The sequence below is a fragment of the Talpa europaea genome (genome assembly GCF_964194135.1).
Source record: "Talpa europaea genome assembly, chromosome: 1".
Taxonomy (NCBI): domain Eukaryota; kingdom Metazoa; phylum Chordata; class Mammalia; order Eulipotyphla; family Talpidae; genus Talpa; species Talpa europaea.
This window is the reverse complement of record NC_140073.1, coordinates 112,145,218-112,289,396: the sequence shown is the minus strand read 5'-3', so window position 1 is coordinate 112,289,396 and position 144,179 is coordinate 112,145,218. Positions and strand designations below refer to the sequence as shown.

Below are 144,179 nucleotides of genomic sequence, written 5' to 3'. Positions count from 1 at the left end.
TTATTATAATTCAACTTGATTACTTTTTGGTTTTTAGGTATTTCCCTAATCACACACCATAAACAGTTTGAGAGCATTTAATAATTTGTTTCTCAATTTTTTATAGCCTTAGTTCAATTTTTCACATGCCTCCATTACATTATAAACTCTTGCCTTTTTCTGTACATTTACTATATTCAGAGGGGGAATATAGTATTTATTTGAAGCTCACCTTGCTTGAGTTATTGTATAGATTTAATTCTGGTTTAAATTCTAATTCTGGTTTAAAGGCTTATTTAAAAAATAAAGGTAAATTGATAGCAAATTAAGGTCAATAATGAGACAAATTTTTAATTGAATTTTTTTTTAATTGAGATAGCATTGGCTTCTACAATGTGCATGATTTAGAGGTTCACACTTCTTCAGATGTATGTTACCCCATAACCACCACCACCAAGGCACCCACAGTCCTCTCCCATGGTTCAGTGGGCCCTTTGCCTTCTTTGTCCCTCCCCCCTTTTTAGTAGCTTTAATTCATTAGTCAGATTTCTAGAGCATGCTTTGGTTTGGTTTTGTCCTTTGCTTTCTTAAATTATTATTATGATAAAATTGGCTTACATCATTGAAAAAATGAACACATATAAGAAAAACAAAATATTATAAAGGCAAAATGTCATCTTACATTCCTGATTTTCATTTTCACAAATAGTAATTTATATCACACAAGTGTAAGAAGGCTTGTAAAAGTTTTACAGGCCATTAAAATGATAACTAAAAAGGTAGATCATTTAAACATCTTTCTATGTGTTCAGGTTATAACTTACTTAAAAGAGTTTTAACAATAATGACTCTACATCACCCAGAATTTCAAGGATAGGGCAGTCAGCCACCAAGCCTGGTGTTCCTCTCTGTCTGCTTTGCCATGAGCTATGCCTGGAACTCTGAGCTGAAATTTCCCATCTTAAGGTACTGCCGCCTCCACATAGATCTTAAAGGAGTAGTGCATATTTGGCAAACAGTATCTCCTGTTTCAGTTATCTTACCCTAGAAATCACTTCAAACAACAATGCTTTCATTGCTCTTGACTCTCCGGGCGAGGAGTTAGGGCAGGGCTCATTCCTGTTGTGATGTTGGTTGGGAAAGTTTGACTGAGGACAGAGAATCCAAGATGACCTCACTCACATGTCTGGTGCACCTCAAGTCTCTTAAGCCTTTTTCTGTCTGTGGTTTCTTATCATTCAGTAATCTAACCCATTTTTCTTGGTATGGTGGCTGGTTTCCAAGAAGGAGAGTGCAATCTACAGATCTCTTAAGACTAGTCCAGAGGTTACAGTGCAACTTACTTCCATTGCAAGTCACAGGGCTAGCCCAGATTTAAGAATGAGGAAACAGACTGCCTTAGGAGAAGAATGGTATGGTCACACTGCAAAAGGGCATGCAAGAGAGGAGGGATTATAGCAGTTATATTTGAAAATGATTTTTCATACTTCTCTTTACTGCCCCAGTCCTTTCTTCCCCATGCCATCATCACCCAGGTTTATCTGATATTATCAAATTATGAATTGTCATAACTTACCATGAAGCTTCCCACAGTCTAAGAAAAAACACAGGGATAATTAAATATTTCACAAGAAGTCCCCTATTCATTTATATGGTCTCCCTTTACTCCTCTCAGGAGATACCTTTTCTTCAAACTTCCTCAGTGCAGATATCCACCCAACATCAGCATGGCGTGGTGTTACTCAAAACCCCCTCCTTTCTATCAATACAAGTTACAAAATCAAGCAAAATCTGAGTAATCTATCAGTAATAGCACTTTGGAGGTGTGGCTGTGGCCAGGGTACTCAACAAAATAGACTAGGCTGCACTTTAAAACTCACGTTTCGGGCCTCCCCGGTGGCGCAGCGGTTGAGCGCTGGGTTGCGAAGCTGCCAGCGGCCTCTGCGGCGCCGGTTCGATCCCCGGCTGCTCCCCGGCCACCAGAGGAGGATCCCACATGGTGCGCAGACCTCTCCTGCCACCCGCTGCTCCCCTCAGCAGTGTACTTCCGTCCTTCTGCCTGCTCTGCTCCCCACTCTGGCTCTGGTGAATTCTCTCACCCTCCCGCGCTTCTGACTGTACCCAGTGCATGTATAAACAAAACAAACAAACAAATATAATAAATAAATAAAAACATGCCTCTATAAAAAAAAAAAATAAAACTCACGTTTCTAGGTTCTAGTCTCCAGCCTATGTGAGGTGAATGTGCTTTCTCATTATTCTTCACTATTCCTCAAACAAGTAATTACTGGATTCTCTCTCTCTCTCTCTCTCTCTCTCTCTCTCTCTTGCACACACACATGCCATTCTCAGAGATAGAACATCTATTCTTTAAACACCTAATATTCTTCATAAATATTTAAACTCTGAGAGAAAACCCACAAGGGAAAAATTCTCTCTTCTTTTATGCTACTTATTGATATGCTGAGAGTTCAAGGTCTGAACATAAACTCCACCTCCCCTTGCCATAGGCAACTAGTCCCTATGCACCCCGGAAATGATTCTGTTAAGGATCCTGGCTTCTCTACCTTCTCTTCAACAGGTACTGCCACTGAATTTGTTGCTGAAGAGACAGGAATTTTCATTGAGCCATTGCTGTACACAAATGCATTCAGAGTGATTTTTCCCTTAAGAGTATCCATTATTAAAATATAAGATATGTGATGGTTAATTTTATGTGTCAACTTGACTAGCTGTAAGGTTCCTACACATTATTTCTGGGCGTGTCTGTGAAGGCGTTTTTAGATGACATTAGTATTTAAAAATGGGGATTTCAGTGTAAGAGATCACCTCCTCCATGCTGGTGGGCGTCATTCAGTCCATTGAGAGTTTGACTGGAACAAAAGGTGCAGGATGGAAGAATTTGCCTGTCTCACTGCTTAAGTTAGGACATCTCAATTTTTCTGCTCTGGCTCTCAGGTTGGGACTTACATTATTGGTTCCCCTGGTTCTCAGACCTTTGGATTCCAAGTGAATTACAACATCAGTTTTCCAGGGATTCCCAGTGAATTCCTCACTACATAAATGATAGATAGATAGATAGATAGATAGATAGATAGATAGATAGATAGATAGATAGATAGAAAACCCTTCTGGTTTTGTTTCTCTGAATAACGCTAATTCAGAGCATTCTTGTTTAACAGGTTACTACATACTTCAGGTAAGAAATGAGTACTTGAGGGCCTCACTGGTGGTGCAAGGGGTTGGGACACAACCTATGAGGCTGTCCGCAGCATGAGTTCGATACCTGGCCGGCCAGGGAGCAACCCACATGGCACAGCAGACCTCTCCTGACTCACCCACTGTTCCCCTCAGCAGTGTATTTCTGTCAATCGGCCTGTTCTGTTCCCCACTCTGTCTCTGGTGAATATTCTAACCGCCTCCCCCCCCCCCCCCCCATCTCTGGCCTGTACCGCAGTTTTTGTATGCCTAAATAAAAAAATCTTTTTTTTTAAAAAAGAACTGAGTACTTGAGACAACATACCTATAATCTCTCTTGGAACTGCACAGGCAAATTATCTCTATTTTATGGGCTAATGATCAAACCTAACATGATTAGTTTTCACGTGATTTTGAACTATTTGAATTCGCAGTTGGATCAGTGACAAAATCTTATTCATTCTTCAAGTGTCAGTTCTGAGGGGGTTCTCCCCAGGATTGCTGCTAAATGATTGTGCTAACTAGGGAACTGTGACCCTCTGGGTTAATGATGTCCCATGCCAGGGCTATAGGCCGGGTGGGCTGGACTTCAGTCCCTAGCCCTCCATCCTTGGCTGGCCATACTAAACATTTACTTTTCTATGATGACTTGTATTATTCCTAGTAGCCATTTATTAGTACTGTTAGGTCAAGCATTAAGAGCCATTTTTTGAGACAGTTCTACATTCTCCCAAAGAAAACGATTTTTCCAAAGTTCCCAAATGCAGATGTGAAAGTTGAATCCATTTTTAAAATACTCAGACCTTTCTTGAGTCCCTGTCCCTACATGAAATACCTAACTTTCCCTGAATTCTTCAAATCGCAGAGCTGGAGAAAAAGGTTCACCTCCTTCAGCTTATCAAGAGATAACTTTGTGCCCAAAGTCACAAAGCTCTTAAAGCTATTAATGTGTGCGTTCCCTTGACTTAGTACTTGTAGGTCAGGCCCTCTTTCACCCAACGGACTAGACATACTTCTAAAATCCTTTTCCAGGTCCCTTTAAAGAAATGTACTCACTTTCCTGGGGACCCTGGAATAATGTCTCCTCTCAAGCGGTGAATGACTCCTGTCCCCACACTCAAGAGTTCTATTCCACATACCGGGAGTGTGAGCAGGAAGCCCCCAAGCCCCCCCCCCCCCCAGAAGATAAGGGGCAACTGATTAAAAATGAAGTCCCATAAGAAGGTATCAGATGAAAGAAAAAGCCTCACTATCTTCCGTCCACCTCAGATCAACGGTGCAACAACCCGCTCCACTCCCTCTGCCAGCAGTCGCCTTCGATTTCTTCTTTCTGCGTCCCCTTTACGATCCACTGCCCGCGGAGCCATCATCCTCCAGCGGCGGCCTTGTCCTTCCCGACGGGTTACCAATAAAGTTGTTACAAAGTGACCTTGAGCGTCGTCCCTCCCGCGCCGGATCCCCCGCCTTCCCCATCCGGGTGCCGCGGCGTGGTTAAGAGCCCGCCCGCGCCTGCGCGCCCAGCCCCACTCCTTCGACCTCTGCCGCCGCAGCCGCCGCCGCCGCCTCGGGGGAAGGTAAGCGGAGGGCGCGGGAGCCCCGCGGGGCCGGGGGGGCGCGGCGCCCTGTGGGGACCCATTCATTCTGCCGTCGCCTCCCTGGGCGCGGGGCCCGGGCTGGCGGCGCGCGCGGGGGCCCGGGGGACCTGGCTGGGAAGGACAGGCCCCGGGAGGGCACTTGACCTTACGCCTCTCTCCCTCCGCAGAGAGGACGCGGGAGAGGAGCCCACTGAGCCAGCCGCCCAAGTCCTCCAGCCGCGCCGTCCCGAAGGCTAAGATGTTCGCCTGCGCCAAGCTCGCCTGCACCCCCGCTCTGGTGCGTAACCCGGGCCGGGCCCTGGGACGGAGGCCCGGAACCCTTGGCCTGGAGCGTCCACGTTGTTGAATGGGGCAGCCATCGGGCGGGGCGCACCGCGGCCTCAGGCTGCTCAGCCCGTCCTCGTTGTCTTCTTTTTCTTTTTCTTCGTCCTGGGGCGTCTCACTCCGCCCCGCTGCACCTCTAGGGCGTTGGAGCGCCGCCGAGGCCTAGCTGTCAGGCCTCACTCGGTGTAGGTCAAACCCTCCTTGCCCCGAGTCCCGGGGCGGCCGCCACCTCCTGGTCCTCGGCCACTCTATTGGGTTGCGATCGAAGAGAAGGCTGGGGTGCTGTGAGGGATGTAGGGGGCCGCTGAGGCCTAGTTGAGCCCAGCAGCAGGCGCCTATCTGTAGGTCAAACTCGCTGCTGCAGAGGGAGGGACTTTGTCTCACTCTTGTGTGAGTGGAGGGAGGTGGTGGAGCCCAAAGTCTTTCTTCCTGCCTTTGGGATATTGTTTCTACAAGCGTTTTTTGGAGGTTTTCGGTGAAGTGACATTCTAGGGGATTTGTCTTAGAGAATCTGGTCTTGGTTCTGAAGGGATTTTCTGTGACCTTAGTTTAGTGGACACTCAAGGACAGAGAAGCTGGACTGGGATATGGCCTTATGGTCAAAGTATTTCAAGCATTGTTGTAACATTGACATAGAATTGCTTAATCCGTTTTTTGATTTTATGATTAATGGACATACAGGAATATCTTGGAAATCGTGGAAGCTGATATTAACTGATGGACTATTTTAAGTGACCAGCATTTATAGTGACACTCCTAATTTATTTGTTGGTCTACTTAAACTTACCAAAGAGTGTTAAGTTTTTATTTCTGTTTTTCCACCTGAATTGTGGCAACACAGCAATTGGAATTTAAAAAGCAGTACGTATGCTTTTCAACTAATTGGTCTTAGAATTTTTGTTCATTGTTGCAAATAGATTGTACAGCAAGTTTTAAAATTTTATTACCAACTTCCAAAACAATTAAAATTGCTTCTTGTATTAAAAATGACCAACCAGACAAGAATGAATACAAAAATGTCATGAACTTTCTGATTCACTTTTGCTTGCTTTTTAAGAACTTCTTGTACATGAAAGGTCATTGAAGTCTTAATCGATAGTCTTACTTACTGGGCCTCCCTGATGGCCCAAGGGGTTAAGTACCACACTATGAAGCAATCCACAGTCTCTGCAGCATGAGTTCGATCCCCAGCCAGGGAACTACCCACATGGCGCAGCAGCCTCTCCTAACTCACCTGCGGCTCCCTTCAGCAGTGTATTTCAGTCAATCTACCTGTTTTCTTCCCCACTTTGGTGAATCCTTTCACACACACACACCCCTCTGACCTATACCCCATTTCTTGTATGCATAAATAAATCTTTATATTCTTACTTAACTACTTGTAATTTTTTTTTTTTTTATTAGATCCGAGTTGGATCCAGAGTTGCATACAGACCAATTTCTGCATCAGTGTTATCTCGACCAGAGGCGAGGACTGGAGAGGTAATTGTAATAAAATAGAAATTAAGTACACTACTAAGTCTTAGAGTTTTGATTAAAGTGAAGAAGGAAACACCTCATTAATGTTTTGAGGGCAATCCTTTTCCACTTTTTCCTCCAAAAAACATGCAGAGGATAAGCCCATGAAAAAATTTTCTGTATCTAAAACTTAACCATTTAAGTTGAACAAGAACTATAGTAGTAGTTATATTTAAGTATATAGTTGACTTTCCTATATTTAAGATTATAGTTACATTATAGCTGTAGTTACTAAAAATCCTACAAAATAGAGTGTTTGCTTCGGCAGCACAGATAATAAAAAACCTACAAAATAGAAAAGTCTGTTCACATAATACTATTTCTTAATTTTCTTACTGTTATCCCTCTTCTACAATAGTGGAATTATCTAAGTCCTTAATTTTTGTCTTGTGCCATACTACCTTCTTTTCATACTCAGCTACAGTGCAGTGATTAAATAGCTAACTGATTACTGATTTGACCTTTGCCTTTATTTCCTGTTCCCTAGGGCTCTACGGTATTTAATGGGGCCCAGAATGGTGTGTCTCAACTAATCCAAAGGGAGTTTCAGACCAGTGCAATCAGCAGAGACATTGATACTGCTGCCAAATTTATTGGTGCAGGTGCTGCAACAGTAGGAGTGGCTGGTTCTGGTGCTGGTATTGGAACAGTCTTTGGCAGCCTTATCATTGGTTATGCCAGGTAATTTCTATTGCCAAATAAGATAATTTCAAAGCATGCTTTAAATGGTTGGAAACTTAGAAAAACTAGTGAAATAATACCTACTTTGTACTATGTGTCTACTCTGTGACTTGCATTATGTTTTGAAAGCTTCATATGCATTATATCACTTAATCTTCACAACACCCTTTGGAGAAATAAGGATTAGAGATACAGGTTACACAGTTTGCCCAAAATTATAGCTAGTAAGTAAAATTTTTAACTCAGCTTGACTTCAGAGTCCATACTTTTTTAATTGTTAAAAATGTCAGAACGATAAATGACAACTGCCATTTACATTGTCATACAGAGAAAGCTCCGTTTTCCCCATTTGATTAGGATTGAGGAAAAAGGAATGTCAGAAGCAGAAATAAGAGCTAGGGAAGTACTCTTCCACTACTCTCTAGTTTACAGATATCCTAACACTAGTAATCTGATTCATCAATATTTAACACATTGTTGAAATTCAAATATTCCACAGTAACAATTATATGTCTTGTGCTTTTTTAGAAACCCTTCGCTGAAGCAGCAGCTGTTCTCATATGCTATCCTGGGATTTGCCTTGTCTGAAGCTATGGGTCTCTTTTGTTTGATGGTTGCTTTTTTGATTTTGTTTGCCATGTAACAAATTACTGCTTGAAATGTTGGCATTCATATTAATTACGGATGTAATTAATCTGTGTATCTTACTGTGACTCCAAAAACTGTAGTATGGGTGTCATGGAAATGTACGTTATTTCCAAAGTCATTTCATTAAAGGTGAAAAGTTTAGTTTTTGTTGTGATTTGTACTTAACCTAAATTAGGTCCTCACAGAGAAGAACATGCACTCAGCAGATGCTGTATAAGTCTTATACACCAGTTGTTGATGAAAAAGATCCTAAAGTAATTTTGATGGGAAGTCTCTTAAAGTGTTCTGCACACTATAAATTACAGAGCTTTTATTTATTCATAAAGAAGAGGAATGTTTGGGTGCTTTGGGCTTCAATGAAGTATGATTAATTAAACCAACATAATTATTCAAGATGGTTTTGCGTTTTTAAGGGTTTACATGAATTATAGTACTTGTAAGTGGAGTTATCGTCTAAGACTAGATTGGCCTTGCACAGCTGGTTCTAAAGATAAATCACATCAGCTTTTTAAGAATCATCACCTTGTTAAATGGAGGTGAGGCAATGATTTTTTCTTTTGAGAAAGTCACACATTAAACAATTATATCTATAGTGAATCTTAACTGTCTAAAAAAGAAGAAACTCCATCTACATAGCAGCTGGTTTCTTGTTTGAACATTAAAGCCCAAATGATAAAAAATAAACCGAATGGACTACAATTTTTTTTTTTTTTTAAAGATTTATTTATACAAGCACTGGGTACAGTCAGAAGCTCAGAAGGGTGAGAGAATTCACCAGAGCCAGTGCAGGGAGCAGAACAGGGAGAAGGACCAAAGTACATTGCAGAGGGGAGCAGAGGGCGCGGCAGGAGAGGTTTGCAGGCCATGTGGGACCCTCCCCGGCGGCCAGGGAGCGAACCAGCGCTACAGAGGCTGCAGGCAGCTTCGCAGCCCAGCGCTCACCTGCTGCACCACCAGGGGAGGCCATACAATATTTTTTTAAAAGCCAAAAGTTAGCTAAAGTATTGCTTATCACTGAGAAGAACAGATGTTTATAGTAGAATCTTCAGAATGACAGTTGGTTCAATAATATTTTGTTTCTAATACTATATATTTTTTCTTGGTCAAACTTTTCAATACTATTAAAAGGGAATAAATGAAACTACTGTAGAAAACCAAGATTTTTCCCTCTTAAATACATTGTACATTATAACATTTGTCATCTCAGTTTTGGGGTTTCTGTGAAGGTTTTGATGAGAATCAGGGAAACTACATTTTACTTTTTTTTTTTTAAATAGAGGCATGGTTTATTTATTTATTTGTTTGCTTGCTTGTTTGTTTGTTTTGTTTATACATGCACTGGGTACAGTCAGAAGTGCGGGAGGGTGAGAGAATTCACCAGAGCCAGAGCTGGGTGCAGAGCAGGCAGAAGGACCGGAAGTACACTGCTGAGGGGAGCAGCGGGCGGCAGGAGAGGTCTGCACGCCATGTGGGACCCTCTGGTGGCCTGGGAGCAGCCGGGGATCTAACCAGCTCTGCAGAGGCCGCCGGGCAGCTTCGCAACCCAGCACTCAACCGCTGCGCCACCGGGGAGGCCCTACATTTTACTCTTTTAATGCCCTTTGCCTACTTTGATTTTAGTTGAGGAAAAGACATCAATTACTGAGGTTTCTCAAAATTGTAGTGGGAAGCCCATCTCCATAGGTCACCAGCATGTTACTTTAAAATACAAATCCCAGACATCAGACCTAGAATTTTTATGCACACTGAGAGTCACATAAATCTATAAAGTGAGTACCCCCCAAAGAGCAAACTACCCACTATTTGAATTCAGCAATATAAATAGAGTGGTGTACTGTGTGATTCAGTCATTTCAAGCCAAAAGAATTAAAAACAAGCATTCAAACTAACAGGTGTAAGTGTTCATAGCAGCACTATTCCACAGTAGCCAAAAAATGGAAACAAATGTCCAGCCATAAAAAGGAAGGAGATACAGGTACTTGCTACATAAGGTTAAAAACAGGAAAGAAGTCAGGCACAAAAGACAGTATGATTACATTTACATGAAATGCCCAGAACAGACAAAAGTCTAGCAGCAAAGCAGATCAATAGTTATTACATGCTGGGAAGGGAAGAATGGGGAATGACTGATTAATGGATATGGGCATTCCCTAGGATAAAAATATTCTGGAACTAGATAGTGGAGATGAGTGTACAAATCGTGAATGAATGTACTAAATGCCACTGAATTGTATACTTTAAAATGGCGTGTGTGTGTGTGTGTGTGTGTGTGTATAGCTAGAATTAAAAGTATTGTAACAAAAAATTATACACTAAATTTTTTAAACCATAGGGAAATACTTAAGTGAGCTAGTCCTCTATTCCAAGTTCATTTTATTTTTTTTAAGATTTATTTATTTTTTAATTTATGCTAACAAGAACTGAGGGTAGACCAGAGGTGCAGGGGGTGAGAGGATTCACCGGAGGCAGAGTGGGAACAGAACAGGCGGATCCACTGAAATACACTGCTGAGGGGAGCAGTGGGCAAGACAGGAGAGGTCTGCTGCGCCATGTGGGTTAGCTCCCTGGCTGGGGATCAAACTCATGACTCAGGATGCAGTAGCTAGCAATAGCTTAATAGTGTCGAGACTTAACCCCTGTGCCACCAGGGAGGTGCTATGTTGTATTTTTGTTTCCAGTAATAAATGTCTAACATTGAAAGCACACGACTGAAACTGATCTACTCTGACAGCAGAAATGTTTATTGTGCACCATTTTAACAAAGTACCACTTCCCTTAAGAGTACCTGAGAGCAGTTAAGTACCAATTTAACTGTATTTATTCAAAATGTTTTTCCTAAAGGCATTTCAGATATCCAAGCATACTAGTATTGATTCTACAATTGCTTGTAACTTTGTTTTATATGTGACTTAAGAAACTGATAATATATTGTTTAATAGTACTATTGTAACTGGTTTGTAACTCCACATGTTTTCAACATAGTTTAAGACACTAAATTTTATTATGTTTTGGGGACACAGAATTATAAAAGTGTAATTTTTTTGACATCAGCAACTGAAAAAGGGTAGGAACTAAGCTGTTAAAGGGGCACAGAATTATAAAAATGTAGTTTTGTGGGGCCTCCCTGGTGGCGCAAGTGGTTAAGCATCAGCACTATGAAGCAATCCACAGCTACTGCAGCACAAATTTGATCCCCAGCCAGCAAGGTGACCCACATGGCGCAACAGACCTCTCCTGTCTTACCTGCTACTCTTCTCAGTAGTGTATTTCAGTCAATCCACCTGTTCTGCTCTCCACTCTGTCTCTGGTGAATCCTCTTAACCCTCCACACCTCTGACCTGTACCCCAGTTCTTGTATGCATAAATAAATCTTCACAAAAATAAAAATGTAGGCTTGTGTCATCAACAACTGAAAAGGGTAGGAATTAAGCTGTTAAAGGAGCAGAGTTTGTGTATGTTACTGAAGTTAAGGTGATATAAATTTGAATAAGAATGTAATAACTTTAGGATGTTAAATGTAATCCTCCGTGGTACATTTGGAAAGAAAATAGCTACAGAATATACCTAAGAGAAAATGAGAAAAGAATGTAAACATTTCACTGGGGCAAAATCAACTGAACACAAAAGAAGACAGTCATGAAAGAACTGAGAGGCAAAAAAAGAAAAAGCTATACAGCATATTAAAAAAAAGCAAAATGACAAAAAAGTACCATCCTATCAATGATTAAGTAGATTAAACTCTCCAACTAAAGTCTATCAGGATAGAATAAAACACATGATCTAGCTATATACTATCTATAAGAGACTTTAGCTCCAAAGACACAAAGAGACTGAAAATGAAAGGATAGAAAAAGATACTCAAGGCAAATAATAACCAAAAGAGAACAGAGCAGCTATCCTAATATCAAACAAGATACACTTTAAATCAAAAATGGTCACGAGACATAGATAGACTATGCTAGTAAGACTCAATACAACAACAAGCTGTAACAATTTTAAACATTCACATACCTAATAAGTAGCAAAATGCATAAAGCAAAAACTGACAACTGAAGGGGAAAATAGCTCTACAATAATAGTTGACAAAATTTCAATACATACTATCAATAAATGATAGAACAACCAGACATAAGATAAGGAAAAGAGGACTTAATAAACCAAACAGATCTAACAAGCACAAACAACAATCTCTCCAACAACAGGAGCATATATATTCTTCCCAAGTGCACATGGGACATTCTCCAGGATAGACCATGTGTTATGCTAGAAATTAAGTCTCAATGGATTTTAAAAGGTATCACACAAAGGATCTTCTCCGATCATAATGGTGAAATTTGAAATCTACAAAAGAAGTAAAACTAGAAAATTCATGATTTTGTGGCAATTAACACAGCCAACATATCAACAAAGAAACTACAAGTGAAATTGGAAAATACTTGAGACCAATGAAATAGAAAACACAATGGCACCAAAATTTATGGGGCATGGCAAAAGCAGTGTTCAAAGGGGAATTTAAACCTACAGATGCCCAAATTAAGAAAAAAGATCTCAAATTAACAGTCTAACTTTTCAACTTAAAAAAAATAGAAAAAGAATAATAACCCAAAGCTAGTGGGAGGAAAGACATAATAATATCAAGGGTAGAAATAAATGGAGAGTAGAAAAACAATTATCAACAAAACCAAAATTTGGCTCTCTACAAGATGAACCAAACGGACAAAGCTTTAGCTAGACAAAGAAAGAATACTCAACTAGAAATCAAAAATGACTGGGGGCATTAACTACTGATTCTATAAAAATAAGTATTATAAGTGCATATTATAAGCACCTGTATGGCAACTGGTTAACTTAAATGAAATGGAAAAATTCCTAAAAATACAGAACCTACAAAGGCTAAGTAATGAAGATACAGAAGTATGAACAGATCTATACCTAGTAATGAAATTTGAACCAGTAATCAAAATTATCCTAACAAAGAAAAGCCCTGGACCTTAGTGTTTTGCTGGTGGCTTCTATAAACTATAGAGAATTAACTAATACCAGTCCCACTTCAACTTTCCAAAAATCGATCAGGAGAAAATATTTCCAAAATCATTCTATGAGACCAGCACTGCTACCCTGATCTTAAAGCTAGACCAAAAAAAAAGGAAAAAAAGCTACTGACTAATATTTTTTATCAACATTGATGCAAAAGCCTCTCCACAACACTAGCAAACCAAATTCATTAACATATTGAAAGGATTATACACCATGTCAAAAGAGGCTTCCTCGGTGTCTGACATAATGAGTTAAGGTTTTTGTATTATGTGGGTGTCAGGCTGCCAACTAGACAAGTTATAGGGAACCATTAAGGGTAAACACTCCATGAAGATGAAATTCTTCAGTGGTCCTATCTACTTTTATTGGTAACTTAATAGTGTGTGGAAGCACAAAACAATGACGACAAACCCTCTTTCTAGTGAGTGGGATGAGAGGGAGATAACAGGAAGCATTATTATGAAAGATGAAAACAAGGTGTTTAATTCTTTCTCCTGGCCTAAGTTGACATAAGCTATTTAGTATGATTTGAAGTTAAATACAGTCCTCTGTTTTCCCCCCTGCACACAACGCCACACAAAATTAATTATAAATTCTTTTGAGAAACCAAAGATTGGGGTCAGGAGGTGGACAGTGGCCCTTCTTGCACCTGCAATGTTCTGAATGGAAATCCCCACAGTGAGGACAGGCACCGAGGGGTAACTATAACAGGTCATTTCCGCAGTGTGCAGAAAAACTGAGTGCACTGTCAGAGGGAGGGAAAGATTTGTCTTGAGTTAAAAGGTATACCAAAAGTCAACCAAAAAGTCTAGGGTCATGTGGTCCTCATCTGATATCTTTCAGATATCAGGTGGGTATACAAATCAGGCCTTGCTTCCTTCATCTTCCATCCCTACCCACACCCCCACATGCTTCCTGATCCCACTGATGAAATCTCAGCTAATGAACCATATGGGCTGCATTTTGAGGATACCTGTGAAAATACAGAGGCTCTTCCCAGAGTCCAAGGCAGACAAAAAGGATGTCCTGGAGTATGCAGTTTTGTTAAATCACAAATAGAAACTGTTATAAATCTTGCCTTTTCACTACACACATACACACACACACACACACACGCACACCCACCCCTTTATATATGAGCAGGGTTTTAGAATTCTTAAGCGTAATAATGAACTAACCACCACAAACTATTTATAAACAAGGGGAAAATATCACATTCTGTGGCATTTGGAAGGTTTTGAGAACATTTAGAGACCACCATTGTTTTTGTGGTGTTAAGTAACAGGGACTTTTGTGATAAAAATGAGGTGTTTTTGTTTTAGTAGCCTCTTCCAGTATTTAAGGGATACCAGCTTTGTTCAGAAATCATGCTGGGTTTTTTAAGGAGATTTATCAGGCCTTCATTTATTTTTCTAGGAGAAACTGGATGAATAAGATGGGCAAAGAAGGGAACCAGAAAAAGTTTCCTCTATTGGTAAAGAGAAGACTATAGAGAACTCTAGACTGTGGCAATATTAAGGGAAGAAAATGAGAAGAAAAATGAAAAGCAAAGTATTTTAAAGGGTATGGATAAGACTTCATGGGAACAGGACTAAAAATATTAACAATGTACATTTATTTTGTTCACATTGAATGTTTTCTACATTTGTAGAAAGATACAGTAAAGGAACCGCTATGGAAATACATGTAAGGTGAGACCCACTGTTAACTGTCAGACTGCCAACATGCATATATAACCATTTACATTCTTCCCACCCTTTTCCCCCAGTCTTTATTTTTCCCTCATTTAGGTGTATCTTCTCTTTAGACAATTAAAACTGTATTCTCAGAACAGATCAGAGTACTATTTGTATTACTAAATGATTCTCTCATCTAAAAGGATTCCTGAAAAATTTTCCTTCAAATAACATGTTTCTCTACTATATGATGTAGATAATTAACTACTAGGACAGCAGGCTGGAGAAACAGGGGTAAGGTGGAGAAATTTAAAAACAAACCTACTGTCAATTGCAACTGCATCAAAACTGGAGAGGAAGAATTTCAATTTTTGATGTAAGAGGATGGGAAATAACTTTAAAACATCTCTCTGATCCAATTTTTTTTTTCCTGAAACAAATGTTTCACATTAGACATTTTGGGGGATGGAGAGAATCACTGTTTTAGTCAAAGTAGTCTAGATGTAATAATGTGTGGTCTGTTGGTTGCACATTTTGTCCATCATTATGTTCATCATTGGTAATCTGAGCTGCTGAGATTTTGTTGATATCCCATACTAATGCTACTACAATGTTACTGACAATATATAGGGATGGTACTTTCATTTTAACTTGAGAAGTAAAGTGTTAATAATTTGGCTTCTTTCAGGTCTCTTGAGAAATAAAATTAGTTTTAAAAGAATAGTAAGCTGGCTCACATATATTCATACAGGCCAGAAATCTGTTAAAAGGTCCGGCAGCATTATAATTTCACTTTTATGCCAGGTACCATTATTGAACTGCAGGTTTAACAACTCTCAAATACTTCCCCCCACAATCTTGCAATAGTTTGTTTCACTTTGAAAATAATGTTTGAGAGTGCATTTTATGTTAAAACACAAACTTTATTAATAATTGTTATAGACTAGAAATCAGCACGTAATGGAAAAACAAGACACTGAAAATTTTATTTTTAAAAAATGCAAATTTTCACAGGGGATTTTGATTACACTTTTCAACTTATGTCAGTGAGTAGTTATCAATCACTATTTTAATATTGAAATAAATCATAGAGCAAAATTTAGACTTTTTAGCACAGTACTTCAGCGTTTTTAGGAGTCAATTTCAGTGTAGTAGTAGGCTTTCTTTTGTCCCTTACGTCAAATGATCCACACTCCTACCCCCCTTGTTTGAACAGCTATTTTCAAAGCTTGACAGACATTTCTTTGGTGTTGCAGCACCCTATTAAACAGTAACATAGTATTGTGTAAAGAATACCATTTCTAAGTCATATTCCAATTCGTTGACTTGCTTTCTAAAATGTTAATTCGGAGTTGGTGATGTTTTAAAGGTTAGACATTATAAAATCTCTACTAAAACTGATACATTTTTGATGTACCTAAAGAAAAGCGCTAAAATCAGATACACTGTAATAGAGTAGGGAGGCTTTTCCCTTCTATGCAAGCGGTTGCACTGTTTTAAATTACGGTGATATAGTGAGAGGCAGTATATTTCCTAGTGATTCAAAACATAATTATCTGCTAATATACACTGTAGTAGACACTCAGGAGCCGGAAGAATCAGTCCCAATTATAGCTTAAATTCGAACAAAGTCACTCAAAGTAAAGCTTTTTGCTTTTCAGAACTGACTGTTCCTTTCCAGCTTTTGGCGTAATTTCCGGCATCCTCCCCCTCCTACAAACCTCAGTTTCCCCGAAGCTTCCCCTCTCAGGTTTCCTTTAGAGCGGGAAGGCGGGTTGAGGCGCGGGCCTCCCTGCGCTTCACCCTCCTTCCTGCCGAAGGCCGGCAAGCGAGAAGAACGGAAATACCGGGCTCCCGGGGCTGGGTCGAAGGACTCATCCGGTTTTCTCCCCGACTACTCCTGCCTTCCGAGAGTTCACCTTTCCTCCACGCGCGCGTCCAACCGCCTTCCGCGACCTCAACATCCACCTGCTCCAGCACCTTCACCTGCGCCCGCCTCACGCCGGCTGCCAATCACAGGCGTCAGCACTTCCAGGGACACAGACACGCTCTACGGGCTCTCGGGCCCCGCCCCCTCCAGAGCTGCTCCCGCCCTTCGAGTTATTCATCCAATCATCAGCGTCCGAGTGTTCTGCGGCTCCCGCCCCCTCGGGGCCGGCCCCTTCCTTAAGCCTACGGAATCACGACCCGGAGGCGCTCCCGCGGAAGGCGGGGAGGAGCGCGTGTGCGTGAACGGGCGGGGCACGAGAAGAAAGGGGAGAATGCCGGGAGTAGGGCGGGGACAAGGCTTGTCAGCCCGATCTCGCGAGAGAGGACGGAAGCCTGTGGGAGCCCGTGGCCTTTAAAGTGCGGTTCAGCCCTTTCCTCCCGGGGTAGTTTGTAAACACGGCTGAGCTCGGGCCCCCGGGCGACCGCGATAAGCATGAAGTGGTGACCCGGAAAGGTGAGTAGTGATGGGGAGAAGGCCGCGGGACTGAGACCGTGGGGAAACGGAGACAGAAGGCGCTAACATGGCGACGTCGCACACCGTAGTCCCCACCCCCCGCTTCCCATCACCTCGGGCGCTCCTGCCTGGGTCCTAGCCCTCGGGTCACTGTGGCCGCGCTGCCACCTCCGCGCCCCGCCTGGCCTGGGCTTCGGAAGCCCGGCCGACGGGCCGGACCGTTAGGTAACTGCCGTTCGGCGTTCCGGCCCCTCCCCGCTCGCGCGCTTTCCTAACGAAGAGGAAAAAGGAATAACGGCTCTTTGATCCCTCCCCTCGATTTATCGTCCCCTTCTCATGGTCAGTTCCGAGGTCTCTGGGCCCACGTCGGTTCTGCCTGGAGCACAGGGCGACACCCTTGCAGCCCTGGGGTTGAGCAGGAAGAGGGAGGACGCTGGTCGCCTCACCCAGGACTCAGTGGGTAGCAACTCTGTGTGTGTGTGATGGTGGCAAGGGGCGCAGGATTGGGAGGCGCGGCTGAAAATAGGGTCAGGGTCCCTGGCTGCGGTGGAACTTGATGAAACGAATGGTATGGAGAACTTGGGAGCTGAAGTCTTGGCCTTTTCTGTCCTTTTAGCCCCTTCACACTCCCCCGGTGGGGCGGGGCTGAAGTGTGGGTGCAGATGAATTCTGGTATGTTCCCCCATATTTTAGCTAACTGGGTGGACTGCAGAGCGTCTGTAGGGAAGTAAAATGTGCTGCTTTTGATTGATATTCTAGGGACTAGGACCTTGTGGTCGTGTGTGTGTGATTGTGATTGTGTCCGCTCTTCCAAACGACATTAGTAGGCAGAGGACGGAGGAGCTGAGGACTATTTTTTCCCCTTAGGTAGTATAAAATTGTCTTTGCTTAATGGGGGAATCTTAAAACTGGCGAAACCAAGAACAAAACTATTGTGAATATGATGGAGTTAAGGTATTACTATCGATGGACCTTAAGCCCATTGACTAATCCCTATATTATCATGTAAAAGTTTACGATTTCTTAGAAATTTTAAATTATGAACACAGTAACAGCACATATATTTAGTGTATATATTTGAAGTGAAAACAAAATGTTCCTCTGGGCATACATACTGTATTATTTGAAGAAATTCACAACCAGTGGCATTGTCAGTCATAGCCTTTCTAGGAGTAATATTTAAGTAGCCTTATAGGAAGGTGAGAAGCTTGTTAAAAGTCAGCCCTGCAGGTTTAAATGCCCTGGAAGATAAACCCAAAGTAATCTGTATCCTCAGTATAAATTTGTTACATGACTTGTCGAGTCCACTGTAAACACTTTTTTTCCAAGCTGCAGGAACATCTTTGTAAAGTATGTAATAAAAATATAGATACCCTCTGCAGCTCAAGAAACAGAATAAAGGAAGTTTTGGTATCTTATCTAAGGCCATCAATAATTTAACAATAAAATTCCTAGTCTTTGTAAATTATTAGACTCTTCCGTATTTGCAGTGGTGTATGCTGCTTTCCTAACACATTCTTAATCCTGCTGAGATGATGCTACTTCTATTACATTTTTAGTTATTTAAAATATAAATGTAATATTGTGATAGTTTATAATTTATAGGTGTGTTGTGTTTTGTCAGTAAGGATGGTGTGTTTGTTTTTAAGGTATATAATGCCTTTGTAGATCTGATTGCATTTCCTGGAAATTCTTTATTAAACCTTAGAATGTTTATATTTTACATTATAATGTATTAAATATGTAATCCAGTGGTTTTTGCATTTACGGTTTTACTTCAAGTATTTGTTTCCCATTTTTAAACTTAAGATAGCAGTAGAAGTGGATATAAGCTCTAAAAATAATTGGGAGGGATGCATTTTAATGGTATTCAGGATTTGGAAGCTATATTACATTTTTTACTATACATCAAATATCTATAACTAATATTAATAATTAAATCATCTGTGTTTTTTCTGCCTAAATGTTTGTATTTGGCAAAAGTTGGCTTTTAATTATGTATTTTCTACTGGTAAATCATGTTAGATCAAGTGAACAATCTATATGCTATTTCCACTCATTTTGTCTTCAGGTTCTTCCTTCCAATGTGAAATTTCTACAAGCTGGCACTTCTTTTCCATTTGAAGCTTTTATTGTAATGTCATTAGAAAAGATAAAGGAGGGGCTTCCCTGGTGGCTCAGGGGTTAAACAGCACTATCAAGCTATCGCCAGCCACTGCAGCAAGAATTCAATCCCCAGCCAGGGAGCTACCCATCTATGGCACAGCAGACCTTTCCTGCCTTGCGTGTTGCTCCCCTCAGCAGTGTATTTCAGTAGATCTGCCTGTTCTGCTCCCCACTCTGGTGAATCCTCTCACCCCCTGCACCTCTGGCTTACAACCTACCTCTTGTATGCAAAATAAATAAATCTTTTTTTTAAAAAAAAAAAAGATTAAGTTGTTGAAGTCTCCCATTTAAAACCTGAATTTCTTTCTTTCTTTTTTTTTTTTTTTTAAAGATTTATTTATGCATACAAGAGCTGGGGTACAGGCCAGAGATGGGGGGTGAGAGGATTCACCAGAGACAGAGTGGGGAACAGAACAGGCAGACTGACTGAAATACACTGCTGAGGGGAGAGGCGGGCGAGACAGGAGAGGTCTGCCTCGCCATGTAGGTTGCTCCCTGGCCAGCCAGGGATCGAACTCGTGCTGCAGAGGCTGTGGATTGCTTCATAGTGCAGTGCTTAACCCCTTGCGCCACCAGGGAGGCCCAAAACCGGAATTTTTTTAGAACTTTAGTCTAGTTTAGAACTCTGTGAATAGGGCCTCCTCAGTGGCGCAGCGGTTGAGCGCTGGGTTGCGAAGCTGCCCGCAGCCTCCGCGGCGCCAGTTCAATCCCCGGCTGCTCCCCGGCCACCAGAGGAGGGTCCCACATGGCGCGCAGACCTCTCCTGCCGCCCGCTGCTCCCCTCAGCAGTGTACTTTGGTCTTTCTGCCTGCTCTGCTCCCCGCTCTGGCTCTGGTGAATTCTCTCACCCTCCCGTGCTTCTGACTGTACCCAGTGCATGTATAAACAAAACAAACAAATAAATAAATAAAACATGCCTCTTAAAACAAAAATAAATAAATAAATAAATAAAACTCTGTGAATGAAGTATGTAGATATTCAACTAAATCTTGTAAAAATCAGTACACATAGTTATGTGACTATAATTTCAGTAAACCATAAGAAAACAAAGCTGCATTGTTATATTCAGTCGTTTTCTCTGTTTATCCATACTTACACATATTTCTTGAGGCTAGGAATTTAGGTTACCTAAAGTGCTACATGTTGTTCTCCTAATGTGATTTTTAATGCAGGTGTGATAGTAGTGAGATCTTGGGAGGCATCCCAAAAAATACTTTTTTCTGTCTCTTAGGCTTAAGGTTAAAAAGTTAAAGTATAGTTTCATAGAAATTTAAAGAAGTTTGTGGACCTTTAAAGCTAATAATTAGAACAATTATATATAACATGTCCCAATCATACACACATATAATTTTTAATTTTTTTAGCAACCTTGAAAATGGCATATTCGCTACATTTTTTAAGTAGATTTAGGGATTTTTTTTTCCTCCTTGGTATTTTGTCAGTAGTACTAAAATGATTAATAACATTTTATTTATTTATTTATTTATTTATATTTATTGTAACAAAGTGTAAAAATAAGCAAAACTCTTCCAGTGGTAGGCTTATTCGTTCATCCTGCAGTCTGTATCTTAAAAATAATGCTTCTGAATCTTTTTTTCCCTCCCTGTCTTTATACCCAAGGAATAGAAAACACTTTCAACAGTAGTAGTAGCTTATCAACCACAGATATTCTCAGTAAGGTTTGTAGGGAAAAACAGGATGGAGATGATTGTAAGCCATGTGACAAAATTTCAAATGTGCTTTGATAGTAGTAGTATATCATTTACATTACTGAGTTTATAAGTTCCCTACATGTTCTTTAGTTTTCCTGTCTGAACCTAAGTTTTTGTCATTCCAATTTTATAGCTTTGTTCTTCTAGTTTTATAGGTTTTTTCTAATTTTACTGTTTGGGGTAGTGTTTCTTTTTATTTATTGAAAAGTTATTAGAAATCAGCCCCAAGCTTACCCTATTAACAATTGTTTTCATTATTTTTGTTGCCTTATTTTGCATATATATTATGGTTTTTGCAGAATTAGTATAGTTTTGCCTTGCTTGTATAACATTAGTGTTCCTCATGTTATATCAAAACTTTGTAATATTTAATGGTTATGTGGTACTGTAATTTACCAAATGACTATTTAAATTCACTCAGTTGTAATTGCCCAACAGGAAAATAATTGTTTTCAGTTTCTGTCTGTTTTAATGCTGAATTGAGTATTTCTGTAAATATTTTTTATTTTTTTAATTCTTTTCATAGGATACTAATCTCAAGTGATACTACTAGGTGAAAGGATATAAATGTGTCTGCAGTTGCCAAACTTTTGCCTCCTAAAGAGTTGAGCAAGTCTACACTGTCACCAAAATATGAATGTACCAACTTTGTCATGATTTTACCAACTCTGGAGTTGTGATTATTAACAAAATGGAATTACTTAGTTGGGAATTACTTGTGGTGCTGAGTTATATTCTTAGCAGTTTTATTTAGTGTTAACCATATCAATCTGTATTTATCAATCGTCTTTGTGCTGAGACAGATACTGTATATTTTCTGCCATTTCCTGGACTTTGTTTTTCTTAAAGATTACTGAAACTCTTGGCAGTCTAATAACAACCTTAAGTATTAGGCAGTTTTTAGTGCCATTCGCAGCAACATGGATGGAACTAGAAGGAATTATGCTCCAGGAAAAAGAAAAATATCTGATGGTTTCACTTATAGGAGGAATAAAGGGAACCAAATAAGGCATTAGGGAAAAAAATAACAATAAAAAACACAACAAAACAAAAACAGACAACTATAAACCAGAGACACTGTGGGGGGGGATTAGAATGAGGGAGGGAGGAGCACAGGGGACTGTGGTGATGGTGCACGGGTGAATTGGTGGTAGAAATTCTATAGGGACTACAGCAGAGCAAAGAAAGCAAACGTTGTTTAAAAATGAACAATGATGTAAAATATCTATAAATTAAAAAATTTTTTTAAAAAAGGATGCACAGTGGCATACCACTCTGGAAAATAATTTGGTGACCTCTTATGAAATTAAATATTTACATTATGGGAAAATAAGTATTAGGCAGTTTTACATAATTTCTGTGTTGGATGTTATATGCTAGTTGATTTTTTTTTGATGTAAGAGCTACTTTCCTGACTTGATGATTTCATAGGATTTTTGTCTTATGAAATTGTTATTATGAGTTATTATATAAAATTTACAATGACATTTCCATGTACATAACACTTGACTCAAAGAATATGTGTGTTATAGCCAAATTGAGCATTTGTTTCCTCAGTATCCTGTGCTAGCATATAGTAAGTATATAATCAGTGTTACACGGTCTGTTAGGAAGCAGATTGTCACAGGTCTACCACTTTTTATCTGTCCTCTTGCAGTGTTTGGCAAATTATGTAACTTTCCTGTGTCTCAATTTCCTTATCTTTAAGGATAATAAAAATTATAGCCTTGTTGTGTTCAAATTACACATATATAAATATATATAATGCTTTAAAAAGTGTCAGGAACTTAATGAGTACTCAGTAAATGGTGTGATAATTATTATTGTTGAAGTTTGTTCAGAAATAATAATCTAGTACAACCCCTCTAGGCATGATTGTGATGAGTTGAAAGCAGTACAGCAACCATCTATTTGGTAGCTTTGGCAATAGTCGAATTTTCCCTAGGAATTCACTATTTGTGATGAAACTACCTTAGACTTTTCATAAATTCATATGAGAAAATATCTCATTTTTTTCCATATATGCCTTTCTGCCCAGGTCCGACTATGTCTACATGCAACTCATTGCAACATAACTTATCTATATTTTGAGGTGATTAAAATTGTGGTACTGTGAATGAAATACATTAATTCCACTTGCTTCCTTCTGTTCCACCAGTTGCAGTGTAAACATTTCTGTAAGACCTTTCTTTCTTCTCTCCATAATGGAAGAGTTGATTAAATTAAAACACCACATTTCTATTTTTTTAAGTCTTTTACTAATCAATAATAAAACTACACTATCAATTCTCCAACAGTCACTGTTCTTTATCATTTGTAAGGTAGGTTATAATGATTGTTGAAATTTTTAAAAAGCAGTGAAAGAGAAATACATTTTATACATCTACCTTAAAAATAGTACTGTAGACATTATGAGCAGATATGATTACCAAATCCAAAAGATGTGATTAATAAAAACTTGCATTAGCACTGTTTATATTCATAACCATTAATCTGTAAATTGCTTGTATTTGTATATATCTAATAGTCTTAAACTGTGAAACAAGAACTTGCTTACCTTACATTACCTTAAGATTAGAGGTGTGAGGCTATTCTAGATTCTCTTAAAACATGAAATTTTAACTAAAAAAAATGGACTATTGATACTTCTATTAGAGCATATTTTGAGATATTGGACTGATCACATATTTATAATGTATGATCATGAATCCAATATTGAGAAAAGTCTGTGATCTTTATATGTATTCCATCAACTTTGAGGAATTTTTTTAATAATATTTATTTATTTATACAAGCACTGGGGTACAGTCAGAAGCGGGGGAGGGTGAGAGAATTCAGCAGAGCCAGAGCAGAGAGCAGAACAGGCAGACTGATGAAGTACACTGCTGAGGGTAGCAGTGGGCGGCAGGAGAGGTCTGCGCGCCGTGTGGACCCTCGCTTGGCGACTGGGGATCAAACTGGCACTGCAGAGGCTCAGACAGCTTCTCAACTCAGTGCTCAACTGCTTTGCCACCAGGGAGGCCCAACTTTGAGGAATTTAATGAAGACTTTAGTATATTTGGAGTTGTGATATGTGTGAATCTTCATTTGTTCTTTTTTTAAACTGCTTTTTTTTTTTAAAGGTTTATTTTATTTATTCAAGAACCGGGGTACAGGCCAGATGCATGGGAGGGTGCGAGGTTTCACCAGAGACAGAGCGGGGAACAAAACAGGCAGACTGACGAAATACACTGCTGACGGGAGCAGCGGGCGAGACAGGAGAGGTGTGCTCGCCGTGTGGGTTGCTCCAAGGCCGGTGGGGCTCACACAGGCGCTGCAGAGGCTGCGGACAGCTTCACAGCTTGGCGCCCAACTGCCTGTGCCACCAGGGAGGCCCAAATCTTCATTAATTTTTTTTGACAGCCCTGAAACTGGTATTCTGGTATTCTGTTTCTTACTGTAGTGGATTGTGGTGAAATCATGCCATTTAAAATTTCCTAACTTTGGGCCTCCCTGGTGGCGCAGTGGGTTGAGCGCTGCACGGTGGAGCTCCGCAGCCTATGCAGCTCGGGTTCGATTCTGGCTGGCCAAGGAGATTCTCACATGGTGTGGCAGACCTCTCCTATCTCGCCTGCTGCTCGCCTTGGCAGTGCTTTCAGTCCCTCTGCCTGTTCTGCTCCCTGCTCTGTCTCTGGTGAATCCTCTCACCCTCCAATGCCTCTGACCTGTACCCCAGTGCTTGTTTAAAATTAAATAAATGTTTAAAAAAAAAAGAAATGAGATAAAACCTAGTTTAAAAATATAAAATTTCCTAACATAGAAACTTAGATATTTTAATCATGTAAGAGGAATGAAGTCCTAACTTAATTGTACAGGTTTTCCAGCTGTTAGGTTTAAGTTTGTTATTATGACTGTATTCTTTTCCCAAGGTGAGTTCTAGGATCCCTTCTTGAATTTAATGGTCCTTGACCAAGGATGTAAGAAGGAAATTATAGCAAAGAAAACTGTCTTTAAGGTGCTTTTGCCCTGAAGCCTTGGGCACAAATTCATCCTTTAGAGCACCTTAGCATTTTTACTTTCACTCACTCTGTTAATTTTTTGTTCCTGTATCACAAATGCTATATACTTAACATCTTAAGACATCATAAATTTACCTGTTTTTGTAGGTCAGAAGTCCAGGTGGACTCATGGATCTTTTGTTTTAGGTTCTTAGAAAGTCAAAATCACTGTGTTGACAGAGCTGCATTTCTGTTATTGGAGTGTCTGGGCCCAAATCTACTTTTAAGCTCATTAGATTGTTGCCCAAATTCAGTTTCTTACACTTAAGGACTGAAACTCCTCTTGCTGACAGTCAGCCAGGTCTCCTAGAAGCTGAAACACTTTTTGTGTTGCCTACTTTACATCCCTATCATGCATCTAATCTCTTTGACTTCTGCTGCTGCTGCTGAATCTTTATGACTCCAAAGTTCTCTGTTCTTAAAGGCTCACTTGATTACAAGGATAATCTTATTTAGGATCAGTGGTCTTTTCACATCTACAAAGTTCATTTTCCCATTTATCATAACCTATTCACAGGTTATAACAATGAGGGCATGGATATCTTTTATTGATCACCTTACACTTCTCTGCAACAAATATAAATTGAGCTTTTCAAAATTTCTTAGTGGTTTTCTCTTTGTTTTGTTCTGTTGGAGGTCTCTCGGGACACTGTACAATATGTTTGAATTCAAAACATCCCTTAACGTAGCAAAACATTCTTAAAGTCATGTTGCTTTAACAGAAATATTTATAAGACAGGGAATTCCTTACTACTTAGGATTAGTGGTACCTTGCTTAATGGAAGCTTTATGACACTCTTATATTAAGTTATCCCCTTGTTTTGTTACATGGAGTTTTTCACAACAAATGGGCAATACATTGTAATAATCTAGGATTTGGCATCTGTGAGGAAGTATAGGTTTCTTTTGAAATATAGAAGAATGAAGACTTAGGGAAAGTAGGCAGATGAATTTTAGGAAAGCAAATATTAGGGAAGTTGAAAACATGGAAATTTTCTTAACTGTTCAGGTGTCCCTTGAAAAGTCTTGTATCTTTTTGCACAGTGTTGCCTTAAAAAAAAAAAAAAAAAAAAACTGTCCCCACCCTGCCTCCGAAAGGCCAGTAGCCAACTTCTCTCTACCATCCAGGAGTTCCCTTGAATATGTTACATTGTTCTGAGTACATGCCAAGGAGGATAAATGCGTAGTTCACACTGGTCAACCTTTAGGGCCCTTTTTCCCCGGCACAGTATCTGCCACTGTCTAGAATATTTGGCATTAGCAGTGTTTTGCCCTCCTATCCCTTATACATTAGTTATTTCCAAATCTAAGAACTGCATATACAGCAGCTAGAGTAGGGAAATGGTGGTAGAGGAGAGGTTCTTTACATCTATGCCTTTTAAGTTGCTAAAGAGAAACATTTCCCTGAAAGAAATAATTTGCAGAAATATAACTACCAAGAAGAAGTGAACCTTTACATTAATCCCAGAGTCCTTTTTCCTTTGAATTGCTGCTCCAATTACAGTTCCCATTTTTATTTGTGTAGCTAAGTATCCTGTTTGATCTGATTCCCTTTAAGGAACAGTCTATAATAAAATAATTTTGTTGTAACCTTTGAAGTGTCTTTCTAGCTTCTGATTATCAAAGTTTTAAACTTACTAAGGCTACTCTAGTCAATTTTATTCATGCTACACAACGCAGAGTACTAACCACTATACGATCACGGCTATTTTTATTCATGCTAAAGTGCAATAGGAAAACCTCCCAACTTCATACATGACCTAGTAATGGGAGCTTAGCCCTCAAAATAATGGTAAATGAAAGTTTACCTTTTAACATCTTTTTCCAGGGATTGCTGCCTTTTCCTAATGCAGTTATTAACTGGTTTTTATGCCAAGTTCTCATCAAATCCTGCCATATCCATCTGTGAGAATTTTAAGTTCCCAGACTTTTGCTATTTAGGTTGCTTCTTTACTCTTGCATTGTTCTGGTCTTCCAAAATTTCCCTACAGCCTGGCAGGACCTTCTGCTTTTGAAAGTTCCCTTTAGCAGACTGCTAAAGCATTTCTACAAGGTATCTAACCAACCAGTCGCCTTCCATTTAAAGAGTGAGATGTCTATGATGAACAGAAAAAACTAATTGTTCACTAATATTCATTATGTTATTTTTCCTTTTTGTAGATGGTCCAATTTTGAGGAGAACTTATGGCAAAATATAGAATGTATTTTTCCCAATTTTCCTCTTAGGTATGGCCATGTGACCTAAGTTATGGCCCATAGAGTGTAAATAGATATTTCCTGTGAGGTTTCTGAAAAGTTTCCTTAAAGGGAGACTGTTGCTCCCTCTTCATTTTTCTCCTTGCATCTGATCAACAGATGTGATGGCTAGACCTTGAGCAGCTATTTTAGACCATGAGGGGAAGCCACATGTTGAGGATGGCAAAACAACAAAATAAACAGGAGCAGCCTGGGTTCCTAAAGATCATGGTTCTGGACTGCCTGTGATTACATGAGAGAAATAAACTTCTGAATCATTTAAGATACTGTTATTATGAATTCTGTACTCACAGCTGCACCTAATCCTAACTGATACAGGTATAAAATAGTCAAGCTGTTTCTAAATAAACACATACACTAGGTCCTATACTGTTAATGTGTAGTACTAGTGCATGAAAAGCTATTAATCTCCACTCCTAAGAATTTCACTGCTCATATTCAGCACTGCCATTTCACCTATAATCTGTGGCTACCTTCTGTTATGAATTTAAAAAAACATTTGTTTTCATCCAATAAGATTCCATTGTCCTATTTCCAACCTTGAAAGTTGTTAACCTCAATCAGGTGGCAGTGTGCCCAGAGTTATGGGAGGCCACAGGATAAGCATCTTCCTGGGGCATTGAAGAGTTTGGAAGGAACCTTTAATTTTATATTTAAGAATGGGATGGAATGTAGGACTCACTTGCATATTTATATATAAAACATTAAAAATTGTAGTGGAGTTAAACTGCATGAGACTCTAGCTGTTTCAGAGTAATGAGTTCATTCTTTTCTTCCTTTTCTTTGCCTTAGGGATACTTAGATGGAGACTTGAGAGTCACTGCTTACTTGACTAGAGCTGAGGGATTCCTGGCAGCAGTATATAAAGCTCATGGCCCACCTGCTAGAAAAGTAAGGTATTTTAAACTTTTAATGTGAAAGTGTTTTTATTTTGATTGTTTCTTGAATATTACTGAATTCAGTAGATGTTTTCAGACAATGATGTCTTATATTGATAATATTTAGTAAAATACCATTCTTGAGATTCAGCAAATTTGGAATTGTCCTTTAGGAGATACAAGGATATTACAGGATTTAATTTTTGAAGTATTTTCAAAAACATTTCAACAAATATATTACCCATTCTGGGTATATAAGCTAACTAAAATGTCAATTTTTTGCTTTTGGATTGAATTATATCAACTGAGTTTAGTGTCATGATTATTTCATGTTGGTCAGAAACATTAATGGGAAATTAATACTATACTTTAACCATACCTTTTTTGAATGGCTGCTATGTGGAAGCCACAGTCTGCTGATGTTGAAGAGGTAATCTCATTGGTCCGGTGTTCCTCTCAGACATACTGGGTCATGAATATATAGGATTGCTCTTCACTGACACTTAGCTTCTCTCAGGGGAGTGGGTGCTGAAGAGAGATGACCAGTTCCAGTATATCTTTATTCCCTTATGTTCCCATAATGCCTCTGTATATATGTTTTTTTATTTCATACACACACCCACACATTGCATATATGTATCTAATTAAGAGTTTCATTCCACTTATTTGTTTTCCTTACTAATCTGATTTTGAGGGCAAGGATCCTGCCTTATTCATAATATGATATCAGGTACAAAGTAGGCAGTCCACTGTTTACCAAATTAATTTTATAAAATATTCCTATTAGAAAGGTTTGGGGATGCTGTATATTTTAGGAATTGCTTTGAAACTTAAATACATGCTATAAAGGTAAGAGGTTATATCATTTATAGCTTTATACCCAGCTAGCTATATAGAAGACCAACCATACTCACATTTTAGACTCTAGAGGTTTTTTCATTTGTTATCTAAAATTGATTTATTCCCTTGTATGTTTAAATTCATTTATCTACATTGCTTTCTATGAATTGAATTGGTTTCTTTCTTATCTCTTTTTTTATAGAGATTTGTCAGCTGAATCATTTGAATGGTAGAATTCAAAATGTCTTGGGAATATTGATACTACAACCTAAAGGATCATCTATCTTGCTTAACAGATTTAATTCATATTTCATATTTTATTTATTTTAAATATTTATTTATTTATGCATACAAGAACTGGGGTACAGGCCAGAGGTGTGTGGGGGGGGGGAGGAGATGATTCACCAGAGACAGAGTGGGGAAAAGAACAGGCAGATTGACCAAAGTACACTGCTGAGGGGAGCAGTGGGTGAGTCAGGAGAGGTCTGCTGCACCATGTGGGTTGCTCCCTGGCCAGGGATCGAACTCGTGCTATAGTGGCTGCAGATAGTTTCATAGGTTGTGTCTTAATCCCATGTGCCACCAGGCAGGCCCCATATTTCATATTTTAAAAAGGGAACAATTGTATATCGGTCAGATGATTATCTAGTGTCATCTATTGAGTCTTTATTCAGATATGGATATTGTTCTATAGTATGATTCTGTTTGCTCTTAACTTTACAGCACAGAACATAAATTTTCATCACAACTTGAAAATTATAAACCAGAAACGTAATTGTTAGAGAATCAGTTTACTTTGTAATTCTTTTTTTTAAATTACTGCTATAAACTACATGTGCTAATTGTATAATGGTTATATAGTGCATTCTTAATAGTGCATATTATTTATATACCAGTTAAACTTTTGGAAGTTTTTCCTATTCACAGTATGTTTCATTCTGTCATTGTTTTGCAAATTGTAAAATATTGCAATATCCGTAAATAAGTCTTCCATACTTTGTGGCACAAGATACTCAAAGCTCATTCTGTGCTTCCCCATCCCAACCCTGGAATCACTTAATTCTTCAAGAAATCCAGGTTCTTTTTGGTGAAGAATTGTATTTAGACATCAGTATCTGGGTGCAGAGTGTGTTTATTGCTACTGGGACATCAGTATTCCCTGACCCTCTCAATGGACACAGCTATGGAAATAGATGACCGTCTGTGCATATTTATATACACACATTTTAACATTGATATTTCTGTATATGAAAAGTCATGAGTTCACACAATATCTCCGTATTTTACCTAATACTAAGGTTCAATCTGATTATATATTTATCTTACCTGTAGTATGATTTTTACATCCTTGATATATTTACTTCTTTGATCAATTCCTGGGTGTATGTAATGCATTGCCTGTTGGTCACCAGGCCTTCTCGTCCTCATCAACTAGATGTCCTCCTGCTTGGGCCCTGATTTCTTAATGCTGGATTAGTGCCATTCCTATCTGTAGCTCATGTGGATGCCTCCTTACCCTACTTGGGTAAGGTTACCTTTCCCTCTACACATAGATCTTTCCTCACCCAACCCAGTCCCCACCTCATACCCTACTAGCCCCATCCCCACGCAGTTTCCTTACCCAGCCCAGGTTCTGGTACTCTGCACTGAGCTGCCAATTGTCTGTTTAAACTGCATCTCATGAAGATACCTTTTATATATGTTTTTTCTGGAGGCTTGGCTTTTATATTAATTTTTAATTTATAAAAAATGATTTGCCAGTTGATTTCTATTTATCTTCCCTTAAAATGTTGTTCTTGACTTTTTAGGGGTAGGTGATTGATGACCAGGTGGAAGAAAAATTAGATGAAAGAATAAGTGGAGACAAGTTCTTCCTGACATTAAGTTAAAGCAATTAACTTGAACAACTGTAGTATCAAAAGAAAAATTGCAGAAATGTCCAACCTTTTAAAATTACTCATTAACACCAAAAGCCATGTACCAACTTGAGGCACAAAAAAATGCTTGAAAAATATCCTGCAGTTCATAGTTCATTCCAGTTTTCTTTGCTATGGTACCTCCTAATTCTTAAGAAGGAATCAAGTCTTGTCAGTAATAACTCATTAATCCTTACCAAAATTGGGGTAATTTTTCCCTTTCATCTTCACAGGTTATTGCTAATATACAGAAACACTTTTTATTATATTTATACCATTCATACACTACAGGATTCTGTTAAGTTTTGGTTGTCTTGTGGTTCTGTGGCTGAAAATAAGGTAGTCTATAATGATAATTGAATCTTTTTCTTAATTATAATAGAGGACGTTCTTTCAGAATTCTATGTTAGCACAAAATAAATTTACTGAATATCTTTCCAGCATTTGTATTACAGATCACTTTACGTGCATTGGCCAAATGCCAAATGTTCTTTTTAAAGTTGAAAATGATTTGCCTTTTTTAAGAAAAAGCATCTGTCATTGAAATTTCAGATTTATTAGATAGCATAATTATCTTCTAAATCAGTCATTCATAGTACATTTAAATTTTTCTAATGCCAATTGTTCTTTAGATAAGTAATTTTTAATCTAAAAATTGTCTCTAGTTTTTAAATTCTTAAAGTTTAACATTTTATTCACATTGGTGTGAGAAAATAGTCTAATAACTTTCACATTTTTATACTTTATTGAGGCTTTTTTTCCTGATATGTAATAATGTATTTACTCTTTCCTTATTGGCATTTTATATGATTCTATTGGTAATGAATCTGTTTAATAATGCTAGGATTCCCTTAGGACTCTTAAGGTACTATTTTTATTTAATTTATTTTTTGATGTGTATATATTTAGGTTTTTTTTTTTTAAAGATTTATTTATTTATGCATACAAGAACTGGGGTGTAAGACTGGGGTGGGGGGTGGGAGGAATCACCAGAGAGAGTAGGGAGCAGAACACTCAGATCGACTGAAATACACTGCTAAGGGGAGCAGCCAGTAAGAAAGGAGAGGACTACTGTACCATATCGGTTGCTCCCTGACCAGCCAGGGATCAAACTCGTGCTGTAGTGGCTAGCTGGCAGTATCTTGATAGAGCTGTCTTTATACTTGGGCCACCAGGCAGGCCCCTTATTTAGTTTTATTGTAGCAAGACAACTTGTACATTTGTAAGGTTTAAAATTGAGTATCATCTTTACTGTGAAACAAAAAGAAAATTTAAAAGTAAACAGGAACTGTCCTTTCAAATAAGATCCTACAGGTTCTGCTGATTGGCAGGACTCAAATCATAATTAGGAGAAAATTTTATGTTTAAAGGGTTGTCTTAAACTGCAAGGATTATCCGTTAAACAGCATACTTAACCAGACAAAAGGAAAAGCCTCGTTCTCAAAAACTTAACCCACCCAAACATCTCAAACCTATCCTTTGCTCTCTATAACCCCAATTTTTAAATTTTTCTTTCTTTTTTTTTTTTTTAAAGATTTATGTGTGCATACAAGAATGGTGTGTAGGCCGAGGTGCAGGGGGTGAGAGGATTCACCAGAGAGAACAGGGAGCAGAACAGACAGATCTACAGAAATACAATGCTGAGGGGTGCAACTGGCAAGACAGGAGAGGTCTACTTTCCCTTGTGGGTTAACTTCCTGGCCTGGGATCGAACTCATTCTGCAGTGGCTGGCAATAGCTTGATAGTGCTGACTTTAACCCCTGTGCCACCAGGGAGTTCCCTTCTTTCTTTTTTTTAAACAAGAGAAAGTAGATAGATGTTGGTAAGTGCTAATTGTCTAATCTCTGAGCTCAATATACAGAGAAAGGAGCTAGACTTCTATGCACCTCTGCACAGAGACCTAGTGCCCTCTAGCTTCCTGCAGAGCTAAGTGAGCAGTAAGTTTTTCTTTTTTTTTTCTCACAGAGCATGTTTTTAATTTCATAAAGTTTTTTGTTGAGATAGGTAGGATTAAAAATGAATGTGGAACAGAAAAGGGTAGAGATTTCTTTCTTTTTTTTTTAACTTTATTCTGCCCAAAGTACTTCCTCCCAAAGCAAGTTGAAAACCATGGTATAAAGAAAAAGGACCCAATAAAGAGGGTGACTGAGCACAAAATGGGAGGCAAAGAGTACACCTTGCTTTCAGTATAGAGGAGAGAAAAGAGAAATAAAAATAGGTGAAAGAGTACAAAAAGTGGAGGGAGAAGAAGAGAAACTTTAAAAAAGATTGGAATCTAATAGTCCTCATATCCTTCCTCCTCCTTTCCCTCCTGGCCCTCACCTGCATCTTCATTCACTGTGTTCCAGTGCTGTTGCTTCATCATCATTGTCATCTTCTTCCCCTGTTCATCATTCCTGTGCTGTCTAGAGCCAAGGAGCCTGCACTGTTTTTTTTAAAAGATCATTTACCTAAAATTTCTGTATAGCTGTAGGCATAGAATAACAATTGATATACATAGTATTTAGAAAAAAGGCGAACCAGCTGCTAGGCGCTGTATTATAGTGGAAGTGTCCTTGTCCCATTTTTTACCTTCAATAAGTTATGCCACCCTTTGGGACCTCAGTCTCCTCATATGTGTTTGAGTAATGAGGACTCTGTCAGGAACACAGTGAGGTGCATAAACAGAAACCCTTGTAAAAAAGAGCCTGAGGTCTACATTGAAGAGAGAATTTTGGGCTAACATTTTAAGAATGGGCACAGAATGCAAAATAACTCTAAATAGCCTTATCTGAACGTTTCAGTCTCATCAATAGTGTGTCAAGATATGCAACTTTATAATTAATTTTTTTCATTTACCTACAAAAATGTTAAAAAATAATATCCATTGTTGGTGTGGTGTTGAAAAATGAGGTCTTTTTTAATACTGGAAAATTAGAAATATTACCTATTTGAAAATAGTTTGGGAATATAAATCGAAAGCCTTAAAAAAATGTGTTAAATAGAGCAATTCCACTTTTAGAAATCATCTGGAAATTGTTAATAAATAATGCACAAAGATTTATCCTCAGTGATATTCATTGATGATAAAAGTCTACTAATTGAGAAATAGTTATAAATATGTCATCTATGTGATGGATTACTATAACCATTAGAATGATGTCTAATATTTAATATTACTATTTAGTGATGTGGCCAAATTTGTATTTTAAAGGATCATTGTATTTTAAATGAAGTAGTCATACTAGTTTTGTAATTTTATTTTTTTTTTTATTTTTAAAGATTTATTTATTTATGCACGCACTGGGTCCAGTCAGAAGCGTGGAAGGGTGAGAGAATTCATCAGAGCCAGAGTGGGCAACAGAACAGGCAGACCGACGAAATACACTGCTGAGGGGAGCAGTGGGCGCAGCAGGAGAGGTCTGCGCGCCATGTGGGACCCTCACCGGCAGCCTGGTATCGAACCGGTGCTGCAGAGGCTGCGGGCAGCTTCGCAGCCCAGCACTGAACCGCTGTGCCACCAGGGGAGGCCCAGTTTTGTAATTTTTAAATTTAGTGTCTCCATGCATTGATAAGTTTGGAGTATGTACAGTTGTTATCTATAAATGGTGGTATTTAGGTAGTATTTAATTTTCTTCTTTTTGCTTTTCTCTGTTTTTCTGGGAACAAATTTATAGTTCCTTTTAACTTCTTAGTTCGCTGTTGTAATTTAATTCTTATTATTAGGGCATAACAGTGGCATCCTTCTGAACCCCAAATAAAACTTCAGCTTAAAGGTTTTTTAGAATTATGTAAGTTTGATCATTTATGTGGATAGGGATACCTAATAAAATTACTCTGCTATATTGAAGTGAAATTCAGTAGTATAATTTTTACCAAGTTTGGGGTTCTGAAATAAAATGCATAGCAATGAAATGGAGAAGATATGAGGAACATATACATGTTAATATGTGAAATGGTCTTAGAAAACTGGAGAGAGGAGGGGTGAGCTGCATGCTTGATTAGCAGTATAAATTCCCTCACTATTCTGAAAAATTTTGAGCCTAGGTGTCTACATTAATTCACTACTATGTCCCTAACATCCAGAGTTCCCAGGTACACAGCAGACCCTCAAATATTTGTTGATTGAAGAAAAAAATTGGTAACTTTGATGGTGGTAGATCATGATGGTAAGGAAGAAGAGTTGGAGAGATTAGAGAAATCAGAGAAGTGGACTTTTCACTTTTGCCTAGAACCTTCCTGTACATTCTTCATAAGTTTTTTTTTTCATCTAGTATAGTTTATGGGTGCTTGCCAGTGAGTTACTTTAATATGTTAACAGTTCTCTCTCTTTAGTCAACGGCCTCCCCCAACAATTTATAGTGAAACAAAAGCTCTCTTTCCAGGCTTCCCTATGAATATATTTTCAAACTTGCTCTAAAACAGAGATAAACCTAGATTTAGAGGGGTAAGATTCAGTTATTAACAAAGAGAAAATATTTAAGTCTGGCAGGGGAGTATCTCAAGGCACTTATATTTGTAGCTATCTCAGCTAGGTGTTAGAAAATAGTAATAAGGGAATGGGACATTTTATTGGTTGGCTAGGAAATAAGCTGCTGTGTAGGTAAAAGAGCTTCTGTAGAGAAAGGGGACAGTTTAAAAAATTAAAGGTGAGGGGGTGAAAAAGAGAAAGGTACCAAGGTTAACTCACACAGGAGCCTTTTTTAGAACTACCTGATCAATCAGCACAGCTTCTGTATTCCCAGTGTTTTAACTCTCATTCTTACCAAAGTAATTAAAATTATATTTCTGTATTCATTTCTTCAGCTAGACTGAAAGTTTCTTGAGTGCAGGGATGATTTTTTTTCATCGTTGTGTCTTGGCATATTTGGTGTTTAAATGTTTCCTGAATTTAACTCCATTTTCTTAATAGTTTTAGAATATTTTGAGTTAAAGTGAATTTATTTGATTAATTTTATCATACAGCTATTTATTCATTCCTTAATATTTAATGACTACAGTTTTAGTGTATGTGCTACCAAAGTGAGCACATTTTAGTATTTAATGAGTAAGTGATACTGTGAGCCTAGACACTGTTTTAGATGCTAACCCAAAGATAAGTTCTTGCCCTCTGAACTGACATTCTATTGGTAATGACAAAAGCATAAGTATTACAGGTTTCCTTCATACTATTTTAGCATTCTTTTCCCTCTTCTCACAGGCAACATGATAAAGTTGGATGTGAATGAAGAAATGAAAACTATTCCAATAGAGGTTTTGCTGGGACTAGGAAAAACTTTTCTTCCTATTGTTTACATTAGATACCCTTGAATCCAGGGTTCATAACTGTGGCTATTTCCACGGTTTCCCATAGGAATCATCCAGTTTTTTTTTTGGACAAGACATTCTTGACAACACATTTATAAGCAAAATTATGAAAAAGAAATGTTCCTTTATGTTGCCTTTGGCTTATTTGGATAAAAATAAGGTCATGCTGTTCAATACTAGATGAGGTTTCAGTAAATGCAAGATGAAGTATTAGCAGAGTTTAAAAATCTATCACTGACCTGGGTAGTTTTAGCATACTATGCTTACTTGCCCTGATAGAAAATAGCTGTGTTTTTAAAGTTAGGAAAGGAGTAGCTAATATACATTAATTATATTATGGAATGAAGAGATTTTGATGAATTAGAGTGAGAACCTTACCACCACAAACTACATTTTAAAAACTGAAAGTCTTCTGAATAAATGTTTTTCTCTTTTAAACTTTTTGTGGTAGAGTTGGGTATATTATAGGAGCAGTACTCATAACTATGAAATAGATTCCAGCTGTTGGGGGGAAGTTATTCTTAACAGTGACTAATGTTTGGATGATTGTTAGAGACTATAATAATTCGAGTATTTTTTTATCTATTGTATTTCAAAACTAATTCTTACCATGTGAAACTACTTTTTTCCCCCAGTATCCTTGCCATGAAAAAGAGGACGTGATAAGTTGTTCAACTTATGAAATTCAAGTTACGTGTGAATTCTGGCAGGTATGTATCCAGTATTGGTATTTGTAGCCATTTTTCATATTTTAGATTATAAATATTTTCATAAATTGTATCTAGATAAATAACTCCTTTTTTTCCCTTAAATAAGAAAACATTTATCTAGTATGAAGTTTAGCTGACTCTTTGTGGTTTTAAATTATCAAGTAGTAGACACTCTGGTTTCTCTTCAGATTGCATAAACCTTTTCGCGTTTTAAATTATCAAGTAGAGATACAAGTATATTTAACTACGACAAGCATAAACATATTTCAGAGTTTTAATGTCTCCTAAAATGACTTCAGATAATACTAGTTCAATGAAATATGCTGTGAAAAAGGTAGCAGGTGGATTTGGGGAAAATGCTGTATTCTAGGTGCTCCTCTAGACATTTCACTTGACCATATTAAAGATTCTGAAAAGTCTTCCCTAAAAAATGTACTCCAACATTTTCCAAATATATTTGGCCACATTAATTGCTTCTATAATAGCAAACTAGTGTTGAAAAAGAAGTGTTACAAAATTAATAGTTGTGTCTAATGCAGTTTATTGACGCAAACACAAAATTAAACCTACAAGTTGATGGAAAGAATAATAAACTATAAATCAAAAAATGGAATAATCTTGAACTATCTTTCTGTGATGCTTTTGTTCAAATCAGAATCCTTAAAGTTCCCCATATTTCATTTAATAAACATTGTATGCTTATTAAACCCCTTGTACTCTAAAACAGTTCCCCCAACTCCCTCTCTTCTTTTGTTCCCCAGGACATTTATTTGTTAAAGAGACCAGGTTTTTTATGCTATAGAATTTGGCTGATAGCATACTGGTTGTATTGTTTTATATATTTTCCTGTCTCCTATATTTCCTTGTACAGTGGTTGGATGTAGAAACTTAGATTGAGTTTTGATTCTCTTTTCTCTAAGAACCTCGATTTGTTTTCTATTGCATCATCTTAGGAAGTATGTAATGTCCATTTGTCCCACTTTTTGTCCGATAACCTATGAATTCAAGTATTGTCACCCTGATTGAACCATTAAAAATTTCCCATTGTGTTCTCTCCTAAAGGTTTTAATAAGACATTCATAATAGTTAACTAGATTCGTTATTTCATGGAGGATAAAAGAGTTGATTTTTTTCATTATTTCATTCATTCTTTTTTCTTTTTTTAATTTTATTGAGATAATTGACCTACAGCACTAAATAGGTTCAAGGTACAGAATTTAATAATGTAGGTCTGTTGTGAAATGATTACCACAGTAACCAGTTAACATCTCTCCTCTCATACAGATTTTTTAAGTTTTTTATCCTTGTGTTGAAAATATCTAGGACCTACGCCCTTAGTAACTTTCAAATATATCACACACCAATGTTAACTGTAGTCATCATGTTGTATGTTACATCCCCAGGAGTTAAACTTATAACATAAAACTCTTGTTATTGGAAGTTTGTACCTTTTGGCCGCCTTCATCCAGTTCCTCTTTTTTTCTGTTAATAATGTTGAACATGAAAGATTTAACCTGATAGACCAAGGTTTCTCCCCTTTTTTCTATAATATAAAATATCTATGTTACATATATTTGTCGACTCATAATAAGAAGATGAAAGATAGGCTTAAAATATCAGTCAAAGTGTTTTATTTCAAATTTAAATAAGAAATGAGGCAAGCTTAGTGAAAATAAAATATTACGTTTAAATTTATTATTTATTTAAAAACCTGTACTTTAAGACATCTAGTCTTCCCTTCTAATGTTTCATTATAGGCAATACAAGGACCTGTGGAATATGAGTGATGACAAACCCTTTCTATGCACTGCCCCTGGATGTGGCCAGGTAATATATAAATTACTTTAAATAATTTTGTAAACTCACATTTATTAAAACACTGAAGATATGGATACCATTGTTAAGTGGTTTCTCTTACAATATCTTGTACAATTTTGGAGATTGAAAGAAAACAAAAAATTTGGGAAGAAATACTTTTTAATAGAATGCCTGAATTTTTTAAAAATACAGTGTTGGGAGGGAGGCGGTAAGGCATACCATGGAAAGGTGGAAAAATCTGAACAAAAATCCGGGTTTAAAAGTATTTTCATTTGATAATTATTGCCTGAAAATCATTGATAAAATGCCTAGTCAGATATATATTATCTTGTATGGAAATTTTATTACTTCCTAAGCTCTTATTATATTTACCCTTAAGAGTGTTGCTGATGTTTTAATATTCTTAAGACTAACATCTTTAATACAGAGCATGTGTGGAAGCATTTTCAGGAAATAACATTCTGGTGCTGTTTCAAAAATATTATTTCAGTGTGTTTTTAACAGGCCCTTAAATTATTAATTCATTGCTATTATTATATTCTAATCTTAAAATAACTAACACTAAAGAATTAAAGAATAAAGTTAATGTTTTAGCTATTACAAATGAAACTGGTATGAATATTTTAATTTCCTAGGATGGTAATGACATGATCATATGATAAATATAGGTTCAGTTTTTTTTGGAAATTGCCAAATAGCTTTCCAAAAACAGATGTACCAATTTACATTCCCACCAACATGTGTAAAAGGTCTTGTTAATGAAATATCCTTGCCAACATTTGATCTTGGCAATCTTTTAGTTTTAGCCATTTCATTGTATGATTTATCATGTGATTTTAATTTGCATTTCTTTGATGATATTGAAAAGATGAGCATTTTTTGCGTGTGCTTCCATTTGTATACCTTATTTTTTAGAAATACCTTTTCAAATCTTTTTTGCCTGTGTTCCAAAATTGGGTTGTCTGTCTTGTTAGATTTTATGAGTTCTTTATATATACTAGATAGCATTTCTTTTTTAAATAGTTTCCTTAAATCTGTAGTTTACTTAGTATTTGTAATATCTTTTGATGAATAGATATTTCTAATTTTATTGAAAGCTAATTTCTTCTCATTTATCATTTTTGTTTTGTGTGACTGTCTAAGACACTTGCCTGCCTTTAAGCCACAAAACTGTTCTCCATTGTTTTCCTCTAGAAGCTTGGTTTTTTCATTTAGGTCTCAGTTCCATCTTGAATTAATTTTTGCATATTCAATGAGAGGAGTTGAAGCTGACTTTTCCCCATATGATTCTACAGATAAACAGCATCATTTTCTGAAAAAAAATTTTCTTTATCATTAAATTACTTCAACTCCTTTACTGAAAATCAGATGGTATTTCTGTACTTTCTGTCTTCCTTTCATCAATCAATCAACTTTTATGCCAGTACTACACTCCTGATGACTAGTTCTACAATAAGCCTTCCGGTTGGGCAGCGTAAGTTCTCTAGTTCAGTTCTCTCTTTTCAAGATTGTTTTGTATGGTCTTTTAATGTTAGTCATGCTGGTGATAGTATAGTGGATTCTCATGATTTTAATTTACATGATGTTGAGCAGGGTAAAGATAAGTTGGTACTACTATAAATAGATTCATGAGGGCATTTAAACAAAGATATGAAAATGTGGGAGCAGGGCCTCCCTGGTGGTGCAAGGGGTTAAGACTCAGCCTATGAAGCAGTCCGCAGCCACTGCAGCACAAGTTCGTTCCCCGGCAGGGAGATACCCACATGGCGCAGCAGACCTCTCCTGACTCACCCGCTGCTCCCCTCAGCAGTGTATTTCAGTACATCTGCCTGTTTTGTTCCCTACTCTGTTTCTGGTGAATCCTCTCTAGCCCCCATACCTCTGGCCTGTACCCCAGTTATTATCTACATAAATAAATTTTTTAAAAAAATGTGGGATCAAACCCTGCACATACTTGGGAAGAGTTTTCCAGACTTAAGGAACAGTTTCTGTAAAAGCCCTCAGGAGGAAAGGTTTAGGTATATTTAAGAACAGAAAGAAGACTATTAGACTGGAGTATATAGTGATCATGAAGATAACAGCAAAAGATGAGGTTAGAAAAGTAGGGTCCATATCCTATAGGACTCTGTGAACTCTAACAGGTATTGGGCGGGGGGGGGCTGGTGGGGGCCTCCCTGGTGGCACAAGGGGTTAAGCACTGCACTATGAAGCAATCTACAGTCTCTGCAGCATGAGTTCGATCCCTGGCCGGCAAGGGAACAACCCACATGGCGCAGCAAACCTCTCCTGACTGCCCACTGCTCCCCTCAGCAGTGTATTTCAGTCAGTCAGTCTGTCTGTTCTGCTCCCCACTCTGTCTCTGGTGAATCCTCTCATCCCTCCCTGCCACGCCTCTGGCCTGTACCCCAGCTCTTGTATGCATAAATAAATAAAATCTTTAAAAATAAATAAATAAATGAAAGGTATTTGGGTTTTTATAGTTCAGTGAAAAGTCATTGCTGAGTTTGAAGTAAGAGGGAGTCTCTTAATACTGGAGGGGTCAAGTGAGGTGATGATTTTGACTAGGTAGTAACAGTGGACATAAAGAGAAATAAACTGCATTGACATGTATTTTACAGATATATTTGATATATTCTTCTATAAAGTCAAGAAAGCTAAAAGCTACAGTTCTTAGAAATATTTGCAACTAGAATTGTGGATATTATTTAGGTTCCATTAATCAGATTTACTTGTTCTGATAAATCACAACTTACTCCTTGAATTTGATGCTGAGTCAAATGGAGAAATAGGTGTTATTACTCAAGTCATTCATTTTGCTGGAGATTAAATACATGATTTTGTAATCTCTAGATTATAGCTAATTAAATGTTTCTAGAGGTAACCTTTGGACAAAGACCAGTTTTACGGTGTTTGTTCTTGGAAACTCTTGGAAACTCATTCTCAGACAAACCTCGAATTCCCTTCCTTTCTTTTATAATTGAAGTGAAATGGTTTCTGTTTCTTGTGATTCACTCCTTACTAATACACATACCTTTTAAAAATAATAAACATTACATTTAAATTTATTTAATTCAACAAAAGGAAAAGAAACCTGTTATTCAACATAAGAATACGTATATGCCATAGATCATTTCTTATAAGATCTCTCTAATATTAAAATAAATGAGGAACATTATGATAAGTATTATTTTTATGTTGTCAAGATTTGTAATGTTTTGTCTGATAATCTATGATTCCCTTCTTTGCTTAGTGTTACTTATATATTTAAATAGTATAATTAAAGAAGAAGGGTAAGAACTAAGCTTTAGGGTAGTCCAGTATGTGGAAGTCAGGAAAAGGGGGACAGCTGAGAAACAACAGTGAAGGAAATTGTATCCTGTAAGCCATGCAGAAAAAGTGTCTCAAAGTAGACTATTAAAGTTGATAGGATGGGATATCATTGTACTTGATAGGATAACTATTCAGTATTTGTTACTAGATTTAGAAATATAAAGATTATTTGAGACATTGATAAGAGTAACTTTAGTGAAGCAGCAGTGACAATATGATTGGAGATGGTTGGTGAGAGAATGGGAATAACTAGAAATGGAGTCATCATAAAAACTTTCTTGAAGATAAACTTAAAGAGAGCAGTGTGAGAGAACTTGGGGAGAATTGAAGATAGAGCATTTTGTTTGTTTTTTGCATTTTAAAGTGGGATTATTACAGCATATTTGACGCTGCAGAGAGAGACCCTTACAAGAGTAGATTCCTTAAGTAGGAAGGGAGTGTAGGATCCATTGCTCAAGTGGAGGAACTAATTTTAGATGATACCATGGACAGTTTATCCATAGGAACTATGAGTGAAAAGCAGAAAGGAGATTTGGAAGTTTTGAATAGAGAAAGTAAGCATATCAAAACTTAGACATACAGATATATTTTCCTTAATATAGTCACCATTTAAAAACCACTGCTTTTCTATTTATTCCATTGCACAGAAGACAGTACCTCTAGGGGCTATGTCATATCATAGCCTTAGGGGTGGAAAATGTTTAGGCCTTTGGATTACTTAAGATACATGTTAAAACAAAAGCAACCTAGATTAGACAGTTTATTTAACAGCCCAGAAATCGAAGTTCAGGGCTGGCTAGCTCTACCATACTCAACATGTGACATTTATTCTTACCTAGCACCTGCTGACAAATCCACATTTCACAATAAGGAAAGGAGATGGATACACAGCACCTTTTTAGGGGCACTAATGGTAATGCAAATAATTTTCACATGGTTCTTTTGGTTAAACTCAGCATTTGGCCACCTGACTGCAAAAAAGTCTTTATTTGGGGCTGTCAGGTGCCCACCTGAATTTCAGAAGTTCTTTTATTGAAGGGAGGAGAGAACTAGCTATCAAGGGACAATTAATAATCATTATCACAGTTTTCAGAGATGATTTTAAATTTGGGGACATAGCAAAAAGTAAACTGGATCTGGTCTGGTTCAGCTGCATCATACTTTTAAACTTTAAAACAAAATTACCGGGCCTCCCCTCCCCGGTGGTGCAGCAGTTAAGCGCTGGGTTGCGAAGCTGCTCGCAGCCTCTGCAGCGCAGGTTCGATCCCTGCCTGCTCCCTGGCCACTGGAGGAGGGTCCCACGTGGCGCGCAGACCTCTCTTGCCGCCCGCTGCTCCCCTCAGCAGTGTGCTTCGGTCCTTCTGCCTGCTATGCTCCCCACTCTGGCTCTGGGGAATTCTCTCACCCTCCCGCGTTTCTGACTGTACCCAATGCTTGTAAAATAAATAAAAATAAATCTTTAAAAAAAAATTACCAAGATGAAAGTTTAATAGTAATATGTTATATTGGTTTATTAGTTTTGATAAATTAATGTACCACAATAATGTAGAGTCACATTGGGGGGAACTGAAACTGTAGGGACTTTCTATATTGTCTTTGCAACTTCTTTGTAATTTAAAAGTTTTCTATAATTAAAAGTTTATTCAAAATAATAACAAAAAACTCTACTTCAGAAACACACAGAAGTTACCTGTGAACCACAGAATAGAACTTCCAAAAGTTGTAACAAGTGTTACCATGTCAGCTATGCATCTGTACTCCAAGTTGTTTTAAAAAGTATTTCAGAAGGCCCCTCCCTGGTGTCGCAAGGGGTTAAAGACCCAACCTTTGAAGCTTTCAGCAGCCACTGCAGCAAGAGTTTGATCCCTGATCGGGGAGCTTCCCACATGACGCAGCAGGCCTCTCCTGACTCTCCCACTATTCCCCTCAGCAGTGTGTTTCGGTCGATCTGCCTGTTCCCCACTCTGTCTCTGGTGAATCCTCTCACCCCCCCCCCCCCACACACACTTCTGGCCTATACCCCAGTTCTTGTGTTTATAAGTAAATCTTTTAAAAAAGTGTATTTGAGGAACTAAAGGTTCATAAAAGCATTGAATTCAATGAAGTTAAAACATTTTTTTATTTAGCCAGTCACCGTGCTAAATTTATGTAAATTACCATATTTAATCTGTGAAACAGTCCTGTGAAATGGGTATTACTGGACTCATCTTACAGTTGAGCCATCAAACTTAAACATGTTACTGAATTTCTGAGTCACAGAAATTTTAAGAATTGGAGATAAATTTGAACCCATGCTTAGTCTTGTATTACATATCTAGTAAAGCATTCCTTAAATGGAATGCTCAAATCTCAAGGTATTTTTGAACCCAGGTTTTTGCATGTATACTTTTTCAGTTTATAACACAGAGTTTTTATTTCCTCTTAAGTGTGAAATTATTACAGAAAATGCTGACAAAAGTTTAAAGGGAAAAAATGAAATCAGGGAATTTCAGTTAACACTTTGTGCATTTCCTGAATCCTTATCCCCCTTTCACTTTTAAAACAAAATTGTGATCATATTGCACATACTGTTTTGTGTTCTATTTGTATGCAAACATCATATTATCAAGTGCATTTTATGTGATAATTCAAATAATGGATTTAAGTTGCTATATAGTGTTTTGCCAAAGCATATCCCATAATTAATTGACCCACTCTTCTATTGTGGGCTTTTCACATAATTCAGTACTATTAAGTTGAGATGAATATCCTTTTGCCATTATCCTTTATATGCATCTAATTAATTCCTTAAAATACATTTTTAGAAATAGAATTACCAGGTCAAATGTGTACAGACACATTGTTAAGCTTCTTCATATATTTTGCCAATGTATTTTTTAAAGCTATAGCAATATTTTAAGTTTCTCTAAGCACTGTTCCTCATCATGAACACTCCAATCCTGGGTTTTTTTTTTAAAGATTTGTTTTTATTTATGCATACAAGAACTGGGGTAAGGCCAGAGGTGGCGGGGGGTTGAGAGGATTCACCGGTGACAGAGTGGGCAGCAGAACAGGCAGATCTACTGAAAAACACTGCTGAGGGGAGCAGCGGGTAAGACAGGAGATGTCTGCTGTGCCATGTGGGTTAGCTCCCTGGCCAGGAATTGAACTGATGCCTCAGTGGCTGTTGATAGCTTGATAGCACTGAGTCTTTAACCCCTGTGCCACCAGGGAGGCCCCTTCTGGGTAACACTTTTTGATTATATTGGTTTCCTAAAATAATCTATGTTATAATATAGTTTTTAACTGTTACTGAATAAAGTAATTACCTGGCTAATATCAGTATCATCCATTTGTTATAATCTTGTGTGCAGAAATGGTATAGTCTCTGTTTAGAGTCATATATTACCTAGGAAATCAAAATCTAGAAGCATCAATTAAATAATGATTAGTTAATATTATTTTTTGTCACCAGTAAATGATGAAATTACTCCAAATTTGAATTTTTGCTTTGACACACTAAAGTGTTTTGTTAAATTTAGATTTTCAGTTAGGTTATTAAAATTTTTAATATGTTATTGATAACCATTTCAGAGAGGGTCTTGTAACTGTTGACTCCTTTTAAATCTCTCTTACGTGCCTCACTAAATCTTCGGCATCTCACAGAAAAAAATTTGTTAATTTCATTCTTTTTCAATGTGTCCTTCCCTTGAATTCATGAATGAGATAAAGTGAGATAATTTAGTGAAAGATTCATTTAATGTTGAAATTCTTATTAACATCCTTGCTTCTTGATATCACTCTCTTTGAAAATTGTTTTCTTTGGTAGGATATTTACACTCTATAAGCTGCTTCATAAAGGAGATAAAGATTAATTTTATAGTTAGCCTGAAGTTTGAGTGGTGCTATATATTATTGTAAGAGAGAATGTGTGTTTGTATGAGCAGCAGTAACTGGTGATGTTGAATAATCTTTCAAGTAGTGAAAGTAATAGTAAATGAACTATTGGCTTGATGACTTTCTAACTTAGTTATACCTATTTCATTTAATAGGCATAATCTATATTCTGAATGTGACTGCGTGAGTTAAATGTAGAATGACTGATTTCTTAGGAAGTTAATTCTGATGAGTCTTATGAGAGTGATCAAGCCTTGGAAACACACATTTCCTAGATATTTTTTTATAATACCAACTGATTTTTTATGATATTCAACTGATTGATCTCCCTCAGCTGTTAGGTTACCTTTCTTTTTAAATATTTGTTGAAAAAAATACATTTCATTCATGTATGTGTGTGTGAGTACACACACAAAGAAACACATATATATCTTTTCCTGGCAACTACCTGTTGACAAGATTGCTTTTGAGTTTTCTTAGAAGTAAATAAATTTGCTCAGATGGTAGCCAAGGTTTAATTCACCTGTATCAAAGGCCAATTTTAGTGTATTTTCCTCTTGTGTATAAATAATACCATTGTATGATCAATAACCCTTTTAAAAATAGCATGTATCTAAATTTTATCTGTAGACCTTAAATGAAACTTGTACATTCATATTACTTGCATTTCTTAATAATCATTTGATCCTAAATATCTTTTTAGGGTCTTTAGCTTTTTATTTTCACTTAAGGTTAAATTTGGTGCCATTTTCACATTTCCTATAAAATATGATAGTACTTAAGTCTGTATATAGTTCCTCCTTGATTTGGATATTTGTGGCCAAGTCATTTCAAGAATAAAATTCCTGGGCCTCCCCTGGTGGCACAGCAGTTGATTGCTGGGCTGCGAAGCTGCCTGCAGCCTCTGCAGCACTGGTTCAATCCCCAACCGGCCTGCGAGAGTCCCACATGGCACTCAGACCTCTCCTGCCGCGTCTGCTGCTCCCCTCAGTGTATTTCGTCAGTCTGCCTGTTCTGTTCCCCGCTCTGGCGCTGGTGCGTCCTCTCATCCTCCCTCACTTCTGACTGTACCCAGTGCTTGTTATATATAAATAAATAAATCTTTTAAAAAATTTTTAAAAATTCCTTGGAGATTAATATTCCATGTTCTTAATCTGTTAACTATGCTGACTTTGCAGTTTAAAAATTTGAGACCTCTACCAAAGTGGATTCATTTCGTGTTTAATGATTGCCTTCAGTGGAGAAGCCATTATTATTAAGTTCTTTGAAATATAAAGTGAATCTTGTTTTAAGCTACTTTTAGTGGGACATAAGACACATACATTTAAAATGATAATGCAAAGTAATAAGCAGTGCAGTAATGATAGCAAATTCTAAGACATGTTTATTCTCCAAGAATTTTGTTATTCAATAGTCTACCAACGCACAACTACTTTTTATACTTCCAAACTTGGGAGGAATTCTTATGATAAAGCAATAGGAAGATAGCACCTGAGTGGGGTAAGAACTGACTTATAGTTCCAGTACCTATTGTTTGTGCTCAGTAAGTGAAGTGAAGTAAGTTTTAGTGAATGAATAAGTGAAGAGGTAGAGGTACTGTTGAATCTAAAGCCTCACCTTCAGTGGAAATACAAGCAGTTATGAAGAGGAATTATATAACAGTAGATATTTTCCATTGTAACCTAAAGATTTAGTGATAAGCCACACTTATTAACAAAATATAGCCAAATTAATGCTTAACTCATCTATCAACAGGGTTGTTTGGGTCGTTTTTTTTCTTTTTCTTTAGGCTGGACTTGAAGATTAAATCTTACTGTAAAGAGCTCATTCAATTAGCATTTGAAATTTGGGGACTCACAGTAGAAACTCAGCCTACTTAAAAGGACATACATGTGAAAATATCAGTGTAATTTGATAGGTGCTATAACCAAAGCACTGTGAAGAGCATAATGGGTTACAAATGAGAGGAAATGATTTCTATAGCTCCTGGGCTGCTGGCCAGGTTCTCAGTGTTACACTTTTATGGAAAATGTTTTATTTACTTTGTTCTAAGATAACCCTGCAGATTATTTGCATGAAAGGATGTCGTGAATTGGGGAGGGGGAGGATGGGGCCACAAAAGAAGAAATCTATTTTGATGTCATAGGGGAGCCAAGTTCAAATACATGTAATTTTAACATCCCCATTCTTAAGGATATAGACTAGAGAGTAAGTTTAGATCTCTTTATTTAGCACTTTATCATTACTCTTCTGAAATAATAAAAAGTATTCCCTATTTTCTGTTACAAGTATTGCTCAATAAGGAGTGTCTTCATAAAGGTTGATGGCCAGACACAATCAGGAGATATTTAAACAACATGGTTTTTTTAGCATTGTAATCATAAAGTCACCTCTGATATGTAGGGCCCATCCACTATCCAAGTTAATTGTAACTTTAGAAGTAATTTTGCTTCATTTTCGTTGTGCTTTAAGAATTGAAATGAAACAAGTGAAAAAATCACTTGTAGCTATCTTAAGTTAAAATTCTAATATTTTAGAATGAACTGCTTTATTGTATTTGCTGTTTATTCACTGGATTATAACAGATATTTTTACTTGGTAACATAAAGAATGTGATTTATTTCTTAATTTGTACAGGAATATTTTTGTAAGAAAATTCTCAATTTAAAAGTGGTAAGTAATCTGAAGTCCATATAAGTACAGTACAAACGCTGTACAATGGAGTATATATTTCTCCTAAGATATAACAAAAAAATTAATGATCTAGTTTTAGTATCCAAATGATATTTATATGTATAGTGTCTTTACCTTTGGTTGTGCTTTTAAATACTCTCAAATGAGTTTTGTGACCTAGTATTATGTCAGTATTGCTTAATCTTGGGCCATGGGTTTCTGTGTAAATACTTAAAATCTATTATGTTTATCTTTACTAACAATAGATTCTTTTTATAGTTAACAAACTGCTATTTCATTGTTAATGGTGGTTTTACATGTTGTGGAAATGAATTTCCTTATCATTTTAATTATTTGATCAAATTGAAAATCTTAACTGTATTTTAAAACTTTTTGCCACAGCGTTTTACCAACGAGGATCATTTGGCTGTCCATAAACATAAACATGAGATGACACTGAAATTTGGTCCAGCACGTAATGACAGTGTCATTGTGGCTGGTTAGTATATGCTTTTATTAATAGCTTATGTACATATTTCACCTGGAATGTGCACAATTTTTGTGTATTCTCTGTAAATAATATAGTCTGGTGATATTCCAATGACTTCATTTACAATAAATGTTGGCAACATGTATTTTACCCATTACATTTTCATGTTTCCTTCTGACATTCATTTTACTTTTTTGTATGGTTTTCAAATGCAGATTTCAGTATCATTTTTGTGGAAGTTAAATAGAACCCTGGGAACATTCATATCATCTCCAAAGTTTACATTTAACTGATAATTAAACTAATACGATATTTAGTCAATGTTTCTTTTAGCTGTTTACAATGCTGTGTGAAGATAGAAAATGATCAAGCTCCTCCTGTTGGAGAAGAACAATTAGCAGACTTGTTCATTAGTTTTTACTTACGTTTTTTTCTGAACTGAACATTTATACTCTCAATAAAGGGGGTCTAAATTTAGTCAATGCTTTGTATGTTGAGCCTATGAACATACAGTATCACCTAAGCAGATGATTATCATACACAGTATGTGAAAAGAAAAATCCATTTCATGCATTTATTGTACTTCCATACTATCTTAGCTGCCCTTTTATTAGTATTTAAATATATAGTCACACACATCTATGTATATTTACATACATACTATTGTGTAATTTTACTGAATTTTGTGTATTTTCTAAATGATATGATAAAATTTTACAAGTAAATTTCAAAATATTTTTTGTGTCATTACTAGATTTAAACATCAAATTATCCTAAATTCTTTTTTCCTCCTATATAGCTTAGACTACAATTTGTAAGTCTGGAATTCACACCTGAATGTTGAATATTATTAGTTTTTTAAAATTATTACCCTACATAGCCAGTTGTCATAGCAATGCTTTGGAGATTTAATGAAGCAAATATTAGGTAGTTCTTCCTATATTTTCAGTATCAGTATTTTTATAATGAAAAAATTGGAGGTAACAAAAAGTTGGTCATTTATCAAAACTATGTAGAGATTGTAGGGAAACTTAATATATCTTCAGTTCCACGAGCAAAAGGAAGAAGAAAAGAGTGAGGTGTGTATTTCTATAGAATAGTACATCATCACATAGTAAGAGCTCGAACCAATAAAACAGTCAAGCAAAGTAACAGCAACCTGGAAGTTTCATTCTCTTAGCTTTTCTGAAACTCAATGCCTCAGAAAAATATATCTCTGTAACTTTTTTAACTGAAAAATGTTTTGAGATCGGTCTCTAGAAATTGCTTTTCCTATCTGTTTTCACTTAATACAGTAGAAAAATAGAACACATTCAGATATACCACTTGATCATTTTTTGCTAACATTCTTGAGATAGTTTAACATGACAGTATAAATATTTATAATGCATGATGTGTGTGGTATATATTTGATGATCACTACCTGTAAGCCATCTGCATGTTTAAACAATTGTGCCTGTGTTCACTTCTCAAGACTCAGCATTCCAGTAACCAGTGATACAAGTGATTTATGCATATGCATTTTATTTTTAAGACTTTTCTCTCCCTTTAACACAAATTTCCTCCCTTCTGTTGGCTTAGATAGACAAACGCTTTGGATGTGAACAGAAGAGTCAAATTTATATTTGACTTACTAAATGAACCATGGTCGACTTAAGCTACTTGATTATATGTGCACTGGGCCCATGCTATAATATGATTTTGGAAATATTTTGAGGCTAAGGGATATATATATTGCACTGTTAGGTAAATTGATAACCATAGAGGTCCTCTCAGTATTTCTGATAATACTAACAGTGTCTAAAACAGTCCTCCTTGTGTCTAATGTATATGACAAATAGGTCACTTTAGTATTTGTATAGAGTAAAGATATTAGTGCTCTGGCTATACATGCGAAGGGCAAAGCTAAAACAGTAAATAATGCCCACTTTTAGGATGCAATAATTAACAAATACATGAATTTTAATTCCACCAAAGATTTGATAAGTGTTTCCTATTAAGTGTGGAGTCATTAATGTAGTATTTTATTTGGCTTAGGCTAGATCCTGGTAAAATTGATACCCTGAAGTGTATATAATGTAAATAGAATTTGAACATGCTGTCAGTTCTGATCAATATGAATAAATAGCCTTGAAAATATTAAGACATAATGGGCATAATTCACATTTGCTATTTTCATTCAACATGGGTTTTATTGGCATTTGTTCTATAACAGGTACAAGTACACAGCATGAATACATATTTAGGTATAGTCACAGTATCTCAGGTTGTGAGAAAGTGAGTTAACTATTCCTCTGCTGCATAGAAGTTAAGCTGGAACCTTCTGTAGATACGGAATCATATAGCCCCTAGTACCAAGATTTAAAAATGCATTAAAATAGAAAGTTAGCTTCAGTAGATAGTCCTAAGGAGGGTCTTATTTTTTGTTTTAGACCTCTTTTAACTTTTTCTTCCTTATAGTATTTTGACCTACCTATTAGAGATTTTTTTTTAATCCTGACCTTGCTTTCATAAACATTAGTAGAGGGGTCTACTTAGAATGAATATATACATGCTCTAGTATTAATTTTTCCCAGATCGCATGTATTTTAAACAGTTGTAAATTTTAATAATGTTAGATGCTAATAGTTGATCTCTGAGTAGATCATATTTATGTCACTCACAAGGAGTGGAGTAAGGAATACAGGTCTTCTTTCTTACATTTATGGTTCATAAAGTTGGAGGAAATATCATAAATTGCAACAAAAACTTAACCAAATTTTGTTTGCTTTAAAGGAAGAGATTTTTCCAATGAGAGAATTAACAACTGACTGACCAGTCCTGCTAATTTGTTGATTTACTAGCTGTGTTTTAGGATCCTAAATGATATTTAAATCTATGTGATTACTTGTTTGCATTTATTTCAGATCAGACCCCAACACCAACAAGATTTCTGAAAAACTGTGAAGAAGTGGGTTTGTTTAATGAGCTGGCAAGTCCATTTGAGAATGAATTCAAGAAAGCCTCAGAAGACGACATTAAAAAAGTATGTTTTTAACCATGAAATTAGAAAAGAATACTTGTGACAGAATAATCATAATTACCACACTTCCTGCTTTCTTACTTTAGATATTACTGAATGACTGTTTTGAACTCCTAACATTTTCTTTAATGTTTACGTTTTAGATGCCTCTAGATTTATCCCCTCTTGCAACACCTATAATAAGAAGCAAAATTGAGGAACCTTCTGTTGTAGAAACAACTCACCAAGATAGTCCTTTACCTCATCCAGAGTCGACAACCAGTGATGAAAAGGTTAGATATTTGTATTTCTGGTAGAAACACAAACTAAGTGGGGGAGAATCAGTATCCCAAGTAAAGTTTAATATTTAATTTACATAAAATGTTAATGCAAACAATTGTACATAATACTGTCACATTGTAATAGTCTTATATGTAAAAGCCTATGAATACTTATAGAAATTTCAGGGGAAAACACCGCTTTTATAGATAATTAGCATTTTATTATACACCAAATTATAGGGAAGAAAAGTCAATTTTAGATAAAAATTATTTTAAAGGATATATCAATTTGTCTTAATTTTTCTAGCTATTGCTGTTTTATTTTTAGTTACTTTAAATTGACAGCTTAATTATTTTTGCAACTGAAAATTGTTTGAGCAAAGGCTTTTTAGGACTGTAAAGAGTTAGGGAATAGTTACTCATTCTCAGCAGTGGATCTTTGATAGCAGCAACTAAGATGATGATGATATTGTTTTAATACTACAGGCCCTTTGTAGGTGACATAGGGCCTCATTCCTGGATCTTAAATACGCTGGTAACCTGGAACCACCTGGACTATAGTTGTGTTAAGTACCGTTATTATTTTCTTAATTTTCACTTCATTCATAACCACATATGATGAATTCTTTCATTTGGGAGTGCCGTCTAGGGCACAATGAAGAAGTAATATGACATGATGTTCTTTTAAATATTATTTTAAATGCATTATTACTCTGAATAATTATTATTCTGAAATCTATAATTTATTATAAAACCATAACCTAATTAATGAACAACTTCTGCCATGGTATAGTTGCTAGAAGTAAAGCAGAAAAGTAACTTTTTTACCTAGTACTAACTGCTTTGATCAAAGGCTAGTGTGTGTGTGTAATTTTCTCATTACAAATATACACTCTCATTATTAAAACTCCTAAGAATACAAAAAAGTACAAAGAAAAAACCAGACTCAACTGTTAGCTCATAATTAAGTGATAAGAATTGCTAATATTTTGAAATATCTTTCTTAGACATGTGCATGTATAAGTGAACAGTTGTATAAAAGAATAGATGGAGACAAAGAAAAATACAGATAGTTCCTAGTTTACTTTTATACCTTGCTTTGCACATTTATAAACACTTACCATACCACTAGAAATTTTCCAAAATCAGCTTTAAGCTATTTAAAACTGTTTACATTGTATAGTAGTTTTTGTGTAGTGGTTTTTTACATTGCGTAGCTATTTACATTGTGTAGTGATAATCATTTTCACCTCACAAATGATCATAATTTTAATGGTTTGTACTTTGTTTTATTTTGATCTTAATTATCCTATTCTTATTGGACATCACAGTTGTTTCCACTGTATCACAATGTTAATACAAATACTGTTAATACTGTTAAGTCTTTTTTTTTGCAGAGGGCATTCTAAATCCTTCACATTCAATGTTTTTTTCCTTGTTCATTGCTGCTTTAGCCTATTTTAGTGATAATCATCTTCCTGTGTTCCTCAGTCAGTAGCTTCCCTTTGGCAACTAATAGTTATGCCAAGTTGTAAAAAGTCAGTTCTTGGCTACCCTCCTCTTAATTTTCTTCATACGTGGTCTTGTTCAGACCCTTAACTTCAAAAACGATCTATGCACTGATGACTCAAATTTATATCAACCCAGACATCTCCAGTTTCCATATTCATTATCTAACTCAATCTTAACATTTCCTTTTCTGTGTCTAATACATCTGTTAATATCTCTTAATCAGAGCCCTTGAGTCTTTCTACAGTTTTCCCATCACAGTCCAGTATATTTTCTCTCCAATCATCTAGTTGTCAAATCAAGAATTCTTTTTTTTTTCCATCCATTTTTATTCATTTATTTATACAAGCACTGGGTACAGTCAAAAGTGCGGGAGGGCGCGAAAACTCACCAGAGCCAGAGTGGGGAGCAGAGCAGGCAGAAGGACCGAAGTACACTGCTGAGGGGAGCAGCGGGCGGCAGGAGAGGTCTGTGTGCCATGTAGGACCCTCCTCCGGTGGCCAGGGAGCAGCCGGGGATCGAACCGGCGCTGCAGAGGCTGCAGGCATCCCCACAACCCAGCGCTCAACCGCTGCGCCACCGGGGAGGCCCAAATCAAGAATTCTTAATTCCTTTTTTTTCTGCTCAATGAAACAAAGAACAAATACCAGACCCACCTCCTGAGTATAACCTGAATCAGTCCTCTCTGTCTTCAGTGTCACTCCTTTAGTCTAAACCACCATTTGGATTACTAATGTTGGCCTTCTAACTGGACTTTCTTCATCCATCTCCAATCTAATTTCCATAGATTGTTTAATTTTTTTTTAAAGATTTATTTATCTATGCATACAAGTGCTGGGGTGCCAGAGGCGTGGGGGGGTGAGAGGATTCACCAGAGACAGAGTAGGGACCAGAACAGGCAGACTGACCAAAGCACACTGCTGAGGGGGGAGCAGCAGGCAAACCAGGAGAGATCTGCTGCGCCATGTGGGTTGCTCCCTGGTCGGCTGGGGGATGGAACTTGTGCTGCAGAGGCTGCGGACAGCCCCACAGGCTGCGTCCCAACCCCCTGTGCCACCAGGGAGGCCCAGATTGTTTAATTTTTTAATATATTACTTAGAGTGTAGATTTTAAAGTTCTCATTCCAAGAAAAACAATTATAACTATGTCAGGTGATATTTACTAGACATATTGTGGTGATTATTTGCAGTGTATATAATATTAAATCATGTTGTACAACTGAAACTAATACTTTATATGTCATTAATACCTCAGCCTAAAAAATACATCATGTCAGGCCTCCTCTGATGGTGCAGGTGGTTGAGCGCAGCGCTGTGAAGCTGTCTACAGCCCCTGCAGCGCCAGTTCAATCCCAGCTGGCCAGCGAGGGTCCCACGTGGCACAGCAGACCTCTCCTGTCATGCCCGCTGCTCCCCTCAGCAGTGTGTTTCGTCAGTCTGCTTGTTCTGTTCCCCACTCTGACTCTGGTGAATACTTTCACTGTCCCACAAATCTGGCCTCTATCCCAGTTCTTGTATAAATAAATAAATAAATCTTTAAAAAAATAAATAAATAATATATCTTGTCACTTCCCTTCTTAAAATCTTTCAGTGGTTTGCTGTTATATTTAAGGTAATTCACACTCTTTCCATACACTCTCATTGATCTAGACTTTTGTCTACCCATTTGCCACTCTGTTTTGTTCATCAACATTTAAGCTTTTTCCTAGGTCAAAGACAGTATTCTTGCTATTGCTTCCTTCCCCTAGAAATGCTCTCCGTATGCCAATTTTGCAAAGCTAAACTTAACCTCACTTAGAATTAAGTTAACCAATTCCAACCTTCCCTCAGCTACTCTGACATGAATTATGTTGTACTGTTATTACCCTCTAATTCAGTCTGAAATTTTCATATTTCTATATTTTGTTAATTGTCTCTCTTCCCACCACTCTGTGAGAACATGATAAATTTTCAGATTTGTTGACTAAAGTTTTAGTAGTAGTCTAGTTCATCTTTTTCCTGAGTAGCTTATAATAAGCAAGAGAATGCAGTAGACCCAGTTTTTAACACTAATTCACTCACTAAGGTATTTTCTAATCTGTGAAAGTGGGATTCTAAAGGTTTATTTTACATTCAGGATATCAATATCACTCAGTCTTTTGATCCTGAGAAATTATTGGTAATGAAAGGTTGGCTACTTGAGATCAGCAGACATTTGTATTGCGTTAAAATTTTTTAATAACATTTCTCTTATTGAATTTGTGTCATCCATAACACAGTATTTCTGGACTTGTTTCCTTTTTACAGTATAATGATGGGAGCATGGCCAGGAAATCCCTTCTGGTATTTAAGTGCTGTTATTCCATGAGAATGGGTTTTATTTTTATTTTTCACTAAAATTCTCATGGGATCATAGCCAAGTTTTCGTGCTTATTTCTGGATTGATCGGAAAACAAGTTGTACTGAAAAACCACTCAGGTATTTTTAAATTAAAAAATAAAACATTGCACTTGACCTTTAGAGCTGCTTCTAGAAGTTTCTTTTAATTAACATTATATATTAAGTTACTCTGGGGGTAGGGGTGAAATACTGTCCTGTGGATGCTTTTAGAAGTACATTCTATTCACTAAAGTACATGAATTGATTTGCATTATCTTTCTCTTATTATTTAATAGGAAGTACCATTGGCACAAACTGCACAGCCTACATCAGCTATTGTTCGTCCAGCATCATTACAGGTTCCCAATGTGCTGCTTACAAGTTCTGACTCAAGTGTAATTATTCAGCAAGCAGTACCTTCACCAACCTCAAGTACTGTAATCACCCAGGCACCATCCTCTAACAGACCAATTGTGTAAGTGATTTGGGCCAATCATGTTAACTATTTAGGATTGTTTTTCTTGCTAGGATTTTTCCTAAGACATTTAATTATTCAAATTATGACTCTAGTTATATGTGTGTATGGATTATATTCTGCTTGATTTTTGGAAAACGTACTTGGGTGGTCTTTTTTTTTTTCTTTTTTTTTTAATTGAAATAGCATTGACTTACATTATTATTGGTATTTTGGAATTCCACCTTCTTATCACCATTGTAGTCACCCACCAAATCACCCATGGTCTACCACCACAGTCCATTGTGCTTTCTTCCTTCTTTGTTCTCACCACTCCTCTATCCTCCTCTTTCTCTGGATGCTTCAGTTTTGTAGTCAGCTTTCAAAGGTTACTTTTTAAGCTTATCTTTATCTGACCCTTAGTTTGGTTTCTCTATATTCCATGTATAAGTGACACCATCTGGTATTTGTCTTTTCTCCTTCTAACGTATTTCACTTAGCATTATCCCTTCCAGCTCCATCCATGTTGCCACATATGGCACAAGTTTATCTTTTTTGATCACTGAATAATATTCCATTGTGTATAGATAACATCATCTTGATTCACTTACCTGTTTGGGGCACTAAGGTTATTTCCAGTGCTGCAGTGAACATGAAAGTGCCAGTTTCCTTGCAAATTAGTATTTTTTTTATTTTTCCAGGTAGACTCCTAAGAGTGGAATTATTGGGTCACATGGTAGATCCATATTTAATCTTTTGAGACACCTCTATACTCTTTTTCATAGGGGCTGGACCATTCTGCATTCCCAGCAAAGAATAGGAGGGTTCCCTTTTCTTTACATCCTTGCCAAGGCCGGTTGTTTCTGGTGTTTTCGATATGGGCCATTCTACCAGATGTGAAGGGATTTGACATTGTGGTTTTGATTTTCATTTCTGTGATAATAAGCGATGATGGGTTATTTGTTTTCTTTTTGTTAAGTTCTTTGTAGCTCTTTGATATTCATCTCTTGTCAGATGTATGATGTACAAGTATTTTCTTCCATGTAGTAGGGTGTCTTTTTGCTAGAGTTTCTTTAGCTGTGCAGAAGCTTTTTAGCTTAATGTAGTCCCAGTTGTTTACGTTCTCTTTTGTTTTCCTTGACGTTGGGGACAAATTCCCAAAGACATCACTGAAATTTATGTTGTGGAGTATTTTGCCTATGTTTTCTTCTGTGTATCTTAAGATTTTAGGTCTTACATTCAAATCTTTTATCCATTTTGAACTGATTTTTGTGTGTGATGTGAGATAGTCTAGTTTCATTCTCTGGTGTGTAGTTGTCCAGTTTTCTCAACACCATTTATTGGAGAGGCTTGTGTCAGTATGTTCCTGGCCCCTTTGTTGTAGATTAGCTGTCCACATAGGTGTGGGTTTATTTCTGGGCTCTCAGTTTTCTTCCATTGGCCTATGTGTGTGTGTTTTTGTTCCAGTACCAGGCTTTTAAAATTATTATTTAATTACTACTTAATTATTACAGCATGATAGTTTGCAATCTAGAAGTGTGATACCTCCATTTTTCTATTTTGTCAGGATTGCTTTGACTATTTGGGGGTCTTTTGTGACTCCCTTTGAATTTTAGTAGTGTTTGTTCCAGTTCTTTGAAAAATGCCATTGATATTTTTATTGGAATTGCACTGAATCTGTGTATTGCTTGGGGTGGAATGGCCATCTGACAATGTTGATTCTTCCAATCCACGAGTAGGGAATATTTTTGCTATTTCTTTGTGTCTCTAGTTCTTTTAGCAGAATGTTACAGTTTTTTTTGTATAGACCTTTTACCTCCTATATTAGGTTTACTCAGTACTTAATTTTTTTAGGTGTGATTGTGAGCGGGATTGCTTTCTTAATTTCTTTGTCTAGCTCTTTGTTTGCATATAAAAAGGAAGCTGATGCTTGTGTGTGATTATACCCTGCCACTTTGCTAGTAAACTGATGGTTTCAGCTTTCCCATTGAGGGTTCTCTATGCATTTTATCATGCTGTCCACAAACAATGATATTTCTTTTTTCCCAGTTTGGATTCCTTTTATATGTTTCTCTAGTCTAATCGCTCTAGCTAAGACTTGCCGTACTATAGTGAATAGTAGTGGTGTAGTGGACATCTGTGTTTTGTACCAGATTTTAGTGGAAAAGCTTTCAGTATCTTACCATTGAGAATGATGTTAGCTGCAGACTTGTTGTATATGTCTTTTATTGTGTCATGTTCCATTTATCTCCAGCTTTTCAAGAGTTTTCATTATAAATGAATGTTAAATCTTATCAGATGCCTTCTTGGTGTCTGTTGATATAATCAGATTGGTTTTATCTTTTTTGTTGATGTGGTGAATTATATTATTGATTTTCAGATGTTAAACCACCCTTGTGTCTCTGGTATGAATCCCATGTGGTCATGGTGTTACATGGCAAGGAGAGGGGCAGCCCAGACCCTGCAAACCTGCTTGCTCTAAATAGGTTCTGCCATCCGCTGCATCATCACAAAACATATGAGACTTTAATGGGAAGGAACTTTAATACAATTAGGAAACAATACAGGAAAGGCAAAGAATCTAGTTTCTAAATCAAGTACACAACGTTACCCGTCCCCTTGTGGGTAAAAGTCCATCCAAATGGGATTGGCACAGAGCAAGGCCCAAAAGCCTGCTGCCAGTCTAAAGCATCTTTCAGCAGGGACCCACAAAAAAGGATCAGAAACAACCAGACAAGTCTGGAAGGAAAAGAGCAAAATCAAAATCAAGACAAAAACTGCCATTGTCACCTCCCCACGGGTCTCTCACCCACATCTTGTTTGAACCAGTCCACGACCAAAAGGCAAGCGTAGTTTCTTCACGTGTCTCTTGGCTCCCTGTGCCTCCTCCTGATCTCCTCCTGGCTCTTCATCCTGCTTCCTTCAGTCTCCTCTGAAGCTGCTTCTCTCTCTGCTCAACTTCACCCTCTTTTTAGATGGGGCAGGAAACCTGGAACCTTTCCCTTTCCTGGGGACCACCCTGTTAGTATGGTATATTATCCTTTTAATGCATTGGTGTATTCTGTTTGCTAAGATTTTATTGAGGATTTTTGCATCTGTGTTATTAGGGAAATTGGTCTCTAGTTATCTTTTGTTTTGGTATTAGAGTAATGTTAGCTTTGTATGACGTATTTGAAAATATTTCTTCTTTTTTGGTTTTTTTGAAAGAGTTTGAGCAGGGTAGGTATTAGTTCATCTTTCAAGGTTTGATAGAATTTACTTGTAAAGCCAACTGGTCCTGGACTTTTTGTTTTGAGAGTTATAACTGCTGTTCCAGTTTCCTTACTTATGATTGGTTTATTCAGGATTTTCCTTTTCAGTCTTGGTTGTATAATTCTGAGTTGAGTTTATTAGAGTATAAATGTTTATAGTAGTCTCTAATTATCCTCTGAATTTCTGCAACTTGTTATAAATTCTCTTTTTGTTTTTGATCCTACTTATTTGAGATTTCTCCCTTATTTTCTTATTCTTGGTATAGGTTGCTAATTTTCTTTATTTTTTAGAAAGCCAGTTTTTAGTTCCATTTATGGTTTGCACTCATTTCTATTTTATTTCTGCTTTGGTTTTTGTTATTTTTGTTCTTCTATTGGCTTTTAGATTTGTTCTTTTTCTCATCCCTCGAGGAGAGAGAGAGATTATTAATTTCAGCTCTTTCTTGTTGCTTGATGTGGGCCTATGTTTCTGTGTATATCCTCTTGATACTGCTTTTGCTGCATCCCATAAGTTCTGGAAGGTTGTGTGTCCTCATTATCATTTATTTCTAGGTATTTTTTAATTTCTTTTTTATTTTCTCTTTAATTCAGTGATATTTCAGTAGTGCATTTATTCAATCTCCATGTAGTAAATAATTTCGTTGCTTTCTTTTGGTAGTTGATTGCTAGTTTCATACCTTTATGGTCAGAGAAGATGCTGGATATTATTTCCGTCTTTATGAATTTGTTGATTTTGTGTGTGTGTTTGTGTGTGTGTGTCTGCCCGCACACATGCGCTACTCTGAAGACATTCTATGTGTACTTGAGAAAAATGTGTATTTTACTTTTTTGTGGTGTGGTGCCCTGTAAGTGTCTATTAGGTCAATATAGTCTAATTTGTTGTTTAACACTATTGTGTCCCTGTTTATTTTCTGTCCAGTAGTGAAAGTAGGGTGTTGAAGTCCCCTACCACCAATGTGTTTTTTCTAGTGTCTGTTTTCAAGAGTTGATTGTAGTTACTTAGTGTGTTCTGGTATTCCTTCCTTTGGCAAGCATACATTGATGAGTGTTGTATACACCTGATGTGTTTTTTCCTTAATCATCATATAGCATCCCTCCCTGTCTCTTGCTACCTTTCTTATTTTTTTTAAATTTTATATTTTAAAGATTGATGTATTTATGCATACAAGAGCCAGAGATGGGGGGGTGAGAGGATTCACCAGAGACAGAGTGGGGAACAGAACAGCCCGACTGAGTGAAATACACTGCTGAGAGGAGCAGTGGGCGAGAGAGGAGAGGTCTGCTGCGCCATGTGGGTTGTTCACTGGCTGGCCGGGGATGGAACTCATGCTGCAGAGGCTTCAGATTACTTCATAGTGCAGTGCTTTACCCCTTATGACACCTGGGAGGCCCCCTTTGTTACCCTTTTTAACTGTAAATCTATTTTATCTGCTGTAAGTGTGGCTATCTCTGCCTTTTTTTCTTTTTTAATATTTACCCATTTATACAAGAATTGGGGTACAGGCCAGATATGCAGCGGGAGGGTGAGAGGATTCACCAGAGACAGAGCAGGGAACAGAACGGGCAAACTGAAATATACTGCTGAGGGGAGAGACGGACAAGACAAGAGAGGTCTGCTGCGCCATGTGGGTTCCTCTGCGGCTGGTGGGTATCGAACCGGCACTGCAGAGGCTGCGGACAGCTTCACAGCACTGCACTCAACTGCCTGCACCACTAGGGAGGCCCATCTGCCTTTTTTTCCTTAATATAAATATAACTGTTACCCAATAGATTAGAAAATAAACATCTAAAATTTAATTATAAGAGCAAGTCAACATAGAATAGATGACCTCTTAGTTTCATGCTTGTTGCATTGACAACATTGCACTGACTAACTGGAGTCATGGGGCAAGCTGTAGGATGCAGGATGCTGCCAAAGAGCAAGATCCTGGCCTTTTCATTGATTGAATAATCATACTGAAAGATTCGGTAAGGTAAAGAAAAGAAGAGCCAGGCCAACCTTTCTCAAAGAAAGGAAAAATTTATTGCACCCCAGGCGGACTTCATGGACCCAAAGTGGGGGTCGGTGAAGCTGCACACGCTGCCGGGGGAAACAGGCTTTTATAAGATGAGGAGAGGTCAGGTGGGAGACTGGGTTCTTATGGCGGGGGGGGGGGGGGGGGGGAAAGTTTGTAGGGCACTCGAAAAGATTTGTAGGGGAGGGGGATTGGGAAGAAGAGGTTCATTGTCTGATTGTCTGAATTCTCTAGGCAGGCTTCCGCATTCCTGTTCCCAGGTGGGCTGCCTGGTGGGTTTTTGCATTCCGGCCTCAGTTGTGAAGGGAAGGAGGACAAAAAGAAAAGGGAAGGGTGAAACTAGAAAATGTGCTCTGTCATCTGTAGTATCTGGGGATTGTGAGTCTGCCCTCCAGGCACTTCTCATCTGCTTGGTATTATAATTGTGATCAAGCCCTAGATCCCCAGCCCTGGTTTCAATCTTATCAACAAGGCTGTCCACTGATCAGCTTCTGGGATTCTTTTGCATACATTTGTCCTTGGCCCCCCAGGTGTTCCCGGTCATACCTCATGTTCTGTAAATCGGAAGTACATTTATGCATCTTATATATTGGTCATCAGCCCTGCAGACGTTCCCATTCATACCTCCTGATGCATAGCTTGCCCAGAACAAGCAAGCTTTAAGCTCTTGACTGATTTGAAAGCCACCTTGTAAGGTTTGGCTCCTATGACTGATTGACCGGGCAGTTCTGACCCTGTATAGGAATGCAGAACTGCAGGTAACAAAAAATGCTGGCTGGTTTAGGATTAGCATACCCACACATGCTATTTCACATAACATGCATAATTATTTTATCACCAGGTGACATTTATTTCAGTTCTTATGGCTATTTTTCAAGAGCTTTAAGAGTTTTTCTCGCTTAATATATTAGAGATTATCCTAACTAAATTCATAATCTTTCCATTTTTCCCCTGTTTTTACACTGCTATATACATTGTGCATTTAAAACAAATTTGCAGTTACTTTGCAGTGGCTAGAAAAAGATTTTATATACTATGGATAAAACACTTTGTATTTTTTCAGAATGATTTATAAGGATTTCAATTTCCCTTCTTTTGTTTTTCTCAGTCCTGTACCAGGCCCATTTCCTCTTCTTTTGCATCTTCCCAATGGACAAACTATGCCTGTTGCTATTCCTGCATCAATTACAAGTTCTAATGTGCATGTTCCAGCTGCAGTCCCAGTAAGTGTGAAATTTATGGTATTTAAATCTTTGTACCAAAACTGATCTCTGTAATCACAAAGTACATTTGGGACTGATTGATTGGTTTATGAAGCTGATTTGAACAAAATAATACTAGTGGTGGTGAGTAGTACTTTTTGATGTTTATAGTGATAGCATCTACTATTCAAAAATTAATTGCGTAGAAAACGTTGAAACTGTTGAAACTCAGTTGTTTTCCTTTTAATACTAAGAACTATTCTATATTCAACTTTGAATTTGACTAGTTTATACAATTTAAATATTAATACAGATTTCTAGTTTTTAAGGAGATACTACACTAGATATATTTATACTAACTATATTTATGCTAGAATATTTGTCAAGTAATTCCGTACTATTATGATTATTGTACAGATTGTTTATAAAAACACTGAACTTTTTTTTTCCTCATTCTGTAATTTATTTTTTTAAATAAATTTTATTTTTATTCCCCATACAATTGCAATCCCCTTATTTTGACCCCAATCCCTCCCCTCCCCGCCCCCCACCACACATAGAGTGTCTCTGGTTCATAGTTGTTTGTTGATTTTGATTTTCACTTTCTTATAGTTATTCATATAGTCAAGTTTTTTTTTTTTTTTAATTTATGCATACAAGAACTGGGATGTAAGCAAGAGGTGGCAGGGACAGTGAGAGGATTCACCAGAGACATAGTGGGGAGCAGAACAGGCAGATCTACTGAAATACACTGCTGAGGGGGAGCAGTGGGTGAGATAGGAGAGGTCTGTTGCACCATGTGGGTTAGCTTCCTGGCTGGGGATCAAACTCATGCTGCAGAGACTGGAGATAGCTTGATAGCTGAGATTTTAACTCCTGTGCCACTAGGGAGGCCACTTTTATAGTCAAGTTTACAAAATTCTTTTGGTGGCCCCAAGCATGTTAAAATATGAACAGTGTAAAACAGTACTTAGATACTCCTTCACTTTTCCTAGTGCGATACAAAAGAAAAAGTGTTGAGTACCATGTTAAATATATAAATTTTGAAAGATAGAGACAGCAGTTAAATATCTTAAAATTGCTAATTATTAAACATTCAAGAGTACTTTTTTTGGAATAATGGAAGTTAGAAACTGGTTTTTTCCCCTATTCTCAGTTCATAGAACAATTTTAGTCTTACTCTTCAAATGAGTCTTCAGCATTCAACTTTTCACCATTGGAACCACCCTTTTCATCTAGCACTATTTCCCAGAACACATTATTTTCATTTCCCCTAAGCAATTTCAGTATAACACTTTTTGAATCCTAACATTCTCTTCTTGGAAGCCCTGATATTCATATAATAAAATGAATAAAATGATCATTTCTCTTTTTTTTAAAGAAAAAAATTTTTATTTAAAGATTTTTATTTACTTTTATACAAGAGCTGGGGTACAGGCCAAAGGCACAGGAGGGTGAGAGGATTCACCAGAGACAGAGCGGGGAGCAGAACAGGCAGAGGACTGAAATACACTGCTTGAGGGGATCAGCAGGCACAACACGAGAGGTCTGCCACACCATGTGGGAATCTCCCTGACTGGCCGGGAATCAAACCTGAGCTACAAGGCTGCGGACAACTTCACAGCGCTGCGCTCAACCTGCTGCGCCACCGGGGAGGCCCTGATCATTTCTTTTCTGACCTTGTAGATCAGTATTTCTGACCAGTACAATATAATTTAATTTATATTTTTAAATTTATTTTTAAAAGCCTACTTACAGTAACGTTAGCACTTCTAGTGAGATTATGCTCTCGAAATATTACTAAAATTAATGTTAAATATTTCTTCCAAGGGACACTCTCACTATCCAAAATTAACACTGATTCATAGCATTTTAAGATATGTCAACTTCAAACAGAACTTTGCTGTTCAGAATGCATTATTTGAAAGACTTTGTAAGGACACAAATATAAGCTAACTACTTATTTTTTGACAGGGAAAACATTCTTGCCCTGTATTTGAGGTTATGTGGTTATCTTGCTAAATATAACTGTGTTGTATGGGGACTATAACCAAGATGAAAATGCATACATTCTGCAGAAATGAAAAATGATGTAAAAAAAATATAAAATTAAAAAATGGAAAAAAAAGTTTTCAAACTTAAAAAAATGAAAAAAAAAATAAGACAAAAAAAGCAACTGAAATGAAAAAAGAGACATACTTTATACAATAACTAATTTACTCAGTGTTGATATTAATTTTTTTAAAGACAGAAACTAAAATAGAAAAATCTGTTTCAGATTATTAGAGATGATTGGAATTTATCAGATTAATTTGTCATTACACAGTTTATACATCAAACAACTTTCATTTATGTTATAGAAGATCTGTACATTTTAGAAAAGCAAAATTGATTTTTGAAATTATTTTTATCTATACTTAAAAGTTTTGACATCCTTTCAAATTCAAAATGGAAGTATGACAGATCTGTGAGAAATTTTGCACTAGTCAGTGCAAATGAGTTTCTATAAGAAAGAATCCTTAAAAAACCTGAAAATTGAAGCAAGTGTCTCAGAGAAATTAATACTGATAAATCAGGATGTAAGGCCAATAAGTGTTCCATATATGGTTTTCCAAATAGAGTTTAGAGATAAAAATTTCTGTTTCTCAGTTTTTCTGAGTCGCAAATTATTATGGCAGTCATTGTGTAAATTAAGTTTAAATATCATTTTTTAATATATCCTCTAGATCAATTATTTTTTCTATATCTTTTGTGTAGCTTGTTCGACCAGTCACCATGGTGCCTAGTGTTCCAGGAATTCCAGGTCCTTCCTCCCCTCAGCCAGTACAGTCAGAAGCAAAATTGGTAAGCAAGATTTTATCTGTTCGGTACATTTCTTGAACCTATTTAGAATTATTTTTTTCTGTTAAAAGATTGCTTCCAGTGCACAATTTAAGCCACATTTTCTAAAATTATGGGATGTATTACACTATAAAAGAATTAAAAATATTGGAAAAGGAAAGTCACTACCATAGTGACTAGCTAGTGGTACTTTAAAAATTAATGGATAGATAGGAAGTAAAGTTCTGGTTCTTGTCACTGGTTTGTTTGAATTTTTGGCTGTGGCTTTTTAAACTCCTCCTGGTGGAGGATAGAAGTACTACATGTCAAGCTCGATGTAGCTGTCAGCAGACAGTGCTAATACAATTGTGTTTACAGTGATAATATTAGAACAGTATGAGCAAGAATTGCGAAATGGTATCCAGGTTAATGAACATATAACATGAGGAAACCCATATTTCTTAGTTGTGTCACACATTAAAAAATTAGTGTTCTTTAAGGACGTATTATAGATTAGGAATCAGGAGACATGTTTTAATTTTAATCCTAATTCTACCTACTACCTTTATCAAGCCACTTTCAACTTTTCTGAGGCTCAGTTTTATCATCTGTAAAATAAATGAATTAAATTTTGATTTCTAAGCTCTATTATAGCCCCAGATGCTATAAAATTTGTAATTATTTTTCTAAAAAACCTCAAGCTACTTTTACTTTTTCTTTAATAAGTGTAATTTTCATTCTACAATCTAATAACACACATCAAGGCTAATTGTTCTTAATATCAATTAATGAAAGTATCCTTAGGCAATCGATAGTTAATAAACACCTGTGTGTTTCAGTTTTATATTAGACACTAAATTAGCCATGTAAATTTCTTATATATTAATGCATATGAGAACCATTGTATATTGCAATGCTTTAAATTTTTTACTGCTATTCTTCATTAGTACAAATAATCTGAAATTTGCATGTGATTTTTTTTTTGTTTTAATAAAACTTGCACATATAGTCTGAATGAACCACAGTTAATTGAGGAATATAAAAATCATCTGGTTGTTGATTATGGTAAGGGACTCGAAAACCCAAGAGGGAAATTTTTCATACAACAGCATGATCAGCTCAAAGCTTTGGAAATACTAAGGTGACTCTTCACTTGATAGCGGAAGAACTTTTTTTATACTTCCTATTTTAAGCATACTGTACTAATAAAGAATTCAGTTGCTGAGAATTGAGTATAAAGGGGCAATCCTGTTTACTGTACACTGCATTCGAAAATATTTTTACATGTTCAGTGAAATTGTTTTCCTATAACTTAAAGGATCAGATCAGATTTAAATAGTTTTGACTACAAGAGTAGGCTGTATTTGTAGAAACAATTAAATTTAACACTTCCCTGGTTTATTTCTTTTGGGTGATCAGGAAATTAATAAGAATAAATAAAATCTTTATTTTAAAAAAGTATTTTGTGTGCTTGCATATTAAAAAATACTAAGCATATAACTTTCACAAATTTATATGTGAAAAAAAGTCATTGGGTGAAGGCCCAAAAAACAATGGGAGTCACAGGTTATCCACTTAAATTTAACAGTCCTATTAAAATTTCTTTTTAGCATTTTTGCTGATGTAAAATAATGATAGTTAGATGATTGCCATTTTAATTAATAAGCAAGATTGTCTTGTTTTTAAATAACTGAAAAGACTTAGAAATTATTCTATTTCCTTTTTTAAAAAACTTTTATTATGGAAAAAATTTCAAACATACAAAGTAAACCCCATGTACCTATCACCTAGCTTCCATTATTTTCAGTATAACTGCTGTCCTTTGTTAATCAATTCCTCATAACCATTCCCTACCCTCACTTTTAATAAACCTTTTACTTTTTAGTGAACCATTCTTAATGTAAAATTAATATATATTGAAATGGACCAGTTTTAAGTGTACAGTTTTGACAAATAAATGCATTCATGTAATTCACACCCATATTATGATATGGAACATTAACATCTTCCCTTTCCGGTCTCTTTTCCCCAAATATTGTGGTATTTGTCATCAACATAATTTTAAAATGTTTTTTAAAAATAATGTTATTTTTTAAAAATGGAGGTGGGATCCACAAATACAAGATTATATTGTCCTTTCCAATGCTACAGAAAAATTCCTAGGATGTACTTTTTCTATAAAATTGTACTGATCTTGCCAAATTTAGATCTTAGGGGCCTTTTTGTTATTCAGCACATAAACATAGATATTTGCCATCTGTGTTACTTGTCTAATAAATTTTAAAAAACAAATTTTAATAAAATGTTTGTAACCAAACCGTTACTCTTCTGAATAAGGAAATGTTAATCACCTGGAAATTTTAAGAAGATCTTGTAAAGTTTTAAGTAGTGTCTTCTGGAATCATTCCTTTAAGACTTGTGTGACAAACTGAAAAATATCTGCACACAGTGGGTAGCCAGTAAATTTTCTGCAGGGGGTTTCTACTGAGAGCTGACAGAGGGCATCTTGGCAAATGTTCAGAAACCTACATTAACTTAGTTGGGCCCTGCATGGAACCTCATGTTCAGCAGAATTCTTCTGACCTGCCTCTGCATGCCAAACTAATCAGCAAACACCTAATGAGCCCACTCCAAAGAAACAGACTCTCTCCCAACCTACTTCATTTTCATATGTTCTCTGGGGACAGGAAGACAAGACTTCATGAGGACTGATGATGCTGCAAAGACCACAATAATGATAATTAACTTGCTGAATTTAGAAGATTATGCTGTTAATTAGTTGCAAAATAAAGATAAGTAATAGAGCAGCAGATGGTAGGATAACACCCAGGAGAAGGAGGGTTATTACTCTGATGAGCTTTTGTGGCACATATAAAATATGAATCTGACTTTTTCATAAATTGTTTCTAGAGAACATTATGTTTTTGCTTTGAACTATGATGGAATAGTTTGTTCCTACCAAATTCTGACAGATGTGATAAAATTTGTTTTTAAGAGTATAATATGTAACGTAGAATTTGAATATCAAATTATCTTAGCAGATATCTCTTAAAATGAAGATGTCAGGTTGGTCAACACAACAACTATTCACTTTTTAATTAATTGACGCTCACTATATCCCTCTGAGAAAAAAAGTTTTCAGTGTAGTTGAATTGTTAAAAATTAATTCTAAACATTACGACAGTAGACTGTTTAGAAATATAGTGGTAAAGATATTTTAGTTTTCCTTTCAAAAGTGTGTACTACAGTTTAAAATTCAACTTATGCTTAGGTTTATTGTACATGTTGGCAATTTCTCTGAATTATCAGTTTTTATTTTTTTGTTGTGAGAAATCTGGGAGCAAACAAAAGCTCTAATTTGGCAAAACTTTTTTTTAAAGATATATTCAATAAACTAGGATCAACAGAAGCTCTGCTTATAGCTCACTCTGATTCTGGGAAGTGACTTTATTCCTTGCACCTTAGTTTCTTTGTCTATAATACAGTGTTTGGAGTACTTGATTTATTTTATCTCTACTGGCTATAAAATAAATAGATTATATTTCTTTTCATTACTTTTTTGAACCAAAGTATTTGTCCTTCTTTGAAGTATCTCTGACAAATATATGTGGATGGATTATAGGTATTCTTAATTATAAAATTTATGTGAATAATAGACATAACTTTTTTACTGACCCATTCTAATTTTTTTAGTATACATGTATTTTTGTTGTGTTTTTTTTTTTTTTAAGCCTGCAGTTCAGAGCAGTGTTAATTAACCCTTGAAAATTATTTTCTTACATTTTATACCCAGTGGCACACTTTTCAAGTCAGACCCATTGTAATCAATGTAACAGCATGGAGCAAACATTAGTGCTTCCTCACTGGATGAGTACTGTATACCCTAGGGCAGTCAAGAGAGGATAATGAATGAATACTGATGCAGCTTTTTAGTGCTCTATAAGGTAGTAACTTGCCCTACTAAAGATTATTCAAGAGAGTGATGTTTATGTACTTCAGATTCCCCTATGTGCAGTTACTGTATTTCATTAATTCTTAAGAGTTAAACTCTTCACTATAAAACTTTAAATGCTCTTCAATTCTATGATGTTTTCTACCTAAGGACTTAAAAATATTTTAACAACACATAACTTACCAAGCTTCACATCTCAACCACTACTTACATTTATGTACATTTATATCCAGAAATGTGAAAGCCATAAGCTAAAACTATATACTAGGTCCTGCTCATTGTTCATTGTTTGACATTGTTTTATAATTATGCAGAGTGACCACTTCCCAGGATTTTCTTTTTTTTTGTTGTTCTGTTCATATGGCCCGCAGTTTCCAACTTTGTCTTTCTATTTTCAATTCTTGACCATTTTGCCCACCTAATTACATCCAATGACCAATGCTTTGTCATTCATCTAATTTTAGTTTTAATCCATTCACTTCCACATTATAACGTCAGTTCAGAGTGTCCCAGTTTCCTGTGCCTTAACTACTAGTGTGGTTATTTCTGTTTGTTGAAAAAGGAAGGAACCAGGAATCTTGTTGGGATTCAGACAGGTGTAGTGTATGATATTGTCTTAGTTTGCTTGCTCTTTTTTTTTTTTTCATTTTATATATTTTTTACATCATTTTTCATTTTTGTATAATGTATGCATTTTCATCTTGGTTATAGTCCCCATACAATTCACACCACCCTTGTTTTGATCCTACTCCCTCTTTCTCCCCCCCCCCCCCACATAATGTGTCTCTTGTTGATTTTGATTTTTACTTTATTATAGTTAGTCTTTTTCCTGGTCCCTTATTTTAGGTTTTCTAAATTCCTGCTATGAGTGAGACCATCTGATGTTTTTCTTTTTCTTTCTGGCTTATTTTGCTGAGCATGATCCCTTCCATCTCCCTCCATGTTGCTACAAATGGCATGAGTTTATATTTTTTGATTGCTGAGTAATATTCCATCATGTGTATGTACCACATCTTCTTGATCCAGAGATCTATTTTTGGGCATTTGGGCTGTTTCCATAGCTTAGCTATTGTAAATAGTGCTGCTATAAACATAGGGGTGCAGGTGCTCTTTGGAATTAATGTTTCTGTGTCCTTTGGGTAAATTCCTGGGAGTGGAATTGCTGGATCATATGGAAGCTCCATCTTTAGCAGGTTGAGGAATTTCCACAAAGCTCTCCATAGTGGTTGGACCAGTTTGCTGATATGGCCTTAAGAACATATTTAATATGATAAAATATGTCTAATGCTAACCTGGTGCTTAAGATGACCTCGAAGTACATTTTGAAACTACAGAAGTATAGGAAATTTATCGATTCTTTGCATCTCTATCCCCATACCAGTGCTAAGAAAATACAGGTTTCGGTTGTTAATTTTTGAAGAAATAAGGAAGCGTTGATTTGAGAAAGTCTCTTATGACTCAAGTCATTTTATGTGTTCTATTTAAACTTTACCACAACATTGCGTGGAAGTTACCATTCTTATTTTTGCAGTTGAGGAAGCTGAGAATCAAAGAGTAAATGGGAGTCACACAGATAGGTGGAGGCAGAGTTAAAATTCCCAGGGTAAAGTACAATAGCTTCTCGACTATATACATTATGTATGCTAATATTTGTACATTACACATTATGTACACTAATCAGTGAATATAACAGGACTTTACATATTGTGGTGCTATTACTATTCATAAAGCAGTAGTCTGTCAGGAAAGAGGGGAAAAAAACAAGCAGACCTGAATCTAGGGTGACATATCTTAGCGGTTGTAGTACCTGACTTGATTTTCTCAATTTTCTCTGGTTGTCTTTTGGATCTTCAAGCCATCAAGATTATTTTTCTTGATCTTTCCTTGTGTGTTTGGTAGCACCAAAGCTAATAAATGTAATATGGCATCATGGAAAAATTGTGTACTTTTAAAAAGATTCAAATTCAGGTCAGGATTTGAACTAGTTTAATGGCTGTCCTACCTTGACAAAAATCTCTAGTTCCCTAATTTGTAAAATAAGGTTATTGTCCTATTAGAAACAGGAATGGATCTCAAGTATATTACGCTAATGGAAAAAATCTAGATTCAAAGGCAATGTACTCTATGATTTCATTTATGTGATATTCTGGAGAAGGCAAGACTTTAGGGATCAGAAAACAGGTCAGTGGTTTCCAGGGGCCAAAGGTGGGAGATTATGACTTGAAGAACACAAGGGCATTTTTTAGTGTAATAGAACTATTCTGTATCTTGATTATAGGGGCATGTTGTATGGTGGCATGTGTTTGTTAAAGCCCATAGAACTATATGCTAAAAAGCTCATTTTTACTGGCTGTATCTTCAGTAAAGTTTTTTTTTTTAAATTTGTTCTTGTTTTTAAAATTATACCCAGAATCTGCAATAATTGGCAGTAAAGAGAAAATGTCCTCTAACACTTGTCCAGGAATAATTATTGCCTCAGTGGAAATTTTGGTAACATATTCATATATGCTTCAGTTGATTTTTTTAAAATTTCATATATTTTTACATCATTTTTCAATATACTTCAGTTTTTAAGGAACATCGCTCACTTATAGTAAGAAGATAGACATATACATAAGGAAAATACAAATTTTGGGTTTTTTTTTTTTTCATGATCATTTCTTTTTTTAATAAATATATTGAGTCATACTTGAGATTTAGTAAGCTATACAAACTTTAAATGTAAAGTCTGGTAAGTTTCACATATATACACCAGGAAACCATCACTACAATCAAGATGGTAAAATTCCCCATCACTCTAAAAAAATTTCCTTGTCATATTTTATAAGCCACCCTCCTGCTGCTCCCCATCTCCACCACCTCATAGCAGGGGACCACTGATCTGCTTTTTGTTACCGTAGAGTTGTTTTCTTTTTTTTTTTTTTTTTTTTTTTAGTTTACATTTTCTGCAATTTTTTTTAAAATATATTTTTTTATTTAAATTTTATTTTTATATTCCCCATACAATTACAACCCCCTTATTTTGACCCCAAGCGCTCCTTTTCCCCGCCCCCACCCCCATAGAGTGTCTCTGGTTCATAGTTGTTTGTTGATTTTGATATTTTCTTTCTTATAGTTATTCTTTTTCCTGGTCCCTTATTTAAGTTTTCTAGATTCCTGCTATGAGTGAGACCATCCGGTATTTTTCTTTTTCTTTCTGGCTTATTTCCCTGAGCATGATCCCTTCCAGCTCCATCCATGTTGCTGCAAATTGCATGTGTTTATCTTTTTTGAATGCTGAGTAATATTCCATGGTGTATATGGACCACATCTTCTTGATCCAGTCATCTATTTTTTGGGCATTTGGGCTGTTTCCATAGCTTAGCTATTGTAAACAGTGCTGCTATAAATATAGGGGTGCAGGTGCTCTTTGGAATTGATGTTTCTGTGTCCTTTGGGCAAATACCTAGGAGTGGAATTGCTGGATTATATGGAAGCTCTATGTTTAGTAGGTCAAGAAATCTCCACACAGCTCTCCATAGTGGTTGGACCAGTTTGCACTCCCACCAACAGTGCAGGAGAGTTCCTTTTTCTCCACAACCTCGCCAACATTTGTTGTTGCTAGTTTTTTTAATATGTGCCATTCTCACTGGTGTAAGATGGTATCTCATGGTAGTTTTGATTTGCATTTCCCTGATGACAAGTGATGTTGAACATTTTTTCATATGCCTGTTGGCCATTTCATTTCCTCTTCAGAGAAGTTTCTTTTTAGCTCTTCTGCCCATTTTTTGACTGGATTATTTTCTTTGTTTGTGTTCAGTCTCATCAGCTCTTTGTAGATTTTTATGATCAGTCCTTTATTATTAGTGTTGTGTGCAAAAATGTTCTCCCAGTCGGTGGGGTTTCTCTTTGTTTTTGTTATTGTCTCTTTTGCTGTGCAGAAGCTCTTTAATTTGATGTAGTCCCAGCTGTTTATCTTTGCCTTCACAATCACTGCTTTGGGTGATATGTCTGTAAAGATGTCTTTGATGTGCATATCATGGAGTGTTTTGCCTATATTTCCTTCTATGTATTTTATGGTTTCAGGTCTTATGTCTAGTTCTTTAATCCATTTTGAGTTTGTTTTTGTGCATGGTGTTAGGTAGTAGTCAAGCCTCATTCTTTTGCATATAGCGACCCAGTTTTCCCAGCACCATTTATTAAACAGACTTTCTTTGCTCCAATGCATATTCTTTGCTCATTTGTCAAAGATTAGTTGGCCATAAATCTGTGGGTTTATATTCAATTCCATTGGTCTGTGTGTCTGTCCTTGTTCCAATACCATGCAGTTTTGATGATTATGGCATTGTAGTATAGTTTGGAGTCTGGGAGTGTGATGCCTCCATTCCCTTCTTTTTTTTTTTTTTTTTTTTTTCAGGAGAGCTTTGGCTGTTCGGGGTTTTTGGTGATTCCATATGAATTTAATCAATGATTGTTCTGTTTCTTTGAAGAATGACATTGAAATTTTTATTGGAATAGCATTGAACCTGTATATTGCTTTTGGTAGGATGGCCATTTTAATAATGTTTATTCTTCCAATCCATGAGCAGGGGATGTCTTTCCATTTCTTTGTGTCTTCTTCTATTTCTTTTAACAGTGTTTTATGGTTTTCTTTGTATAGGTCCTTTACCTCTTTTGTTAGATTTATTCCCAAGTATTTGATTTTTTTTTTTGTTTCAATAATAAAAGGGATGGTTTTTTTGATTTCTTCTTCAGATTTATTGTTTGTGTATAGGAAGGCTACTGACTTTTGCGTGTTGATTTTGTATACTGCCACTTTACTGAACTGATTGATGAGTTGAATTATTTTTCTGTGGAGTTTTTGGGGTTCTCTAAGTATATTATCATATTGTCTGCAAATAGTGATAGTTTGACTTCTTCTTTTCCTATTTGGATTCCTTGTATGTCTTTCTCTATTCTTACCACTCTGGCTAGGACTTCCAGTATTATATTGAAAAGCAGTGGTGAGGGTGGACATCCTTGTCTTGTTCCAGATCTTAATGGGAATGCTTTCAGCTTTCGCCATTGAGAATGATACTGGCTGTTGGCTTGTCATATATGACCTTTATGATGTTGAGGTATGTTCCTTGTATCCCAAGAATTTCAAGGGCTTTTATCATGAATGGGTGTTGCACTTTGTCAAAAGCTTTCTCGGCATCTGTTGATATAATCATGGTTTTTATATTTCTTTTTTGTTGATGGATATCATTGATTTTCGGATGTTGAACCATCCTTGTGTTCCTGGAATGAATCCTACTTGGTCGTGGTGAATTATCTTATGGATACATTGTTGGATTCTGATAGCTAAAATTTTATTGAGGATTTTTGCATCAGTGTTCATTAGGGAGATTGGCCTGTAGTTTTCTTTTTTTGTGTTGTCCTTGTTCGGTTTTGGTGTTAGTGTAATGTTGGCTTCATAGAACGTGTTTGCTATTATCCCTTCCTTCTCAATTTTTTGGAAGAGTTTGTGAAGGATAGGCACTAATTCGAAGAAAATACAAATTTTTGAAAGTTATGAAAGTTATAAAGTTGTTATTTGGAGTGAATGAGGTCCCTTTGCAAAAACTTTTTCTACCCCTTTCGGCTATATCCCTTTAGGGAAGAGATTAAAGATTGCCAAGAATCTGTGTTTTTAACATGTAACATCCAGACAGTTACTTCTAGGAAGTTTAGGAAGGATATGCTGGATATACTGAAACACAGTTCTTATATCAGTATTTGTAGCCTTCCTTCTCTCATTATTTATCTTCATGTGGATTTAGGAAAATATAATGGACCTTTCACTGCATAAATTTTGTGATAAAACTTTATATTGGACTCAAGGGGTGTGTCTCAGTTATTAAGATCAATATCAACAATAATAGTCTGAGAGCTCTTGGATCCTTGAGGTTCTTTTCATCACTAAGATGATTATCCTTGCTAATTATTTCATATTTATAGGTCATAATAATTAATACCCCAAAGATCACATATACCCATTTTGACCAAAGAAACCAATTTTAGTCAAGTAGCAAGTTCATTGGTTGTGTACTTCTGTTAACAAATCAGTGTACCATTTGATAGAAAAGATACAAAGAAATAAAGGCAATTTCTGTTTATGTTGATTAATTTACTTGAATAAAACTAGCTGTTTTTAGTCAACAATGCTTCTGTTCTTCACTCTTTTCTCAAAAGCTGGTTATGAATAGCAAAGTATAGAATACTCCAGTAGTGCTAGACAAAAAGTCTCAGGGAAGCTTTCCAAAGGTCCTATTGTTAGTCTTAATAATATTCATTATGTCTTAGGAATGCAGTGGAATGTGAATGAATGAAAACTAATTTTTAGGGCTGAAGGTAATGTATGCATTCTGTAACAAGTACCCTTTTTGGATAACCAGAGTATGTTGGGAGTTAGATTTGGATGGAATGCCAGAAACTTTTTTTTAGATTGGTGTTTGCATTTCAGAGATTAAAAGCTGCTTTGACCCAGCAACATCCTCCTGTTACCAATGGCGATACTGTCAAAGGTCATGGTAGTGGATTGGTTAAGACTCAGTCAGAGGAATCTCGACCACAGTCATTACAGCAGCCAGCCACATCCACGACAGAAACTCCGGTATGTGTGTAGTTTTATCATTCTACCACTTTGTTATCCTTAAAAATACAAATACAGTGTAACATAAAAATGACTACATAATATATTTTGAAAAAATTTCTCTAGTCTTATTTTTATTTTTAAAGTGCATCAGAAGCCTTAGAAAATGGTAGTTCAGTATGAAATATTGATACAAAAAAAGCAGTAGAGCAATTGTTACTGCTCAGGACACCCAGTAAATGTTTCTGTAGGTGTCTATGTAGGTTGGTCATGACACAATGTCCAGCAGTACTTTTTAAAGAAAATATTTTTTTCTGTTGATTATATTCAACAAGTAATGTTACATACTATACCAGTAACATAAATCAGTGATTCTTAAATTAAAATTTGTGAAATATCACCAAAGGAGCAGTTATGCTTTGTAGAAATTGTTTATATTAGAGACCCTTTTCACTTATCTCTAGTATTTGATAGCTTGCTGGATGATTGATATATGTAAGTTTCCAGTATATTTCAACAGTAAAGTGTTAGTTACTAAATTTCTGTTAAATATTTGAGAACTCTATTTAAAATAGACTTTTTATCTTCTCTACTTAAAGAATACTAGCATTGGAACTAAGAAACAAAACTTTTCAATTAAAGAAAGATGGTAAATAGCCAGTTGTAGATTTCCTCTTAAATGTAAGTATTTGGATAACTTGCCTTAGGGATTAAAACAGAGGAAAGTAAGATAATGTGTTTTAATGTCATAATTCAGGGGTTAGCAAACTGGCTTATGGGCCAGTGCAGCTGCCATAGCTTGTTATTTTGTCAAACTAAGTATGGGTTCTACATCTTTAAAAGGAGAACTTTTACTTGTTTGCACCATTATGAAATATAATTGTAGATAAAAACTGTTTTCTTCTTAGTTGGGTCATATGCCTGTGGCCATAAAGTACTGTTTCCTTTGCACTGTTTCCAAGCATTTATTTTCTGTCACCCATAATCAAGTGTTCTGTGGCAAAGTTTTGGGGTTTGGGGCTTATGAAAGTCTTGCAGATACTTAATTGTTCTATACTTCTAGACAGTATCACTAAAGACTAAAGATTTCTGTCTCTGGTTGATCAAAGATAACCAGGTCGATCTGTCAAGGAATAGAGGGGCCAATTAAAATGAAAATTTGGATTCCTGTGAAATTCTGCCCACCAAAAAAGTGAACATTAGTAATTATATGAACTTAACTTTTAAGAAAAGGCTGACTGTAAATTTCAGAAACTGAATAAAAGATAGTTTCCATAATTTTAGAGGAATCAAATGTTCACTTTCAAAAGCATGAAAGTGTAGAAAGCATGGTTTACCATAATGAATTTAAACAGGAAGTTAAATTTTTTACATTAGCACCTTATTATTTTTCAGAGCACTAAATAATGTCAAAATGTTTGTTTAAAAGTACTCTTAGAGGGCCTCCCTGGTGGCACAGAGGGTTGAGCACAGTGCTGTGAACCTGTCCATAGCCTCTGCAGCACGGGTTCGATTCCCGTCTGGCCAGGGAGAAACCCCCATGGCATGGCAGACCTCTCCTGCTATGTCTCTGGTGAATTCTCTCACCCTCCCGCACCTCTGACCCCAGTTCTTGTATAAATAAAAAAATCTAAAAAAAAGATTTTTTTAAAAAACCAAAACTTTCAGCCTCCTAATGTAAACATTAAAGATAAAAATATTTCCTATGTATAAAAAAAAGTACACTTGGAAAAATACAAGCTCTATATATGATCATTTATTTTGAGTTTTTAGTTACTTTACATTATTTCTGTATAAATGCAATGAAAATATTATACACACTTTAAGGAATTCACTGTGATAGTGAATTAGTGAGAAAATTGTTAAACAGCAGTGTTTATTTCAAGAAATTTTTTAAGCCACAGGTGATTTTCACATCACCCCTGAATATTCACATATACAAGACTTACGAAATAAAACTAGTAATGCTCCCTTTTAATCACATTTATGTTAATTCTCTCAATAGATAAAAATATAACAAGCACTTCCACTTGTGTTTATTATAGGCTTCTCCAGCTCACACAACTCCACAGACTCAAAATACAAGTGGTCGTCGAAGGAGAGCAGCAAATGAAGATCCTGATGAAAAAAGGAGGAAGTTCCTGGAGCGAAATAGAGCAGCAGCTTCTAGATGCCGACAAAAAAGAAAAGTCTGGGTTCAGTCTTTAGAGAAGAAAGCAGAAGACTTGAGTTCGTTAAATGGTCAACTGCAGGTATGGTACATATATGTGAATTTTATTTCATTTATTTTTTGTAATTCCCTATTAGCCATCGGTTTTAGAACATAATATTGGATGTGTATGTTATCTACAGTAAAGCATAATTTCATAAACCTGTTTGATACTGAGATAAAATAATAAAAGCTTCAACACTGATCCAGTGAAGAAATTTTAAATATTAAGTGTTTATTTGCATAGTTCAAAAATACCTAAACCATCTGGCTTACACTTTATAAAGTTGTGATATAAAATTCAAAGAATCTGACTTAAAAATGTCTTATTTTTGGTTTATATCACAACTATAAAGTTGCTTCAATAGCAATTTTTGTTTTTAATTTATTTTGTTTTTTAAATTACAAATTTTGTTTTGTTTTGTTTGTTTTATTTAAAGTGAATATAGTGCTCGTGAAAGGTGCCAGATTGACAGCTTTGGAAACTGAAGGACTCTAATTATCCACAGAACAGGTACAATATGGCCAGTGGCAGTAGAAATCATTTCATACTGCCCTGCCAGTGTGCCTCAGATATGATTCTTAGTAACCTCACATGGGGTGTAAAGGTTTTAAGCCTCCTTCCTGTTCATACTTTGGTAAGATGTACAGTGCCAGTGTTGGCAGTACCAGGTCTATTTCCTTCCTTTCATTTTTGTTGTTTTGTTTTTTTTATTATTCTCCATGAAATCTTTTACACTAGCAATTGATGAACATCAGTTAAAAAGTTGATTTTAATGAATTTCAGTTGTTATTCGTGAACCTTCTGAATTCTCTATTACCAATTAAAAGTTATTCTTTCTGTATAATCATAATTAATGATGAGACCTGCTTGCTTCTTAAATCCTTCTTTAAAGATGTCACCAATAGAAATGTCTGTTTAAATGCTTTGGAAAATGTTTTTAGCATTAGGCATAGCATTAATGTAAATGATTTAAGGCTTTTTTATATTGACCCTAATATCTTTTAAAATCCTATGTTGTCCTTGAATATTGATATACTAACTTTAGAACAAATAAATTGCCTTTTAAAACAATTTTAACCATTTTGAAAAAATTTAAACTTGATCTAACCACATCATATAGACTGTACCTATGTACTTATATGAAGACTTGTTAAAAAAGCATTATGTTTTCAGGTCTCCCTGGTGGCACAGGTGTTAAGTCTCAGTGCTATCACACTATTGCTACTGCAGCCTGAGTTCCATCCCAGGCAAGGAGCTAACCCACATGGCTCAGCAGACCTCTCAAGTCTTGCCCGCTGCACCCCTTACAGTGTATTACAGTAGATCCTCCGGTTCTGCTCCCCAATCTGTCTCTAGTGAAGCCTCTCACACACACCCCACCACACTTCTGGCCTACATCTCAGTTGTTATATGCATAAATAAATAAAAAAATCTTTTTTTTTAAAAAAGCATTATATTATCAAGAACTACTTCCATAATTTTTAGAAAAAACTTCTGAATTTTTTTCCTCTTTAATAAAATGAAACATTTCAGGCACTAATTTATTTGTATGTTATTTATTTTTTTATAAGATTTATTTATTTATACATATATAAGAGCTGGGGTACAGGCCAGAGGTGTGGCAGGGGTGAAAGGTTTCACCAGAGGACGGGGTGGGGGGGGTGGGGGGGGTGGGGGGGTGGGGGGGGAGACAGAACAGGCAGATTGACCGAAGTGCACTGCTGAGGGGAGCAGTGGGCGAGTCAGGAGAGGTCTGCTGTGCCATGTGGCTGCAGATAGCTTCCTAGGTTGCATCTTAACCCTTGCACCACCAGGGAGTCCCTGTATGATATTTAAAAGAAGTCATTCTTTACAAGTCTCTGTGAGAATATTAACTATTGTCATTTAAATTTTCAAATATTCATATTAACAGTGATTTAGGTATGTTTATGTTCTTAACTGAAAAAATCATTCTGATTAACTTGGCTATTTTATAGTTGTATGACATTAGACATAACATTCTTTGTTTTCATCTGTTGTCTTACCCATAAACTAGTGCTGATGCTGCTTTTCTGGGTTGTTGTATAAATCTGTTGAATCAGAATGAATGCAAGTATTTTTAAATACAGAAAATTTTAATTTTAACAAGATAAAGGAATTGATATTTTCCTTTGTAATTGGCTTGTGATGCCTTTTTTAAACATAAATGTTACAAATATTGATATTAAACCACAGGGTGATTTTCACATTGCTTGTATTGTCACTGATGAAATTAAGAAGTAAATATTGAAAACCATTAATATATAAGTATATTGTATTATTTACAGGACATTCTTGAACTGTAAGTTGGACCGGTTTTTTGCTTTGACCCAAGTTACAGCAATAACTGCTTTCAAGTAAATATTGCTAGGTTTTTAATTATACAGCAGCACTAGTCATCATTGCCATTATTAATAACAACATCACTTGATTATTTCAGAAAACCTCAGAGAAATCAATATTCAAAATGTGATCCTTATTATTAATCTCTTTTTTCCTACCATAAAACTGTGGTTAAAATGTCATTGTTTTAATAGTGTTTTTTTACATTTCCTAATCTGGGTAGAAATTTTTTGATTGGAAGAATAAAGGCAAGATTTATTATGTAGATGAAAGCTGAAGCATGAAACTCGTAAATAGAAGACATATTTAAAGTAACACTACATTAAAACTCTACTGTTATAAAACATATGTTCAGTAATACTTAAAATTAGAAACAACTAGTAAAATCAGCATTTTAAGTCATTAAAAACTTAGTGATGGTAAGATAAGAAAATGTTAACAGTTCTAAAGATACATACCAAAGAAGATAGGTGAAATGATGTGTTATCAGGGATTTTCTTTAAAATACTTCCACAAAAAAAAGAAGATTCATCTGTATGTATTCACATGAGGAAATGTCTTTAATATAATATATATATATGTGCAGAAAGTAAATTTCTGGAAACAGCCCAAATGTCCATCAGTGGATAAATGGATAAATGAACTGTGTCATATGCATAGTATGGAATATTAATTCAGCCTTAAAATGGAATGAAAACATGGTGGGCTGAGTATGCATAAGCAAAAATGCATAAGCAAAATATGCATAAGCAAAAGAAGCTTAGACTAGACACATAGTCACATCTTACATGGCTTCATTTATATGAGGTATCTAGAGTAGGTAAATCCATAGAGACAATACAAACCTGGTAATTGCTTGGGATGGGGGGAAATGAAGGAATAGGGAGAAACTGGTTAATGGGCAAGGGATTTTACTTTGGAGTGATGGAAGTATTTTATAATTAGATAGAAGGTGATGATACAACATTGTAAATGTATTAAACACCACTGAATTGTTCACTTAAAAATAGTTAATTCTATATTTGGGGAATTTGACTTCAAGAGATTGCTCAAAGTTGGATCCTACAACATTTCGTATGATTCTTTTACATTTACAAAGGGTTTATAGTTAGATGGATGAATGTATAGGTATGAAATTAATCCCTAAATTTAAGGAAAATTTTAGGACTGACAGTGTACCAGCAGGTAACAGTGGTGAAGAAGAGACTGGAAAGCATGAATGGTTTAGGAAGAAAGAGTACTTCAATGATAACTTTCTGTACTCTTACAAAGTGATTGTATGATTTTGTTTTTTGTTGTTTCTTTAGTTATTTGTTCAAAAACAATTTTTTTAAAGTTTCAGATTTTTTGTTTTCAGCATATGAATAGCTTAATATACTTTATGGTAGACTCGGGGAGAAAAATACTTCAGCCTGCCAACAGGAAAACTGCTAACTATGAAGAACAAAATGACTTTAAAGAAAGTGGATTGTCCAAGAGAAAAATTAAACTCTTCTTTGTTAAAATATTCATCACTCTTCATTTCCTTAATATCCTTCATGTGACATACAGGCTTAGCTGATCAATATAGTGGGCAGTTAGGACCCATGGTTACTTATATTTAACAAAGGGTTAAACAAGTGTTGAAGTGTGACTGTATTTTTCCCAAATGCACATACCATTTTAAAGAAAATACTATTTAATCTTTTGCCTCACTCATTTAATCTAATATTTAGCTTTCTAAAGTCACTGTTACAAAAAAACAGTTTCATCACGTTGTATTAGAGACATTTATGGTAATCTAGACCAAGAATTGATTGGTTATAACTTACTCTATATTTTTAAAGGTAATTCATGATTTCTTTTGTCTAACTTGAAATGGTTTTAACCTTTTTATGACCTTGTATTTCAGTTATATTCATTTTGAAGGTTATTTACAATTTCAGCATGTTTCCTTTATGAACAAAAGGCAAAATCATCTTTTTACCAACTGCAGTTCCTTAATTTACTCTGTCAGTGAAGTGTGGAGATTTTCTTTTGGATTTTGCTTTTAAAACTTAGGCATTGCACAATGTGAAGTAGAGCCTCAATAAATTAATAGGACCAGTCTTTGATTACTGGATATGTGAGTTTTTGCTCATTACTTGATATTGAAAAGACTTTACTGGTTCATTGACGTAAAGGGAATAGGATCAAATCTTTCATTCCTTGTATCTAAACAATATTTTGTTTCTGTATTTATCACTTGTAATAGAAAGGAATAGCAACAATTAGAAGATACTATATAAAACCTGTTTGTTTTATATAAAAATTATTCTATAACTCTCTTTTCCCCCATCCCAAGTTTTCAATTATATTCTAGAGGGGAAGAGGATAGTAGTAATGCCACCTCTGCTGCGTGCATTTTTTCCTGGGTTTGAGATCTAGTACTTCTCTTTTACTGATCTCTGCTTCCCCATCTATCAGGCTGATAAGAATAAGTACTATTATGAAGATCGAATGAGAGAGGGTATAGAAAAGTGTGTAGTGACTACACTTTGTGAATGCTAGTTATTATACATGATGTCATTAGGCATCTAAGTGTACAGGGTATGTTTTTAGACTTGGAGGATATAACTAGAAAAGACAGATGTCCTTGCAGTTGTAGAACTTGTAGTCCAGCAGAGGAGACAACTATGAAACAAGTAATTGTGAGAAGATCATTCAAATTCATTTTGTAAAATAACTCCAAAATATTAATCTTGTAATTTTTTAAAAAATCTGTCCTAGTTATAAATTAAAGAACTATTTTATTCTCAAATGGAAGTTTTTGCATCCATGGCAACTCTTGGAACTGTGATAGGAATTTTGATTCTCATTCATTATTTTTGTAAAGACTATATCTGAAAATAATCATATCTGTAGCAGTGAGAAATTTCTCAAAAAAAGAAACTAACATGAGATCTGTAATTGAGGGGTGGGGGTAATAGCTCAATAGCTCAACCAAAAAGTTGAAGTTTAAAAAAATTAGGGAATACCTGGTCATTAATCCATGACCAAATATCAGTGAAAAGTTTTGGTTTATTAATCAGTTGGCTCTCTTGTCATAATTATCAGTCTGATCCTGCTTCAGATAAAGTGTAAAAAATATTTGTAATTTAGGTAATCACATTAATAGAGTGGAGTAATGGTACAGATAGTACCAAAATAATTTACATTTTATTACAGACCAGATAATTTTTTAGCATCTATCTTACCAAATATATTTTAATTTACAAAAAATATTAATTGCTCATATTTGAATGGGACTTTTACATTTCAGAATGTTTTCATGCCCCTTATTTCACATGATCTTCAAAATAACCCTGGAAGAAGTTGAAATATACTAGCAAGTAGGTAATACTTCCAGAAGAGATTCAGAAGCTGAATCCAACTAAAGTTTAGCTTAAAATAATCCAAAGAGAAGATAGAAGTATAGTAAATATGTCTTATTTAATATTAAATCTGTTTATGGCTTAACATTAACCCCTTCAGATTCACTTTGGCTTAAGCGAATCTGGTTTTACATCTTTATGTAAGTGCAAATATGACTATATCTGTTAACATTTTCTTTTTTTACACTAAGCTTTGTATATAGAGCCTTTAGGAGTCTTCTCATTATATTTGTATGTACATCTTCTCTCTATTTCTGCTTGTCTTCTAGAAAAATTTCAGAATAAGAGTCATGATTCATGCAACCTCTTTATCTAAACATTGTTAATATAGTCATGCCTGTCTTTATGTATAAGTTCTTATGTATCTTGGTACAAGAATACAATCCCTTAAATGTTTGGATTCATTTGTTGAATTTTAGTAAGTTTATTATAAATGACTAAGAAACCATTGGGATTTAGCCTCTTCTGCCTACTTCAATTAAATAACCTTTACCTGCATGAGCCTCTTTCAACCTCTCCTTGATGAGATCTTGATCACTAGCATATGCTTCCCTTAGGGCACTGTAGATCTGCTAAATTTGTTTTTTTCTCTCCCAGTTCCTTACTAGTAACCTTGCCCATTTGATGCTTTTACTATAGTGTTAGAGAAAGCAAATACTAGGATACAGTAGTAAAACAAACCATTAATAAAATTATTTAATCTTTCATCCAAAAATCACTTTTGAGCTTCAGGCTCATTAGGAAAATTTTTATATCATTGTAAAACATTTTAGATCAAGATGATATAAAAGACTGAACTGAATGTGTTGGAATTTTTTTTCTTTACTTCACCACTTCTGTCATTTAAAAGGTATAAGGCAAAAATTGGTATTTGAATGTTCAATAAAGGCAACATTTTTGTATTATATTGTTTAGATATTATGTAAATTATAATTTTCTAATGTTTATTTTTTATCTTTATCCTCTCTTCCTGGCCTTTATCAATTGTTTGCTCTGTTATGTGTGACTCCAATTAAAATTCAATTACCATGCATATAAGTTGTTATAACAAGAATTGAATACCTTACCTTTTAACCTAAATGTTTGTTACCATTGCTAGTGGCATCCTCACATTTTTTAATGTTAATGGACCAGGTAGTCTAATTAGATTAACAGCCATAATACCACCAACTGTTAAGACTGAAACATAGAAATTGATGTTTCATTTATTGATTTTAAACCTATTTAAAAAGACATTTTTAATACATAGAATATACACATATATTAAATCGTGAATATATCCGCATACAGTTCTAATTGTTAATCCTCAAAATTACTTAGATTACTTTATATTGATTACATAGATCAATTCAATTACATACTGCATATTTCAAAATGAAGATTTATGATATGGTCTACATAGAGTAGAAGAGAAGACATCTGTGTTTTTAAAAATTCTATAATTGAGATGATGTAAAATATGTCACTTTTTATTTTGTAATAAGAAAACTAACTGTATCTATGTTGGTGAGAACCTTCAACCAATTTTATGTTATTTAAACTATTAGTATTTTTTACCTCCTGGACGTTAAAGTTTTTATGGTTCCTTCTGAAATATAACTGTGTACTCAAGCTGAAAGATTAATCCCTTGAGAAATTTCCAAGCTGGCATAAGTAGCAAACAAGTAAAACAAATTACCATCCAATGTGATAAATACTATATAAATATACTTAATTATACATGCACACCCAAATATTAAAATGTCTAAAATATATGTAAACACACAAATTAATGGTAATTATGAATATTTAGAAATAGTAAATTACAAGAATTTAATAGATTACTAACAAAAAATTTAATTTACAAATACCTCTATATTTATTTGGACTTACATTAACCTTGACTATTCAGATTTCTGTCCATGAACCCAAAATTAAATGAGAAGATAACGGTTAACAGGTGTATATAGAAAACTCAGATACTTCATTTTGCATTCCTCAATGTCTTAACCAGAAAGCTGAATTTAGGGTAAGTTAGCAGACTAGACTCATTAGGCATCCTTAAGTGATCAATGACAGAAACATAATCAGTTCAAGGTAAGTGTGTTGGTATGTTCCTCATGCCCCATAACAAGCGATAACACTGCATTAAAGCACAGAATAGAACTTGGTGTTCATAATAACTGAGAAATTAATAGGGTAAGTTATATTTAGAATATCGTATTTGGAACAATAATAGAGGTATAGTGATCAAAGTACAAATAGGAAAATTCAGTACACTTTTACTTTTTATAATTAAGCTTATTTAGAAATTTCCTTTCTGTAAAATGCTGCAATCACTAGTGTCAGTACTGCTAATTAGAGCTCTTTATTAATGACACTATTGATGATAAACAGCTTTGATATGAATAATCCAGAGTAATCCAAAAAAAGTTTCTCTGCTGTATCAGCTTAATTTTGAAACATCTATAGATTCTCTCATTAATTTCTGTTATATGAAGTAGAGCTGGATATATATTTTTAGATAAGAACACACAATCTTTTATAATTCTGGTATATGAGACCACCCTTCACAGTAGTTTGAACCCAGAAATATTTAAATGTTTTGACCTATAGAAATATTGGGGTAACCCAAAAGTAATTAGATGGACTCACTCAATTTGGAACTTTAATGTAGAATCCACCAGATTAATGCATTCCAAACAAACACTTATGTACTTATTCTGTAATAAGGAGTAAGACAAATCACTGACTTATTAGATTTAGATATACATTTAACTGTGTACAAACTCCCTAACACAAATACACCTAAGCCACTTAAATATGATGTCTAGTTTTACTGTTTCCACTGTCCATTGCGGTGCCTTGCAGTGCATTTTAGGGATCTAAATTATAGTTTTCCCTGTGGAGCTTTTCCTAGTTTTTAAAAATACTAGAAACTTGTGTAATTGAGTTTCCAGGGTAAATTTTTCATTTTCAAGTGAATAGAGTCTGAAAATTTATCCAATGTCTTTGATGTTTCAAATTTTTCAAAAAGAGCAGGTAACGTGTAAAAGTAAAATGTCTTCAACATGTAACATACAAGCAGGCCAAGGCAAATGGTAACTTGGAAATATGTTATCCAGCTGTGGTATTACCTTACTTAAATTTTTATAAAAGTTGCAATTTTTATACAAATGCTATAATAGAAATATGAAGGTATACTGATTAAACATTTAAGAAGCGTATTTTATTCCTTGACATTCCATTAGGGGTCTCCAATTCATATCTTTATCTTTCTTGTTTTAAACAGTAAAAAAATACGTTCAGTTTGATGTTGGTAAGGTACATAAGTTTTTTCTTCTCCAGAGTGAAGTCACCCTGCTGAGAAATGAAGTGGCACAGCTGAAACAGCTTCTTCTGGCTCATAAAGATTGCCCTGTAACTGCCATGCAGAAGAAATCTGGCTATCATAGTGAGTAATGTTCCATTACCTACAGCCTGAGGCTACCTCAGTGAGATACTGCCAGAGTGAACCAAGCTACCATTAAAAACATGGAGACTGCAGATCTGATATTTAATATGAAATACCAGAAATTCTGCGGCGTTACTATGGAGTAAGGAGAATACCTCTTAGTTCCTTGAGGTTGTGACTTCCTGTTTCTAGCTTTTTCTAGGGGTTAGTACAGATCAACAAAAAGGGTTAATAACAAAATATACTCTTAAGTGCTGAATGTATTTATCATCTTAGAGTAAAACTTTGTCTTAGATTGAAAGGGTGATAACTTTTTAGTCTCCATTCAATAATGATATTTTTTTTTAATTCGCTGTCTTCACTAATAATGTATTGCATCCTATTCACTCTTAGTTATCAGAGTAGTCGATGTTTTTACTTTGAACCTTTATATTGGGCTTTCAGTCATAAAAATGCTAAAATAGAACAGTATTTAAATTATCTGCTTATAAGTTTCCTCTTAACTGTTTTCAGAAAAAGCAAAATTCTACGATTTTCAGCATTTTAGAGGTTAATTGTGCTTTTTCCTTCTTGTAATGCCCTCCTTTTTTTGATAAGATGCACAATGTTGGAACCAGCTGTTACTCTTGAATAAATGGCCAATTTTGTCCATCGTACACAAATTTGTAACAGATAACAGAACTGGGAATGCATTAGGCAACATTCATAATATATAACCCACAGCTTTCGTTTTTATGATTTAGTGGTATTTCAGGATATTTGTAAATGTGAAGATTGTTTCAACCATATGTATCCACTTCGTTTTAATTTGCCAGTGTCAGTAATTCAAAAGAAAGAAACATTTTGTATTGGATGCAAATAGTTCCTCAGGTGCTCACGATAAAACTTAATGGCCACCATCTTTACTTGTAGTCATTGTAAGCAGTTTCATCAGAATGGGCAATATTTTTTAATTTACAAGATTGAGTAGATTTAGCAACTCTCTATTGCCGTATATATTTAGAACATTGATTTTTGTCAGTTTTGAGCATATAAATCTCAGTCCTTTGATATCTAGTCATTGTGACAGGACATTGAAACACATTGAGAAGTAAATTGGAACTATATAGAAATATGTTCGGGGTTTGTATTAACAATGATTGCTGCAGGGATGAGACCATTATGGCTCCCCTCTGACTTAACATAATTTCTTATAGAAGCTACTGAGTTCAGCATTATGCATACATGATTTTCTTAAACAAGAGAGCACTCTTGAATTTTGATAGTTCAAAAGGAACTATACAAAAGATTCTCTAAAATTAAAAGGGAGTTAACTCCTAAATTGCATTAAATTCAAAATTATTGGGGCCTTTCTGGTGGCCTAGGGCTTAAGGCTCAATGCTAGCACTCAAGGGTCCACCGCAACGGCCTGAGTTCAATCCTTGGCCAGGGAGCTGACCCACATGGCACAGCAGAACTCTCTTATCTCACCCACTGCCCCCCTCAGCAGTGTATTTCAGTAAATCCGCCTGCTCTCACCTCCCACACCCCTGGCCTACACTCCAGTTCTTCTATGCAAAAATAAATAAGTAAAAAAAATTCAGAATTATCTATACTTTAATTGATCTTAACCATTTTATCTATATTCTCCAAGTAATAATATGCTCAATAAATGCTAGCCAATTTTTCAATTATGTAATTATTTTTAAAGGTTTTTTTAAAAATGTTTAGAATATCTGTTTTATATATTATACCTTAAATAAAAATCTAGATAAATAAACTTTTAGTAAATATTTATTATACTGTTGTGAGAATGTAAGAAATGAATAACACAATTCTTTTTTAAACTATTACTATTTTTTTCCCCTGTCTGGTCATCTAGATAATCGAATTGAAGTATAGTTATAGCATAAAATCAATCTTCCTTCTTAGGAGCCAATTGGATTTTATAGAAATTTTAAAGTTTCTGTTTTCAAATTTGAAATATTTGTGAAAATTGATTTCTCTGTTGCTTAATAGTTAAGTAAGTATAGAGAGAGATAGGTGAATATTTAAATCTTGGAGAAAATGTAGGGAAATTCACAAATACTTAACACTTAGTGTGTAGCACAGAACAATTGTCAGTGGTGGTAAGCTGTAATGAGGATTAATTTGTTGAAAACATTTGTGAAAGAAATGTAAAGTTTTGTAGAAGTTAAGTGGTGTTGCAAAATTTTGCAATTAGTAGTAACAGTATAAAGTCATAGGGTCTCAGCTTTAACATTGAAAGTCCCAAATCCTATGAAACCTCTTAGTCATAGAATAACTGCCACTATTTTGTATTCTCTAGATCTCTGGGCATAATTAAAATTGTATTAGAATCTGTAATTGTGAGAAGGAAAACTTTGTGGGTCCCAAACATAATTGAGAGCTTATATTTTCATTAATGAAAATAATTATGAACATAGAGCATTTCATAGAGATCGGTTGTCAAACACCTGGGTTCTTATAGTTTAAGTAGAGCTGGAAAAGATTCATTGGGTACAATAGGATCTCTTGTATCTTCCTAGTGCTTGTATTATAGTAATTTTTTGTTCACATATTAGAGAACTGGACATAGGGACAGATACCACATTATGAAAGTACTTTACATATAAAGTTAACAAGTACATAATTTATAAATGAGTTCCTGGTTCTTTGTATAGCTTAAAGATTTGTTTTATGTAATAATGAAAGTCTGGAGATAAACACTTGTCCCTTAAAATTTATTGTTTCATTTTGAGTTATTGTTTCCACTATTTTTACATGTCCTTATACCACTCATCACAGATTATTACCCTCTGCATTTTTGAAAGCTGGCATGTGTGTCCCCAGAACTTAACACTGAGAGAAATGTCAGTTTGTCTTCTGTTGAAAGTAGTGGTAAAAGGAGCAAGAACTTATCTGTTTAACATTCTTGCCAGTTAATCTACCATTGTAAGAGTTTTGTTTTGAACACATAGCATTTGTATTGGCTATTTAAATAACTGAGTATTAAATATTATAACATTCATTATTGCTTGATCATAAAAGTATTTTGTTTAATTTAAAAAGAATTACTGGTTATAATTTTTGAAATTCTATCGAGGTCAAATTTTTACCTAGGGAAATGGTTTCTACATTTATAGCACATTTTAATGATGGGGGGTCTATTTGCCTGTAGAGACAAGATTCTGTCTCATTGATACATTTTAAAATCTTCTCAAAAATGCATGAATTTGAGGTAAATGGGTCAAAATTCAGGAAACACTCAAAATGAGGGATTTTATTTGAACTAAATTTGTGCTTGCAAGATTCTTTCCCCTCCATCTTCCACATTGCAAATCATAGGCTAAGTCCTGCTTCGTGGGATCCAGCCATTTTAGTAAGCAAGCAGCCCAGTATGCATTATCAAATTTGATAGAAGGCTGCTTTTTGTCACTTCCAACCACTAAAGAAAAATTATTTTAATGCCAAGTGAAAAAGAGGTGCCAAAGAATACATGCAGTAAGATACTGTTTGTAGAATATTCAGAAGTGAACAAAGCTAAGTAGTAATCTTTAGACATACATACCTATATGGTTAAACCTCAAAGAAAACAAGGGAGAATGTTGATTACCTTTGGTGGCAAGAGGAGCCTCTAGGAAGCATCAGTGTTAATCGCTGTGTTCTCCTTCTTACATTGGGGAGCTGGGTTCACAGGTGTTCATGTTATTCTTGTGTCTCATAGCTTCATACATTGTTGTGCATATGAAATTTTTCACTAAGTGAAATTCCTGGATTCTATTCTGTAAAATAAGAGGTAGGAGATATGTTGTTTTTAAAGCCTTAAAATTGGTAGATTCATTTTCATAAATATTTAGAATACCCTTTCCTGAATCTTTTCAGTTTCAGTATCTAGAGTTGTATTATGGATTTTTATTTGAATCCCAATTAATTCATGCAACTATAACAGCTGGTGGCATTTAGATTCTAAATAATGCTTATTCTCATGTGTATGCATCATTAGAATCAGGTGTTGTAATCATCCATTGCCGCAGTAGATGGAGAGTCAGCCTGAATAAATATAGTTGTAGAGAATGCAGAGGGAATAATTTGAAGATATAATTTGTATGTAAGAATTCATTTGTTTATGCATGTGCTTATAAATTTTTTTATACTAAGAATGGTGTAGAGGCAAACTGACTGGTTTTGTTGAACGTGTTGCTTGATAAGTATCTGATTATATCTAAAAGAGGCTATCTCCCAAATTCCTGCCCCATTTTCTTTCTTAACACTATTTAGCTTTGTTCTTTGAGACACTGGGCTCCCAGATGTTTCCATGTGCATGCGCCTTCATTTGACTGTTGCAGATAAAATTACCTACTTCCTGACTTGGAAGCTACCTCAATTACTCAGTTGCAGTCATACCAACCTCTAAAAACTGATTTTGTAAAAATACCTTCTTTTAACTTACTGATATAGTCTCACAGATGTTTTATTTAAGAAATTCAGCCATTTTTCTTTTCTCGACTCAGCTGCTGATAAAGATGATAGTTCGGAGGACCTATCAGTGCCGAGTAGCCCACATGCTGAAGCTATACAGCATAGTTCCGTCAGCACATCCAATGGAGTCAGTTCAACCTCCAAGGCAGAAGCTGTAGCCACTTCAGTCCTCACCCAGATGGCGGACCAGAGTACAGAACCCGCGCTTTCACAGATTGTTATGACTCCTTCCTCCCAGTCACAACCCTCAGGAAGTTGATTAAAAACCTGCAGTGCAACAGTTTTAGATACTTACTAGTGACTTCAAAGGAAATCAAGGAAAGACCAGTTTCCATTTATGCGAAATCTGTGGTTGTAAATTTTTTTTTTTTTACTTGAAATTAAATTTGGCTCTAAAGTTCGTGTAGCAGCAGTTGATGATCAGACTGAACAACAGTTTTTAGTCTCTAGAAAAAAGACTGATTTTGCTTTTTTTATAAATATTGTTAGATTTATTAATTTTTCTGTGCTAAATGTGTAAATTGTATTATAATTCATTGTGGTTTATTTCACTTTTAATTTGGTGGTGTTTTAATAAATGGGGGTGTTACTGAATCTCTCTTCCCACTTCCATTTTTTTGACCACCTCTTAACCCTCAACTGTGATAGTAGTTATCATTTATACCAAAGTTCCGCATAGTCCCTCTTGACTTTGTAAGTTAGCAAGGTCAACAAGCACTAGCAAAAGAAAGATAGAAATTTGCTTTTAATCTTTTTGCCTTTTATTTTGCACATTATGCAAAAGAAAACATTAGAGAACACTTTTTAAGTGAGTGAAAACATGGTAAAAGACATAGAGTGCTTTATGCACCCTCTTAAACTGAATATTGCTAATAATAGTGCGTTTTCTTTAAGATTTTAAGTAGACATGAATTTTTGGATCCTTTATCATTTCAAAAATGACTATTTTTTACTTTTTATGTCTTAAATTCACTATTTTAAACCCTATGTTTTGAGGCTACTAGAATATGAAATTATATAATGTACGATACAGGGTTCTCAAATACCTAATAATGTTTTTGAAATTAGGTTTTTGGTTGGTTGTTTTTTTGGGGGGGAGGAGTTGTTTTTTTTTTTTTTTTTTTTTTTGCAGATTTCAGGTTACAATTTGAGAAGTTTATGCATAATCAAGTATGGTATGGTTGCCAGAAAAGCCTAAAAAATTACTACTTAGAAAATTTAAGACTGTTTACCCCCATTGTCTTGTATTTGCAAGCTAACTTGTACTTATTCTTGTGAAAGCACTGTCATCTTTTAGTAGCAAATTTTGATAATGTTTCTCGTGGGAAAAAAAAAAAAACAGTATCTATCTTTAGAACAATGTAATTATAATGTGGGAAGCGAGAGTGAGAGAGAGAGTGTGTATGTATATGTGTGTGTATGTGTCTTCCAATAGTTTATGCCAGCAATCTTTGCTTGAATGTTTTAACGATGCCTTCAGTGTGATGCTGGCCAATAGATGATTGCAATTTAAAATGTCATTACTGTGCAGGCTTGGATAACTAACATTCCATGATGTAGTTTGTTTCTGATGACATGATTGTAGGTACACTTTTCTCATTATCCAGTCATCTGTGGGATATTGAGTTTTCTAATGTGCCATTATCTATTTTTATTCTGCGGTTATGTTCAAAACACAGTACAATATTTTAAAATAGACTAAATTGTTAAAAATAAAGTAGTAGATGTGTGTAAACTTTGTAAAATAGTTATGAGTCCTACCCAGTAGCAACTTCTGGCATTCAAGCAGGATTCCATTATGTAAATATCTGTAATGCATTTATAATAAGTTGTGTAGTTTGTTCTGCATCCATACTACACTATTTGCTAAGGTCTCAGTGCCATCTTCTAATGAGACTGACATTTTAAAAAATCTATATGGAATATCCTTGATAATTCCAGGAAATCTCCCACCTGCCTAAGTTCCAAACTGGGAAACATTCAAATTATACAAATGACATTTCAGGACTTTTTAAGTATGAAGATAATAGGAATTTTATTGTTCAGCTTATTTCAAGTGAGCATTTTTGTTGCCAATTTTAAGTTTTTTAAACAGATTTTATAATTTTTAAGAAATCAATTTTCAATCATGAGTTTGCCATAGTTATGTTTAAGGAGTTGATCTCAAAGGCACAAAACATGAATTCTGCAAGAAGGCTGTTTTTTATTGTAGTTTGAATGGGTTAGGAAAAGCCTCAATTTTTCACTCTCCAGTCCTTCAGTGCATTTTTCTTTCATTTTATTATTTATGTAAGTTTAAGTTCTTTTGTAACAGGAATTCTTGCAACTGTAAAATAAAACTACATAGATGTAAGAAGTCATGTAAACGGTTAATGAGCTTACCAAGATTAGCAAAACTTTCATTGTAAATCAGTCTGTATTCAGCAAATAAAGATCATTATTAGTTGTATAAACACAAATTCCAGTTTGACTTTCAGGATGTCACACTACTTCTGTACCTAGCATTTTGAGTCCTTATATTTGCAATGTTACACAAACTGTACTATTTTCTTTTATGTGCAGTTTGCATGAGTAAACCATCAGAGAATAAATTCTATCTTTAAATTATGTTCATAATTTGCTTGTTCTTTCCTGTCATAAATATCACCTGATTTCCCCCCCCCCCCTTTTAGGGTGTTTATTACCTTAGAAAAACCTCACATTCCCTTTCTGTGATAAAATTCATTCTTTCTTGAAGACCCTTTAACTGCAGGGTGTTCAGACCTTATTCCTCCTCTCTGTATTCATTTTAAGCTAATTATTCATAAACAATGAAGCTTTCATTTATGCCCCTACGTACCTGAACTCCAGACACAGATCCGTCTGCCTTGGGGACAGTCTAAACATAACATACCCAACACTGAGTTCTTAAGACTGCTCTCACCCTACCTCAAGCATATTCCCACAATCTGTCATAATCAGTGACCGCTCCATAATCTGCTAAAGCCAGAACAACTTTCTCACCACTTGCTCTCTCAGCCTATATCATACCAGTGAGGAAATTGTTTACCACCTGTAAAATAATCCAGAATTCAACCACTTCTCCCCATTTCCAGTGCTATCGCCCATATCTGTGTCTTCATTCCCCCCCCCCCCAAATTACAATACTTGCCTCATAGCTGTCTCCCTGCTTCCAATATTGCCTCCTACAGCCCAGGGTCACTCCTTCTGCACCAGAACTTAGAATGATTCTTCATTGCACTCACTGCCAGTCCTTATGAAGGCCTGCAAGACCCTAGATGATCTGTTCCCCCACCCCATCTTGTTACAGGTATGACCTCATCTCACCACAATGTTTTACTGAGTGAGTCAATGCAACTAGTTCTCAGTCATTGTTCCAGCTACTTATTAGAACAGTAGTCAAAGCAAAAATCACCGCTTTTGGGGAGCTTATATTTAAAGAGGGGATGGGGGGGTGTTGGGAAACACAAATAAATTACCTGATATTTGGTAAAAGATTTCATGAGGACAAACTGGTATTTCTGTACAGTTTGATAAATGATGAAAGATCAAATTCATGTTTGCTTTGACTTATTTTAGGGGATAGGAAAGACTCTTGTCCCTAACTTGTACAAATGTAGTTTTTGTTAATTCTACATCCCAGACTATGGACCTTTCTTCTCAGGACTCCAATTCTGGGAGTACCAAAAGAAGTTGGAGACTGGAACCCAGTGATGCTACTGGGGTGCAGGACCATCCCTGGGGTGACATAAAGGGCTTAGCCAGCAAATTAGGAAGAAGCAGTTTCTTCCACCTTCTCTTTTCCCTCTGTGGCCTCCTTGGAACTAATTGTAGAGACAGCCAACAAGGGAGAAACACAGTTTGTGGTGTTCCAATCCTGGCTTCAAAACCCAGTTTTCAGAAAGTGGAAAGGGTTCCACACTTCTGCTTTTCTCAGCCTCCGTTGTCACTGGTGCGGGCAGGTGACGGAGTTCCGGCTCACTGATTGACTGGACGTCACATTACAGTTCCTGGGACAGGCCCTCGCTCTTGTCCTTTTCTCTGGCTGCCGTGTCCACAGGAGGTGAGTCATGGCAGCCACCTCACAGATGGAGGGGCATTAAGATTAAAAGGGCCTGATCATTGTACACCAGAAACTAACTATGCTGTATGTTGATTATACTTTGTTTTTTTTAAAGATTATTTATGCACATAAGAACTGGGGTACAGGCCAGAGGTGTGGATGGTGAGAGGATTCACCAGAGACAGAGTGGGGAACAGATCAGACAGATTGACTGAAGTACATTGCTGAGGGGAGCAGCGGGCAAACCAGGAGAGGTCTGCTGCACCACGTGGGTTCCTCCCTGGCTGGCCAGGGGATAGAACCGGTGTCGCAGTGGCCACAGACTGCCTCATAGGTTGTGTCTCAACCCCTTGTGCCATCAGGGAGGCCGCTGAAGTTCCAAAGCTAATTTGCAACTCGCAGAGCTAGCTGACAATTGTATAGTAGTTTGAAAAAGCTCTTCTTGCTTGATATCTCTGAGTGCAACAAGAATAGCACATCGAAGTAGGCTTAGTAATAGTTGTAGGCAATGTTTGGAAGAGACTGCTTCAGTTCTATAGGGAAAACTGCAGGCACATCAAATTCCTGATAACAGACATTAGCTGCTCTGTCATTTGAACAATTGTTGACATAATGTCCTATAGCCGGTGGATTATGAATTTCTGATGTGAGCCATGTACTATCACTCATTTTTAAAGGACCAAGTCGAGTCTTCTAGATGGAACTGGTGGGGGGGCGGAGCAACATGGCGGCGAGGAGACGCTGCGAGTAAGATCTCCCATTAAAAAAAGTTAATAGGGAGGAAAAGCGGCAGGTCCCAGTGAGAACTGGGACACGGAAGATAAACGGACGACTCCAGCAAACTGCCCGAAGAAGAAAGTTGCCATAAAAGAGGACGAGAAGGGAGGGAAGCGCAGAACCCTGCTCCCCTCCCCCGCCCACAGAGGCGGCACTCTCCGACCGGCAGAGACAAGGGAAACAACAAACCAAAACGCCCAACAAGAAAAACCGATGCAGCAAGCGGGACTGTGAGTGGAAAGGAACTATTTCTGCCACCACACCCCGTGAACGGGAGCTGAGGCGAACCCTGCAGGATCCACCGCGGAGGTGAGCTCCACGCGCCATTAAAGAGCGCCCCGCCCACCAGGAGGAGACCAGCACCAGCACACAGCCCCGGCCGCCTGGTAAGCTTGCGCGAAAGCGGCGCTCGGATTGCAGCTGCCCAGGTCCCCGCGCCTGCGACCTAGGCTTGCGGGGAGACGGCGGAGGCCCTCCCTGAGTGAGCAGGAACAAGGCGCCCAGGCAGGGGAGCGGGATTCAAAAGGCGCCATTCCCGCGCCACTGATCTGGGCTACAGCCCGCGTCCTGGAACTGAGGGCTTTGGAACTGAGACCCGGGGCACGAAATTAGGGGCGTGGGTTCCCCACGACGGTGGGGCACAAGGCAGACACAGCACCCCAAAGCCGTTGAGGTGTACCCTACCATCCCCGCTCTGCTCCCTGTCCCACGGGGTGGAAAATCAGCTCCCCAAGGGCTCTAGGAGAGATCTCTGGTGCCACCTAGCGACTTGACCCCAGCACAGGCTACTGAAGGAGCTAGTGGCCAGCTGGGGAGTTAGCCCACACCGGGCCCCTTCTGAACAAGTAGTCTGAGCCCACAGGGAGAGCGAGCACCCACAGCCGGGGCAGACCAGGCGCGCAGAAGAGTGTGCCAGAGACCAGAAGCGCAGGGAGTGTGTCCCACATCACCATTTTAGAACAGGGACATTTCTTCAGTAAAGACTACCTGCAGAAGGCTTCCTCAGGAGCCAGAGGTGAGCGGGGGAAGTTCGCCCACGCCAGACCCCCTCTGGCCTGCAGTCCAAGCCCAGAGGGGAGCAGGAACCCACCGCCGGGGCAGACCAGGCGCACAGGGGAGTGTGTCCCCACATCGGCATTTTAGAACAGGGACCTTTCTCCAGTAAAGGCTGCTTGAAACTGACAGATGACTCCTGGAAGAACCAGAGGGGAACAGAGAAGCCCACCCAAGATGCCGGCAAGTCCCAACAACACAGTGTCCCAACGCATACGGCAAATTAGAAAACAGACAGTAGGGAGGAGAAGAACCACACGCAACCTAGCAACTCTCCAGAGAAAAAGCACACCACAAAAAGAAAGCCAGCCCCCAGATTGCAACGACAATAACTTGGAAGAATTTCTGAGCCTTCCAGAAAGAGAATTTAAAATTGCCGTGATTAAAAAACTGACAGAAGTCATAAAGGAAAACAATGATAAGGGAAAAATAATCAACATTCAGAAGAATGCAATTGAGTCCCTAGAGAGGGAAAACAATGGTCAGAAGAAAGAAATTGAGTCCCTAAAGAGGGAAGTAAAAGAAATGCAGGAGATCAAAGAATTAATGGAAGAACTAAAGAATTCTGGGAAAAGCAATGAAAGCAGAATAGATGAAATGGAAGAACGAATAAGTAATCTTGAAGACACAGAAATAAAAAGAACCAAAACAGAAAAGGAAAGAGAAGTACGAAGGAAAAAGAACGAAGAAAGACTTCGGGAACTATCTGACTCCATGAGGAAAGGAAATATAAGAGTTATAGGAATACCAGAAGGAGAGGAGAGAGATGTAGGAACAGAGAAAATATTCAAAGAGATAATTGAAGAGAACTTCCCAAATGTGGAGAAGGAGCTGAAAATTGATATACAAGAAGCAAGAAGAACACCAAACTTCCACGACGAAAGGAAAAATACAGCAAGACACATAATAGTAAAGCTCCCAAGAATCCAGGACAAGGAAAAAATAATGAAGCTGGCAAGAGGGAAGAAACAGATAACATTCAAAGGAAAACCAATCAGGCTGACATCAGACTTCTCCGAAGAAACACTACGGGCAAGGAGAGAGTGGAGGGACATAGTCAACAGACTCCAAGAAAACAGATGCCAACCAAGAATACTCTATCCCGCAAAGCTCTCCTTCCTCTTTGAAGAAAGAATATGGACCTTCCCAGACAAACAGAAACTCCGGAATTTCATTGCAACTAAACCCCCACTCCAAAAAATACTACAAGGAGTCCTAAAGCCAGAACCTCAGAGCGACGAATAACAATGAAAGAAGGCCAAAAAAAAAAAAAAGTTATTAAAAGAATAAATAAATAAAATCAAAGGAAAGACAAACACAATGGCAAATACAGATGTTAACATATCAATATTAACTCTAAATGTAAATGGACTAAACTCTTCAATAAAAAGACACAGAGTTGCAGCCTGGATTAAGAAACAAAACCCAACCTTTTGCTGTCTCCAGGAAACACATTTAGCTACAAAAGATAAAAATAGGCTCAAAGTTAAAGGATGGAAAACAATCCTACAAGCAAATGGACCAAAAAAGAAAGCAGGAACAGCTATACTTATATCAGATAAAACAGATTTCAAACTCAAAAAGATAAAAAGAGACCCCAACGGTCACTACATTATGATCAAGGGGACAATACTTCAAGAAGAAATAACACTCATTAACATATACTCACCAAACGAAGGAGCACCAAAATATATCAGACAACTGTTGTCCTCTCTGAAAACAGACATCAGAGAAAACACATACGTAGTGGGAGACTTCAACACACCACTATCAACAATGGATAGATCAACAAGACAAAAAATAAGTAAAGAAACCAAAGCTCTAAATAAAGACCTAGAGCAATTGGGCTTAACAGACATCTATAGAACACTAAACCCCAAAAAAATGGAGTACACATTTTTCTCAAGCGCACACGGATCATTCTCCAGGATCGATCACATACTGGGGCACAAGACAAACATCAACAGATATACCAAGATTGAAATCATATCAACCATCTTTTCTGACCATGAAGGCATCAAACTAGAAATAAACCATAAAAAGAAGGCAAGGAACTTTCCTACCTCATGGAGATTAAAAACCACACTACTGGAAGACCATTGGACTAATGAGGAGATCAAAGAAGAAATTAAAAAATTTTTTGAATTGAACGACAAGGAGGACACCAATATCCTAAATGTATGGGATGCAGCAAAAGCAGTAATAAGAGGCAAATATATAGCAATAGAAGCTCACATCAAGAAACAAGAAAGAACGCAAAGAAACAACCTAATCTCGAAGCTCAAAGATCTAGAAAAAGAACAACAAGAAAACCCCAAAACCAGTAGAAGAAAAGAAATAATAAAAACCAAAGCAGAAATAAATGAAATTGAAACTAAAAAAACAATCCAAAAGATCAATGAAACCAAGAGCTGGTTCTTTGAAAAAATCAATAAAATAGACAAACCCCTAGCCAGGCTCACAAAGGAAAAAAGGGAGAAAGCACAAATAAACAGGATCATCAATGAAAGAGGAGAAATCACAACAGACACAGCAGAAATCAAAAGAATAATCAGTAACTACTATGAACAGTTATATGGAAACAAGTTTAACAATCTAGAGGAGATGGACAAATTCCTACAACTCTACAATCACCCAAAGCTAGATAAAGAAGAAATAGAACACCTAAACAGACCAATTACAATTAGCGAAATTGAAATGGTAATCAAAAACCTCCCCAAAAACAAAAGCCCAGGACCTGATGGATTTACAAATGAATTCTACCAAACATTCAGAGACGAATTAGTGCCTATCCTTCACAAACTCTTCCAAAAAATTGAGAAGGAAGGGATAATACCAAACACGTTCTATGAAGCCAACATTACACTAATACCAAAACCGAACAAGGACAACACAAAAAAGGAAAACTACAGGCCAATCTCCCTAATGAACACTGATGCAAAAATCCTCAATAAAATTTTAGCTATCAGAATCCAACAATGTATCCATAAGATAATTCACCACGACCAAGTTGGATTCATTCCAGGGGCACAAGGATGGTTTAACATCCGAAAATCAATCAACGTTATCCAACACATCAACAAAAAGAAATATAAAAACCATATGATAATATCAATAGATGCTGAGAAAGCTTTTGACAAAGTGCAACACCCATTCATGATAAAAGCCCTTGAAATTCTTGGGATACAAGGAACATACCTCAACATCATAAAGGCCATCTATGACAAGCCAACAGCCAGTATCATTCTCAATGGTGAAAAGCTGAAAGCAATTCCATTAAGATCTGGAACAAGACAAGGATGTCCACTCTCACCATTGCTTTTCAATATAATACTGGAAGTCCTAGCCAGGGCAATAAGACAAGAGAAAGACATCCAAGGAATCCAAATAGGAAAAGAAGAAGTCAAACTATCACTATTTGCAGACGATATGATATTATACATAGAGAACCCCAAAAACTCCACAGAAAAGCTAATTCAACTCATCAATCAGTTCAGTAAAGTGGCAGGATACAAAATCAACACGCAAAAGTCAGTAGCCTTCCTATACACAAACAATAAATCTGAAGAAGAAGAAATCAAAAAGACCATCCCTTTTGTTATTGAAACAAAAAAAATCAAATATTTGGGAATAAATCTAACAAAAGAGGTAAAGGACCTATACAAAGAAAACTATAAAACACTGTTAAAAGAAATAGAAGAAGACACAAAGAAATGGAGAGACATCCCCTGCTCATGGATTGGAAGAATAAACATTATTAAAATGGCCATCCTTCCAAAAGCAATATACAGATTCAATGCTATTCCAATCAAAATTTCAATGTCATTCTTCAAAGAAATAGAACAATTATTGATGAAATTCATATGGAATCACAAAAAACCCCGAATAGCCAAAGCTCTCCTGAAAAAAAAAGAAGGGAATGGAGGCATCAGACTCCCAGACTTCAAACTATACTACAAAGCCATAATCATCAAAACTGCATGGTATTGGAACAAGAATAGACATACAGACCAATGGAATCGAATAGAAAATCCAGAAATAAACCCACAGGTTTATGGTCAACTAATCTTTGACAAAGGAGCAAAGACTATGCATTGGAGCAAAGAAAGTTTGTTCAATAAATGGTGCTGGGAAAACTGGGTCGCTACATGCAAAAGAATGAAGCTTGACCACCACCTCACACCATACACAAAAATCAACTCAAAATGGATTAAAGAACTAGACATAAGACCTGAAACCATAAAATATATAGAAGGAAATATAGGCGAAACACTACGTGATTTGCACATCAAAGACATCTTTACAGACACATCACCCAAAGCAGTGATAGTGAAGGCAAAGATAAACAGCTGGGACTATATCAAATTAAAGAGCTTTTGCACAGCAAAAGAGACAATAACAAAAACAAAGAGAAACCCCACCAACTGGGAGAACATTTTTGCACCCAACACTAATGATAAAGGACTGATCACAAAAATCTGCAAAGAGCTGATGAGTCTCAACAACAACAAAGAAAATAATCCAGTCAAAAAATGGGCAGAAGAGCTTAAAAGAAACTTCTCTGAAGAGGAAATGCAAATGTCCAACAGGCATATGAAAAAATGTTCAACATCACTTGTCATCAGGGAAATGCAAATCAAAACTACCATGAGATACCATCTTACACCAGTGAGAATGGCACATATTAAAAAAACTAGCAACAACAAATGTTGGCGAGGGTGTGGAGAAAAAGGAACTCTTCTGCACGGTTGGTGGGAGTGCAAACTGGTCCAACCACTGTGGAAAGCTGTGTGGAGATTTCTGGACCTACTAAACATAGAGCTTCCATATGACCCAGCAATTCCACTCCTAGGTATTTACCCAAAGGACACAGAAACATCAATTCCAAAGAACACCTGCACCCCTATGTTTATAGCAGCACTGTTTACAATAGCTAAGCTTTGGAAACAACCCAAATGCCCAAAAATAGATGACTGGATCAAGAAGATGTGGTACATATATACCATGGAATATTACTCAGCATTCAAAAAAGATAAACACATGCAATTTGCTGCAACATGGATGGCGCTGGAAGGGATCATGCTCAGCGAAATAAGCCAAAAAGAAAAAGAAAAATACCGGATGGTCTCACTCATAGCAGGAATCTAGAAAACTTAAATAAGGGACCAGGAAAATGAATAACTATAAGAAAGTGAAAATCAAAATCAGCAAAAAACTATGAACCAGAGACACTTTTGGGGGGGCGGGGGCGGGAGGGGAGGGATTGGGGTCAGAATGGGGAGCTGCAATTGTATGGGGAATATAACAATAAAATTTATAAAAAAAAAAATAAATAAATAAAAAAAAAATAAAAAAAAAATAAATAAAAAAAAAATAAAGGACCAAGTCGATCCCTCCCATTGCAAGATCTGTATACAACTTGAAATTCCCTTGTCATTTCCATCAGTAAGTACTCCATCCAGGCATCTAAAAATAAATGGATTTCCAATGGACTGGAAAAAGATTGGCTCATACTTCTGATATACTACTGTACCAGGATACATAGATACAACCTTGCCTTTTGGTACCAATCCTTTAGTAACGAAGACACCCTTTCCAAGCAGAAATCAATGAACTAGTTGCTTGAGAAACACTGAAACCCAACGTCTTACAAAGAATTTCTTCTGGTTTAAAGATATTTTGCTGTTGATGTCTGTGTTCAAGCAGTTTCACCCTTGGATGATGAGCTAATAGTAGGTCTTGATATTTTGATTTAACAGATTCTAGAAGCATAGTCAAGATATCTGACTGCTTATTGAAATCATTTTGAATAGCGCCTGGAAAACTTTCAGTAATGTTCCTAGGACATCTTCATCTGAGATAATTTTGCCTTTGGATTCCTCTGGAACATATCGGAGGGTTCTTGGGTTGTGCGTAGGTTCAGCGCAATCTTGGGTACGAAGTGGTACTTACAACGGCGCCAACACTGCCACAGGCCCCGCAGCAGGCGGCCCGGCATGGCTGCCTCGCGGCGCCGCGCCCGCCCGCCCTGTCAATTATACTTTGATTTAAAAAAAGCATAAGGGGATGGTGTCACTCGTAGCAGGAATCTAGAAAACTTAAATAAGGGACCAGGAAAATGAATAACTATAAGAAAGTGAAAATCAAAATCAACAAAAAACTATGAACCGGAGACACTTTCTTTTTGGGGGGTGGGGGGCGAAAGGGGAGGGATTGGGGTCAAAATGGGGGGATTGCAATTGTATGGGGAATATAAAAATAAAATTTATTATTAAAAAAAAAACATAAGGGTCTGGGTCCCTGAAAATCATGGATTCACTTGGCATTGTTGAAAAATAGACTTCAATGGCTTTGTTGAAACATAAGGCAATTTAAAGGGGAAATAGGAAAAATGAATACAGAAGAAATCATGAAATCTAGTGAAGGAGAAACAATAGAACATAATAAATACTTAGCTGGGCAAAAAGCAACAACCTCCCAACTATGTTTTCTGTACAAAAGATGTTATAAAACAGAAAGGCAGAAAACATGAGGAAAGATAATGCTAAGAAAATGCAAACTAATAAATTGGGGGTTGAGCAACATTAAGAGTCTAAAGTGTTGTGGACCTCCCTGGTGGCACAAAGGGTTAAGTCTTAGCGCTATGGAGATATCACCAGTCACTGCAGCATGAGTTTAATCCCCTGCCACAGCTGCTCCCCTCAGCCATGATTGATGATCCATGTGAATGGTCTCACCAACCTCCCCCGCTCTCCCATACCTCTGGCCTGCATCCCAGTTCTTATATGCATAAATAAATAAAAATAAATCTTTTTAGGGCCTCCCCGGTGGTACAGTAGTTGAGCGCTGGGTTGCAAAGCTGCCCGCAGCCTCTGCAGCGCTGGTTCGATTCCTGGCCGCCAGGCGAGGGTCCCACATGGCGCGCAGACCTCTCCTGCCGCCCGCTGCTCCCCTCAGCAGTGTACTTCGGTCCTTCTGCCTGCTCTGCTCCCCGCTCTGGCTCTGGTGAATTCTCTCACCCTCCCGCGCTTCTGACTGTACCCAGTGCTTGTATAAATAAATAAATCTTTTTTAAAATAAATAAATAAATCTTTTTATTTTGGATATCCTGGTGGCAAAAAGGTTAAGACGCAGCCTATGAAGCTATCTGCAGTCACTGCAGCATAAGTTCAATCCCTCGCCAGGGAGTTACCCAGTTGGTGCAACAGACCTTTCCTGACTTGCCCGCTGCTCCCCTCAGCAGTGTATTTCAGTCAATCTGCCTGTTCTGCTCCCCACTCTGTCTCTGGTGAATCCTCTCGCTGCCCACACCTCTGGCCTGTACCCCAGTTCTTATATACATAAATAAATAAATCTTTTAAAAAAATAAATCTTTTTTTAAAAAAGTCTAGAGTGTTGAGACAAAATATTTATATTAAAAATGGTTTTAAAAAATATCAAAAATACATTCTGAACATATCAAACATGAGTTTAATCCCCTGCCATGGTTGCTTCCCTCAGCTATGATTTTTTTTTCCCCTTCACTAAACTCATTCTGACCTTATCACCAACATATGTTGTAATGAAGCAAACCAGAAATAAACTAGATCCCAAGAATTTTGAATTCTGGAAATGTATTGGGTTTAGCTGTCACACCACCCAAATTCAACTCAGCTTTTAATGTTCCATACATACTCCTGTCAGACGGGGTAGCCCGGAATTTGAGAACTGTATTTAAGATTATTAGGTGATTGATTACGTGATTAGATTATTAGGTATTAGATTATTATTTGAGATTATTATCCATGTGAGTCTAGAAGTCTTTGTCAGGAGAATGGGTTTTCCTAACATTCTGTGGAAAGCTCAGCAGGACAGAGACAAGAGTTATCCCTGGAGGGAGAGGTGTCCCAGGGAACCAGAGACTTGCTTCTGAGCATTGAAGATATCAGGAGTTACTCTCAGCTCAGGTGCACAGAGTGAAGAAGGGACCTCAGGTTAGGGGTCCTGGGGAAGGTACAGACCTGGGTAGAAGGTTTTTGTTTCTGTGTGTTGCTCTGTGCTTTTCTTTCTTTTTTACTGTATGGAACTTACCCCACAATCCCTGGGCCTTTCAGAGAGGCTTAGTCTCTTAAGTGTTCCCACCTGGTCTCAGATTTTGTTGTTTGTGAGGGGACAAAACTGGTACTGGCAGAGGCAGTAGCCTGAGTGCAGGCCCTGCAGGGTGAGAAGGCCAGTGCCCTCAGGTCATCCTAGTAGCATTTTAGGATCCTTTTGGACTCCTTGCCCAGATGCATCTGCCAGTGGGTGTTGGCTGAGCCTTTGTGCTCTGGGTCTGCAGTCACCTGAAGTCACTCTGGCCAAAGAGGTTCCAGGCCCAGGGCCTCACCACCAGCTTACCTCTTACTCCAAGAGGATGGAGTCCCAGGTAAAGCACCACAACGCCTGGACAGGGGCTTCTTCTATACTTGGATTTTTATTCTCTCAATTTTCAAAGGAGGGGTTGTTATTGATCTAGAGAAGCCCTTTAAGCTATGTAGGGGTGGCTATTGGAAACATAGGTAAAAAAGCATTGAGTCCTCTAGGCTAGTGGTCTTTACAGTCCTGGGGTAAACACTTGGTTCTCTAAGTCCTTTGATTTATTTCTTGCCAACCGCTCCCAAACTCTCCACTTCTCTTGTATCCACTGCAGGATCATAGAGACGTAATTGTCAGTGGACTAACTAAGGAATTAGCATAAATGTGGGGTACATTGGGCAACTTGCTGGACTGTTTATTGGATGAAGTGGGTTTTGTGTTATGGAATTCCAGAGTAGAAAGCAGACTAAGCTGTCAGAGATGATCCAATTGGAAAACTCCCCTGGTGAGCCAGGAGAGTGAGGAGTTGGGTCGAGTGAGATGGCAGAACCTGGGGGTTCATTTGGGAGGAGAACCACTTTCAGAAGTGGTCAAAATTGACAAAAGTATGGGTGGGATGCCTGGGGGCGGGGTTCCCTTCACCCTCCCCCCCCCCCACTCTTCAGCAAAGTCACAGAACATCACAAAATGTTGAATGTGTCCCAAGTTCTTAAGACAGTGGACAAGGGGTGGGACTTCACCTCTGGGTCTGATCCCAGGTGAACCAGAAGGCGATCCAGGGGCACAGACCGCAGCAGGACACAGTGGGCGGAAGTAGTGAGGCTCACACACATCCTTGAATTTGGGTTCAGGCCCAGTTTCATCAAGATTTGTGGAGGAGCACCAAGGCCCCAGGCAATGAATGGTGTAAGGATATTTCCTGTGGTGGCCCTCAAAGCAGTTTAACTCCTGAACACAGAGACCCAGCCAGGGAAGATGGCACCCTTAAGTGAAGTATTGTTAGGAATTTTGAATAAAGGGATTATATGCAAAGGAGTGAGCAGGGCAGAGGGAGTCTACAAACTCAGTAATTGGGGCTTGTGAAAACAAGGACAAAGAGTGAACCAAGTGAGTGAAACCCAAAGGGGAGAGAGTACTGTGTGGAGAGGGCTCCCTCTCAGATACTGTGAAGGCCATTGCAAGCTCAGCCAGCCTTCAAAGAGCCCCGGATGAACAAATACCCCAGCCTCTTTCTCTTCTCTTCCTCCAATCTCCTGTCCACTGGCCAAAGTCAACCAAAAGCCAAAGCACAAAGGAACCTGTCCATGCAGTCTATCCAAGCAGCCCCCCCCCACCAGGGGGCACAGAACGAGAGTGGAAAGTGTGGACACTGGACCAATGTTGTATGTTACGTCCAGTTTTTTTTCCCTTCAAAATTGTATTGATTCGTAATTGATTCATTTACAACAGTACGTAATTTGGGAGTACAACTTCACATCTCAGTGTGTGAAACTGCTTCCCTTGCCCTCCACCAAAGTTCTGGTGCCAATACACTGTCCCCTTACCCCTTCTATACTCTCCTTCCCTCCATCAGTTAGTTTTTCAAGCAGAAATATCAGTGAATCTGAAAGAGAGCACTTGTGCTTAACAGCAGTCACTTGTCAAACTTCCTGTTCCAAATGCTTTGCAACATAAAAATAAGTTCATCCTGAGAGGCAGATATCAGCCCTGAGAGGCAAATATCAGCACTACAAGTGAGAACGCTTCAGTTCAGAGGTGAAGTGGCTTGCCCCAGGTCACAGAGCTGAGGAGTGGCACAGCTAGGCTCACCTCCAGACTAGACAAAGAAGGGAAAGTGTTGGGTTGATAAATCCTATTTTACCATTTCTAATGAGAGAAAAATGTATTTATTTTACTTAAGTAGTTGGTTTGCTAGTTATGTGTGCTTTTATGAGTGATGCATAATTTTGATTTTTACCAGGTGTTCTTAATCATGAATTTGCAGACTACTTAGTGTGTTTAGCATAGGCGTGGTAAGCACTGGTAAATAAAAAGATTTAAAAGGCTAGGAAGTGTCTTTCATTTAAAAGGGAATTGATTTTTTATATGAAATTTTCACTAAAAATGGTATAAGCATTGTAAATACGAGAATGATTTCTTAATCAGGCAAGTATTTATCCTTCCCTCTCAAACAAGGCTTGCCACCGGTACCACTTTATTCCCTGAGTCCTTTTAAGGGGAGAAAAAGAAATACCTGCTCATTTCCATTTCAAGATAAATAGAACCATGACTATAACACTTGAGACAAACAAAGCTTTCATTTATACCACAGCTGGTCTAGAAAATTGGAATTAGTTGGAAAGTAAATATTATGACTAAAATGTAGTTGATAGTGTGTTTACTTTTCAGTACATTTCCTTCTCAAATAGGAGTCAAAAGAAAATTACACTTTTGAATTGACTGAACAAAACACCACCTAGTGGTAGTTGAAAATATTTTAGAAGTGAAGAGAGCTTAAGTTTCTTACAGTAAATTTGGAATCAATTCACTCTCAGCTTATTTTACCAAGTGACTTTAGCTTAACATGAATATATTAAAGGGTTTACATAGCTGGGTTTCTTTTGTGGTTAGAACTATAAAAAAGTTGACAAATAAAATCCTGTTGCACCAAATATCATTGAAAACCCCTTCCTGGATGCTTATGTTCTAGAACACTCCATACAGCTAACAGGATAACTCTAAAGCCCAGAAAAATAATCCTCCCCTCATTTCAAATGTTTTAATTTTTCAAACCAGTATGTGGTGCTTATGTATTTTATGAGACCTGGCAGTGTGCCCTGGGTAGGCCATCTCTGCAGAGTCCCAGCGCCGCCGCCGCTGTCCTCAAACCTTTATCCAAGGCCTCATCCTTTTGAAGGACGGGACTCTGCTTAGTACCTCACAGAGAAGAGAGAAGCCATAAGATGGAGCTCACTTCACTTTCTGCCACTAAATCAACACGTTTGCATTTGGACCTAGTTCTCTCCTTCCCTTCTATTAGAAAACGAGATTTATTTTCCCTAAGGCTTCCATCTAGACTGGGGTCTCTCTCCTCAGTCTGTTTTTCTCTCTGCCTTCTCTCACCCCAGTTTTCCTCCCTGCCCTCCCTACTCATTCCAGCTTTTTAAAAAGGGGATGTCTCTCCTACCCTAGAAACAGACAATTCTCAAACTCATTTCATGGCTGCCTCCATCACAGTCCTCTTTTCCCTCTTTAAAGATTTTCTGCAGGGGCCTCCCTGGTGGTGCAGGCGGTTGAGTGCAGCACTGTGAAGCTGTCCGCAGCCTCTGCAGTGCCAATTCGATCCCTGCTGGCCTCAGAGCAACCCACATGGCGAGCAGACCTCTCCTGTCTCGCCCCCTGCTCCCCTCAGCAGTGTATTTCAGTCAGTCTGCCTGTTCTGTTCCCCACTCTGTCTCTGGTGAATCCTCTCACCTCCTGCATCTCTGGCCTGTACCCCCATTCTTGTATAAATAAAATAAATCTTTAAAAAAATTGTTAAAAAAAAAGATTTTTCTGCAGTTGCTGTCTCCAATGTCTGCCTGCCAATCATTCCTTAACCAGGTGGAATCTGGACTCGTAAGGTCTCTCTGCTGCATTTGTCTCATGTGGTCATTCCTTTCTCACTGAAGTGATTTTATCCCTTGGCTTCTATCCTTGGCTTCTTTTATCCCCTCACTCTGCCCCCCCCCCAACTTCCCCTTCATCTCCTTGCCCCTTAAACGTTGGTGCTCTAGAATGGTCATCAATCCTTTCACACACTTTCTCTGGAATTTAGTCCACTCTCATGGCCTTATTGACTCGTGGGCTGAAGGAGTCTGTAATCTGTGCGTGCTTGTCACATAGACAAGCCCCTCATTCAAACCACTTGGCCCCTTCTTTTAACTGTTCATTGAGAATCTGCCCTATTGCAAATGGAATGAGGTGTCTATAAAAGCAAGAACTATATATGCTGCATATTACAGATTATACTAGACACTTTAAAAGTACCATCTCATTTAATTCTCACAACATACTCTTGAAACAGCTTCTATTTATCTCTTCTGTTTTGCAAGTTAAGGCACTGGGGACTAAGCAGGTAATTTCCCCAGAGACACACAGAAATACCAGAGCTATGATGCTATCATTGGGAATGTTGTAATACTAAGTTAAACAGTGTTCATGTCTATGCCCTGCCCCCCTCACCTCAACCATGAAGCAGTGGTAGTTTTCTTGGTGCAGGACCTCCAGAGGAACGCTGGCAATGGTCTAAAACAAATAAGTCATAGCTCAATTTTGACTTTCCAAACAGATAGTTTAAAGCCCAAGATAGAAAAAATATTAATGAGAGTTCTTGCTCCTTAAGGCCAGAACTAAGCACATGTGTGACACAAAGTTTCTTGCTATAGCTCCAGACATGGAGAATTAATTAGGACTCGATCACAAAGTGCACCAAGAATCACTGAAAAGAGAAACTACAGAAGGTGACATATGGATTTTGCTTCCTGAGTTGGGGATGAGCTTGAGGTGATTTGTGGGATTGAACAGTTAGCACATGGAGCACTGACCCCTGACTCCTCCTTTGCAGCCAATATTCTGGAATAAGGAAGTGATGATGAGCAGCAGACAGGTCTGGAGAAACACAAAGCAGGTGGGCTTGTTCCCTCCTGTTGATGGCCTCCCAGAGATGCCTAGGAAGGGAATGGGGCAAGAACAACACAACCCCCAGGGAGGATTCGCAGGGAAGGAGGAGCTAATTAGATGGATGTGCCCCAGGACAGCTTCACAGAGTCACATCCTCCAGAACTGAGAGTGCAAAGGGAGGAGGGGGGGGGGCACAGAATTGCTGAGGGAGGAGGGACAAGGGAGCTGGAGAGTCAAGTGTCAGGACAATGGGTTATAGGAAATGTGGGGGCAACACCCACCAACATCAGCAACAGAAGCTTGTGGATAGTGTCCAAAAGCCAGGTAGCGCTGGCACTGAGAGGGACAAGCCCTCACAGAGATTCCAGCAAAGACAGGATGATAATTTGGGGACTGGGCCATCCTTTGCATTGCCACTATGTTCCCTCTGAGCCAAAATGCCACCTAGGGAGAATGACAGGATGCCCATGAGCAACCCCCCTGAATGATGGAGCATTCCTTGCCAGGAACACATAGTTAGCCTAGTAGAACTGAAGCTTAGAAGAGAGGAATTTAGGCAAGTGTGAGATCAGGCTAGGAGTGGAAGTGTCAAGTATGTAAAAGTCCCCCGTGCCTTTGTTTTTGGAGCTGTCCCTGTTTTTCTGCTCTGTCCCTCGGAGGGCCCAGACACAGCAGGCCTGGTGGCCAACAGCCTTGCACATAGTTGGAGTTGAACTCTCACTGCTACTGTTTACATTATTTTTACTTCTTATTTTATTATTTGGGAGATTGGGGAGTAAGAAAGTTTAAAGTTGAATTAATTTGAAATCTCTCATGAGAACTTGTCTTTGCTAGGCATTTCTGGATAGAATCAAACATCTCGGGTTCAAGTAAAGGGACTAGCTCCTTCCGCTGAAGTCCACTGAGTTCTTTCCTTAAGCGATATGTTCTGGAGTATCCTTATTAAGTTTTTTGTCAATGTAAGGAATCTGTGATACGTATTCCTCAAGGCCCAGTGGAACCTGAGAGAGGTGGATACAGAAGCCAGCAAACTAGCACTTCCTAAGGAGCAGATCCTTTGCCCAAGGTCATTCCTGCCCCTTTCTCCCATCCATTCCTGACTGGCCAGGAACCAGGCATATGTGTGCTCCAAGGAACTCAGCTGCTTCCTAAATCAGTCATCCCAACCCCAGGCTCTTTGCAGTGATTAGTTAGCGATGAGCTAAATTCTGTCCAATAACAGGAAAGTGACGGCTATTGGGGAGATCCTTGGAGAATTGGGGATGGTATCTGTATTCATCTGCTACAACTGATGTCACAAATTACCAACAACTGTGGGGCTCAAACAATGAAGGTGTTTCTGTTCTGGGGACTGAAAGTCCAAAATCAAGATATTGGCAGAGTTGGCAGAGTTCTTTTTCCAGGCAATAAAAGAAAATCTGTTGTAGGCATCTCTCCTTGGCTTATAAATGTCCTTCCTCATGTTCACATGACTTTCTACTGTGTCTTCAGATTGTCTTTCTTTTGTGTGCCCAAAATTTCCCCTCTTCTAAGGATGCAAGTCCTGTTGAATTGGAGCCCACCCTAATGACCTTATTGTGACTTGATTACTTCTGTAAAGACCTTATCTCCAAATAAGGTTACAGTATGTCATCCTGGCCTTAAGCTTCAATATAGGAGATCTGGGGCAGGGGGTGCAATTCACCCCATAACAGAATTCCTTCTAGACTTTGGACAGAGACTGGTGAGTCTGTGGGTACCAAGCTGCCCTGTTTTTGTTTTTGTTTTTTTATTATGTTCCCGGGAAGGACCCAAAGTTTCTGTCTTTCTGACCCAAAAGTGTAGACCAATAACTGGGATAGTGACCTTCATTCTGAGATCTCAGCTTATCCTTCATGGCCACATTATGAGTCAAGTTCACTTAAAACTACGCCTTTTCAGGACTTCCATGCTCAAACATCCATCTCACTGGCCCTAAACTTGTATTTCTTCCCCACTTCATTTCAATCACTCCAACCACAGGTGGCCCCCTTACATATTTCCTAGCAGCTTCCACCTCCCCTGACTTCTCTAGTCAACTAAGGAACATGTCCCCCACTTCAATCTGCCTCTTTCCAAGATTCTAAACTCGTGTACCTTAAATTTCTACCTCTTGCCTGGCAGAACCCAGTTGCCAATCTAACTCCTTGCGCTTATATCCAGTCAGGGGCCCCAGTGAGATCCACACACAGAGAAGGCTGGTGCCCCTGTGACTCCATGAACACCAACTTTAGCTGCCCACTCTGACATTCCTCAGTCCATGTGCCCAGAATGATTTAAATCACTTCCTGTTTTCTCATGAACAAAAAAATCTTTCCCCTGACCTGCGTGCCTGTCTATTCTTTATTTACTTCTCCCCTTCATAGTCAAGCAATTTTAAAGTGATGGACTTATATTCTTCATCCCCTCCCTTCTACTCATGAGTCCACTCCAATCTGGCCTTTACTCTCACCTTTCCGCTGAACCTGTCATTGCCAAGATTTCCAACAGCCTCCCTGTTGCCAAATCTAATGAGCATTTTCCATTCCTTATTATACTAGGCACAATGGAAGCATTTAATACAACTGAACTTCCCTTGTTCTTAAGACAGTCTCTTCTTTAGCCTTTTAGACCTCTCTTTTTGATATTCTTCTACCTCTCAGACTTCTTGGTAGACTTGTATTCTTGTTATCCCAAGATTCTATTCTAGATCCCTTCATTTAATTTCCTACTGTAGACACTCTCCCTGGCTGATCTTTCCACTCCTAAAGGCTCCAACTACATCTACACACCATTGATTGCTGCCTCTGTCTCTATCCAGGGTCTCTCTCCTGAGAGAGACCCAGACATACAACTGCCTGATGAAGCCCTACTTCTGGGCATTACCCAGGCATCTTAGACCAATCATGCTTGTCAACTGAACCCATCACCCTCCCCCCCAAAATCTCTTCCCCTGTTTCCCTGACCTCTGAAGATGACATCCCCATGGAGTAAGGGACTCGGGAAGCAGAATACTTAGGTTTGTAGTCCAACTGTTCTACCTTCCAGGTGGTAACTGGGCAAGTTACCTAACTTTTTTGTATCTCAGTTCCTTAGTTCCTAAAATGTGAGCAATAATATGTATTTCCAATGTTAGATATAACCACTCCAATCACTGTGGTTGGAGTGATTGAAATAAAGTGGGAAGGAATACAAGTTTAGGGCCAGTGAGAAGGAAGTTTGAGCATGGAAGTCCCAAAAAGGACATAAAACACTGCAAGTTCCTGGTGTATATTCACATTCGCAGTAAAGTTTAGCTCCTGGTATAATTGTAAGTACGAGTCCTGGGACTCAGTCTTGATTTATACATCTAATGAATATTATTTTGTTGTTCTTTCCTTAATTCATGAGGAGTGAAAGGGAAGGAGGGATAAATGGCCACATTTATCCCTCCGCTGGTGTGGATAATAATGATAAGGTGGATCTTAAGATGCCCAACAGTTAATGATGTGGGTTACAAATGATAGACAAGGAGACAAAGGGATGCGAGTGAAGAGCAGCCAGAGTAAAGGGATGTGACTGCAGGGCAAGGATCACCAGAGATTTCCAGAAACCTTGGAAGTTTAGGGAAGAGGCTTGGGACAGGTCCTCTTCAGGAGGAACCAACTCTGTGGACACCTTGATTTCAGATTCTGACCCCCAGAATTTTGAGTGAACACACTTCTGTCATTTCAAGCTACCCAGTTGGTGGTAATTTGTTGTGAAAGTCCTACTGAGCACCCGGGGTAGCCCCATGCTGCATTCACACAAAAAGAAGTTCCTTAGAATTTAGCTGAAAACTGTTACACATGCTATAAAACCCCCCAAAATTAGCTGAACGCTGACCTCAGCAGGCAAGCAGAGGGCACCCAGGAATCACCTGGAAAAGTGGCTCCTGCTCTAGAGGATCAGTTACCCCAACAGGGCCTCAGTGTGGGGGAGACCAGCATGCTGTGACAGTGAAGACATATTCCTGGGATTTGGGGCAAGGAGGCCAAGTTTCACAGTAGGGGACCATGAACAACAAGCATTCAAATGGCCAGAGGACCAAGAACAGAGAGTAGCGCTGACTAGTGAGGTCCGAACCAGAGACTCCACGAGTTCTGCTATCCTGGGACACTTACACCACCAGACCGCGGTGTTGCCTGGTGAGTCGTTGCCCAGTGACCCTTTTTATGTCTACTGACCCCTTGGGGATGGAGAGAGGGGTACTTGTTCCCTTCAGGTTCTGAAGTGGGAGACGCTTCCCCACCAAGACTTGTGCATGGACGACCCACCCAACGCAGAAATGTAGATTGGATGCTGAGTAGCCAAAGGAACTAGAAAACATCCACTAATGAAATCGGAAGCATCAGAAACAAAACTATTAAGAGCTGGAACCTGAAACCCTAAGCTGCTCCCCAGTCTGAAGAGGCCTGGAAAACGAAGGGCAGTTCCACTGGTTTATGTCGGAATGATTTTAATTTGTTATTTCAACTAGGCAGTAAAATAGGGGTGTGTTGGTGGTGGGTGTGCTGTGATAGCATCCATCTGAAGAGGGGTGAACCCATCCCTCTGAATCATGCACACTGTTGTAAACCGTTACCTCACTTCAAAAAAAGAAAAAAAGAAAAACCACCCCAAAACCAAAAATAAACCTCTTAGTACTTGAATGCAAAAACACTCAGGAGGCCCAGGTAATCTCCGCAGCCCTGAGGGCTGGGGCCTGGGCGAGCTGCCGGGCACCTGTGCGCATGAGCGCGGCATAGCTTGGACTCTGGGTCCACCTGCTGGTGAAGTTGCTCTTCGACGGCTTGTTCACAGCCCTTGCAAGACTTGTGTTCCCCAGTCCTGTGAGGATAAGCAAAACGCGGGCCCAGGTGCAGGTTGCTGTGGGATCCCAGATGCGGGCAGAGGAAGGGGGTTCATCAAGGAGGCAGCTCCTGGCGAGTGGGCAGGTGTGACTGCAAGCTCAGTGAGCCATGTTTCACTAGTAAAGGACATCCCAGGCCCCCTAGGGCTGAGGCTGCAGATTTCCAGGATGTGAGACTTGGTGCAGAGTTGACTTGGTGATTCTCAGGGGCTGTTACCTCACCTTCAGGCCAGACAGAGGACAGACACTGGCCAGAGGCTGTGGCACTGCAGGCCCTTCTTGACCGGCTTCCTTTATCTCTCTCTCTCTCTCTCTCTCTCTCTCTCTCTCTCTCTCTCTCTCTCTCTCTCTCTCTCATTCCTCTGTGGGCATGTCAGGAGAATAGGTTCCTGAGCAGGCCTCTTCTCACTGCTTTTGTGGCTTTTGGCCATGGCTTCTCTCTTGACCAAGATTGTATGTCCAGCCTCAGTCAGATGCATTTTACCACCTGTAGGGTAAGGTCAAAAAGTATCAGGCTTTTCAGCCCTCCCTCCTTTGGGATGGGTGATGGAACCCTGTGGTCCTGAATGCATGCCTGATGGCGGCACCTGGAGTAGGGTGTGGGCATAGGCAGATGGGATTCACCTATGCTGAGACTGGGCTTATAAGGGCAGCATCACTGGGATGCCAGGAGAGAGCGAAAGCAAGAGAGAATGAGAGCAGAAGAGCAGAGTGAAAGGAGCAGAGAAGAAAAGGCCACGAGAGATCATCAGAGAGCCCAGAAAGAGTGAAGACTTGCTGGAGGCTGGGAGGCCTGCCAGCCTCCCGGCCGCTTGGCACCCCTGCCTGCTGTGTACCTAGTAAATCCCAATAAAAGTCTGCAAAAGCCACTGAGAGCTCCAGGACTCCTCCTTCACCCCATCTGCTAGGATCATAGAAATGCTCTGTCCCTTCCCGCGACTAGACCACCTTATCCTAGATTTCTCCTGCGTCCCTTCTCTAACTGAAAGGACCAGTACCTGTGCCCCACTGCTGTCAGTTTCCACCTTCAGGCTTCCCATATCAGTGCTTCACATTATCCAGAATGATATCACTGCTAGTCAAACTCATTACTAAACAACATCAATGAATGTCTCTGGGGTGCTGCAAACAGGCCCCCTTGGCTGTCAGGACATGGGATAGCCCATCACGGCAGGTTAGAACAGGGCTGCGTGGCCAGGGTCCCTGGGTCTGACCACCATCATTTATAGGGACAGGCCTGTCTGAATCAGGTTTCTGATTTGAAAGTTTGGCTGTTGTAATTTTCTTTTTTAAGTGCAGGTTTAATTAAATCAAGTAAAATGCACGTCTTTTTTAAAAAGATAAATTTATTTATTTATGCATACAAGAGCTGAGGTACAGGCCAGAGATGCGGGGGGTGAGATGATTCACCAGAGGCAGTGGGGAACAGAACAGGCAGATTGACTGAAGTACACTACTGAGGGGAGCAGCAGGCAAGTCATGAGAGGTCTGCTGTGCCATGCGGATTGCTCCAGGCCCGCCAGGGATCGAACTCATGCTGCAGAGGCTACGGATTGCTTCATAGTGCGGTACTTAACCCCTTGTGCCTCCAGGGAGGCCCCAAAATGCACAAGTCTTAAGTAGAGCTTGGAGAATTTTTATGGATGTGCTAAACATGTGATTGGCATTGAGCATGTGAGTCAATTAGATCCGACTCCCACACTGAGGGGTGGGCACACTAAAGGTAGTGGTGCTCAATCTTTAATGTGCCTCAGACTCACCTGGAGAACTTGTTAAAATACAGCTGGGCCTCTGTCCAGCGTTTCTGATTCGGTAGTTCTGAGGTGAGCCAATAATTTTCATTTCTAATAGGCGTGGCTGCTGCCCTTCGGGAACACATTTAGATCAGGGTTGATGATCTTTAAATTCTGTTCTTCTGCTATTTGACTCAACACCCTTTGACTGGAGTCCCTGTTGCTATCTAAAAGGTCAACAAAGTTGCAGGCATAGATTGGATCAGTAGATTGTTTCTTGACGACTACTTACCAGTGAATTCATGCCTGCTGAGTACCCAGAGTTCCAACGGATCATTTTTAAAGACAGGAAGTCTCATTATATACTTTAACAGTCAGAGAAGGGACACTGATCAATTGCTTTGAGATACTCAAATAGATTAACCAGTCTGCATCTGTTGTTACGTTATTTTAAGCATTTTTAAAAGAGCATATTAGGGCCTCCCTGGTGGTGCAAGGGGTTATGATACAACCTATGAGGCTGTCTGGAGCTACTGCAGCACGGGTGTTATCCCTGGCCAGGGAGATACCCATTATGACTCAGGGGACTTCTCCTGTCTCGCCCGCTGCTCCCCTCAGCAGTGAACAGGTGGATACACCTGTTCTGTTCCCACTCTGTCTTTGGTGAGTCCTGGCCTGTACACCAGTTCTTGTATGCATAAATGAATAATTTTTTTTAAAAATTAAAGAGCATATTAAAGGTGCATTATGGCATAAAAAATATATTTAGATTTTGTCCCCAGTTCCTGACACATAGTTCCTAAGACTCTTGGAATCTCTGGAGAGTAAACATCCTTTTTTTTTTTTTTTCCCCTAATGAAATGACTGGTAGCCAAAGTCCCTAGATTGCTTCAAGATAGAAGCTGGTCACCAAGGTGTGAGCAAAGATTGGAAATTGCAGATATACATTGTACCATCCTCTCTCCCAATACACAAGCATACCCCTTTCTGGGGAGGGGAGAAATTGAGTTCAGTCACCAACAGCTAATGATTTCATCAATCATGCCTATGTAATTGAACTTCTATGAAAATCCCTAAACCACAGGCTTTTGAGAGTTTCTGCATTGATGAACAGAGAGGGTATGGAAGCTTCCATTTCCCACCTGATCTAACTTCCTCTATGCATCTCTTTTACTGGGTTGCTCTTGAGTTGTATCCTTTATAATAAGCCTATAATAGTAAAGGGCTTTCCTGAGTCCTAGGAGTAGTTTCTAGTAAATTATGGAGCAGGAGGAGGGAGTCATGGGAACCCCCAATTTTTAGTCAGTGGATTGACCAGAAGTACAGGTTGCAATCTGGGACTTTGAACTGGGTGGTCCAATTGAACTGAGCCCTTAATTTAAGTAAGGGATCTGAGCTCACTTAGGGTAGTTAAGGTCAGAATTGAATGAAATTGTCAGGCATCCAGTTGGTGTCTAGAGAGTTGGAGAATTGGTTGGTGGGAAAAGAGCCAACATATTTTGTGTTAAAGTGTTGTAAAAACAGCTCAAGCACATTTACTAAGTGTAAAACTAAACACCTAAAATGCGCCTTTTTTGTATTCATATTCATTTTGTGAACCTAAAAAGTTTTCCATACTGTCCCAGACTTTTTTTTACAATGGTAATGGTTTACTTTTTAAGAGCAAAACTAAATAGAAAAAACAAACCCCAAAACAAAACAAAATATAATTTCCAAGAAAGCAAGTAAAGGTTCAAGGAGTTTAAATAATTCACTGGCTGACCCCTTTTGCTGCATCTATTTGGTTAAATATCTGTATTTAATTAAGAATTTCTGTATTATAAGATATTAACCTTTCTTCTTACAAACACACGTATTTCAGACATATGTATCTCAAGGTGTCCATGGCTGTTTCTCACTGATATTTGAATCTGCAGTGTACAAGAAATAGCTATTTTAAAATGGTATTTTAATATACAGTTTTCATACATTTATATACTTAAGAGCAGCATGAAAGTCAGGCAGTGTTTTGGAACAAAGGGAACATTTTTCTTTTAAAGAAAAGGCTAGCACTTTCACTAGGCAGTAAAGAATAATTCTGATCCCCTGACTCACTTTAATTCCTTTGTGTTTACTTAGTGTAGACCACACTGATCATCAGTGGTTCTGCGAGCATTCTGGCAATCCTTTCTTTAGAAAGCAATGCACTTACAGATAGGATTTCACTATCAGCTTTGTCTTTCATGCCTCTAGGACTGAGAGAGAAGCTACCATAATGAGAAGCTATAATCAGATGCACCCACAAGGCTTCATCTTAACATCACGTGGAGGTAAGACCAGTTTTTCTGGGTCCTTCCAAGGCTGTGGCCACAAGTATTATCAATAACGAAACTAGACTCAACTGCAAACACCTGGCCACAATGCTGACCACAGGACCCGCGGGGGATAGCCTGCCCTGGGACACAGCCCTTTTCCCACTCCGCTAAAACCTTTAGGGAAAAAAACAACCAACATGTGGCTGCTTCTACTTTTCCAAAGTTGCAATGGATTGGTCTTATGTTTGGCAAATATCATTTAAATCAAACAGAATGTCAAAAAGAATAGAGTTGTGTATTTTTGGAATATGAAAAAAAAAAAAAAACAGTAATCACATACGATCCAACCCTGCCACATGTGGGATTCTTTGCTAATGTGTCCCAAAAGGGATGTTCATGCATCTCTTCTCCGGGTCAGGGGCTCGCAGGTTTGCAAGGCAGCCTGCTCTGGCACCACCCAGCTTTTGTTGACAAGAACATGTCTTCACGCTGAGCTGGGGTATGAACTACATCAGAGGAAGTCCCATCCCTTCTTCCAGGACAGCCCTTTAAGTACCTAGACAGTTCCCTCAGCTGTTGTCTCTTTCCTCTCATGCAGAACTTGGGCTGTGACGTCTCAGCTGTTCTTCACATTACATGGATGTAACATCCCTGACTTTCTTCCCACTCTGACCTGAGGTCCCCCAGCCTCCCAGGTGCTGAGTATGTGCTCCTTCTCTAGGAACCTTGAGCAGCAGACCCAAAGATTATAATCCTCAATTAAAACACCATTCTAGCAACACAGTCTAATCTTTGAACATTTTTTGATAGCCTTGCCATTCTGCTAGCTCAAAATGAATTTGTGGTCTGCTAACCTCATGGTGCTCCCCAAACTCAGGGCCTTTATTATGAGAACTTTGATTAAACCATCTGATTGATATTCATTTATTTGAGTCAGTGTGGAATTTCATATGTACCTGACTAAATAAAAAAAAAAAAAACACCTGATTCTCAGAGAAAGTAAGTATTTCATCTAAGATCTCAGGGTAATTGAGGTTTTGGTGTCTCACTCTTTGACAGTGTATCAATGTCTTTTCCAATCTTGACTCACCCCCAAAGTTGTCAGCATAAAAACAAAACAAAACAAAAATAATACATGCCATGTATCAGACATTATTTAAATACTTTTGGTAAATTAATTTAATCTACAGAACAACTTTATGAGGGGTTCTAGTACCTTCCACATTTTAGGGTTGAAGAAGCCAAGGCTTGCCCCAGGTCACAGAGCTGGGGTCAGGCCCCTGCAGTATGTCTCCAGAGAGGTGTGGCTAATCACTGTGTGTCCCAAAGCAGGCTTTCCAGTTGTCTGGTCAACAAACCAAAGTGTCTTTGGTTTTAAGAGTGTCATCACTTATTTACTCAGAGATGCTGTTCTCAGTTGTGCTTGGCCCTGGGGACACAGGTACAGGTCAGACAAGGTAAGTTCAGTTACAAATGACAGAATCCAGGCTCAAAATATATTGGGCCAAATTGGAGGACTTGCTGGCAGAGGTGAGCAAGAGCCAACTAGACTAGGTGGAGGTTTTTGTTGTTAGCAATAGAAACCCATTCAGGCTAAAATAAAATTAAATATATTAGAAAGCGTGGAGTAGCTTCTAGAATCATAAAACTAGCTGACCAGGGATAAGAATGAGGATCCAAGGAGGCAGCTTCCCTAGAATGAATCAGCATCAATCTCTTTTTTTCTCATACCTGGCCAAGATTTTTTTTTAAAGATTTTTTTATTTATACAAGAACTGGGGTACAGTCAGAGGCACCGGAGGGTAAGAGAATTCACCAGAGACAGAGCGGGGAGCAGAACAGGCAGAGGACTGAAATACACTGCTGAGGGGAGCAGGGGCAAGACAGGAGATGTCTGCTACACCATGTGGGATTCTCGCCGGCCAGTGTGTATCCAACCGGCGCTGCAGAGGCTGTGGACAGCTTCACAGTGCTGCGCTCAACCCGCTGTGCCACCGGGGAGGCCCCTGGCCAAGATTTTTAAGATACCTCTGCACAACTATTAGAATGACTCAAATTGGAAAAAAAAAAAACAACTGACTATATCAATTGTTGATGAACACATGGAGGAACAGGAACTCTCATATGTTGGTGGGAATATTAAATTGCACACCTACTTGGCAAAAACAATCTGGTTGTTTCTTTAAAAGTGAAGCATTCATTTGTCCTGATCTGATCATTCTACTCCTAAATGTTTAGCCTGGAGCAGTGGAAGCATGAGTTTTATACTAAGACTTGCACAAGTGTTTATTTATAGTACTTTGTTTATAATAGCCTCCAAATGGAAACAGCTCACATGCCCATCAGAAAGTGAATGGATACACTGGTATATCTCGATAATAGAATTCTACTCAGCAATAAAATGGAATGAGCTATAGCAGTACACAGAGACAAAGATGAATCTCAAAAATCATCCGAATGGAAGAAGCTAGTTGAAAAAGATGACTGTATGATTCCATTTCTGTAAAATTCTAACAATGCAAACTAATCTAACAATGCAAACTAATCTATAGCAACAAAACGGAGATTAGTGGTTTTCCCTGGGGGTGATGGATATGTCTATTATTTTGATGTGGTGAGACATCAAGTCTAAATGTAACAAAGTATATATACACTTTCAATAAATTTATGTAGTTTATCATGACAGTTATACCTCAGAAAAACTCTTTAAAGTGTCACCTACAAAGTCTTCACTAAAGATCTGGAGAAGAGAAGATAATCTTCTTCCAGACACCACCACTGGAGAAATTATTAAATGTATGCCAATTTCTTGATGAATCTTTGGTAAGTCAGTCATTGGAGGTATTGGCCACAGGGGATGTGAAATGCCTTAGGGGAGTAGAGAGTTTAGTTAATGGTTTCACACAGCTGCACATATTTCTTCACTGGAAATTATATATAGTAAGTCAGAATGTAGTTCAAATGTGACTTTTAGTAAGTAAAAACATTGATAATCAAAGAGTTGATTTGCCTACATGATATAATTTAAAATAATGATATAATTAATTAAAATTTATCTTACTGGGCAAAATGCCATCAGGGTGGGGATTTATCCTTAGTTCTTAGGATATAGCCAACAACATAGTAGGCATCCAATAAAGGTTTGTAAAAGAATTAATTAAAAAAAGATAATATCAGCACATTCTGGGGGAATGATTGCTTTTCTATATATTATTGATGAGAATGAAAATTGGTGTGATATTTCTGAGGGATGACATGGCAATATGGATCAAATTCATATCTCTAACATTAATTTTACTTCTAGGGATTTATCATAAGGAAATAACATATTAAACCTTTTTTGGTGGCCAAATAATAAGAAGCCACTTATGCTAGCTTAATTAACAAAAATGGGGAAGTGATTTACTATAAGGATGCATTATATTGGGCCTCTCTGGTGGCCTAGGGGGTTAAGTCTCAGTGCTATTACCACTAAGGCCTGAGTTCAATCCCTGGCCAGTGAGCTGACCCACATGGCACAGCAGACCTATCTCGCCTGCTGCTCCCCTTAGCAGTATTTTTCAGTAGATCGCTTGTTCTGCTCTCTACTTTTGTGAATCTTCTCACCCCCTGTACCACTGGCCTGCATCCCAGTTCTTCTACGCAGAAGTAAATTTAAAAAAAATTTTTTAAAGGATGCATTATAAGGCATAGTACAAAGGAAGAATATATTATGTGAGACATTTAGACATCTTTGTCATTCCCACTCTCTTAAGGCTCCCCAGGAAAGAGATGGAGACAGATTTGCATGTAGAAGCTTTAGTGAGCAGTGTGCTTTGAATTAATACTTGTACAGGAGTGAAGGAAGCCAGATTGGGCGGAGGGAACGGTTGAACTGTGACACAGTCATGTCAATGCCACAGTCAATCCAAAGAGAGCTCTGGAGTCACCCGATAGTGAGGCAGGCAGTCCAGGACCCTCATCCACAAGCTGAAAAACCTACAGACTTTCCCTGGAGAGGGTGTGTGTTTGGGTTAGTGTTTGTCCATGAATCTACCACATGAGTAGAGGGTAAGGCCATGTGGTACTGACATGTAACCACTTGGCTTGGAGCAGGCAGAGAAAGGGGCAAGTCATGCTCACATGTGCTGCGTCTATAGGGTCAGGGAAAAAGTTAACACATTAGTGGTGGCTATTTTGGAGAGTGGAATAAAAAATTGTTTCTCTTTTTTTCTTTTTGCATACATGTCTTTGTCATTGTCATATGTAAAATAATATTTTTATCATTTTTTTAGTATATGTGCTGCCGAAGCAAACACTAATATTTTTATCATTAAAAATAATGTTAAAAAAGAAAAAGCAGACATCTGTTTTTGGCCCCCTGCATTAAAAGGCCATTATTCATAGGATAAAGAAATTTTTTCATATAAAGTAAGATTTTCTGGGCTCTGGTATGAAAAAAAAAAAATCTGACTTGCCTTTGCAAAGCTTGCTCCATAGATTGCAAACAAACTAAATATGGAAAAGATAAATACTCAGCAGTTATAATTAACCTTCTTATGTCCTGTGCTCCTAATCCTCTATCATCCGAGCATGCAGTAAGTGCAGAGTTTAAACAAAACCTTCCATTTTACTTTTGCCAAAATATAGGCTGGAGGAAGACAGTGTAAAGCCATGAACCAAAATGTGATCAATATCCTAGCATGTCCTCCAAGGAGGTCCAGCACATCGGCAGCCTATTTGAAATCACAGCATTAGCTTTTATTTTGCATTAATATATTCAACTAGTATTTGCTATGTGCTAGAACTATAAAGAAAAACACAGAACTCTGCTGTCAGTGAGCTAGGGATCCAGTGGGTGGAAAGGTAGAATATAAGTGTGTGTGTATACTGGCAAATTTGTATTTTATTTGTTTGTATGTCTGTGTATATATGTATATAGAGATATACATATATTCAAATGATCATAATAAAATGTAAAATGTATTTAGACCCATACTTAAAACATTTATAGTCTGTTCTCTGATAGTTAAAAGGATTTGTTACTTCTTGGTGAGTTGACTTCATGGAGAATTTCAGTTTAAATGATTATTTTAGGGGCCTCCCCGGTGGCGCAGCGGTTGAGCGCTGGGTTGCGAAGCTGCCCGCGGCCTCTGCGGCGCCGGTTCGATCCCCGGCTGCTCCCAGGCCACCGGAGGAGGGTCCCACTTGGCGCACAGACCTCCCCTGCCGCCTGCTGCTCCCCTCAGCAGTGTACTTCGGTCCTTCTGCCTGCTCTGCTCCCCGCTCTGGCTCTGGTGAATTCTCTCACCCTCCCACGCTTCTGACTGTACCCAGTGCTTGTATAAACAAAAACAAACAAATAAATAAACATGCCTCTATTAAAAAAAAAAGATTATTTTGGAATCTCAGCTGAACAATATCGATATAGATTAAAAACTTTGATAGTTTGTTTTAATCAAGCATCTGTATTAGTACTTCTGTAATACTGGCATTACATATTCTCCATTAAATGAAACACTCCCAACTCTGCATGAGGGAAAAGAAAAGCTGAGTTTCCAGGCCCAGAGGATCAGGGAGAATAGTCTGACTCCCTCCTTCCACGAGATGCCAGGGACCAACACTGGTTACAGTAAAACCAGCAAATATTAATTCTTCCCTGGAGATTGTACTGTTAAAAAATAAAAGAAGAGAAATGAAGTAGTCATTCCATTAAGTAATGGGACAAAAATATATGTTGAGCAGTAGAAAGTCTAATCTTTCTCATCATAGTTGGGGGTGGGGGAAGGGTTTTGGACTAAAAGGAGACTTGGCCTCAATTTGGAGGAACAAATTTAACCTAATGCATTGAAGGTGAAAAGGGGTGGAGAACACAGAGGCCTGGCCACATGGACTGAAGACAGGATATGAGGAGATTTTTCTCCTTCTGGATCTTTTCTCCTTTTTGTTAAGACATGCACTTTATTTCACCCTATCTCCAGAGGTTATCTTTCTCCAATTTGCATTGTTCCTTAGAAGAAACACAGGAAGCACAGGAAGACATACCCTAAGACAGCTGGTTTCCTCCCATCTCAAGGGGTATGGGGCACTTAAAACATTTTTAAAGCTTAAGAATTAGACTAATCCAAGCTCAGAAGAAAGGCGTATTAATGAAGTCACTCCTGGGTACAATAAACACTCAACAAGTAGTTGCTCATTCTACCTTTGATTAGAATTTTAAAATTTTACCTTTTGGTAAAATAAATGTCATCCTGGCATCTTTCTGTTGAAGAACCTGTTTTCTGTTGACCCCTCATAATTCCTGGATGAGAAATTATCCCTCATAATTTCTGGGCATTCTGGTGGCACTGAGGTCCAATATAGACAGGTTCTGAGGACCCTTGAGTTCTGTAGTTATTTGCCAGTTATTAACATAATTAACATTTGTCTGACTCTAACACTGTTTATATAAATGTGCTCCTATAAAAGCTACTGGTTTATCACATGCTACCAGACCTGGAATCCTGCTTGAAAATGCTAAAATATATAAAATAATTTTCCTGATGTTGAGTTCATTATATATTTTGAAAGAGACTTAAATTATTTTGAAACTGAAAAATATAAAAACCAAAAGATTGACTTAATTAAAAAATCCAGCTCTTTGGTTGGTATTGCACAGTAGACAAATGCACAACACAAAACAATCTATTGCAATTTTTAGTTCCTATGGGTTGTCGGACTCCAAATACTCTAGGTAGCCAGGGAAGCAAATAGATATGTTAAAAGAGGAGGGCAATGCGCTGAGGACTGAGACGAGACTACCGAGTGAGGAGGGTACTGATTGATGCAAGACTTGGGTCCCCGCCTTCAGAGAAAACTTGACTTTTATTGACTTATAAGGAAGCAAATCCTCACAGAGAGAGGAAACAAAGCCGTATGTGTTAAATGTCCATTTATTTAGCCTTTATTTAGTCCTCAGAATGACATTACCAGGTAGATAGGGTGAGTTGCCTGCCCAGTTCTTTCTCTTCCAAGTTGTATACTAGTTTTTCTTTAAGAAATTTGTCTCAGAGCCTCCCTGGTAGCGCAAGAGTTTAAGAAGCAAGCTAGGAAGCTATCCGCAGCCACTGCAGCATGAGTTCAATCCCTGGCCAGGGAGCTACCCACATGGCACAGCAGACCTCTCCTGTCTCACTTGCTGCTCCCCTCAGCAGTGTATTTCAGTTAGTCTTCCTGTTCTGTTCCCCACTCTGTATCTGGTGAATCCTCTCACCCCCTGTACCTCTGGCCTGTACCCCCATTCTTATATGCATAAATAAATAAAATTAAAAAAAAGAAATTTGTCTCAACCATTAGCTTTGAGAGAATTGATCCATTAGACCCAGGGTGACCAGTGATTGGCCTCCACTCCTCCTCCCCACCTGGCCACAGCGATGGTTGTGCATGGAAACATATCTCAATTCAGGCCAAAGAGCGTGAGATCCTCCAGGACTTTTGCAAGACTCTTTCTTCCTTTGGGTGGGGAGATAGAACTATGTGGTGTACAGAACCTCTGAAGTCATTTTGCTCTTGCAAGGGGTGGGTCTGAAGATGTTCTGTGTTATATGAAGAAAGTGACTGGAGAAATCAAGAAACTAAGTCCTTGAAAACATTATTTATACTGCTGGATAGAACCTCCCTGAAACTCACCCTCACTTTGGGTGTTTCCATGATAGAGCCAGTAAATTCCCTTTATTTGCTGAAGCCAATTTAAGTATTTTGTCAATTGAAATTGAAAGGCTGCGAACCAACTGATGCAAAGAGTACCTTCATTTTAAAGAGGAGGAAACTAAAATCCAAAAAGATTTCAACCTGCTCCAAACAATACAGGTAGTAAGATAGGAAGCCAAGATTTGAATCCAGATCTCTCTGACCAATGTTTTTCAAGATGTGCTGTGGAGCTGGAGAAGTCCTAGGGAGGGAACAGATGGTAATTCCTTAACTTCAACCCCAGATTCATCACATTCATCTTAGAAACTATGAAGAAGACTTTAAAACATGGATTTTTATCATTAATGATAAACTTCATTTTTTGTTTTGTTTTCTGACTGAAGGAGAAATACTATTTTTCTGTACAGAAGATGGAGCTGTGCACACTGAGTCCAGTTTGGTGGAAAGCCCTTCAGCCTTTGCCCTTCCAGCTTGCAATGTGGCCTATTTTGCTCCCCCAGTGACAGTGGATCTCTTCACATCTGTCATTGTACTGGGTCCTGGTAGCTGCCAAGTACAAGTCAAGCACATCTTGAAAATCATTGATCAGAGAGATCTGGATTCAAATCTTGGCTTCATGTCTTACACCTATGTTATTTGAAGCTTTGTCTTTGACTTACTTTGTGTGAAGGTGACTGGTACAAGTCTTTCTGTGGACCAGATGCCCCACCTTGGCCTTTTGCTTGATAATGCAGTTGGGAACCCCCACCTTCCAACAGGGCAAGTGCGAAGACAACCAGCTCCATATGTACCCATCATGTGCATTCACCAACAGCTGAGCTTTCTTATTCTTTTCCAAGGGGAGTATTAACCCTTGCTGGAAGGACAGGTGACCTCTTAGTGGGGACATCCATTTTGCCAGTAGCTTCTTAGCCTGGAGCCAATAGTCTTCTTCTCTTCTTGCTTGGTTTATGGTCTGTGCGTGTGCATGAGCCTAAGCAGTTGAGTAGCTATTTAACTGGTTGATGGGTGAGGAGTGAAAGTTGGTGGGGAGGCACTTTCAGCTGCTTATAGCGAATAGACCTTTGCCACTGCAGCCTGATGTGGGGTGGGGAGAGCATTTGACAAAGCAGGGGAGGTTCCTTTTGGGCTTCAAGTCCTGTCCAGTGCCAAAATTCTTGGGTCTTTTCTCAAACAGGGGAGTTACCACCTTCCCCATCTCCTATTTCTTCACAATGGCAGGGGTCGTATAGCCTTCCTTCCTTCCTGCATCTCGGGCAGCTGCAGCGTGATAGACTTCATTTTCAGAGTAAATGATGCCTCCAGTTATTAATTTACAACAAACAACAATTTGTATAACAATAGTGTATGTGTATACGCACATACATATATAGGAGTGGGTGCTAAAATTGCTACTGTAAAATAGAGCAGTAAATTTGAGTTTAGAGTTTTAATAATGAATCCAAATTTCTAGCTGCCTCAAGCATCTGCAGAAAGCGACAGGGTTCCGATAACATAATAGGTATCTATTCAGGAGCATGGTCTCTGCGTAGGTTCCCAGCCCGCCTGTCTAGCCTCTCCTCCCGCTGCTCTCTCGTGGCTCTTTCTACTCTCAGAATTTCACATATCTTTCCTTAAAACTTTCCTCGTGCTCTCCCTCTTACCTAAATTCCACATCTCCCTTTTTCTTTCTTTTTTTAAAGATTTATTCCTTTATGCATACAAGAACTGGGGTACAGGCCAGAGATGCGGGGGGTGAGAGGATTCACCAGGGACAGAGTGGGGAGCAGAACAGGCAGACTGACTGAAATACACTGCTGAGGGAAGCAGCGGGTAAGACAGGAGAGGTCTGCCTCGCCATGTGGGTTTCTTTCTGGCCGGCCGGGCATGGAACTTGTGCTGCAGAGGTTGTGGATTGCTTCATAGTGCGGTGCTAAACCCCTTGCCCCACCAGGGAAGCCCATCCCTTTTTCTTTTCTCTTTGCTAATTTCTACCTTAGAGCACAGCTTCATCCTTCATGAAGCCTTTATCCATTTTGTCATCTGGAAATAATCTTTCTCTCCTCTGAAGTTCCACAATACTTAATTTGTACCCCTCTGTGGCTTCTTTTTGTCTCATCTCTAAGTGTAGTCTCCAGAGACTATAAATATTTTAAGATCTGGGGACATGTTAGATTCATATTTTACTTTTTTCCATAATCTAGCATAATGCCTGACATATCACAGGTACTCAGCACATGACTGTTCAATGGATAAATAGGTGGATGAATTCCTATTGGTGACATTGTCCTAAATGTCCTGAAAGTCCTATTTCACAACTATACAAAGGAGCTTTCTGAAAAATTCATCACAACAGCAGGTAAGCTTTGAGCCCAGATTGCGATTTTAATCATGAAAATACATTTCACTATCTACCTGCTCTGTTATTTAATTAGAGATGGTGTAATTCTCATTCAGAGTTCATATCTGCTTTGCTGATTTATAACTCACCAATGTAATCAACTTGAATAAGTCATCTTGCTGTGGACACCCACATTAACCAGAAAAACCATGGCCATGTTAAGGAGATTTGATTTGTAGTTAAATTTCCTTATGCCCTCTGGAAAACAAAATGTGGCAGAAATCCAACTGCTCAAGTCAAATGGACACTTAGCTACATTGTGCATTAGATATGCCTGCTGACCTCAGAAAAATACGCACAAATGGAAGTGCTGGCTAAAAGTACCCTAATATGATTGTAGTTCAAAGTAAAGACTTTCGATGAGAGCAGTCATAATCACTGTACTTTTATCTAATGTGTATTTGATGTTAAGCTTACCTATTTACCAGGAAATAGGTCTTATTTTAAACAGGTATTTTTAGAAATCTAAAACAGACCTTCCTCTCCCTTTTTTTTTCCTTGTCCACTCCAAGCCAATGGTCATTTTGACATGTAAAATAAATTCTGTCAGAAAATTTTAAAACTAGGATCTATGGCTTTTAGAATGTGCTGACCATTCAGAGCAACACCTGTGGTCCCAACTAAATGTTTTCCTTCAATCTGAGCAGTTAACAAGAACTCCATTATTTGGATGAGGGTAGAAAACATTCTATTCTTTGAATTCCAGTTTCTCTTCCCTACATACCCACACATGTGTGCACACACACATCTATAAACAGTTTCTTTTCACCTTGGAAGTGATGTAAGTACTGAGCAAACACTGCTCAGCAATATGCAATTCCTCAGTAAAATACAATTCCAAAACAGTGCCTGAGCACACCATAGTTACCTCCCCTTTTAGTATCATTTTTGTACTAATGGGGGATTATCTCCTGCTATTCTAAGAAGCCCTGTGTAGGGGAATTCATGAAGTTTCCAGTTGTTGAGGATTCTTAGGTGTTTTTTCAAATTTTACTTCATTTCTAAGATCCAGGATTACTCCTCTGGATATAATTTAGGCACCCTCTGGTGGTCAATAGAACACAACTAATTCTCCTTAACATTAATTTGAGTTATTTAAGCTTAAAGGCCAATTTTACAGTTTATGACATATTTTTTCCTAAATAGTTTTATGGTCTAAATCCTTATGTTCAAGGCAAATGGTGCCTTAGATACTTGTATACATATGGCTTTACTCTGTGAAAGAGCTCTTTATAAATCATAAAACGCATGCAAATTTCAGGTCAGGTATTCATTCAGGAACCTCAGATGAAAGAGAGACATGGGAGAAACTCATGCAGATTAATTGTTTAAGGAAAACATTATTTAAAACAGACCAAATCCACTCTAAACAAGTTCACACTATGGAAATAAATACTTCAACTGGTAACATAAATAAAAGATAGTGTCACATATTGTGAAGTTTTTAAATAATTTAAACCTTAATCAGTATAATTGAGGAAAAGAAAATGTTTCTAACACATTAGCAGAAATAGCCTGAGTAATTTTTTTCTTCAACAGTAAACTTCTGCACTATTTTGGGAACTGTGCTAATAGCACTGGTATTCCGAGTGTTTAAGCTGTGTTGACATGATAAAGTGCTGTCATTTTCACTTGTGAAGCACAAACCACCTCATTAATTTCAGCTTCATTCAAAACTGAGGCACAACTCCCCATAATAATGTTTACGAATGGGAATGAAGCTAAATGAGTAATAAAACGAATATTGCAAACACTTGTGAAAAGTCATTAATATGTAGAAAAATTGTTTAAAGAGCTGTCTAGGTTCTGTTTATCAACAAACTTACATAAAAATGAGAAACCGTTTTAGTAAATTTGAAATGGATTGCTCATTTTAAGGATTTAAATTTTAATCCTTAAACCTGAGAAAATGTTGCTCTCTGCACAATAACTAACATTAATATAACATATTGTAGATGAAATTACAGTGCCAATGTTAAATATGACTTTATTATGCTAGGTATTTATGAAAGTAGGTATTTTTCTTTTTAAACTCTTCGACTTACCAGATATACCAACACTAAATATATTGAACATTCAAGTAAAAATATCTTGTTTTATTCATAAACCAGTAAATTTAAATATATTTAAACCATCATAAATAGCAGATAAATCTAAAAGGTTTAAACTAATGTAGTTACTTTCCTGTATTTTACAAAGGAGGAAGATAAAAATCAGAATAAAATATTTATCTAAAAATCTAACAATTTGTTAGTAATAGAGCAAACAAATCTGACTCTTTTAGGTGCTTGCTTGTTAAGCACAATGTTACATCTTTGAATGAAAACATAAGTGTTTTGAAAAATCAATTCATTCTTCACCCTTTTTTATAAACAGTCTAGGGTACCACCCATAATAATCACCCCCAGTGGTTAACGCCCTTCCTTACATTGAATCTGTAGTTGAAAGGCTAGTGCTTTATTTCCAGTTAAGTGAGAAAAGAAACACCCTCTATATTCCTCATTGGCTAATAAAATATTATAAAAATAAATACTATTCTCAAGACAGCTCCTCAACCAAGTACAGAAAGCATTTTATTAGAGCATCAAATCTTTAGGAAGTTTATGGAAAGAGGTAATTTGTTGGGAGGCTAGATGCTTAAAAAAGGGAAATATGGCAACATTCATGCTATGTTGTTTCAAGTGGTATCCTAAAAACATCTCTCTTTATGGTGTGGGAATGCCAGATTTGTATAGAAAAGAGAAAGTGGCAGCGAAGAAGGTCCCACTACAGCCTAAACTGGTCTATCCCTAGGATTCAGCTGTGTCTGGCTACTAGAAGCCTGTGAAAAGCTGTCGAGTAACCAAAGCTTGTCTGTCTGATGGGAGTGTGGGTTGACTACAGGCCTGTTAATATCTCACTGACTCACTCCAGGACACCCTCTAAAGGACTGAGATAAATACCAGTAAACAAACCTGTTGCACTAAAACCCTTCTCCTCTGGAACCTGCTAAGAGCTTAACAAAGAGGAGAGAAAAGCACTTTTCTTTTTACACTTACTGGACTGTGGTTCTGAGTAGAACATCCTTGGGACAAAATTCAACTTCCCAAACTACAAGAAGTCTCAAACATGCAAAATAGCTGAGTTAAAAATAGCCTTCTTGTTATTCTGCTTCTATTACTAAACATATTTTTCTTTTCAAACTCTATAATCACACACCTTTTAAATTGGTGGGGGATGGGGAGTGGGGGGAGGTGGTGAGGGAGAACACCAGAAGCCTATTTTCCTATTAGTTTTGCGACTGAGCAGGTGAACCACTTGGGAAAATCTTTCACCATTGGGTTCTCTGTTGCCTTGTCTGTAAATTGGGGGAATATATTTCCTTTCTGTTCAAATTTTCATGGTTGCATGCAAAAGGGGATTTTTTTTTTCATTGTAAAGGCAAAAACTTTGAGATTATAAAGGGTCCAAGGAGGGTGGATAACCTAGGATCCCTGAATAGTCCACAATTCCCATTAAATTATGTTAAAATTTTGTCATATAGAATTTTTCAAGAAAAAGGAACAGCCTTTTCATAAGTGCCTCAAAGGAAAATTAGGTCCCCACTTATTGAAGACCATTTATTGAACCAGCAAATGGTGTCTTTAGTTTCTGATTTATCTGGTTGCAAAGCAGATCAGCAGCAATTTTTACATGGTTATAAAAGCCTTCTTTATGTTCTCATTTATCTTCATGAGCTGTGTGTTGTTTGAATTTTTTTTTTCATCAGCAGAAAGGTGTTTCAAAATAATCATTTTCCTTAAAGATTTTAAAACTGGGGGATTTCAGGATTTATTCTGATATCCATGGAGAGCCATTTTATTGTATCAGAAAATTTCAAGCATATAGCATCTTAAACATTTTTCCCATTCATGTTGAATTATTTTGGTATTTCTTGTTTTCTTGAGTTAACTGACATGAAACAAAAGACTTGGCTCCTCCTTCCAACCTGCTTTTCTTTTCTGTTGCTTGAGTCTGCTGGAAATGATGATAAATTAGCTGTGATTCTATTTGAAGAAGTAATTTTCATTTTTATAACGACTTTGACCCCCAAGGCAAATTAAATAGAAGATATTTATATAATATTCTTCAAAGAATTAGTTGAAAATTAGAAGAGGAAAATGACAAGAGGAACTGAAAAGAGGAAAGATGAATTTCGGAAGAAATGAAACCAAAGAGAGAAATTGACATGATTAGACACTGAAATAGGATCAAAACCCCCAAGCAGAGGCACAAGAAACAGAAGGAATTTTTAAAAACGGGATATAGCAACTAGAGAATACTGAATTTTTGAATACATTAAATGAAAACGACAAAAAACATAGCATAGCTTTTCAAGAACAGCCTTTGACTGATAATCTCAAGGCGCTATACGGCTTCTCATTAATTGAGGCAAAGATAGAGGCAAGCAGAGAACATCACAGAAAGAAGGATATTGCCAGTGATTATCAGATAAATGCAAGAAGCTCAGGGGAACAATCTTTTGTGGGAAAGAAGTGCCAATCAGTGACAAATGTTGATTTTTCCTGAGACAATATCAAAGAGGTGTAAATTAAAAGAAAGAAAATCAGGTTGAAGCATGAGCCTTGTGATAAATTATTTTAGGTTACTGCAGATGCTTTTTAAGCACCCCTGTTTCCTCACATATCACAATCTGATCAGAACTACTCCAAAGGTTCTCAAGTGAAAATGGACAGGAAAGCAACATTCAGTGCCTCTGTTAGCCCCTTTCCTGAGTCCGGGAGCTTCTGGTCACCGGCTCCAGACTATCAAGCAGAGGGCGCCAGGGGAGAAATACATCCTCAAACGAACCAGATCCCCAGATGACCCTGGCAGGGTCCCAGTATTCATAGAGCATCCTTCTGGGACTCTTCCTCTTTCGAGTAACAGCTCAGTTTTTCCTCCTGCTGCACCCCCTCAAATCCCATGGAAGAAAAACCCTGGAATTTCGGCTAAAACGCACCCCGCCCCCGCCGTGCCGGGGACTGGGAGGCCGCGCGAGCAGCAAGCTCCTCGGGACCCCGGGGGCAGGAGGGGCGCGCGCCCCCGGCCCCCGCGCGCGCCCGTTGCCATGGAAACGCATTTTGCCCAGCCGCCCGCGGGGAGGCGGGAGGCGGCGCGGCGGCCGAGCCAGGGGGAGACGCTATCGCAAGATGGCGTCTGCGAGGCCGCGGGATGCGGAGTGAGCGCGCCCCGCCGGGGGCTCTGCGAGGCTGCTCCTCTCCACGGCGGCGCCGCCTCTCCGCCTGCCATTGCGCCGCAGCCGCGCCCGCCCGCCTCGCAGGTAGCCCCGCCGGCGCGCGCTCCGCGGAGCGCACAGATGGCAGCGACAAGTGTCTGCTCGCCCAGGGCTAGCGGGGCGCTCCTGGTTCGGGTGTGCTTGACAATAACGCGTGGATAACTTTTTCTTGCAGCGGCCCCCCCGCGCCCCGGCCTGCGGTCTCCGTGCGCGGCCGCACCCCCACCACGCCCCTCAGCGCCGCGCGCCCCCCGAGGTGTGAGCGCGTGGGGCCGCCGCAGTGATCGCCCGCCGGCGGGGAGAGCGCGTGGGCGGCGAGCGGTCCGCGAGCGCCTGTACAATGGCCCTGACCCTGTTTGGTAAGTGCAGCCTGTCCCTGCGCCGCCGCAGGTGGGCCGCGTCCCGGGGATCGGGGCGGAGGGCTGGGGTCCCGGGAGGCGACGCCGTGCGTGGTATCGGGGGCCCGTGGAGACCGCGGACTTGGGGCGCCCGGGGCGCGGGACTGGCTCCCTCGCGCCTCTCCCATTGTTTCCTCTCCAGGCAGGGCCGATGGGCGTGTGCTCCCCTGGCCAATTCTGGGCTGGGAGGCTTTGAGGTCCTGGATGTTTTCAAAGGGAGAATTCACTAAGATGCTAAGTTGGAACCGAAGTTAGCTGGGTGTTTCCAAACCTACGTGTCTTAAGTTGGTAAATAAAGCTCCTGGAAAGTTTATTTATTTTTGAGCAAGATGTCTGTGCAGTCCCTGGGATTGCCAAAGGCATGTGTTGCTTCCCGTTGGATTTGGGGAGGGGGAAGAGGGGTTTTTTTTCTCGGATTTGGTTTATTCCGTTGGAAACCAGCAAGTGTTGAACTCAGTATTTGTTGAAATTGAACATGTTTGCTGTAACGAATATGAGAGTCGACACAAGAAAGTTGGTTACTGGAAGATAAGTAGTCTCAGGAGACTATCCTTGAATATTTTAGGAAAGAAATGCTATTTCTGTGATGTAATTTCTCCAGCACTATTGTTTTCAGTGGTTGAGACTTCAAGGTGGTTTTTTTTTTTCAGTCTGCAGTGACAATGGATTGGGAAGAAGGACTGAAAGATACTTTATTTCCTTTTTACAAAAATGGATATGGTACATTTATACCTCATAAGAAAATTCGCTATGTTCAAAGTATTCAGTTTTTCAAAGGAACAAAGTGTAGTGATATGTAACTGATTGCTGCTTCAAGGGCCGTTTTAGTAAGTTACAATATCAAGTTTCCAGTTACGTTTTAATTAATTTAATCGGGCTCGTTATAGGCATCACATACATAAATGCTTTTTAATGTAAATAATTCAGAGTGAATTAGTCTGCTGGAATCAGAGTTGCTTTTATTTAATTACCTTATCTTGTGAATTAAACTTAGACCCAGAGATACTATTTCCAGAGGTTACATGGGCCTTTTGTAGCAAAACGCACTTAAGAACCTAAGACAGCTTTGTCAGTCTTCAGTCTGGGATTGTTACTATGCCCAAAACTTACAGTGCGAGAAGTGTCCTTTCTTAGTTGGTGTGGGTTGACAGGTGTGTTTTGTTTTGTTGCATTTGTTATTAGTGACATTGCAGTTTAACATTTATTACAGGTGTGCATCATTGTAAATCAACTTGCGTATACACTGCATTAAGTTCTCGGGGTGCCGAGAAGTCCGCTTCTATCCCTTACCATGCAGTTGTCCCTCTTTACCCAGTTTAACCATCCTCTATCCCCCTGCCCTTCTGGTAAACACTAATTTGGCCCTTATTTTATTTAGTTCACTCGTCGTTTGTTGGTGTCTCTGTACACCACATCTGAGTGAAATCATATGGTGTTTGTCTTCTCCGTCTGACAGTGGAGAATGTTTCTTTCACTAAACATAATGCCTCTTGGTCCATCCATGTTATTGCCAACAGCAGGATTTCATCATGTATATTTGTCTTTATCCAATTGTCTGTCATCTGTTGATGAGCACTTCCGTTATTTCCAGCTTTTGACTGAAATGAACATAAGGGGGGTGTGCATTTCTTCGAATCAGTATTTTTCGGGTTTATGCCCAGAAATTGAATAACTGGATCATATGGAATTTGTATTTTTAGTTTTTCTGAGGGACCTCCAAACTACTTTCCATGACTGCACCAATTACCAGGTTTCCTTTCTCTCTACATCTTCCACACTTGTTATTTCTTGTCTTTTGAATAATAGTCATTCTTACCGGTGTGAGGTGATATCATTTGTAGGGTAAATAAAAAGTATCAGGCTTTTTAGCCCTCCCGCCATCAGGATTGATGATGGATCCTTGTGGTCCTGAATGCATGCCTGATGGCGGGCACCTGGAGTTAGGGTGTGGGCATGCGAAAGTGGGTACACCTGGGCTGAGAGACTGGTTTTATAAGGGTGGCGTCACGCCACCAGAACAAACGGGAGAACCAGCAGAAGCAGGGCCACGAGAGCAGAGAGAAGAACCACAAATAGAGCAGAGGAGCAGAGACCACTAGAGAAGGCCAGAGAGCCCAGAAAGAGTGAAGACTTGCTGGGGTCTGGGAGGCCTACCAGCCTCCCTGCCCCCCCGCCCCACTTGTCTGCAGTGTACTGGATAAATCCCAATAAAAGCCTGCAATAAGCCACTGAGAGCTCCAGGACTCTCTCCTCCTTTACCCTGTCTGCTTGGGTCATAGAAAACCTGCTTTGTGGCCATTCCTGCCCCCTACACATTGTTTTGATTTAATTTCCTTAATGAGGTGATCATAGGTGCTTTTAAAAAAGTTTCTTTCACCAAAAGAAATAATAAAAACCTTATCAATACTTCGTATCTATCTAATCTGCAGTACAGGTTCCCCTTCAATGGAAAGTATAGCAGCTCCTGTGAAACCTTTTCTACAGCAAAATAATTTAAAGTTATTTCACATCAAAGCAAAAATTGTATTCCGTATATACTCAACATAGGTGTTTTTGGTAAAAAGTGGCATAATGCCAACTTCTGAAAAGTGGGGCATGACTATAGAAACATTTTCCTGCGGGGGTGGATAATTTTTGGATGAAAGTTAAAAATGATGGGAGAAAAAAAATGATGGGAGCTTTACTCCTAGTTGATATTTTCTTTTGAAGAAGTTTATCTTCCACTGTTGTTGCTAATATATAACTAAGATTTCCAGAAGTGAATTCTCTTTAAAACTATTTCTGACTAAATTCATTTTCCTTCTTAGTCTGAATTTTCAAGATTTATTTTCAAAGGTGAGATTTATATATTAGTCACTTTTAGAATACTGGCATGCTCTGATTAAAACAGATAAATGGGGGGAGAACCAAAGTGTGTGATAATGGTCTTTAAAAAGAAGTCCTAATTCATTAGATCTTTTAACTACTGAGGTGGAGATAAAGAAAGGAAGAGCATGGAATTTGATCTTTAGATAAAGGTATACGAAACCACTCCCAACCCTCAGAATGAGTAAGATACCTTTAAAATTTTAAAGTCAACTTGTGAAAAAATAGAATTTAATTTACAAAAGCCAATTAGGTTTTAGATTTTAAAGAGATTTCTCTATTGTAAAGCAAAGCACACCTGTGTGCAGAGGCTTTTTTTTTTTTTCAGTACTGAAAGATCATCAGCTGTTCCCAAAAGTGTGCTTGTAGACCACTCCAGTCATCTGCGATGTCTGTTAAAAATGATGGTTGCTCTGCCCAGAGACTCCAGAATCTCCATTTCTTGGGAAAGGGGACTTTAAAGGGACTCCCTTGTGATTCTTAGGTCTAGTCATGTTTGAGAATCACAGTGTCAAAGATAAAAAGGGGTTTTGCTAAAAATTTCTGAATTCAGAATAGTCTTGTGTAAAGAGCAGCCCCCAAGGGTGGTAAGGAATGGATTTTATTTTAAATATTACTGCTGTTTAACTGGTTAGTCTTTGAAGCACCTCAGATCCCTTTATATTTACTCTTTTTTTAAGCCAAGGGGGGAATGCCACAAGGTAGTTTGATTTATTAACAATAAACACACAAGTTGGCTATTCATTCTCTTGGCTGTGCAGCCTGGCATTGGGATTGGTGGCTGACGGTCAGCTGTGCTGCTCTTTCCACAAGAGCTTTGTGGTTTTTGGAGGAGATGTGGTGAGCCATCTCAGCCCAGGGAGGCTTGTCGCACATCAGCAGCACTTTGAGCTCCTTGACATTGTGCACAAGGAGATTCCAGAAGCCACTGGGCAGCATGTGTTTTGTTATCTTGTTGCTCCAAGGTTGGAAATCAGATCCTTCTGTGCACCCTGTTGTCAGGGACTCTGGGTTTTCACCAGTTAAGCTTAATTTTGACACATTGGTCTGACTAGTGCTGGATGAACTTCTTGGTCCTACCTTTGATGATCTTGGGCTTCCTGAGAGGTCTGAGGGCAGCCATGCACCCAATGGGAGATGGCTACCTCCTCTATAGACAGGAAGAGAGGACCTTGATATTCGATCTTTTTTGTGCATCGAAGATTTGGGGTGCAGGCTAGAGGTGTGAGTGGGGTGTAAGGAGTCACCAGAGGCAGACTGGGGAGCAGAACAGGTGGATTTACTGAAATACACTGCTGAGGGGAGCAGTGGGTGAGACAGGAGAGGTTGGCTGCACCATATGTGGGTTAGCCAGGGACAGAGCCCAGGCCGTAGTGGTGGTGGGCCTGAGACTTAAGCCCTAGGCCATCAGGGAGACCCTGTATTCACTAATAGCCAAGTGAGAGCAGTGAGATAATAAAATTCTGTCAGTTGATGGCAAAGAGAAGGCAGGAACAAAAAACTAGACAAATGTGACTTACCGGTGTTCAAACTCAGCTCAGTTAAGTTCTACAGAGGTCTCCTCAACGTAACTACTGCCCTGACCCTTGCTTGTACATGCTGGCTGTGTTAGTTGCCTACTGGTGTTCAGGTCTTAGGTCTACCTGCGCTACTGTGTAAAATACCATAAACTGGGGGCTTATCCTGTAGACATTTATTTTTCTTTTATTGAGGTAACATTGATTGACAATACTGTATTAAGGTTTAGGAGTATTACCCTCACGCCTCTGCATATGTACACCACACGACCCAAGTTCTAATAACCCATCATCATTATCCATTTGACCTCTTTGCCCTTTCTTCCAACCTCCCTCCTGTCCCCTCTGGTAGTAACCACCATTTTGTTGTCAGAGTCAAAGGGTTGGTTTTTTGTTTGTTTGAATGCTTGCTTCGTTATTCCACATGACTGTAATCATGTAGCATTTTCACTTCTCTTTGATTTATCTTTCACAGCAGATGTTTCTCACAATTGTGGAGGCTGGGAAGTTCAAGGCCAAAGTGCTGGCCTGATGGGGGCCTCTTCCTGGCCTGCAGATGTCCATCTTCTTAACTGTGACCTCACATGGTGGAGACAGAGGGAGAACAAGCTCTCTGGTCTTGAACGGGCACCAATCCTATCATGAGGACCCCATCCTCATGACTCTTTAATTCTGATTATCCAGAAGGGCCTCCAAATACCACCACATTGGGAGTTGGGACTTCGGTATATGAATTTGGGATGGGGGGGAATTCAGTGCAGAGTATCTGTCAAGTCTAGTTTTCATTTTCTTTTTGCCTCATGTTTCTCATTAAATGAAATTTATAGGGAATATATATATTTTTCTACTCTTAGTCACCCTTGCTGTTTATAGGGTATTCTTAATGCAAATTTCTATTTTATTCTGTGATAGAACAACCAAATCCCAATCTTTTTTCATTTTACAGTCTCATTTAGAAGCTGAAAGTACATTCCTTTTTTTTTTAAGATTCACTTAAGCTTTTTTTTTTTTTAAAGATTTATTTATTTATTTATACAAGCACTGGGTACACACAGGAGAATGACAGAATTCACCAGAGCCAGAGGGGAGAGCAGAACAGGCAGACTGACGAAATACACTGCTGCGGGGAACAGCGGGTGGCAGGAGAGGTCTGTGCGCCATGTGGGACCCTCGCCCGGCGGCTGGATATTGAACCAGCGCTGCAGAGGCTGCGGGCAGCTTTGCAACCCAGCACTCAACCGCTGCACCACCGGGGAGGTCCCTACCTTAAAGGATTTCTTGGAAGGACCTTCCCACACAGAGAAACACGAGTTCTCCAATAATTGCTGGGCTGGAAGGAAAGTCTCAGATCATGTAATTTAGGACTTTTCAGGGCCTCTCGAGTGGCGCAGCAGTTGAGCGCTGGGTTGTGAAGCTGCCTGCAGCCTCTGCATCACCGGTTCTATGCCCAGCCGCTAGGTGAGGGTCCCATGTGGCGCGCAGACCTCTCCTGCCGCCCGCTGCTCCCCTCAGCAGTGTACTTAATCAGTCTGCCTGTTCTGCTCTCTGCTCTGGCTCTGGTGAATTCTCTTACCCTTATGCACTTATGACTGTACCCAGTGCTTGTATAAATAAATAAATAAATCTTAAAAAAAAAAGATTAGGACTTTTCAGCTGGTGTATGGGGCAGAATGTCCTAATTGGTCATAATAATACAGCCCTAGTGGGCAGAACTGGGTGAATAACCTCCAGTAAGACATTCCTTGACAGGAATCTCTGTTACTTACAGCTAAATGGGGCTGTTTTACAGCCCAGATCAACAGGTGACCTTGGAGCTCAGTGCCAGTCCAGTGGCTACACTATGAGTAACTCACTGCGTGGGTAGAATTAGCTCTAGCATCGCTCCTGTTCCCCGTTTTCCCTTTTACTCTTATTACCTTTTACTCATCATCAACACTGCCATGGGTCACTTCCAATACTTAGAATTTCACTGTAATTTCTTTCCTTCTTTCCTCAGATCTCTTTAGTGTAGATTCTTGTGCAGTGCTACTTTACTCAGCACCTCTCACTACCCTGACACACCTGCTTGTGGGCTTCTTTGCAGAGATCCTTGGGAGCAGTTCAGTGGCCATGGCATGTTCTTTGTGATGCAGTTAGGAAATTTCCCCACGACTCTCCTGACATTAAAATTTATTCTAAAAGAGTCAAGTGTACATTTCCAGTATGACTTATTTGATCAAAAGCTAATTCTACAGGAAATTCCTACTTGGATACAGTCTCTGCTGACATTATTTTTCAGAAATTGTTGATTTTCCAGAAATTGTTGATCAAAGAAGGAGAGGGAGTCATCTTAGCACCTGGATGGCCCAATGAAGAGAGTCCAGTTGCTTTTCTTAGAATGTTTCTTTTCAGATAGCATTAAAATCACCATTCTTATTTAAAGCTCAGTCATATTCCTTCCCTTGCTGGTGCCAAAAACTTAGTATTTCAACTTTACATATTTGTTAAAGGGTAGAGATTTGGTGCCATGTAAATGTAAAAGATAAAAGAATTATGGCCCTGGTAACTATTGATAGTCACCATTTGTGGACCATGAAAAAGTGTATTGGTGATTCAGTCTTTTGATTCACCTATGTCCTTACAAGTGACCTTTTTTTAAGCAGCCTACTTTTTGAAAATAGAAGATAATGATACATGTAATTATAAAAGTTTGAAATATTTGCTAAGGAGAATTTCTTTTTTGGATCAGAATCTCTGGACTTTTAAAAAGTTGCCCTTTCTAAGTAGCCTTTTATACACACACACACACACATTTTTTCTTCTTACATGCTTTCTCCATGAAACTTTTAATTCCAGAGATATATTGTATATCTCTTTATGAACTGTACATTTATCAATTTCATGTGTAAAGAACAAGATTTATTGATTCCCAAAAAGCAATTTTTGCTTCTCTTGAGGACAGTTTTCCCTCCATTTTTGGGCATACATTTTTTAATCGAAAACAATCATAAAAGGATTAGTTAGGCAGAGACTACTGTTTGGTCATGCTTTGTATGTCACATAAAGAGCAGTTCTGAGAAGTGACATTTGTATAACAAGTTACATTTTACATCATATTGATTTAACCTAAGAAGTAGTGGTTTTCTGTCTTCTCAAGAATAACCATAATAAAGAATATGGATGGAGTGTGTGCAGCTTTTCTCAAAGTCCATTGAAGAATAATGATTCTTTGATATGGGTAATTGATGTTTGCTCAGTGTCATATAAAGTATCAGTAACAGCACTTTTACAATACTATTGTTTATCAGCAGTTTATAAACTAAATGAAATCACTGAAAACCAATTCAGGACTAGCCTTGAGCCTGACCTTCCAGCCAAATTCCTAGAAAATGATTTCCATAACATTTGATTTTTATTAATATAATCTTACTGTTCTTGAAATGAAGAGTAAGAAGAAACTAAGAACAGGATGGCGTGTCTCTATCTTACATTAAAAAATCACTAGAAAAAAAAAATCTGGCCAAAAAGTTCCAAATATAGATTCCTAATTTAGCTCCTTATTTTTTAAAAAAACAGCATACTTTGTGACTATATTAAAAACTACTGGATTGTATAGCATACTTTAAAAGGGTGAATTTTGTTACATGAATTATATCTCATGCAGTTACTAATTTGAAAAAATTACCTGAAGAGGGAAAAACAAACAAAATAGAAGTAACATTAACTTCACTTAAACTGAAATAATATTTAAGAGAATGGGTTTATATTCAGGAGTGTTTTAGAATGCTTCACATTTTTAGAAGGTTTTTTTCGTTTACTTCCCCAAGAAATCGGTTCAAATGTCTCTGCCTGTTTTGGTTTTACATTTAGAAAAGTAAGCCCTTTTCGGAAAGAGTTGATGCCAGCAATTGAGTGATTTGTGGAGAAGGGAAGATGCGTCAGCTGGGACCTGTCACCATGCCAGTGGCTTC

The 144,179-nt window shown here is 37.9% G+C and overlaps 2 protein-coding genes and 1 pseudogene across 5 annotated transcripts; 2 read left to right on the top strand and 1 right to left on the bottom strand.

The window, feature by feature from the left end:
- Positions 1-4,719: 4,719 nt before the first annotated feature.
- ATP5MC3 (ATP synthase membrane subunit c locus 3) lies at positions 4,720-8,084 on the top strand. The gene is made up of 5 exons (XM_084246377.1): positions 4,720-4,751; positions 4,940-5,049; positions 6,501-6,578; positions 7,102-7,295; positions 7,824-8,084. Exons 2-5 carry the CDS (start codon positions 5,011-5,013, stop codon positions 7,936-7,938), a joined length of 426 nt encoding a protein of 141 aa, XP_084102503.1. The 5' UTR covers positions 4,720-4,751; positions 4,940-5,010; the 3' UTR covers positions 7,939-8,084.
- Positions 8,085-36,869: 28,785 nt separating this feature from the next.
- Positions 36,870-92,641, top strand: ATF2 (activating transcription factor 2; the record flags this gene model as incomplete). 3 transcript variants are annotated; one of them, XM_084229075.1, is made up of 12 exons in its annotated part: positions 36,870-36,901; positions 38,659-38,728; positions 49,001-49,097; positions 51,995-52,113; positions 52,254-52,382; positions 56,533-56,711; positions 63,065-63,179; positions 65,916-66,002; positions 76,394-76,543; positions 78,568-78,774; positions 87,816-87,921; positions 92,415-92,641. In XM_084229075.1, 12 exons carry the CDS (start codon positions 36,870-36,872, stop codon positions 92,639-92,641), a joined length of 1,518 nt encoding a protein of 505 aa, XP_084085201.1. The 3 variants fall into 3 exon arrangements, with proteins under 3 accessions (XP_084085201.1, XP_084085200.1, XP_084085202.1); XM_084229074.1 differs by having other exon boundaries at positions 92,370-92,641; XM_084229076.1 differs by lacking the exons at positions 36,870-36,901; positions 56,533-56,711; positions 63,065-63,179 and having other exon boundaries at positions 38,681-38,728.
- A 4,208-nt stretch (positions 92,642-96,849) lies between these two features.
- On the bottom strand, positions 96,850-104,273 carry LOC311183844 (SET domain-containing protein 9-like; annotated as a pseudogene). The gene is made up of 2 exons: positions 103,665-104,273; positions 96,850-97,132 (listed from the first exon to the last, which is right to left on the bottom strand). The product of its transcript is annotated as an SET domain-containing protein 9-like (transcript).
- Positions 104,274-144,179: the final 39,906 nt, after the last annotated feature.

Excerpts from the sequence above, each read along its gene's own strand:
- ATP5MC3 (XM_084246377.1), top strand. The coding sequence starts at position 5,011 with ATGTTCGCCTGCGCCAAGCTCGCCTGCACCCCCGCTCTG. Across the intron at positions 5,050-6,500 it reads TCGCCTGCACCCCCGCTCTG|ATCCGAGTTGGATCCAGAGT; the intron begins GTGCGTAACCCG and ends TTTTTTTATTAG. Across the intron at positions 7,296-7,823 it reads CTTATCATTGGTTATGCCAG|AAACCCTTCGCTGAAGCAGC; the intron begins GTAATTTCTATT and ends GTGCTTTTTTAG.